The sequence below is a fragment of the Balaenoptera musculus genome, chromosome 7 (genome assembly GCF_009873245.2).
Source record: "Balaenoptera musculus isolate JJ_BM4_2016_0621 chromosome 7, mBalMus1.pri.v3, whole genome shotgun sequence".
NCBI classification, from domain to species: domain Eukaryota; kingdom Metazoa; phylum Chordata; class Mammalia; order Artiodactyla; family Balaenopteridae; genus Balaenoptera; species Balaenoptera musculus.
Window position 1 is genome coordinate 112,339,495 of NC_045791.1, and position 137,606 is coordinate 112,477,100.

The following is a 137,606-nucleotide window of genomic DNA, read 5'->3' on the forward strand; positions in this document are numbered from 1 at the left end:
CCCCGCTGGAGTGGCCTCTGCATGTGCTGCCCGGACGCCCCTTCAGGGCCCGAGGGTGCGGGAGGGACCCCAGCCCAGGCCCCGGGGCTCCTGGCTGAGGGCACTGGGCTCTCCGCGGGCGGTCCCTCCCAGCAGGTGGCCTCCTTGGGAGAGGCCCTTCCCTGGCCGGGGGCCCGACCCACCCACTCATCCATCCCCACCCAAGGAGGCCACGGAACCACAGAGGAAGCCGGCTGTTCCCGGCACACTGCTGCCCCTCCCCTCCCTGCCCTGCCCCTCCCCTCCCCTCCCCTCCCCCCTGCTCTCTCCCCTGCCCCTCCCCTCCCCTCTGCTCTCTCCCCTGCCCCTCCCCTCCCCTCTGCTCTCTCTCCTGCCCCTGCCCCTCCCCTCTGCTCTCTCTCCTGCCCCTGCCCCTCCCCTCCCCTCTGCTCTCTCCCCTGCCCCTCCCCTCCCCTCTGCTCTCTCTCCTGTCCCTGCCCCTCCCCTCCCCTCTGCTCTCTCCCCTGCCCCTCCCCTCCCCTCTGCTCTCTCCCCTGCCCCTCCCCTCCCCTCCCCTCTGCTCTCTCTCCTGCCCCTGCCCCTTCCCCTCCCCTCTGCTCCCTGCCCTTCACTCCGTAAACACTAGCTGAGCCAGGCCTTCTACAAGGCTACCCTGGCCCCAGGAGCTGCAGACACATCTGTGGGTGGGGCAGGAAGGTGCCAGAAAGTACCTGCATCTCACCCTCAAGTATGTGAGGCAGGGGTGGGGGGATGCTGAGCTATCTATAAGGAAAGGACACAAGAAACACAGTAACACAGGGCCTGGAGCAGGCGGGGTGCGGCGGGTGCAGCGGCTGGCTGGGGACTCTAGAGCTGGGACCCCAGGGACCCTGCAGAATCCCGAAGGGGGCAGGGACGTACACAAGGGTGGGTGACCGTGAGCTGGGGAGGAGGCTGGCCCAGCGCAGCCCCAGGGAGGGGGCAGCAAAGGGCGCTGAGCGGCCTCCTGCTGGGTGGCCCTTTCATCCACCTCCGCCCATCGCATCTCCATCTCCGAGGTGAACCTTCCCAGCTGCACAGCCAGCCCTGCCTGTTCCCTGCAGGGCCTCGAGCGGCGCCCCTGCATGCCCGGACCCCCGGCCCTTTCACCGTGGCCGCCTCGCCCGGCTCCAGGCCTCACACCTCGTGGCCCACAACCCAGATACTGACCTCTGACCTCAGTTGCAGCAGGAGGGCCTTGAGCCCACTTGCTTGGGTGGGAATCCTTGAACTCAGATTCCAGGATTCCAGGTGAAGGCGAGGTCTCTGGGCTTTCCTCTGGCTCCAGGCGAGTTAGGGATCTTCTCGCTGCCTTGACTCTGCCCCAAACCGCCCCGAGGTCACATAGCCACCAGGGCTTGGAGAGGTGACTTACAGCTCACTCGGCAGGCAGCTTGGTCTCACATGTGACACTCATTTCTCCATCACTGAGCTCCTCTGAGCTGGATTTCTGTCTTCAGGCAAGATCCTTGGTCCTGCCCATGGTGGAGGCCAGCCCCACACAGACAGGGGGACTTGCAGACACAGGGTGTGCAGGACAGAGGCCCGGCCCAGGCCCAGCCCTGCGGCAGACTGGGGGCTCCACAGAACCGCCCTAGGGAGACGTGAGGCCAGGGGCGCTGCCCCCCCGCAGAGGCCAGGGGGCTTGGGGCCAGTTTACGAAGGTGGAGTCAGGGGAGGTTTCATACGAAGCAATGGAGGGCGTGCAGGGCTCCGGAATGTGGTTCAACAATCACGTTTGGGGGCAGAAACGTGGTCAGAGACAGCTCACAATCTCTCCCTCCCCTGGACATCAGGTCTGAGGAGGCCAGCCAGGGCCCGGGTCCTCGGACCTGCCCTCTCTGTCTCCGGGATTGAGGACCCTCACCCCAGAGGGATGGGCTGAGCAAACCCCGGGCAGCTGACGGGGTACCCCCGCCCCATACGAGCGAGAGCAGGGCTGGGCCTACTGGACCTTGGGCACCCCCTGCTCAGCTTCGCAGCCCAAGGCCTCACAGGGCCTCAGGGGAAAGAGGGGTGTGGGTCTCAGCACCCCAGGCCACGTGGGCTCAGCCCAGGCAGGCAGCACCCGGGTTCTGCGGCTCTGCCCTCACTCCTTCTAGAAGCAGGGCTGCCGGGAGTGAGCACGCTCAAGGCCCAGCAGCAGGAGGGCCGTGGGCCAGGGCCGCAGTGACAAGGTCCAGGCTGGACCTTCCCTGCCCCGGGGCCACACCCACGTCCAGAATAGGCCCCCTCACCCCCCGGACACCCTCACCTTGAGGCGCCCCCCCAGCGGCAGCCCCCCTAGAATTCCCACAGGCAGGAGCTGGGGCACAAGCATGCAGTGGTGGACAGGTTTCATTAAGAAATTGGTTTTTCTCCTTATTTCCGCTCACCTGTTCTGTCTCCTGCCCCCAGCCAGTGACCAAGGGGAGAAGGAGCTCAGGGCGTTCACCCTGAAGCCCTCACCCTCCAAAGGATCTGCAATGCTGCCTTTACCATCTTCAAGGGGAGGGGTGTTGAGAGCCGGCGGCAGGGCGGGGCCTGGCAGGGCCGTTAGGGCACAGGGCTGTCCTCACGGGCAGTGAGAACGGGCAGTCCCCCGGGGGGCTCTGTGCCTGCGCCCACCCGCCTGCCCACAGCGCTATCTCTACTTCCCATGGCGCCGTCCTGCCCAGTCAGCTCGTAGGCCCGGGTCCCACCTGGGAGGGCACCCCACCTTTGTGACAGCATCAGCTCAGTGAAGGGGGGACCACGTGTGTGTAGCTGTTGACAGCACCCAACACAAGGCGGGTTTGCTGAACTGCGGTAGAATGGGGGCAGCTGCTGGAAGAACTTCTGGGGGCACCTCTCCTGGCAGCCCCTTCCCCACCTGGGCAGCTGGGAAGGTGACCGATCAGGTGCTTGTGGAGGGGTCAGCAAGTGCCCCAGGGCTGGCACCCTCCCGGCCTGGGTCAGCGGTGACGGTGGGAGAGGGGGGAGCTGAGGTAACTGACAGGCTCCTGGGGAGACCCAGGCGCAGTTAGAGGTCTGGGAAATCATCACCCCGCCGGCCCCAGGAGGGCGCCCGGAGGGTGGCCGTCGCCGCAGCGGGGGCCCCCAGCTGGCCAGGAGGGAGCGCTCTCCCATCCGGGGCTCCCTGCCCGAAGGCCCCGCGGGCAACGTCCCCCCTGCTGGTCCCCGCCAGGCCCTTCCTGGGTGAGTAGCCCTCCCCTGCCCTGCGCATCCCGGCTCAGAGGCCAGACAGGCGGCGGGTCCCTCCGCCCACGCCCACAGTCCATCCTTTGTCTGCACATCTTCAAAGCAAGCACAGGAAATGCCAGCCCCGCGTCCCTCCCTAACCCCCCTGACATCTTGAACCACTTGGGGGATTCCAGCCCCATGGCTCACATTCACTCCCTGAAGCCCCAGCTCCCCGGGAGCTGCTAAAATAGGGTGTGACCAGCCGGACCCGGATGGGTCCTGGGCTCTGTCCGCCGACGCTGAGGAAGGAGGCCTCGGAGCTGCGCTGGGCCCCTGTCGCCCACAGGGGCAGAATAAAGGAGCCTTGTCAGGGCGCAGGACTGGCGGTAAATACCCCAAAATGCCAGCCCTGCTGGTGCCAGGCTGCTTGTTTCTCTCTTCTGTCTTTTCCAGATGTTCTGTAGCCGTGTTTGTGTCACTTTTACAACAGACAGGGGCACAGAAACACACACGAAGCTGCAGCCCGGAAGGGACACCACGGGTGGAGGCCTGGCATCGCCTGAGGCTCAGGAGGAGGCTGGTCGGGGAGGTTCAGAGCGCGCGGGGCCAGCTCTGCCGAGGGACGTCGAGGAGCCAGGGCAAGAAGACAGGTGCCCCGAGGGTCAGGGCCGGGCCCACATCACGTAGCCCCGGGGGCCGCTCCGTGGGCGCCCTGCGAGGCCTCGGGCGGGCAGGCCAGGCGGGCACCACCCCTCCACTTGCGTCCAGATGTCCTCCTGACAGGCCCTCCAGCCCCGGCCGCTCAGTTCTCCACAGACCCCTAGGAGACCCAGGCACTGTCCTCCAGCCAGCCCTGCTCAGCCCCTGGGAGCCGGGAGCTCCAGCCGGGACCTGCTCCCCAGACGCCCACCCCGCAGGGGCAGGACAGCTGGTGGCCTCAGGCCCCACCCCCGCCTGGAGCCCGGAGGGGAGGCAGACTCGCCCAGTGGCCCCTCCGAGTCTGCCAAGGGGCGGGAGCAGCCAGTCTGGGACTCTGCTGAGAGCCCCTCTTCAGAGCCGTGGTCATGGCCAACCGTGGGCAGAGGGGGCAGGGAGGCTGTGGCGAGAGCTGCGCGTGGTGTCAGGCCGGCTGGGGAGATGCCAGCTCACCACTTACCAGGTGGGTCGCTCAGGCCAGAAGCTGGACCTCTCCAAATCTCGTCTGCGTCACGCAGCGGACAGCGCTGCTGGCTTTCGGGATCCAGTGAGGACTAAAGGAGTCGCTGTGCCCAAAGCCCCGCTCCCCCAGCTCCCGCCTCCCCAGCACCCGTGGCCCCAGGAAGCCACCACCATCCTGGCAGGCTGCACCCACTGCGTCCCTCGGAGCCCTGACAGCCCGCCACGCCCAGTGCTGTGTGGGGCACTTCGCAGGTGATAATAGCAGCTGTACAGACACTGCTCGCTGCTCCCCACATCCTCCCTCCCTCCACCCTCAGTACAGCACTCTGATTTCATGGGGCAGCAGTGTAAAGACATCTCCCAGCCTCCTTGCAGCTCGAGGGACCCAACAAGATGGAAGCAAAAGTCATGCCAAAGGGCTTCCAGGAGAGCTCCAGAGAGAAGGCCAACTCAACTCAGAAGGTCCCCATTGCCCTGGGCCTGTCCCCTTCCTCTTACCTGGAATGCAGGTGTGAAGGAGGGAGCCCCAGCAACCATTGGCAACCATGGGGCAGCCATGAGCCTGGAAGCTCTGTGCTCAGGATGGCAGAGCAGCCACACAGAGGAGCCCCGGCCGCTGATGAGACCTTGGAACTGCCACACGGCCCCCAAACTTCTGCTCGAGAAAGTCAGCTCCGAATGTTTTTGTCACTGTAGTCAGAGGTCCGTTACTAGCAGCCACGTGCAATTCCTGATGGATTCACTGTCTGAGAAGCCCTGACCCCAGGCCAGGCACGGCACCCCCTTTTCTGACTTGCACACATCATCCAATTGCCACTACCTCCCGAGACAGTGGATGTTACCAACTGCTTCTACAGAGGAGGAAAGGGAAGTTCAAGTCCTGCGACTTGACAACGAGCCACAGCCAGGAGAGGGGCCAGCCCAGCCCGGGACTGTGGACCCCAGCTCTTGGCCGAGTGCACGCCAGGGGGAAGGCGCAGCTAGAGTCGGGGTCTCAGTACCTCGGGGCCCCCCTGGCCAGGCCACGCCCGGCCTTAGACACACAGGCTCCGCAGGACGAGGCTGACCCTCAGTCTGAGGGGCACGCAGGAGTGTGAACACCTGTGGGTAACAGTGGAGGAAGGGGCTCGGGCTTCGGAGCCCCGGGTGGGATGCTGGGCCTGATCCCACGTGATCCCGCCCGGGGAAGTGTCCCCACGGGAGATGTGCGATCACACCTGGCCCGCAGGAGGTGCTCCCCACGCTCTCCCAGGCCCTTTGGTCCACAGACTCGCGGCTCAGACGGTGCCGGGGGACAGGTGGACACACCTCGCCCCACACGTGCCCTACCTCCTTTCTCTGATTTTAAAGCAAATACAGGAAATTTAGAAATTGCAAAAATGTATAACAGCAGAGAAAAAGATTAAAAGCCTCCAGAAATCGCCGTTAATACAATTTGGAATATCTGCGATGATTCTAGTTAAAAATGAGACTGCACCATTTCTCCGGCTGAGGCCGCTGGGTCTCCTGCGTGGACTCTGCCTGCGTCCGTCCCTGTTGCTGAAACGCGGTGTGACTCTCCCTGTAGGACCCGCTGCCTACAGTTGCTACAGGCCGCGAGTGTCCTTTCCCACTGGCAGTGACCTCATTCTGCTGACATGTTTTCTGAAACACACACGTTTATGATAATATGTGGGTTTTCTAATCTAACTTCTTTGTCTCCCAGTTTCTTTATTTTTATGCAGTACTTTAGAAGTCCTTCCAGAAGTTTACATGTTGCATTTCACGTCACCGCTAACACACATGTGGAAGCACAGAGACACAGAGATGGGAGGAGACTCAGACCCACCTCCCAAGCCCTGAGCCACAGGAAGTGTTCCCCCCACCTCCCAACACAGGGCAGCCAGGGCCTGATGAAGCAGGACGTGGCCAGGCCGGCCCTGTGTCCTGGGGTTGAGGACAGAGCCCTCATTCGCACCCTCTGAACGTCCTGCTCCGACAAAGTGGTCACGGCACTCGCCGGCCTCCCACCCCGCCAAGGCTCTGGCCACCGTGCAGCCGCGGGGCACAGCCAGCTGCATGGGCCGTGGGGCTGAGACCGCTGTCCCCGCGCCCTTTCACGGGGACATGGCTCCGAGGATGGCCCAGGTCCAAGGAGCCCGGTCTGGAAGATGAAGGGCGACCAGGCCAGTTTGGACAGCAGACACTGATGCCCGCCAACGCCCTGCGGGAGGGTGGCCCCACTCGGGGGACAGTCTCACTTCCAGCACTACTCAGATTTGGAACCGTGACGAGACGCCAGTGCCCGCAGCTCCTCTCTCCAGAGCCCGGCAGCTGGCTTCAGTGGACACCACACTCCTTGAGATGCTCCCCTTCCTGGTGCAAGCCGTGCTTGGCCACCGCCGGGACAGCTGGCCTCGTGGACAGGAAAGCAGAGGGAGTGACAGGAAAGGCCAGGCGTGCTGTCCCCCAGGTGAGGCCGGGAGCCGGAGACCCCTGCCCCAGGCCCCTTGCCCACTCTCCACACGTGGGTTCCCGTCTTTGGCCTCCGTTTCTCCATCTGAGGACTGAGGGCAGTGGGTGGAGGGACCCGAGATCAAAGGAGAGAAGTGTCTGAATTGCTAGGGCGGAGGCTTAGGCCAGGCAACAGGCAGGAGGCCCAGCCCTGGTCCCTGCAGGGCTGCACCCACACCCCTGCCCGCCGGACCCACAGCCCGAAGGCAGGGCTGTCGTGCCTGCCCAGACAGGGCCCGGCCCGGCCAGACCTAGGACGCAGGCATCAAAGGGGCCAGGCTGCGGGCGGAGGGAGACAGGCTGGGGCACGAGGGCCGAGCTGCCCTGCAAGTGCCTGCCTGCTGCCAGACGACGAGCCTGCCCCGGGAGGGAGGGCGCCCCAGCCCCCGAGCACCACCCCTGCTCAGGCCCACAGGCTGGACGAGGGGCAGCGACCCTCCCTGGGGCGGGGGGTGCTTCCTCAGGGCGCTGAGCCGCTGCTGGGGCGGGGCAGGGGGGGCGTTGCCAGCCCGTCTGAGTGGACACTCCCAGGAGCACACGCGGGGCCTCAAGTACACGTTTCAGGGAGTGGCCAGGGGACCCTGTGCCTGCCCCGGAGGGGCCCCGTGTGTGTGGATGTGGACGCCCCCCAGCGCTGACCACACACACACACACACACACACACACACACACATACACGCCCGCGTGGGGACAGCCACAGGCGCACAGTCTGTGCTCGTCTGACTGCAGCACCCAAGGGTCTCTGAGACCCCCTGCCCACGGCCCCTCATCTGTAGATGAGGACCTGAGCTGGCTGGGGTCCCTGGCTGGGTGAGTCCTGGGCCTCTGTCTGACTGCCCAGGGCAGGGCAATCACCTGCCATCTGGACGCCCTGCCTCGTGCCCAGCAGGGAGGCCAGAGGCTGACCCTGGGGGTGTGGAAGGGCTGGGAGGGAGGGGACACCGGGAGGGACAGAGGCCTGGGCAGCAGGATGTCTGGGAGCCAGAGTCCCAGCCCCCAGCCTTCGAGAGGCTCAGGCCTGGAAGCTGAACATACACAGGCCTTTGATCCAGCCGTTCTACCCCCAGGGTGTCGCCAGCAGACAGCAGCCCACGTGCCCCCCATGCAGGGGCAAGAAGGCACTGGTAGCAGCCCCCAAGGGATGACAGCATACTGCCCCTGAGACATGCATGTCCTAAGCCCCAGAACCTGTGACCGTGTCCCCTTACTGGAGAAAGGACATTGCCGATGGGATTAAGTGGAGGCCCCTGTGGTCCCACTGTTACCACGTGGGTCCTTGTAAGAGGGAGGCCGCCGGGTCAGAGAAGGAATCAGACATGGACGAGGAGGCCACAAGCCAAGGGATGCAGGTGCCTCTAGAAGCTGGAAACGGCCAGGAACGGATTCTCCCCTGGAGCTTCCAGAAGGAACCAGTCCTGCAGACACAGTGATTTTGGACCTCTGACCTGCAGAACTGGGAGAGAATGAAAGTGTGTTGTTTTAGGCACTGATTTGGGGCATTTGTCAGAGTAGGTGAAGGAGGAGGAGAAGCCACAAGCTGGTGCTGTTTGTTTTTAATTTATTTATTTAATTTATTTATTTTTGGCTGCGTTGGGTCTTCGTTGCTGCGCGCAGGCTTTCTCTAGTTGCAGCAAGCAGGGGCTCCTCTTCGTTGTGGTGCATGGGCTTCCCATTGCAGTGGCTTCTCTTGTTGCGGAGCACGGGCTCTAGGCAAGCGGGCTCAGTAGTTGTGGCACACGGGCTTTGTTGCTCTGCAGCATGTGGGATCTTCCCAGACCAGGGCTCGAGCCCGTGTCTCCTGCATTGGCAGGTGGATTCTTAACCACTGCGCCACCAAGGAAGCCCGAGAGCTGGTGCTATTTGCTTCCCCTAAGTAAGTGCAGCCCTGGGGCCGGGGCGGCATCACCCGTGGGGGGCGGGGCGTGCCTGGGAAGGGCTCAGCTGTGTTCGGCATCTCAGTCTGGGTGCTGGTCTCACAGGTGTTTCCTGCTTGTGAAAACTCACCCACCGGACACGTCGATTTCACACTTCAGGAAAAGTGAGCATAAGATCAAGGCCAGAGAGGGCTGGGGGGCCGGGGGTGGGCGCAGGGGGCAGCTCAGCGTGGTTTCTGGCGGCCGGGAGGCTGACCAGGCACCTGGAGTCCGGGCACACCCCAGCTCCGCAAGAGCGCCCACTGCGGATGGGCACAGGCTCCCTCTTTGCACCTCCACGGCCTCCTGGACCACAAGGGACACATCCCCACCCTCGGTCAGGGACCCCGAGGCGCCGGCCCGCAGTACAGCCCGGAGCCCGTGGGCAGGGGCCCGGCTGTCTCCCAGAGGCCGCCCTGGGCACAGGCGTTTAATCAGAGCCTGGGGGGTCAGACGAGCCCAGTGGCTCAGGCAGTCTCCCCAGCCAAAGCGGACTCTGCCCCTCACACCCCAGGGGCCCTCTGTGGGCAAGGCAGGGGCCCCAGGCCGAGGAGAAGGAGCTCCCCGAGGATACGGCCCCCCCCGCCCCACGCACCTGGGTCTCCCCTCTTCCAGAACCCCTCACCCTAAGCCTCACCTTTCAGCCTCACACCCGCGCGAGCCCACCTTCACCCGTCCTTCCTGGTCTCCCCGCCCTCCTGCCTCTTCGCAGCCTCCGCCAAGAGCATCTCTTGTCCTGGGCTGGCTCAGCGTCCCAGCCTCCGCCCCCACCCTGGCCCCAGCTCCCAGGCAAGGGGGAGCCGGTGGGCAGCGCCTGGAGGGAACGGGCAGCGTGGACGCAGCGCTGTGGGTGTGAGCCCCCCGCGTGCACAACCACGGCTGGGACACGGCACAGCGAGCAGCTGAGATACAACTGGGGAGGGAGAAGAATCAGACCATGATTTCCTTCGCTTTGTGATAAACTTCCTTCCAAAATGTGGAGCCCCCACAAGGCGGTGCACCTTGGGCGCTCAGGAGCCGCACATTGAACTGATAAGATTTCTCTGTGCGCCGTTTTCAAGGAAGATTTAAAATGACAGCTATTTCCAAAACACACAAAGCCGAAGTAACCCTGAGTAATTAAAGCGTCTGAGAGGTGGGAAAAAATTCCGCATATCAAAGACGGAAAAAGTTCAAGAAGAGGTTTACAAAATGGTGTTTTACCACCCCATGTGATCTCTTGCTATGAAACTGCTCTTTTCTGTCAGATGCTGTGCTTTATTTCCTGAATAAGGTAACCAAAATTCAGACTGGCTACGCACAGTTACTAATGCTTGCCCAGAGTGTCTTGCTGTCCTGAGTACCTCCACACGCTGGGAGCTGTGACAAACTCTTCCTGGAGGACTTCTGGAAACGTGCATCCAAAGTTAAAATATGCAGACCTCTGACCCTGCATTTCTGAGAATTTTTTTCTAAGGAAATAATTGTGCAAGGATGTATATGGCAGGAACCTTTGTCCTAATGGTGAAAAACTAGCAGAAAAGCCACCGGAACCTGGCTGGTAGAGTGAATAAACGGTCCCGCCGTAGGGTGGGGTAGGTTCGGCCTGTGCATGTCTCCAGAGGAAGCTGCCCCTTGGTTCCAGAAGTTACAGCAAGATCTCAGCTGTGTTAGGACGCAGCAGCAGTTCTCAGCCAGGGACGGGTTCCCACCCGACTCCCACAACCGGGGACACGGGCACTTCTCCAGACAGTTGTGGATGTCACGAGGTGACACGTGTGACTGTCACGACTCGGGTGCTCCTGGCGTCTGGTGGGCGGAGGGCAGGGAATCTGCTCACCATCCCACAAAGCACGGGTCAGGCCCTACGCAGAGGATGTCGGCCGTGCCAAGGTTGAGAAAGCCCAGAATGCAGCTTTCTGAGTATCTGAGAGTCTGCCCGCCACACCGTTAACAAAGTTGAAGCCTGAGGTGCAGGGCTGACGGTGGAGGATTGCAATGGGCCCGACTCCCTATATATTCGTTTGAATTTTCGATAAATTATTCTACGAGATTTGTCTCCAAAAGGCCACTTTGAGTCCATGTCCCTCAAGGTTCCTAGTCGGGCACAACGCACTTTGTTTCAAATGACCCCTTACACCCTCCTGCCCCTGGCTTGTCTCTGCGTGTTAGGATGATAAGAACATGTGCTGAAGCTGTTTACTTTCCACCCACCCCCCCATTTTAATGGCTTTATTGAGCTGTAATTTACATACCGTAACATATCCACAGAGTTGTGCAACCAACACCACCATGTAACTGTAGGACACCGTCACCCTCCCCCAAAGAAACCTCATGCCCATTTGCAGCCACTCCGCACACACCCCCACCCCCCAGCCCTCGGCAGCCACAAATCTGCTCCCTGTCTCTTTAGATTTGTCTATTCTGGATACTTCATATAAATGGAATCACATAACATGTGGTCTCGTGTGACTGGCTTCTTTCACTTAGCGTAATGCTTTCCAGGTTCACTCATGTTGTAACACGGAGCAGAACTCCAGTCCTTTTTGTGGCCGAATAATATTCCGTTGCGTGGAAAGACCGCGCTGTGTTCATCCATCCATCCGTCATTGGACTCTTGGGTTGTTTCCACCTTCCGGCTGCGGTGAGTAATGCTGCTGTAATCATCCATGTACAAGTTTCCACAGGAACATGTGATTTCATGTCTCTTGAGTATATACTCAAGTGGTGTGGAATTGCCGGGTCATGTGGTAGCTCTATGTTTAACCTTTAAATGAACTACCGGACTTTTCCAAAGTGGCTGCAGCCGTTTCACTCCCCCACCGGCAGTGCATGAGACCCCCGTTTCCCCACCTCAGACGAGTCCTTCTACTTTTAAACAGGAACCTTCCAGGAGTGCGGTCCCTTGAGAGCAGCGGCCCTGCAGTCCCAGCAACGAGATAGCACTTGCTACCTCGTCAAACTCTGTGCAAATAAATGTGGAAAATGGACAAAATGAGCACTAGCCTAGGAAACATAATTTACTAAAACTAACAAGGGTTGGGGGAGAGACCTAAATAGAACAATTGCCAGAAGAAAAAGAGAAATTTGTCAAGCAGCCATGTTCCAAAAAAGGACGAGACCCAGGCAGTGTAACCAAGGAATTCTGCCCAACCCCCTCCAAGAAAAACGGATCATTCCAACATCATTCACACCGCTTTAGAGCACAGACACAGACAGGTTCCGATTGGATCCAAGGTAAGCGTGATACTGACGTCAAAATCCAACGTATATTGCACATAAAGATGGATCTCTTCTATGAAGACCCATGCAGAAATCCTAAATAAAATGCAAGCAAACAGCTTCTAGCCTGTTTGCACTTTTGGAGCATCAGACTGCATGAGAAGCAGGGCCTATATCAGGGGGCAGTTTACTGACACAATTCGTGGATTTGATGAAGACGTTTAATGAAATGCAACATTCATTCTCGTTTAAAGTTTAAAAAGGTAACGAAATAGAAATAGGTGGAAACCTCCCTCACGTGATAAAGACACCTCCGCCCCACACGAGCATCATGCTTGATGGGGAAATACATATCTTTGTCCCTAAGACCAAAGCAAGACAAATCCACCAACCGCCCTACTGTTTGGCATTGCTGCACAGGTGAGAAAAGGAAAGAAACCAGGGGCATTCAAACTGAAAAAAGAAAGGTAAAATTAATACTATTTTCAGAGTATATGATTGCATACTTGGAGAAACAAATAAAATCAACTAAACATCGTTATAAGCCAAAGGAGAATTCTGCATGATGACTAAGTACAAAAATAATATATAGAAATCTGTAGCTTTCATCAATACCCCTAATAATAAACTGTAGAAGATAGGAGAGAAGATCCCACTTGAAATAGCAACAAGACTGATAAAATCCTAAGGAATAAATTCTACATGAAGAAAATTTTTACACAGATACGTTTTGAATGAATAAAAAGTCAGACTATGCCCTTGCGTAGACAGATTCAGCATCATAAAGATGTCAGTTCTCTGTAGCTTCATCTAAAACATTAATGTGATTCCAATAAAAACACCAATAAAACATTTTAAATAAAAAAGGAAAAGTTTAAATTAAAGCATCATAATTAAAAGCAGGTGGTACCATCACGCATGTAAGCAGATAAATGCTGGACGAAGCATTCCTGGTATCAACCCAAACATGCGGACCACGTCCTGTGTGGGGAGACCTGGGTTGTTCGGTGTATGATAGGCGATGTTGGGACAGCTAGAGCTGACTGGGGGAAAGCTTAGATATAGATCTCACATTTCACACCAGAAAAGTCAAAGATATAAATACAATGAAAGCATGAATGTTCAAAGGACCCGTGGGAGACCATTACATTTCCTTATCTCAGGGTAAGGAAGGCCTCTCTACACAAGACAAAATCTGCAGACATAAAATCATGGTACAAAGTAACTGCTTAGGGGGACTTTTCTTCTGCTTAGGATGGAAGAAGCGACAAGAGAATGTCACTCCCACCGTGACATGAGTAAAGCTTCAGAATCATCATTTTGGAGCCACTGGAGGAGCGAGGTGGAAGGACAGCCCCGGGAGCTGAAATCCAGCAGACAAGACGCACAGCTGCCCCCAGGCTGGGAAGCAGAAATCGGCGGTGTTTTGACAAGTTCTCAGGACCCCATGGGGCTGACATGGCGGTTTGGAAGCCCCAGGAGTCCAGACACAGGGGTCATGCTTGCTTAGGCCCTGCCGAGTCCTGGGGGCCGCCCAGGGGGCTTGGAGAGCCGCTCTGTGGCGCAGGGCACGGGGTGCCCATCCGGCGGCGATGGAGGGGCAGGTGGGCCAGGAGAAACCACCTGTGCCCCTGATTCTGTCTGATACCAGGCAGGTGTCCTCTGCGTCAGGGGACATGACCAGCCTGGCATCGGGACACCAAAAATGAGGCTGGAGGTGCTACCTTTGGGAGTGGCGTGGGATTACATGGAAACCCTGCACTGGGTACCGTGGGGCGAAGGCGGGAAGACGGCAGAGGGAACCCAGGAGGCCCAGCACGTTCCGTCCTGGGGAGCATGTCCTGTGTCTGTCGTTTAGTCAGTAGGATCCACCAGGGTAGGTGTCAGTGTGGACAAAGGCGCTGTACCCTGCAGCATGTCAGCCCTGGGGGCAGCGGGGAGAAGGGTCTCCTGGAACTCTTCAGTAAAGTCTGCAATCACTTCAAGATGAAAAGTTGAAAAAACCGACAGCACTGAGAAGCAGTTTGCACGCTCTTTCCTTTCTGCATCCTCTATCCAGGGGGTGTCACGGTGAAACCTCGGCCCCAAGTTCCACCCTGCCCGTCAGGAGGGACTCCTTCTGCCAGCCCTGCGTGCCTGTGAAATGACCCGGGGCTGAGGGCTCGGGGCCCAAAAAACGGGAACACCTGCGTGCCCACACGTCTATGTGCGCACGGGACATACTGCGCACTGGGGCGAAAGTGTGCGGGGAACCGCAATCGGGGCAGCCGTGTGCACACGCGCACGGGCATGTGCACATGCGGAGGATGCAGGCAGTGCGTGTGCACAGCTCCACGTGTGTGTGTCCTGGCTGCAAGTCCAGGTCTAGGTGTGCCCCACTACAGACGCACAAACCCTCAAGAGGCCTCCAGGAGGCGGGGCACCCGCGGAAGGAGACGTGGCCCTGCACAGGCCCCAGTACCTCTGAACTCTGACCAAGGGATTTACTGTTTACTCAGAAACGCTAACTGCAAACGTTTTAAATAATGATTAGTGGTTCCTGGGGAGACCAGGTTCCAGCTGGGGGGGTCCCTTGGGGTTCACAGCACCTGGCACAGAGCAGGAGTCAGATAATGCTGGATGAATGCATGAAAGAGTGAACCAGTAAAGAAACAACGGAATGTCCCGGTTCCCCCTGCAGCTCCCCAACCCGCCCCCTGCCCCGCCTTCTGCCACCCGTCCTAGTCAAGCTCCTGGGCTCACCTCACTGGCCCCCCAGGGCAGGGACCCGCTCTCCTCATCTCCGGAGACAGAGCAGAACTCTCTCCCACCCCCTTTCTTCCCTCCTTGCAGCCACCTTGGGCCCGGCTGGCCCTGGGGCCACACGCACAATTTTTGCCCTTGGACCCGGGAACCCCAGCCCGTCTCTGTTGTGGGAAGCAGAGTCCTGGGAACCAGGGACCCCAATTCTGTCCAGGCCGTCCTCGTGGTCCCCCTGTAACCTCCTGCCCCCTCCCAGGGTGCCCCTGAAGGGTCTGTTAGCTGGCATCTCCCCACCACCATCCTACCCCAGGAGAAGGCAGGGCAAGCGGGGTGCCTAAGCCACGGCTTGGGGCCCAGACACCCTGGCAGGACTGGGAGTGCTGAGATGCTGCCCCGTGGAGGGGAGGGTCTGTTCAGTTTCTCTGGAAACGCAGCAAAGACTGAGGCGGTGCAGGACGAGGGGACGGCCCTGCTCAACAGAGGACACCTGCGCACAGCTTGGCGATGGGACACTGTCCCCGCTCGCTGACCTTCAGGCGCTCGGGGACGCTAGTCTCCATGACCCCCAACCCCCGGCCCCACCCCGCTGCCTCCAAGCTGCATTTCTAGCCCCCACTCTGGTCCGCGCCCCCCCGGGTCCACCCAGAGACCTTCTCCGCAGACCCCCAGCGCAGCTCTACACGGTGCGCCTGGCTGGAGAAAGAGGGGTGGCCCTTCCGGGAGGGGAAGGGCAGGTCAGACATGGGAGCGACAAAGGGCCCACGGGCCCTGCCCTGGGAGCCTGTGGCCTGTTCAGACCTTCTCGTCCTGCTGCAGGTCCCAGGCCAGCCAGGAGGGGTTGGGGGAGCAGGGCACTGAGCCCCACTGGAGTCCGCCCTGCTCCGAGGCCACACGAGGGCCATGGCATCCCAGACCCTCCACGGTGGCCGCGTGTCCCTACCCCTCGCGTCAGCACCCCACGGGGCACCCCTGCCCTCCCGCATTTCTCCCCTTCCTCGTCCCTCGCTGGGTACGGTTCTCTGAAACCTGACGGAGAGAAGGCAGCCTGCCTCACCAGGGCTCCTCCCGGGCCGCCCACCGGAGCGCCCCTCGCCCCAGCCTCGTGGCCGTCATTTATGGGTCACGGGGCGACTGCTGCTTCCCTCCAGGTCTCAGGCTGTGGAGGGGAGGCGAGCAGGTGGGAAGATGGGTCCCAGGGGGGAGGGGGTCTGCCACAGCTGCACCCGCCCCTGAGCAGGGCTGTGGGCTCATTCCCACCGAGCGCAGGCCCTGGCTTTGGGGCCCAGCCTCAGACAGGCTCCTGGGGGCCCTGGCCCACCGCCCAGCCCTCCACCTCACGGTGTAGCCACCCCCTACCTCCCACGCAGGACGTGCCCTGTATCCCCATCTCCTGCATGTGTGTGGCGGGGGGCTATCTCAGGAACCCCCTGGAATTCAGCTCTTCTCCGCCATCGAGTTCCCAAGGGCCCAGGAACCACGAGGTCATAGCAGCCGTCCCCGCGAGACCTCAGCGTCGCAGGCACTGTCCTCCCCCTGCAGACTCTCCCCTTCCCACCCGGGGGGCAGAGGGGGCGTGAGGCCCAGCTGCACCTGCTCCCCACCCCCCAGGGGAGGAGAATCTCAGGGAGAGGCCGAGACCAGGTCACCCAGGGCTGGATGCCGGGGTCCAAGAGGGGAGCGGGAGGGGCCCACAGGAGTAGAGCTCGGCTCCCTCACGCTCGGCAGGGTGGGCAGCAGCTGGAAGGACTCGGGCTGTGTCTGAACACTGGACCCCAGCCTTGCCCTCGCCTCACCAGCCATGTGACCAGGCGGTGGCCTCACGTGGAAGGTGAGCGACACACAGGCCTCTGCCCTGGGATGTCTGCCATGGGCAGGTTTCGAGGTTCAGAGCCCTCTGGGGGCAGTGGGCCTTTGGGTCCAGTGTGGGGTGAGCCCCAGGTCACCCCACCGTGCCAGGGAGAGGCTCTCAAGACGCGTCCTGGGCCGGCAGGGACTTGCATGGACCTCCGCCCATCCCTTCTCTCTCTGTTATCACCGGGGACTGCTCCCCCGTGTGAGAGCTGAGGCTCCTGGGGGAGGGCCGGGTGGGGCGAGGGTCCCGGTCCACTCCTGGGCAGAGCCCTGAGCAAGCAGGGGGCCAGGGTGTGCCACGTCCTCCCCCGGTCCCGAGGTCCAGGTAAGCGGGGACGCCATGGCTGTGGAGAGCAGAGGCATCTGCAGGTGGGTCCTGGTGCTCTGGAGCCTGGGCGTCCCGAGGGCAGTGGTCAGTTTATGTGACCCTCGGCTAAGCTTTGGTGCCGGTGATTCAATCGCACAGGAATCTAGGTGCTGGGAAGCCGGTTGTAGGTGGGCCAGCATCCGAGTCAGCTGGCTTCAGTAACGGAGGTGACCCCCATGGCCCAGGCAGGCCCCCAGAAATCTCCTGACTGATGATAAAGGTGCTGTTGGTTCCATCTCTCTGGCACGGCGGGGCTGCAAGGGCGGGGTGAGGGCCGCCTTCCTGCAACAGCCCGAAGAGCTTCGAGCTTGTCCATTTTATAGAATGAGCTGGGGTCCAGGTAAGCTCTTCTTTTAATTAGGCATCTTCTGCTAAAAGTAAAGTTTGCAAACCACTGACGGAGCCACACCTCATCAATGCCCCGAAGGAGGCAGTGCAGCCAGGGGAGGAAGAGGCCGGGCCGGTCAAGGGCAAAGCCAGGTGGGGGCAGCCCCACACACCCTGCGGCCTCAGCCTCTCCCTGTCTGGGTCTGGCGCTTCGGGCCAGGGTGGGAGAGGGACCTGGCAGGGAGCCCCCTGCAGCCGGGCCAGGCAGCCCGGCCCCTCTCCCTGCATCGATCACTGGCAGGCAGCCCCAGGTCTGTCATCAATCACCCGGGGCTGATGGAGCCTCACTTCTGGAAGATTCCGGAACAGTCTGCTTCACCGCTCCCATTCTCTCTCCAGAAGCAGGGTGGCATCAGGGGGCTGTTGGTGGCCTCCTCTTCCCCCGCCCTGCGCTGACCTGGGGTGGGGCTCCAGGCCATTCTCCTGAGGCTGAGCCCCACCTCCATCGGCTGTGCATTTGGGACCCCGGGGAGGAGGTTGTGGTGGTCTCAGGGCGTAGGGGGTGCTGCCTGCCCGCCGCCCCGCTGATGCAGAGCTGGGCACCACGGCCAGCCCTAAAGACAGGCCAACCCCAAACCAGGCCAAGGCCGATGGGGCTTTGGAGCCCCCCGCACGCACGCCCCCAGGGGTCTGCTCCCCACTCCCCGTCCAGGGAACACCTTGGAGGGTGGCCCCAGAGTAGGACTGGGGTGACAACATGGAAAGACACAGGAGGCAGAGATGCCTCTGGAAAAAGCATGCTGGTCCAGACAGGAATCCCTCATATGTGCCCCAGCGCAGGCCCAGGTAGCGGAGAATCTAACCTCACCCAAGACGAGGTCTGGCCATGGCCCCAGCTTCCAGGAGGTGAGCCCTGAGCCCTTGGAAGGTACCACCTAGTGGGGGTGCCTTTGTTCACCTGGGGACCTCGGTGACAAATGTGATGTGGGGTGCAGTCTTGGGGTCATGTGGTATCAATTGACCTCAGGAGGGGCTGGGCGCTGAGGTCAGCCACTTGGACAATCATCAATCAGTCAATGAATCGTGCTCACGTAGCGGGGCTCCCGGAGAAACTCCGGACTCGGGCTGCAGTGAGCCCACGGTTGGCTGTGCTCCGGGCCCTGATCTCATGTGGATGCGGGGAGGCCGGCCATCCTACCTCCAAGAGAGGACAGTGGAAGCTTCCTGTCCGGCGTTTCTCCCAGGTTCTGCCCTCAGCTTCTCCCCATGGCTGCCTTTAACCTGTCTCCTTTCCCGGGAAAAACCATAACCCTGAGTGTAGCAGCTCTGGTGAGTTCTGAGAGTCTTTCTAGTGAATTACAGAACGTGAGGCTGGCCTCAGGGACCGCAGACTTGTCACTGATGTCAGAAACAGTCCTGTGTGGATCTTCCCTCCCGCCTGTGCCGGGTAAACTCTGGACCCCACCTCCCAGAGCTGCTGCGGGGAGACTGGTCCTGCTGTTCCAGGGGGCCCCCGACGTGTGGCGGAGTTGCTGGAGGTCACCCACTTGCTCCTCTGAACGCAAATGGCTGTGCTGGCAGGGCGGTGAAGATGGAAAGGGTCTGTAAACATCTAAACAAGCTCTGGCCACTGGCCCTCTGGGACTCAGGTTCCTTAGCTGGAGAACGGCGCAGCGGGGTCCCCCTACCGAGGCCACCTTCCAGGGCCACACTGCAGCCGCACGGGGGGCCGGGCCAAGGCTCCACCTCCGCCCAGCGGGCCATCTGCACAGACCTCAATTTCAAACAGAATCAAAGTCTTTTTGGAGTTTGGGCAAAAATCTTGTGATTTTTCTTCTTTTCAAATAGTTTGGGCTTGGCAAGTCCCAAACTATACTTTGCCAAGCTCTCCTTCCTCCTGTAATTTAACGAAGAAAAAAAAAACAAGACGCCAAACCACTGTGCATTTCAAGGGAAACTCGGTCTGTGTGCCACTTCTGCCGCGTCATCAAAATCACGGTTTGGAGAATCGACGTCGGGCCCAACGGCGTCGCAGAGCCTTTCCCCGAGTTTGGTCATTTTCTATTTTATCGTTTTATTTTTAATCCGTCCATGAGGTGCTGTCTCTGCAGGGAGTTGGGAGCCAGCCAGGCCCCAGGTGGCCAGGTGATCCCTGCCGAGAACCCCTCCCCAGGGCTGCCAGGCCTGAGGGCCGGTACCCGGGAGCCGGCGGGCCAGACCCCAGCTGTGGGCGGAAGGGGGACAGCCGGTGAGGGGTCCTGGGTTGGGAGGTGCCGCCCTCCGCCCTGCCCGTCGCCTTCAGAGGCTAGGGACCCAATACAGTCTCCTGACTCTGTGTGGCAGGACAGACAGACTTGCTGACACCACCCCCAGGGCCCAGAGGGCCTCGGTGGGCTCTGCTCCGTGCTCCGGGGGCTAACAAGGAAGGGCTGCTCTACCACGGTGAGGTCTGGGGAAGGATGAGCGCCTCGGGATCATGGCTGGTGCTTGACCTGCATCTTGACCTCTGGGGGGTTCCCTGGGAAAACAAAGGATAGAAGGGTGGGCTCCTGGGTGAGCAGAACCCAGGCAGGGAAGACGCCAGAGGGGTAGGGCCCCTGGCTGAGCTCTTGGGACAGGCAGGCAGGATCTGCTGTCTGGTCCATTTGACTTGTGCTGCCAGGGCTCCCCCTCACCGAGCCCCGTATGTCCTCCATCCGTGGGTTTTCCGCGGCCCTCAGCGGAGGAGGGATCCTGCAGGGCCTACACCATCTGCAGATGGGCGGGTGCCATGCCCCAGGGAGCCGCGGAGCCACACGCCTCTGCGTAATAACAAGGCACCAGCCCGCTTACGGGGCCGGGAGCCAAGTGTCCACAGCTTTGAGCAGTGGTTTCTGCTCGGATTAAGGGATGCACATCTTCATTTCCACCATGGGACCCGTTCTGCAGATCTGCCCGGGGGCACCGGCCTGCTGGGGACACCAGGCCCACAAAGTCAGGCGCAGGCCAGCGCCCAGACCTCATGAGGGGAGGTTTCCACCCTCCAGCCCTGGCACGGCGCTCAGCCGTGCACCCCCAAGTTCAAAATTGCAAAGGACCTACTGTACAAAGACGTGCGGGGAGAGGCTGCAGACCCCTGGGTCTCAGCTGCTGGACGTGGGGGGTTCCGGGGTGGGTGACTCCACCCATTTGGGACACACAAGACATAGGACACTGGAGGCTCCCAGACAGGCCTTTGCTCAGTGACCCACTCGAGCAGGAGCCCTCCTCCCGAGCAGGCGGAGCCCCTCCTGGAGACCCCACCCATTTCCAGGCAACCCCGGAAAGGCCACGCCAGCCTCCCCAAGGCAGGACGGTGCCGCCGTGAGCACCGGCGATGACGACTGGGGACACTAAGCAGGCCACGGAAAGCCCGGGGCAGGACAGGAGGGGGCCAGGGTTCTACAGGGAACTTTCCAGACTGTGGGACACACAGCACCAGAAGCTGCCTAAGGCAGGCCAGGCCCGACAGGTGCTGTCCGTCACACTCTGGCTGAACAGCAGCCAGAGGTACACGGGGGACAGAGCCACTGATGCCCCTCTGACCCCACAGTCACAGCGATGTGGCCACCTGCCCTGAGCCCAGCAGGGAGTCCCGGGGCAGGAGAAGTCACCCAGACCATCAGAACCAGAGGGCTTGGGGGCTGACCTCAGCAAACCACAGCCAGGGTGGGGTTGAGAACACCTGCATTTCATGTAGGGTTTAATTCTGGGACAGAAGGCTGGCTCGGCATCAGTAAATCTATAAATATAACCCACTATGTTAAGAAGTGAGGAGAAAAAAATATGATCATCTTAAAGGTGTTGAAAGCATTTCATATCCTTTCCTACTAAAAACTTTGAAATTTCTTAGCAAGAAAAGAATGGCGCAAACCTCCCTGACTTGATAAAGATTTCCTCTAGAAACCTTCAGCCAAAGTCATGATTAACGGTAAAACTTTAAAAGCATCCCCCTTACAGTCAGGAGAACAGACAAGGGTCTCCATCGTTACCAATATTTTTTTTTATAAAGTTATTTATTTATTTTTATCTTTGGCTGTGTTGGGTCTTCGTTGCTATGCCCAGGCTTTCTCTAGTTGCGGCGAGCAGGGGCTACTCTTCGTCACGGTGCACGGACTTCTCCTTGCGGTGGCTTCTCCTCTTGCAGAGCATGGGCTCTAGGCACACGGGCTTCAGCTTGTGGCTCGCGGGCTCTAGAGCACAGGCTCAGTAGTTGTGGCGCACGTGCTTAGTTGTTCTGCAGCATGTGGGATCTTCCCAGCCCAGGGATCGAACCCGTGTCCCCTGCATTGGCAGGCAGATTCTTAACCACTGCACCACCAGGGAAGTCCCACCAATATTTTTATAACATTTCATCTTTTACCAGTATTACACTAGAGATCATAGTCAAGGCAGTAATATATATACTTTAAAAAAAGAACTGAAAGCCATAAATATTTGAAAATAAAAAGATCAAGCCATGACTAACTGTAGGTGCTATCGAGAAATCAGAAGGGGGCCAACTGAAAAGCTGTTTGAATTCCCTGGGTGTCCAGTGGTTAAGACTCGGCACTTTCACTGCCGAGGGCCCAGGTTCGATCCCTGGTCAGGGAACTAAGATCCCACAAGCTGCGCAGTACGGCCAAAAATATATATATATATATATCAATGTTAGAACTAATTATATAATTTAGTCAAGTTGTGAGGTCAAAAAGCAACATTCAGTAGTCACTAACTTTCCTGTACAAGTAATGACTGATGAAAATACATTGTCAAACATGTCACAAGAGCCAAAAAAAATCTAAAAATAAATCCAAAAAAATGTAAAAGGCCTAGATCAGGGGTCCCCAACCCCCGGGCCACGGACCACTACCAGTACATCGCCTGTTAGGAACCGGGCCGCACAGCAGGAGGTGAACAGGGGGCGAGCGAGCGAAGCTTCATCTGTATTTACAGCCGCTCCTCATGGCTCACATTACCGCCTGAGCTCCGCCTCCTGTCAGCATTATGGGGAGTTGTATAATTATTTCATTATGTATTACAATGTAATAATAATAGAAATAAAGTGCACAGCAAATGTAATGCACTTGAGTCATCCCGAAACCATCCCCCAAACCCCAGCCCGTGGAAAAACTGTTTTCCACAAAACTGGTCCCTGGTGCCAAAAAGGTTGAGGACGGCTGGCCTACATGATAAAAATTATAAAACTTCATTGAAAAGCAATTGTTTAAAAAAACTGAATAAAGGGAGAAATTTGAAATACATAAGATTCTCAATTTTGAGAAAAAAAATCAATTCTCCCAAAACTAGCCTACACATTCAGGGCAATTCATGAGACTTCAGGTCGAGCCCGAAGTTCTTACAGAGGAGAACATTTGAAAGAATAGCCGAGAAATTTTGAAAATTAAGAAATATGTGTCCTATTAAACTATGGTACTTGAAACAGCGAGGTTTTGGTCCAGACGGAAACCTGCGCAGAGATGGGAGGATGGGAGTCCAGAAACACACCTGCGTGGGTTGGAATTCATATGGACTGATTCACATGGTTGCGGGTGAGGTGGAATCTGCAACGGAGACTCCAGGTGCGAGACTGGTCTTTGATCCATAGAGAACTCCTCAAATATCAATACAGAAAGACCAACAACAAAGGTGGAAGATGGCAAAGGGCTTGGATACATGGGCCCCAGGAAACACGCAAGGTGCCACGAACTTATGAGAACATCTCAACCTCCCAATCCTAGGGAAGCACAGATGGAAACACTCGTGAGATTCACCTGTCGTCCAGGTGGGCACATGACAAGGGGCTTCACCTGGCCCGGTGTTTCAGAAGGACAATTTGGCCATGTTTATTTAAAATATTAAAGTGCACACCCCATAACTCAGCAGACGTGTTTCTGATCATCTGTTCTATAGAAGAACTCATGTGTGCTCACATAGACTCACTGGTGGGGTTTAATGTCGATTTGTCTGATATAACAGAACTCTCGAGCAGAGGCATGGTTAAATAGAAGGAGAATGCAGCCGCTTTTCAGAATAAAGAGGAAACAAACAGAAAGGACAGGGAGATCTGGACATACGAATGTGACATGACCACCAGGACTTAGGGTTCAGTTGAAAATGCTCCACAACAATATGCCTGATAGACCTGAACTATTAGGGTCTCTCAGATGCCCAGAAAAGACCCAGAGAAAGTTCTAGAAGGGCATGCCTGCAGTGTTAACCTCAATACTCTGGATGGAGGGTGTGATTTGGGGTGTGAACAGGAACTTTATTTTTTGTCATACACTTCTGAATTTGGAGTTATAACAATCACATATACATATGCTACTAGAGTATTTTTTTAAGTTTTTAGGAAGCTTTAAATTCTGGCTGTTGGTCATGCACACCGGATCTTGGCTGAGAGCAGCGGGCTTCGGCCTGCTCGGCCACCTCTCACTCCAGCACCTCTGCCCACTCCGGCAGGGGCTGCAGCAAATAGTCCCCCTACCCGAGGCCCTGCGGGAGACCCTCCTGAGTGGGCAGTCCTTTCACCTGTCCAAACCAAGCGTGTCACCTGTAAGTCCCAGGATCCCGGGCCCCCCTGCTACCCCGTATATAACTGCACTCCCGGCGCCGGGGGCACCCAACCCAGCTCCTGCCTGGTGTCCCCGGGTGTTTCTGACCACTGCGGGGGGTGGGCAGGGGGCTGGCAAGGTCTCTGGTTTTGAAGTGCATTTTCCACAATTGCAGTTAAGTCAGAATACCCAATCTGGACAGCTTGAAGGTGCAGACGTAGAAATGGTCATTTGGTGAGACTAGCTCCTTCCAGAAAATCTGCAGGCAGGGTGGGAAGGAGCCTGAGGCTGGGGGTCTCTCTGAAGCAATGGTAGGGTCAGCAAGCAGGCTGGCCGGCGACCACTGCTCTGAGCCTCATGCTGAACGCAGCCCTGAGGGGCGCGTCCCATCCCCACAGGAGAGGCCCGTGAGGATGAAGAAGCAGGACATCGGGGGTCTTCATGGCCTGGACCAGGGCACGAGGGACATGTGCAGGGTGTGAACACTCAGGTGAGGGCCAGCCTGTGCTGGTCAGAGCAAAGGCGACTATCCCCCCTGGGAGCCCCTGAGCTAGGGAGCCAGAGGTGGAGGGTCAGGGGAGGGGGGTGATGGGGAGCAGCCTCCCTCACCTGTGGCCGGGCTGGCTGCCGGCTTAGAGGACGGATGGAGGATGGATACACCAGCCCCTGCTGTGAGCTCCGCGGCCTGCTGTGGCTCATGACCTGGCGGTGACGAGTCAGTGGCACACGGAGAAGCCTCTGCGGGAACCTGACATTGTGACGACATTGCTCTTGCCTGTTATGAAAGGGTAGGTCCACTCCCAGTGGGTGGGAAATCAAAAACTCAGAGCCTGAGAAGCTCTTCTCGTGCCAGGCGCTTCCCCTCCCCATCCCTTCCCTCCCTCCCAGGGGACCTGCCTTCCAGGTGACAAATGCAGGTCCCCACCAGGGCTGGAGTTAAAGCGAGGACGCACTACCAGATTGACTCCTTCCCCTGTAACTCCGGTGTCCCTCGCTGTCCCCACTCTGGAAGGTACTGTCACAACAGCTTATCACAGGGACGTCCCAGGAGGGTCGCTCATGCCAGGTGTGCTCTCAGGCTTCACACAAATTAATCAGACTTACGAAGAATGACAACCCTGGGTTTTTTTTGGTGGGGAGTGGGTTACATAAAATTCACATAACATAAAATTAACCATTTTAAAGCATACGATTCGGTGGCATTTGGTACCTTCACAATGTTGTGCAACCACCACCTCTGTCTGGTTCCAAAACATTCTCAACACCCCAAAAGGAAGCCTCACACCCACTGGCAGTCACTCCACATTCACCGCCTCCCCCAGCCCCTGGCTGCTACCAACCTGTTTTCTGCCCCTGTGGATTTCTCTCCTCCAGACATTTCGTATAAGAGGAATCAGACAATACGTGCCTTTTGTGACTGGCTTCTTTCACTGAGCGTAATGATTTCGAGGTTCATCCAGGTTGTAGGCTGTGTCAGCACTTCATTCCTTTTTATGGATGAATACTACTCCATTGTGTGGGTAGACCACACTTGCTTTATCCACTCATCAGCTGATGGACATTGGGGTTGTTTCCACATTTTATGTGCTGTGAATAATGCTGCTATGAACATTCGTGTACAAGTTTTTGTTTGACTACCTGTTTTCAGTTCTTTGCGGTATATATACTTAGGAGTACAGTAGCTAGGTCAAATGGTAATTCTCTTTTTCTTTTTAAGGACCCACCAAACTGTTTTGCCCAGGGGCTGCACCATTTTACATTCCCATCAGCCATGTACGGCAGTTCCAAATTCTCCACATCCTGGCCAACATTTGTTATTTTCCATCTTTTTTATTATATCCATCCTAGTGGGTATGAAATGGTACTTCCTTGTGGTTTTGATTTGCATTTCCGTAATGACTAATGATGTTGAGCGTCTTTTCATGTACTTTTGGCTGTTTGCATATTTTCTTTGGAAAAATGCCACTCAAGTCCTCTGCCCATTGTTTAATTGGGTTGTTTGACCTTCTATGGTTGTGTTGTAAGAGTTCTTGTATATATATACATATATATAAAATATGTACATATATTATATATTTAGTTAATTTATATTATATACACATAGATCTAGACATTAGATCTGTATCAGAGATGTAACCTGCAAACATTTTCTCCCACCCTGTGGGTTGTCCTTTCACTTTCTTGACTGTGTCCCTTGATGCATAGAAGTTTCTAATTTTGATGAAGAAGTCCAATGTATCAATTTTTTTCTTTTGTTGCCTGTGCTTTTGGTGTCCTAGCTAAAAACTCATCGCCAAATCCAAGGTCATGAAGATCGACCCCTATTTTCTTCTAAGAGTTTTATAGTTTTAGCTCTTCCCATTTAGGTCTTTGATCCATTTTGAGTTAATTTTTGTGTATGGTGTGAGCTAGGGGTCTAACTTCATTATCCCAGCACCATTTGTTGAAGGGACTATTCTCTCTCTCAGTGAATGGTCTCCACACCCTTGTTGAAAACCAATTGACCATAGACATGCACGGGCTTATTTCTATTCCATTGGTCTATGTCTTTATGCCAGTATCACGCTATCTGATTACTGTAGCTTTGTAGTGGGTTTTGAAATTGAGAAATGTTAACTCCTTCAACTTTGTTGTCCCTTTTTAAGGTTATTTGGCTATTCAGGGAACAACCTTGTATCGTGCCCATTTTTCCTATGAGATAATGGAGAAAGCAAAATACACAGTGCCCTCCTGGGGTGGCTCAGCTGGGCACCGGCAGTTTGGGCACCAGCAGTGTTGGAAGGGATGAGGGGAGAGGGCTCGGGGGCCAGGCAAGGGCACTGGGTCTGTGGGCCGGGGAGCACCTCCAGGGGCTGCCTTGACCTGGCTCTGGGGCTCCTGGGGCTGAGGGCACAGTGGGCAGGCACCTCAGGCCACCCTCCCCGGCTCCAGCCCCAGCCTCAGGCCTGGGGACCCCTTTGATCTGGGGCCCCCGGGAAGGTCTAGGCTGCCCCGTCTGTCCCCTTCTCGGGGACACCTTTGCCAGATTCTCACTGAAGGGCAGGCAGCAAGGAGACAGGCAAGCTGGTCAATGTCACTATCCAGTCTAAGCCACCAACTGCCTCCGCGGAGGGGACACTTGACCTCCAGTGCCCCCTGCCTCCCAGCAAAGGTGGGCCATGGCCACGTCCTGCTCACCCAGAACTGGCCCAGGTCTGGGGCGCTCGGGCTGAGCTTGGTTGTAGGGACGACCCAACAGGCCAGGTCATGGCTGCAGGCTGTGGTCACCAGCCTCCCCTTTCTCACCCAACTCCTCAGCCGTGTTGTTCCAGCCGGTGCCTCCTTTATCCATGGGGATGTCCCTGCTGTGCTGGGGGACGGGGGGCTGTAGCCTCCTGTGAGCAGGGCCAGGGCCGAAACCTTCCCTCACCTTGGGTTGCGCCCAGGACAGCAGGGCAGGACGAGGCAGAACCGCTCCCCACGCCACTCTCCCCAGCAGCGCACCCCTGACTCTGGAAGCAGCCTGCCCCTTGACTACCCCTCCCTCCCACCTTCCACCCGTTTCCAGGGGTAGGGGTCCCTGGCTCAGCGTCAGATGTTCTCTCCCACCCAGGAGGCTTTTACTCTTGCACAGAGAGTCAGAGCCCGGCAGCGTCACTGGCAGACCACGGCGGCTGGAATCTTCTCTCAGCCCCACCTGCCAGAGCCTCCCCTCGGGGTCCAGAAGACCCGAGTTCCCACCCTGGGACTCAGTGCACCTGCCAAGGTTGCAAGACCCTGCTCCTCGGACCCTGCAGGGCCCCCCCAGGAGAAAGCGCTTCCCTGTGGGCCCACACTCCGTCCCCTCCCTGGCTGTGCCCCGGCCCCAGCTTCACACAGCATATGGTGGTCTGAGCGTTGGGTGGCTGGGCTGGGTCCTGACCGCACAGGCTGAGGACCTCCTCAGCCCGGTGTGCGGGCCCCGCCCCCAGCCCGTGGGCTGCCCACCAAGGCCACTGAGGCCAGAGCCACCTCCCCACTGTTCTCTGCTCCTCCCAGGCTGGCTGACAAGGGCCCCCAGCCTGGCCACCTCTCCCGTCCTCCCTGCCGACTCAGCCCCTTCTCTCAGGCGGACTCCCTGGGGAAGACCCTCGGACCGACGGCCCTGCAGCCCGGGGCACCTTCGTCAGGAGCAGCAAAGATCGGGACAGCCAGTCAAAGAGGGGTCGGTTCCTGGAGCACCACTCCACGGCCGCGGGGTGCAGAGGAATCGTCGTGTCCTGGGCTGCTGGGGTCTCGGCCCACGAGGCGAGCATGGGGTCCGTGCCTCCACGAGCTCGGGGAGCACGTAGGTGAGTGAGCAAGGTCACGTCCGAAGAGCAAGGCGACGCCTTGTTTCAGATGCCGATTCGTCTCTTCCTAAAAATGACAACTGGAATCTGGGTCCTCCTTCGGCCACGTGGTGGACCCTGGTCCTCCTGGGCCAGCTCCTCCCAGGGGCGAGTCCTCCACGGGGTTCTCAGAGAATGCCTCGAACTTGACCCAGCCCTGGAAATTGCTCTTTGCTTTGGGGACCCAGCAGCCCCTGAGGGCTGTCCACACTCCCCGGGTGATGAAGGAATGCTGGAAGGCCTCAAGTGCGGAAGACTGACTTCCCTCAAGGTTCCTCGAGGTCTCAGGTGCTGCATCTGCGTGGACACATACGTCCTCGGCCCCAAACCTCTGGGGCTGGCAGCAACCTCAGACCTGCCCCAAGACGAGTGGAAGATTCCGGGAGTGAGCCAGGGCTGTCTGGGGCGGAGGGAGTGGCCTGGTTTGGTTTAATGTGCCGGTCAGCCGGTCAGCTGCAAAACAAGGAGCGGCCGAGGGCTCTCTGGCATCGCCCTGCAGGCAGAGTCTCTGCGGGCTTTTGGTAGAAGCTGGTTTTAGAGCCAGCAGCCCGGCCGTAGGGATTGGAGAAAGAAAAGATGAGAAGCCAGCAACGGCCCCGGAGGGAAGCGGTGCGGAGGGCACACGGAACCGGGCAGGGAGGGCCGGCCCGCCCAGCCGGAAAGCAGCAAGCTCCCGGTGGCCTGGGCCTGCCAGGAGGGCTTCGCCCCCACACGTCACACGGTGCCTGGACACCCCAGGGCCCGGCTCAGCCCTCCCCAGGGGACGGGCCAAGGAGCCGGGGCGAGGAAGGCGGCACAGGGAAGAGCGCGCCAGGCGGGCCCAGAGCTGAGGGCGGGGCCTTCTCCTCCAGTGGGTGCGCAGACCCCAGACTCGGGCACGGGCTGTGCAGGGCCCCCGCTCCGTGCAACTCCTCCCCAGCGCGCCCCGCGTGCACGAGAGGCCTGCCCAGGCTTCTGGCGGATCAAAGGGCCCCGCAGAGCTGAGCAGGCTGCCTTAAAGTCTGAGCCCGGCAGGGGTTGGAGCGAGGGGCAGGGGGATACGTAGGACCACCCTACGTGCGGAACAACAGCACCCATGTTTTGTCTGACCTGCTGACCCCACGGTGCTCAGCTTGGGCCTCCTCCGCCCTCCCTGCTCCCGAGAGGCAGCCCCTGCCCCGGCTTGGGGAGCAGCTCGGTCTCAGAGCAGAGTCAGTCTTCTGGGGGTTGGGGACGAGGCCCACGTCTGGGGGGCCTCCAGAGTCCCACTGAGTGTCTGGGCAGAGTCGGGGCCAACTTTGGGGTCTCCACACTGGGGCAATCCCGGGGTGGCCTTGGGCCGAGACCCTTTATAAGGACAAGAGACGCATTCCTGAGCTGCCGAGTGAGGGACTCTGTTTTCCCACCTCCCCGCAGAGTCAGGGAGCTGCAGTAAACCAGTGACACCCACCAGGCCCAGGGGTGGCTCCCCCTCCCACCCCCAGGCTCTGGGGGACCCCGTCAGGGACCCTGACTCCGTCCGCAGGACGCCCCACCTGGCGAAGCCTCTGCTCAGCCAGTGTCACATTCCCCTCCATCAGCCACACGCCGTGGCGTCCACTTCCTCTCTCAGGCTGCTGCCTGGGGGCCCCGTGCCCTACAGGGGTGGGGGGACCCTGTGTCCTCTGCTGACTCCCAGGGCATCACAACACCTCCGGGGCCCCAGTGGGTCAGGGTGTGGCAGCCTAGCTGTCCTGCCCAGTGCCCTCTGACCCCGTGCCTTACTGCCAACACGACGGGGCCCTCGTTAGGGACACGGCTGGCAGTGACGGTCGTGAGCAGACACGTGGATGGAATTGCTCAATCTATCTGAAAACTTGCTTTTGGGGTTCCCCTGTTGCTCCGCAATAGCTGGGGAAGGGGAGCACCGGCCCGTGGGGATCCAGAGGTGGAGGCCAGCAGGCCGGCAGCCCTAACGTGTGGATCCGGCGACCCGCGCACTCCCCACGTCTTCTGAGCAGCCAGGGCCCAGCGTGCCCTGACCCCTCCCTGGCCGGAGACAGGAAGTGGGGGGCAGGGTGCTGCCCTCCAGGACTCGGGGTCACTCCTCGAGAAGACGGAAACGTGGGAGAGCACAGGCCCCCTTCCGAGATGACTCTAAATGGTCCCTTTCTTCTCAGCCCTCCCTTGGTGTAAGCAGAGGGCAAATCCAGCCCCCATCACACACCCACTCGTTCAGGGACGATGCCACTTCCTTTTCATGAGCAAACCACTCACTCCTTCCTCCCTTCCTTCCATTGCACGTCTGTGTTTGCACATCTGTGCCCATACCTCTGGCAGACCAGGGCCCCAAAGCAGGAGGTGGTGGTCTTGGTTGGAGCCACAGCAGCCATGTGTGGGCTCACGAGGCCCTCCCCAGTGTAACCCGGCCCTGGCTCCCGAAGCCCAGGCTGCGTGGGCATCCCTCGCCCTGGGCTGCCCCAGACGGGCACTAGATCTGAACGGCAGGGCCGGGGCAGTAAGTGGGGGCCTGGCAGAGGCAGCTGTGTCTCAGGAACAGCGAAGTCCCAGCAGCTGGCACTGGGGCACCTCCTCTGGGCTTCATGACCAGGGATGGGGCCCCTTCCCTCTCCCAGTAACAGTGTCCACGTCTGTACAACATAAGCACTCCCCCGGGTGGGGCAGCAAGGAAGGAGGCTCTGCGGGCCGGACGACTGGACGGAAGAGGGGAAGGAACACTGCAGGTGCACAGGCATCTCCTCACCAGGCCCCCAAAGCCCCGTGACCTGGCAGAGCCGCCTCCACACCTGGCCTTCCAGCTCCTTGTCATCAAGGCCCTCTGGCAGGGGCCAGCCCCATCCAGAGCCGGGAGGATGGTCCCGCCTGCCATCCTTCTGAGCCACAGGCCAACACCGTGGCAGGGCCTTCATCACTGCCTCCTCCCAGGCCCTGAGAATGGGCCCCCCAGGAGCTGGGTCCACGCGGGGTCACAGCAGCAGCGTCTCTCCCGCACAGGCACAGACCTCCCTCCTAGAGCCTCACGGAGGAAACAAGGAAACTAAGCCGAGTGCCACATCCAGAATCACACTGCTGACAAGTGGGAGGGCCGGGATTTGAACGCAGGCCTGTTCCTTTCGCTCCGGGACAGGACCAGGGAGTCAGCTAGCGCCAGCTACCGGGATGATGCATCTCCTTTCCTCATGTTGGCTTTCTGTTACTTTCAGTCATCAAGTGTCCTGATGATGGAAAACTGGCAAGAAACTGCACCTGGTGGGGAGGCACGCATGTGCCCTGGGAAGAACCTCCACCCCAGCCTGGACCCTGGCCTCCCCTCGGCCCCGTCAAGTGCATGGAGGCTGAGCACCCAGGAAGCCACCCAACGTGGAGGAGACCAAGAGGGACGCAGCCAGAGCCCCGCACCCCTGGGGAGGGGAGGCTGCCCGGCCGCCATTCCCAGTTTTCCTTACAGCCATTCTCCAGAGGGACACTGCACCCCTCACTTCCCCGGCTCCCCTCGACGTCAGGGAAATGAGAGCTCGGATCCAGCTGGGGGCATGTCTCCTCACTAGGGGACACAGGGGAAGGGCCCTGGCTGCAAGGGTCGTGACCTCTGAAGGGGAATGACACAGGGACCTTGCAGGCAGTGGTGAGGATTTCTCTAGGGGATGGAGTCATCGTACACCTGGGAGGGGCGTGTGCAGGGGCCGTGCCCGTGACCACCATGTCCTGAAAACCGGCCACGTGAGCATGGCACGTGGACATTCTGGCCACACCACTGTCTGGAGGCCCAGAAACGCACTGGACGCTGACGCCACCCTGAGAAATCTCCCCATCTGGCCGGATTAAGAGGAGGCGACAGATCCCCATAACAACAACAGTACGTGTGTGTGACTCTATCGAGCCTCAGGCCGTCTGGCTCCTGCCTGACCCGGAAGCACGTGGCTGGAGGTGAGCTCCTGAAGAGAAGGCGGGGGCAGGGGCCAGGTGGCCTGAGCCAGGCGGGCACAGGGGAGGCATGCAGGCAGCTGTGCCAGGCACAGGCAAGCAGGAGCAGGCTGGCCCGAGCGCTGCACGGCGTCTGTGAGTCACCAGCATGACCGGGTGGCAGGTGCGTGAGGACGGCCAGAGGCCAGCACGCTGGGGTAGGGGCCTCCCAGCCCCGCTCTCACACAATGACTCAGTGTCTCTGGGCGAGGGGGTAGAAGACTGCAAGCCCCCTCTTGAGGCTGCTGAGCCCACCACTCTGGGAACCCCAGGGGAGGGGTGGAGCCCTCCTTCCTACCCACAGTGGACAAGCTCCCCCTGCTGTGAGGTGAAACAGTAAGCCCCCAGGTTCAAGGTTTGGGCACCCTTATTGGCACATGGTGGTTATCCTGGGGTCCTCTTCCAAGGGTGCCTATTTATTTGCTTTCCCCCCATTTCAACCAATCAGGCGTCTGGGGTCATGGCCTGGTGGTCTCTGGGGCCTTTGCCCACGTATCAGGAGAGCAGGAATGGGGTGGGGGAGGGCAGCAGCCGGGAAGAAAGAAACGGAGGCGCCCTCAGCTCCCGGCGCCCGTCCCCCCGCCCCGGCCTCTCACCTCGCTTCCCACGGCCCGCATCCCCACCCTCTGCGGCTACCAGCACTGTCCACCCGCCCTGCACGGTCCCCCGCCGCCTCGCTCACTGTTACGCCCTCCTCAGCCCCCAGCAATCTGACCTGTTGTCGGCCCGACGCCATCCCTTCCCCAAGAGATCACCTGCCACCGCCCAGCGGCCCAAGCCAACGGAAAAGCTTCTGCCCCCCTCGCTCGCTTCTCGAGCACCCAAAGCATCACGTGGAGGGGACACAAAACCGGCTGCCGATCTCCAACAACTAACACTTTGGTTGCCTCTACGCAGGAACGGGCGCGCGCGAGGTCTACTCTCGGCTAGTTTCCCACGTACAGCCCCCCACTCTCCTCCACAAAAAAAATCAAGTGTGAGCTGGAGCCGCGGGAGAGGCGGCTGAAATGGGCGCGGGGGCGAGGGGCCGTAAAGGGGTGCAGGCGGGGGACAAAGGGGACCAAGGCTGCGGGAGCGGACGCGCGAGGCACGCGGCCAGGGTGCAGGAAGGCACGGCCTGATCCGAGGAGAGGGAAGACGGGAGGGATGCCGACTTCGGCTGGGGGCGGGGAGGCCCCTGATAGGCGCGCGGAAGGCGTGATGTCACGTCCGGCGGGGGAAGCCCTGCCTCAGCACCCCCGCCCCCGCCCCCACAGGTGGTGCCGCCGCCCCGGGCGCTGGGCGTGGAGGGCCCGCCCTCGGGGACCCCGGACACGGCCCGCGCGCTCCCGGCCACCCCGCTTCCCTCCAGCAGTCAACAGATCCGCGCGAGCCGGGCGGCCCCGGGAGCAGGAGGGGCGCCCCGTGCGCCTCGGATCGCGCCCCCGCGCCGCGCCCCGCCCCGCCCCTGCGCGCCCCGCCCCGCGCGCCCCTCCCCGCCCCTCTCCCGGGCCGCCGAGGGGCCGGGCCGGGACTGCGCGCTCGCCTGCCGCGCTCTGGGCCGCCGGAGAGAGCGGCCGGACCTCGCGCCCCGCGCGCTCCGCGCCCAGCCGCCGCCGGCTTTTGTTGTCTCCGCCTCCCCTGCCGCCGGCGCCTCCGGACCGCGAGCCGAGTGCGCCGGGACCTTGGCTCTGCCCTTCGCGGGCGGGGGCTGCACGGGCCCGGCCGGGGGCGCCGCCGGCCCCGCCATGGAGCTCCGGGCCCGAGGCTGGTGGTTGCTGTGCGTGGCCGTCGCGCTGGCCGCCTGCGCCCACGGGGACCCTGCCAGCAAGAGTCGGAGCTGCGGCGAAGTCCGCCAGATCTACGGGGCCAAGGGCTTCAGCCTGAGCGACGTGCCCCAGGCGGAGATCTCGGGTGAGTGACCCGGTGCTCCCGGGTCTCCCCTGCGCCCCCTTCTCTCTCCCGTTCTGCCCTCGTCCGCCCTGCGCCTCCGCGCCCCGCGCCGCCCTCCCTCCGCCCGGGTCTCCTCTGCTCCGCTCGGCCGCCCCCCGGCCCCCAACACGCACACCGGCCCCTTCCCCGCGGAGCTGTCCTCGCCGGGCGGCGGACCGGGCGGTCCCCGGCTTGGTGCGTCCTCCGGGACAGGCAGGGCTGAGCTGCGGGGCCGGCTGTCGGGGCGCAGCCGACGGTGGCCATGGGCTAGGTACTCCCACCGGCTGTGCGGGCCTCTCCGGGAGGCGCCACGGGTCGGCCCGGGGATTCCCGGGGGTCCCCAGCAGAGGCAGCCTAGGGGCCCCGGGGAGGTCGGGAGCGAACTGTGCACTCGGGGAGGGGCGGGGGCGAGGGTGGAGAGGCTCGACCTCTGCCACCGGGAAGGGAACATCACCTCGCAGGGATTCCTGCCCAGGGAACTTGTGCTCGCCTGGCACTCAGGGCCGCCTCGGGCGGGGAGTCCAGCTGCAGGTGGTCGGCGCCTTGGATCCCGCCCAGGGGCCGTGTCATTTCTTTGTAAGAGCATCGCCGTCCCAGGCGGCCTCAGCCCTGCAGCTGCCCGCAGTCCTGCCCACACCCTCCCTGCAGGCCTCTGAGGAGCTTTGGGGACCGGAGTGAGGGTGGAGGTGGAGCATGGTGGCTAAGGATTTCACAGACGCCCCCCAGGCTTTTTCCTCAAACTGCAAATGTGTCCAGAACCACCGTGGGTCTGCGCGTCTGTTCAGGGTGCCTGGGACACGGTGGACGAGAGCGGAGCAGACCAGCTTCCTGCCCTGGGGAACTCCTCCCAAACTGGGCCGGGGTTGGGGAGGGGGCATTTGAGTAGTGACACGGGGGAGATGGAACGACCACAGCCACAGGAGTTCTGAGCGAGAGAGGAGTGTGAGGGGCAAGTCCATGGCCGTGTCTTGCTGGGGAATGGGAGGGGGCAGCCAGGCCCTGGACCCTTGCCCCCAGCAGGGCAGGACCCACAGAATGCTGCCTTGATACCTTGACAGCCCCCTGCCCCAGGTTCAAGTCTCCCAGGGTAGGCCTTCCTGTGCCTCTGTCTGCTGACAAAGCCCTGTCATTGTCAGGGCTGCCACCCTCCCTAGGGGACAGGTTTGGGGGGCACATCTGGGTGCCTGGGGCCAGCACACGTTGGTTCGTAAGCCCCGCCACCCACCATGCAAACAGAGGAGCTAATGCCCGGGAATTCCTGGCCTTTCGGCTGAATCCCTTCCCCTGGACACCAGGGTCTCAGGGCAGCTGAGCAGCTGTCCTCACCCAGCCCCGATCTTAGACGGCACTCCAAGGTCCCCTCGCCCCACAGCTCTCCTTCACACATCCACTCCCACTCGGCCGCTGTGTCCTCGGGACCATCCTCAACTTGATCGCATCCACAGGCCTCTGTCCCAGTTAGGCTGAGAGACAGAGTGGCAGAGTCTGGGCAACCGTCAAGGGCTGGGAGAGAGCAGGGCAGGCTGGAGAAGGTGAGGTGGGGCCGGCGGGGGGCTGGGTCTTGGCCTCCTTGGGCTGGGGCTACAGTGGGTTGGGGACCCGGGACCAGCAGAGTGCCTTGCTGTGCATGTGACGGGGGGGTGGGGGTGTACGGCCGCCCAGCAGCTGTCCGAGCACCGCGCCAGCCAGGGCTTCAGGTGCTGCCCCCCGGGGCCTGGACTGCACCCCTTCCCGACCAGTGCCCGTGGCTCCTCCGTCCCACCTCCAGGGGCTTCTGGGAAGCTGTTCTCCCCGACCCCCTATGGCTTCATACTCCCCCATAAGCACCTGAACTGGAGAGTGCCCTGCAGGGCCCAGGCACCGAGGAGAGTGCCGGTGCCACGTGGGGTGAAGGAAACAGGGTGACCTCCCAAGGCAGCGGCCAGGCCTGTCCTCTCCTGCTCCGAGCAACTTGGCCGGGCTCCGTGGAACGGGCGCCCTCTGGTGGCCCCGTGGTGACACGCTGCTCTCGGGGATCCGGGCCTTTGGTCTCCTGTCCTGCCAGGCGGCAGGCAGACTTCTCCAGCCTGCGGACCCCCGGGGGTGGACGGCTGGGCTGGCTGGTGGGGTGGAGACTCAATGCTTGCTAGTCATTGGAAGGGAGGGAGGGTGGCCCTGGGTCTTTGGGTGGCCTTTCCAGCCTGCGCCTGCCTGGGAGAGCAGAAATGGTGTGGGCTCATGAAGGAGGGACCATCAGCGCGCATGGGGCTCCCGTTCGTGACTTTGTGTAGTTTTTTGGATGGACGGCCAGGTGTGGCCCTGATGAGGACGACGGTCATCGCCTTTTACAGGCTGCACAGCTCAGGTAGCCTCCCTCCGGCCAGAGCACTATATGGAAGGTGAGGGGGAGCCGCCCCTCTAGCTGGTTCCCTCTGCAGCACTGGAGAAGAGCCCGGCCCCATGCTGCATCTCACGCACACACACACGCGCGCGCGCACACACACGCACGTGCACACACTTGCACGCACATGCACACACGCGTGTGCGCACACGGGCCGGCCATCTTCTGTCTCTGCCTGTGGGGTTGCTCCTGGTCCCCAGATGTTTCCTGAGCACCTGCTCGGCCTCCTGACACTTGACACGGTTTGTCGTGTGTCTCTCTGACCCTTCCCTGAGGCCCTGGGGGCAGAGGCCACCTCTGTCTGTACTGTTCTCTGTAGTAGCCACAGAACCTGGCGCAGCTCCTGGCACAAAGTAGGTTCTCAGTCAAAACTTGCTGGAGACCCGCACACGGCCTGCTTTCTGCCAGCCGTGGTGGGTGGGCAGTGGGAGACGGAGGGCCTGGGCACGGGAGAAGGGGCCTGGACTTCGGGGCTGGAGATCAGAGGGGAGCATGGGCCTGTCAGTGCAACACGGACTGGTGGGCAGCTCCTCTGCTCCTGGACCCCGGCTGGCCGTGGGCTCCCCACCGAGGACCACCCCTTAGCCTCCCAGCGGAAACCGCTGCTTCTCTGTGCCGTCCTGCCCGAGGCCGAGGGAGCCCGCCCAGCCTGTCCCTCGGCCGTGCGGCTCTCGCAGGCCATCTGCGTACAGCCCGGCCCCACACCGGACGGTTGTGTGCCCCCTGTCCTGTTCAGAGGGCAGAGGCCCCGTGCGCCTGGCTTGGGGCCCCAGGGTGGTCCGTGGCCTCCAGCTGAGCTGCTGCTCTGGCCCTTCACCACTAGAGCAGCTGAGGTTTCATCACCCCCAGCGTGAGGGCAGGGCTGGGGGGGCGGGGAGAACCACAGGTAGGGGGGCCCAGGGGAGCCAGGAGCCGACGGGGCCACCTGCGCGATGCGGCGGCCGGGGCCTTGCTGGAGCCGCGGTGCCGGCCACGCCGCGTGCTGCTCCAAGGGGCGGGACGTCCTCCGTGGGCCTGGGCTCAGGTGCCAGCCCTGCCGCGTCGGCCTCCCCGCCACCACCACCCCCAGCCTGGCTTCTCTGTGCCTCCGTTTCTTCACGTGTGACACGGGAGTAGTCACGACCACCCGAAGGCTGCAGGAGGGGAACATGCTGACCGTGCACTCTGCGGCTGCCTCAGGCGTGTCCTCCCCTGTGCACCCCGCCCTAGAGGCCCCTGGAGGGCCTGCAGGCGGTGGCGTCTGGCACTTGGGAGCCCTCATGCTGACCCAGACTCAGCGTGGCTCCCTCCCCGTGACTGTCTAGCTGGTGCAGCGGATGAGGAGGGGTCTTTGCAGACCTGCTTCACAGATAAGTAACCGAGGCCGAGAAGCCCCACAGCTTTCTTCAGGGCGCTCGGCCCACGTGGAGCTCTGAGGTCTAGAGCCCAGTCTGTTGACCCCAAAGCCGGTGGCATTAACTGCTGAACAGCCCTGGGCTCTGTGTTCTCTGGAAGCCTCGTGCCGCCCCGGCCTGGAGGCCTGAAATGGGCCCTCGAGGCCAGGCCCTGATGGGCCACCAGCTGCCTTCTCCTGGTCGTAAACTCCACTGTTTAGGCCGGGTTAGAACTCCTCTTAACTGGAACACCTCCTGCGTCTTCTCCGGGGCCGCCCTGCCCCAACCCCGACTGCTGCCGGTGACTCGGCCTTCCATGTAGCTGGGCCTCACCCTGAGCTGGTCCCGGGAGCCTGTCCAGTGAAGGCCCACCGCTCCTGCCCTGCTAGAGAGGGCTGTTCCAGGGGCGGGAATCAGGTGACCCCGCCCGGGGTGTACACAGAGGATGGCCCAGCTGTGTGCTGCTGGCCAACCCTAAGAGCAGCCCCTGGCGTGTCCCCAGCACCATGCCGGGCCAGGTCCCCCAGAAGTCATGGACAGATGTCCCATCCAGGAGTAGGTGAATCCAGAAGACAAGACAGGTCGGTCTTGGTAGACTGGTTCCATGCCAGCCCTAAGAGGGAACAGCGTGAGCCCGTGGTGGACAGGGCTGCAGGGCCCCGGAGGCCTCCCAGGAGAGGGACTGAGGACACTCCCGCCAGGCGGTAGGTGGGCCTCGGAGCCGGGAGGAGAGCACAGAGGGTGTGTGGGTGCACCGGGCCTGTGCTAGGCCACCACGTGCGTGGGCACAGGTGTCAGCCTGGCTGGTCCTGGACAGGGAGACAGGCCAGGAGAGGGGCTCACCCGAGGCCACGCCGGAATCAAATCGGGCCCAGGCCTGGACATGCCCAGGTGGTGAGAGGTTGGTCAGCTCTCCTATAAGCCAGACCCTCCTCCCTGAGTCCTGGCTTGGTTCAGGAAGATTTCAGACCAAGACTCAGGGTCCAGGCCTTGCCTGTCTGATGTCTCCTTGCCTGGTGCCTGGCACCAGCTGTGACCACATCCAGCCGTCAGCACAGCCCTGTGGGGTCAGGTCATCACCCACATTCGGGAGAGGACATAGGCTCAGGAGGGTGAGGGCTCCAGCCCGGGGCCACCCACCCCGTGCCAGCTGGCGGCCTTCTTGCCACGTGTGTCTAGGAGCAGGCCTGGGCAGGTGCTCTGAGCTGCCTGAAGTCTCTGGGTGGAGATGGTTCAGGCGGAGGTGCTGCAGTCCTCCCCAACCCCAGGCCCTACCCCGTCCCCAGCTGTGGGGTGGGGGCTGTCCTGTCCTCCCAGCCGTGACCCCTACACTGGGGGCAGGGCTGGGGCCTCCAGCTTTCTCAACTGTTCTTGGTCTCGCCATGGGTGCCAGGGAAGCTCTGGGTGTGAGGGGTGCATACCGGCTTTCCTGGCAGGAATCCTGGAATCCTGGGTAGATCTAGGAGCCCCTGAGGGGGCCAGGCCAGCCCCACCCCAGCCCCTCGTCTGCCTGTGGCCTCAGCGTTGGCTCCCGCCAGCTCCTGGCTGGCTCACCTTCCTGGCACACGCGCCCCCTCCTGCCAGGTCGGCCCTCCCCATGCCCACCCTCGGCACACGCCCGTCACCATCCTCCCTCCAGGGCTTGGCCCTGCTACGCAGCTTCCTGGGCATCCCCAACACACCCACTACTCTCCAGGGCTCTCCCTGTTTTCCCGGGGTGCTCCCCAAGTCTGGGCAACCTCAGCAGTAAGTGTGCTGAGCACTGCCCACGTGGTGCCAGGCTGGGCTGGGTGCTGGGGGTCAGGCGTGTGTCTGCTTCCCCCGGCTGCTGGCACCGATGCAGCAGGCTAGGCGGCCTCACAGCAGGAGTTTATTGTCTTGCAGTTCAGAGGCTGGAAGTCCAAGATCAAGGTGTCACTGGGCTAGTTCCTCCTGAGGCCGTGAGGGAGAAGCTGTTCCAGGGCCTCTCGTGGCTTCTGGGGGTTGCAGGCGATCCTTGGGGGTCCTTGGTCTGTAGTCTCTGGGTTTGTCTTTATGAGTAGGTGTCCCTGTGCTGGCCTGCTTCTGAATTTCATTTTATGGAAATAAGGACACCAGTCCTATCAGGTTAGGGGCCCAACCAGTTACATTTGCAAAGACCCCACGCTCAAATGAGGTCACCTCCTGAAGTCCTGGGGGTTAAGACTCCGACATACGAACGAGGGTCGGGGTTCAGCCCATTGCAGGCGCGGCGCCCCACTCTTGGGCACATCCCGTCCAGTGGGCGGGGGTCCTGGGCTCTGGGTATTTCGGTGGGTGGCTCCTCAGGACAGGACCATGCCACAGGCTCAGGGTCTCGGCTCAGACGTGCGCTGGAGCCTTGGTGATGGAGTGAGGGTGTCAGGCCATGCTCAGCCCGCTCCTCACCCCCACCAGCCTGCAAGCTTCTCAGGAAAATGGCCAGAGCTCTGCACCCCGTGGGCCTTAACTTCTCCAACTGAGTCAGAGGGGAGGGCCGGGCGCCACTCATTCTGACATTCAGAGTCTGGTAACTGCCGACCCGCTGATGCATCTCACTTGTGGCACGTCCCAGAACCTGGGTGGGCGATGAGGGGCCCAGCCGTGAGACCCTCATGGGGGTCAGGGGCACCCGCCTGGGAGAGTTGTGACTCACTGGCACCAGTTTGCCGTGGACAGGCTGGGGGTCCCCCCCCACAAGTGCGAGGGCCCCTGAGCAGGGGACACAGCATGCGGGGCAGGGTGTGGGGAGGGGAGGTGGGCAGGCAGCTGGCTCCTGGCTCCGTGGCCCAGCCGAGGACGCTGGCTGCCGATCTGTGCCAAGTGCCCCCTGGGTTCTAGAGGCTTGGCTGGATGACAGGGCAGGCCCGGCGGGCTCCATCAGCCCTGCGCCCTCACCATCTGCCCTGACCTCGGCCCCCTGGAGGCCCAGCGCCCTGCCTGCCGCCCCGCTGCCTCTTGGAGGAGGAGAGCTGCACAGGCTGGGACGCCGGCAGGGGGAGGCCAGGCAGTTTGCGACCTGGCCGAGTCCGGGGCTGCAGGGAGGGAGGAGACGGAAACCGGGGTCCAGCACCAGGAGATGGTGAGGACCAGCCAGCAGCACCGTGAGGCGGGCCTCCCATCAGCTCGGGTGTCGCGGTGTGGCCGAGCCCAGGGCCCTGCAGGTAGACAGGATGACCACAGCCGGGCCCGGGGCCAAGGGGAGCACCTGGGCTGGAGGAGGCTAGCACGCGGAGGCCCTGCCGGAGCCCCGGCTTGGGCCCTGCCTTCCTCGCCCCTCCTGCCCACCCTCTGAAGTGCCCAAGAGCCAGCCCCGGCCTCGGCCCAAGGCCCTGCGTCCTTAAGCCGTGCCCTGGCCTCCGCCGGCCCATTGCCTGGCAGCCCCTCCCAGCCTCCCAGAGCGGGCAGAACGGGGTGCCTGCAGGGCAGGCCAAGTACCACCTGGTGCAACCACTTAGTGTGCAGGTGGGGAAGCTGGGTCCCAGAAAGGGGTCCCCCGTGCTCAGAGCCCCGTCCCTGGAGTAGCTTCTCCTCCATGGCCTTGCTGCCCTGGCCCAGGTTGGCCCCAGGTATCTGGCGTGGGCACCGGGCAATGGTGCCACCCATTGAGGGGGTGCCCCAGAGAGGAGGAGGGCGGGGCGAGCCACGCAAGCCTGCCTCGTCGGGGCGCTGGGGGCATCCGTGTGGCCCTGTCCATAGGTGCTGGGCGTGCGTTCCAGGCTGCAAGAGTGAGGTCGGCCAGAGGACAGAGCTGGCGGGGAGGCCACAGAGCTCCCACAGGTACAAGGAAAGACGGGCCCTGGCAGACCCCAAGGCTGGGACAGGTGGGCGAGCCCCAGGAGGGGCTGGGTGGGGTGTCCGGGAGAGGAGCCGGCCTGAGAGAGGCGCACGTGAGGACTCGGGCTGCAGGAGGGCCCGGCCGGCCGGCAGGAGAAGAGAAGGTCAGGCTCAGCTCAACTCCAGCCCAAGCTCTGCCAGCCCACCACCTCAAGGAGGGCCTCCTAAGGTCAGAGCTGGTCCTGCCGACGGGCACCAAACGCCCGAGCCCCGCTGCCCCACCTGCTTGGAAGGGACGAGGAGAGGCTGGCCAGGCAGGAGGCGAGGACCTTCACCCTCCTACCCGTCCATCCATTCATCCGCTCTGTGCTCACCCCAAGCTATGGGCCCCACCCCCCGCAGGTCAGGGTCTAGTGAGAAACTCAGCTGGGGCCGCCAGCCCCTCCCACACCCCGCAGTCCGGAGCCAGGCAGCCACTGCGCCCCGGCTGGTGGCCTGGGGGTGGATTTGGCTGCAGTGCTCCCAGCAGCTTGAGGGACAGGCCAACACGTCTCCCTGTCAGGCGGGCAGCCAGGCCCTGGACAGGGGCACCTGGCAGTGACTGTGGCCCTGTGCCTCCCTGGCGGGGACATGTCTTGGACTCACCATCAGCACCAGAACCCGTGGAGGTCCGTGGCCTGTGCACACCTTCGGACAGTGTCCCCAGTGCTGAGGACCGCTGTCTGAACCTGAGGGCGGCCGTCCGGGCTCGTCTGTGTGTCTGAGCGCATCCTTGGCGCCTGGGGCCACCTGTGGACATCTGGGCCCTGTGGTGAGCCATGTGTGACGTCTGTGTGCGTGCTCAAGTGTCTGGGGCCACGGAAAGTACATCCCACCCACCTGTGACCATCTGCAGGCCCTGGGGAGACGGATGATGCCACCTGCTTCAGGGCTGGCTGAGGTATTCACTCCCATCTCCCTTCGTCATGGAGTTCGGGACACACCGGACCCACAGGGGTATTTTAAAGGGACGAGGCTCTTAAAACGTTTAGCCCCGCCGTCCCTGACCCCCCGCCCCTGGCCTGGCAGTGGCTGCCCACAGGACACTCCAGGCACCTTGCCGGTCTCCCTTCGAGTGACCTAACACCCAGGGTCTGCCACCTCCCCGTCACTGTATATTTGGGACCTGCTGCAGGTCAGACACACAGCTAACCGCCCCTGGATAACGTGGGTGTTCCCAACCAGGAGCCGTTCCCCGGGGGTGTTTTTGGTTGTCACAGCATTTACGGGAGGGGACAGGGAGGCCAGGGACCCCATGAAGTGCAGGACACTCCTGAACAGGTGGGAGGTGGCTTCCCGAAACACCAGTCCCACCCCATGAGAAGCCCTTGAACCAAAGCTCTAGGCAGGATGGAGCCAGTGGCCGAGGGGGCAGAGGGGAAGGGGCACCCCTCTGCTTTGGGGCCAAGATGGCCTTCCAGGGATGGTTCTAGAAGGATGGGCAAACTGGGGTGGACAGACGTGGGTGTGAAGGCGGGTCATTTGAGGCTGGGCTCCTTCACCAGGGTGCACTGGAGAGGCCCAGGTTTAGAAGTCAGGGAGTTCATGAACTTGACTGAGAAAGAAATTACATCTCCTTTTTTGCTAACCTTTAGCATTTCCTGTTACTATGAACAAGGCGACAATGGCATTCTAGAATCTGGGACTTGGTCACCAGTGGAAACTGCTGACTTTTTCACGTCCTTTACATTTTTAGCAAATATCTCAGAGTACCGTTTCCACTCACCACAGCTTTGAGTTTCTGATGGGCATCAGGCCTGCAGGATGTTCATAGGAAAGCGCATGGACACCACCTCACGCGCCTGTTTATAATGTTCCAACGGCTGCAGCACTGCAGCTAGCGTCCATCATGATTCTCTGCGTAATTTTTTACTTCATTACTTCTTTATTCTGAGAACGGGTCTGCAGTCTTCAGCCAGCGGCCAAGGGGGCCCAGGGCCCAGAGAAGAGGAGGCCTCTGGGCGGCGGGCTGGGCCCTCAGCCAAGGCGCGAGGGCTGGTGGAGCCCCATGTCTGCCCCAGGAGAGCCGGCGGGCCGGACGGGAGCACTGGGGCGGAGCGGGGGCCCGGCCAGCTGCCTGCGGGTGGGGGGGATGGGGACACAGAGATCAGTCTCTCTGAGTCACTCGGTAGTGCTCCTTGAGCTCCTACTGTGTGCCAGGCGCTGTCCTCGGTGCTGAAATGCAGCCACAGTGCCATCCGCGCAGGGACTGGACGGGTGTCAGAGGCTTCACGTGAGCTGCAGCTTTGCTGGCCACGGTGACCACGTGTTACTTTTGTAAGTTATAAGTAACGAGAAATAACGTGGGTTTAGACACACGCATGCGGTTTGCAATCATACATGTCGCTCTTGACCGCAGAGCAAAGACCCCTCCCAGCCTGGGGCGGCCCCTGGCCCACGTGCCGCTTGGCCACTCTCATGTGAGTCGTGGCCTTCTCGCCCCATCCTCCCTGAGGGCTTGAGGCGCTTGCTCGGCCCCAGCTCCCTCCTGGCCCGAGGGTCCCACGCTGCCCTTGCAGGGCTCTTGCCTTGGGTGAGCCCCCCCCACCCCAGGCATTCCTGGCCCAAGGAACCAGCCCCCACTTCCTCTGCTACCTAGAGTTTTCAAGGCCACCCCCTGGCCCAGAGCCAGTGTCCTTTGGATCCAGTGGCATATGTCTTAGGAAAGAGGTGGGGCCCTAGCAGAAGCCAAAACCTGGTCTCCTGGACGCGGCCATCCTGCCGCCAGGGTTCAAGTCTGGTGCCATGTTCCCTCGCTGTGTGACCTTGGACCAATTACTGAACCTCTCTGTGCCTAAGAATCCTTTTCTGTAAAATGGGGATGGTAGCAGCGCCTGCTGTGTGGAGTGGTTGTGAAACTGGTTTCTCGTGTGGAGTGCTCAGCACAGGGCTGTGTCCTAGGGGGGCATCACGGCAGGGGGGAGCTGTTGGAGAGAGAGGCCCATCCTTTCTCCAGAGGCGGCTGTGGGGAAGAGTGCCCCCTGGTAGGGAGGGAGGCCAGCCTGCGCCGGCCAGGCCCAGGGGCCACACTGGGGGTCAGAGGGATTGGGCTGGAGAGGAGGGGCTCCCCGGTCACTACGGCTGCTTCCTGGGTGGCGCTGTCTCGTGGTGTCCCGTGTTCCCCCTTGGCTGGCCCTGGTCCTGAGAAGTTGAGAACTGGGTAGCGCTGTCTCATGGTGTCCGTGTTCCCGCTTGGCTGGCCCTGGTCCTGAGAAGTTGGGAACTGGGTAGCGCTGTCTCACGGTGTCCGTGTTCCCGCTTGGCTGGCCCTGGTCCTGAGAAGTTGGGAACTGCAAGAAGAGTTGGCTGCAGTCCCCTCCTGGAGGGGCAGCCTGCGATGAAGGAGTGCTGCCCCAGCACAGGGCCATGCTGCCAGCCAGGAGGGCTCTTGGGGCAGCCTTGGAGGGTGGCAGCTGGTATTCAGAAATGAGTCCCAAGCAGAGGCCCAGAAGGCCCTGCAGGCTCTGCAGAGACGTCGGAGGGTGGGGGGAAGACAGTGCCAGCAGGACCCCACTCATGGTCAGCTCACGGCCAGCCTAGGGGCCTGGCAGCCTGCATCAGAAGGGGCCTCTCCTTGCCCAGGTTATGTGGGGCCTGTCACTGCCCCTTTGACCCCTCTCTGGGGATGGGGCTGTCTGCCCCAGGAATCTGACTGCCCTGGGCGGGACCGTCCCACCTCTGCCTGCTGGATGTGGCTGAACAGAGTGGGGACCAAGACACTGGGTGCCTGAGGGAGCAGAATTCCCGGCCTGCTTAGAGACCTGGCCCTTCCCTGACGGATGCGTCAGCTTGACCACCCTGGAGGAACTGAGCTGGAGAGGTCAGGAAATAGGCTGGCCCACCCATTCCCACTGGCCCCCAGGACCCACAAGAGGTCAGGGTCCCATCTTTGGGGAGCCGGGCAAGCGGGCAAATGCCAAGGTCACCTTACTGCTCCAGGTTGGGAGCCCTTTCTGGTGGGTTTGTGCTGCTGGCAGGAGTGTCCCGGCAGGTGTCCCTCCTGTGTGGGGGATGGGCATGGCCGCTGGCCCCGCGGGCTCCTGCCCAGCTGCCTGACGGTGTCCTAGGTCTTAGCAGCTCCTGGCCACTGACGGGGTGGTGCAGGCTAGCAGGGTAGCCAGGCCACCACTCTGCCCTCATCTTCCAGGAGCCTTCATCTCTGTACCTGGGATCTCTGGGCTGCTGGTGGGCCCCCAGGTGCCCAGCACTTTCATTTCCTTCCCTTCAGTGAAGACAGGGAGGCACTCAGGCCAGTGGAAGGAGACCAGCACTAGGCAACACGTTTGAGACATTGAGCAAGTCTCAGAACCCTCCCAGCCTCAGTCTTCCCATCTGTGAGATGGGGATAATTGTATCTTCCTGTTGACTGAGACGGTAAGGCCCACCGTTCTCCAAGGAGGCCGGGGGCTGTGGGAAGGTGGACCCTGCTCTGACATCCACCTGTGCCCTCCTGCCGCTGGCATGGGCAGGGTCTGAGGCCCTCGTCCAGGGAGCCTGGAAGACAGTGCACACGTGTGCATGCCCACGTGTGGCGGGGAGTTGCCGGTGGGGAGCTGCCGGTGGGGAGCCTGAGTGACTTTGATCAGGCTTCTTCCCACGCCCCACAAAGGGCCGGGCCGCCAGATTTAGCAGATAAAACTACAGGAGACCCAGTTAAATTGCTATCTCGATAGTTAATAATTTTGTAGCGTATGTCCTGAATATTTAAGTTTCAAATAAACAACAAATACATTTTTAGTATAAGTAAGCTCCACATATTTAGTATAAGTATGTCCCAAATACTGGGGAGGGGGGATTGTGTGCTTTTTTGGTGGTAAAATATGCATAATAAAATTCACCGTTTGAATGATTTTTACGTGTACATTCAGTGGCACTAAGCTCATTCCCACTGTTGTGCAGCAGTCACCACCATCCACCTGCAGAAATTTCATCTTCCCCAACTTCATACCCATTAAACACTCACCCCCCCCCACCCCACTCTCTTCAGTGCCTGGTAATCACCATTCTACCGTCTCTATGAATTTGACTCCTCTGGGGACCTCATTTAAGTGGAATCATAACAGTATTTGTCGTTTCAAGACTGGCTTCTCGCGTTCAGCATCATGTCTTCAGGGTACATCCACGTTGTGGTGTGTGTCGGCGCTTCGTGACCCCTTAAGGCTGAATGGTGTCCGTTGTATGGATGTGCCCCGTTTGGTTTATCTGTTCATCCATCAGTGGACACTTGGGCTGTTTCCACCTTTTGGCTCCTGCAAATAATGCTGCTGTGAATGGGGGTGGAAAAGATTCTGTTCAAGTCCCTGCTTTCAGTTCTTTGGGGCCAGATACTTTTATTCTGAAGAAGAATGCATCGTTTATCTGAAATGCACGGTTAGCTGTGTCCTGGCTGTATCTGCGCGCACGCCCTCACAATCGTGCCTTTGGGGCTGGGCTCGGTGCCCCGACACCGGCGAGCTGGGTGTGTGCTGGACACGGAGGTGCGGCCTGGGCAGACGTGCTGAGTCAGCAGCTGGGGACCATCCCACCTGAGAACTCCCAGGGCCCTCCGGGTGGCTGTCTGCATATCGCTTGGTGGCAGAGCGTGTCTGCTCCTGCTTCAGCCGCCGCCCTCCTACTCAGGAATTCCCCTGGGACTGGAATCAAGGGAGGTCTTGCGATGGGAGAGGTGGGGGAGGCCAGGATTCTTCTGTGTCCCTTGCAGCACTCCAAGCTGAGTGGCCTGGGCATGTCACTCTAGCTCCCTGTGTGGCGCCGGCAGCAGTAGAATGGGAGAGAGCAGTTGTCATGAAGAGGAAAGGATTCTCAAACCCGGAAATGGCCGAGACCCTTGCAGGCACCCAGTGAGAGCTCCATCTCATCAGGAGGTGGCCGGGGCCTCTGGAAGAATAAGGGAGTCCTTGTGGACTGTGAAATCACCCCCGCAGGCCCCCCTCGCACCAGCACGCAGCTGGCTGTCATGCCGCCTCTGGGGAGGGGTCGGGTCGGGGAGGTGCTGGCTTTCCAGGGGAGGGGGAGGTCTGAGGCTGCGGCTCTGGGGCAACGCTGGTGTTAAGCCTCATTTCCCTGAATGCCAACGCTGCACAGAGATCCTTTCTTTATACATATTTGTTACTCAGCACCAGGTCCAGCCTGGATGCTGGGCAGAGAGGCGAGAGAAGAGGAGGCTCCCACCAGCAGGCCGAGCAGCTCTCCTGCTGCTGGGAAGGGTGGCCAATCGGAAAGCCCCCAGGGGGGGCTGCCCATGCTCAGGGAGGTTAGAGGCTAGGCAGGTGCTTTGGCCCAGAGGGACCTGGAAGGCTTCCTGGAGGAAGGGAGAAGTGAGTGGGCCTTGAAAGAGAGTAGGGCAAGGGAGAAGGGTGCGTGAGATCGAGGGGTTAGCGGAAGCAGCAAGTGAGAGCTGGATGCCAGCGGGGATGGCCATGACCTTGGAGATGGCTGCCAGGCTTTGTGGGGAGTGGCTCGGTTGGGGGTGAGCGGCTGAGCCCCTCTGTTCCTTCCCCTCTGGATTTATGGAGCCGGTGCTGGGCGAGGGCCTGGGACTCAGCCTGCCCCCAGGGCTCCCTCAGTGGCACCCAGGGGTCTGCTCTATATTCTGGCCCAGCTGAGAGTCTGTGCCCTCTGCCTGTTCAGCCTTCCCGGGGTGGATGGACGGGCCTGCGTTGGGTCTTTGGGGGACTGGCTGAGAGGACCCCGGGCCGAGCGCCCCCTTCTGCTATTCCGGGACCGCCCGGGGGACACGGCAGAGGCACGCAGCATCAGTCCATCTCCTGGGCTGCCCCCCGGCCCAGGGGTTGGGTGGACGGCAAGCTAAATGGGAGAGCTGTACGGGGCCCAGGAGCTCCCACCCGGCCCCTGTCGGGGATGGCTGCGTAGAGTCCTGGGTGATGCCCTCTGCGGCTTGGCTTGGGCCAAGGATGAGAAACCCGCGCTGAGCTTGGCCTGCTGGGTGAGGCTTCCGGGGAGCATCTCACTCCCAGGCCCCATGAGAGAGCCCCCTGCCTTGCAACCAGGACCTGGGGTCACGGGCACAGAAGACGCCCCTTCATTCCCCCTTGTCCTGAGGCCACGGTGTGAGCCCTGAACCCTGAAGCACTGTGGGAAGGCCAGTGGGAAGAGGCCTGGCCTCTGAGCCAGAGCTGCTTCCAGGCCCACATCCAGGGAGGCCCACCGCCTCGCCAAGGCGCCCCCAAGCCCGGTGCCTGCCGGCAGGGTGGCCTGCTCGGGGGAGGGGGGTCCCTGAGCAGGAATTAGGCAGCAGAGAGCGGCCTTGGGAGTTACCTGGTGGAACCCCCTTCTTCAGGCGCCCTCAGTGTTCTGGGCCGCCTTGGAGAGGGCGCTTCGCTCCAGAGCTACCTGTGCAGCACGTGTCTCCGTGTCGCTGTGCAGGTTGGCCGGGGTGGGGGCGGGGGAGGGGGACCCGGCACGGCGGCACTGCGGCGAGGGGGGCCTCAGGGGGTGGTTTCTCCAGTGGGTCTGGCAGGCACGGCGGAGGCAAGGAGCAGGGCTGGTCCTGCGTGTGGGAGGGTGACCCAGGAGGAGGAGGTGGCTGAGCCAGAGGAGGGCGTGGCCAGGCGCGGTCTGATATTTCCTAGGGACGCAGATCAGGACGTTAGGATGGAGGCCCAGGTCCCTGAGGCCAGAGGCTGGGGGCTGGAGAGGGCGGGGAGAGGATACGGGGAGTGACCGATGGTGGCCCTTGAGTTCCCAGACAGCAGTAGGGATCTGGTCGTTGTCATGCGGAGAGGGGACTCTCAGGCAGTGGGCTGCCACTCTCCTTCGGAGGAGAGAGCTGACGCCCCTCCCATCACCATTCTGGGATCGGCCCGGGCTCCCCTGCGCACCAGACTCCAAATGGGGAGCAGCCCCCCGTAGGGCAGGGCGGCAGGAGCCTGGCGGGCACCGGGCGGGCCCCGGGCCGTGGGAAGCTGGGGGTCTGAGCGCGGCTGCCGAGCCGGCGGCGGGAGGGGTGCGGGGCGGCCGCGGCGGTTTCCTGGGAGACGGGGGCGGTGCCGAGCGCAGCGGGGCGGGGACCGCGGGAGGAGGCGCGGCGCCGCGCGGGGAGCCGCCGCCCTCCACCGTGCGCGCCAGTGCGGCTGCAGTGCCGCCCTGGGAGGCGGCCGCGGAGCCCTCCAGCCGGACCCGCTCGCCTGCGCTTCCGCGCACCTCCTCCAAGCCCTCCAGCCCGATCCCGCTCCTCCGCCTTTCCACGGGCGGACCCCTAGACCCCCACGCACCCGCACCCGGAGTCGCGCGCCGCCCGCCCGGACCGTCACCGCCGCCGCCGCCGCCGCCGCCACCACCGCAGCTGGGGACGCCGCCGCCGGAGCCGCCGCCGAGAAGGGGTTTCGGGCTAAGCCCGGGCGGCGTCCGCGGAGCTGGGATCCAAGCCGGTGACCCCGCCCGGGCCCAGCCCGCCGCCCGCCCTATACCCATTTCCATCTCCGCCGTCCCACCGCATCTCCATCCGCAGGCCCGCCACCCTCACCTCCACTCCCTCCTCCTAGCCATCTTCATCTCCAGCCCTGTCGTCCCCCATCACCACCGCCAGAACCCCACCTTCAGTCCATGCTACCCCGCCTTCACCCTCACCACAAGCCCTCGTCTGCGCCCTCATGCATTTCTCCACCCCCTTCCCATCATGCGCCCCCTCGCCAGTCTCCGCGTCCACCCCATCGATCCCTCACCCTCACTGCGCCCATCACCAATCCACCTCTCCTCCCCTCAGCTCCCCACCTTCACCCCATTTTCGCGTGCCTCCCGCTGTATCCCCGCAGCGCCCCTGCCACCCCTCCCCGCCCCCATCTCTTCCTGCAGCAAGCCCCCTTCCTCTTCCGTCAAACCCATTCCCCTCCCCTTCGCTTGCGGCAGCCCCCGCGAGCCCCCTCTCCCGCCACCCCCGCCAATGCCTGCCGCGCCCACTGCGGCAAGCCCCTTCCCCGCCAATCGCGTCGCCCTCCTGCCCTCCCCCCCTCGCCTGCCGCAGGCCCCGGCGGCGCGGCCCCCCTGCTCTCTGCGCGGCCGCGCCCACTGCGCCAGCGCCCCCTGCTCGCTGCGCCAGGAGCCAGGAGCTCGGCCGCCGCTGCAGACCCTCGCGCGCCGGCTCCTGCTCCGCGGCGTGGGGCCCTCGGTCCCTGGCCGGCAGCGACTGGCGCCCGGGCGCTCGGCCTTTGTCCCGCCGCGAGCGACGCAGCCCCTGGACAGCGGGACCCCTGGCGAGCCTGAGGGGCGGACCCCTCCCGCCGAGCGCAGAGGGGTCGCAGCCGAGACCCCTCAGTTTCGGTCCCCGTGCGTGACGGAGGCTCTGCAGCGGCGGCAGAGGGCCGCCTTGGTGATGCTGTCATGTGGCCGGAATGGTGGAGGGGCTTAGGGCCGGCGGTGAGGTGGTCGGTGAGGCGTAGAGAAGCGCGCTGGGAGCGGGGCGGGAGGGGTTATGGGTTTTGTTGCCGCGTTAGGAACGGGGGAGGATGGTGGTTGAAATGTCCTGTCCGAGGTGGGTCTGAGGCTGCCCCCCTGGATGGACTCTAGGTGCTCGGGGTGACCCTGCGACAGAGACTGGCGAGGGACAAACGCTTCTTGGTTGGGACCGGGGGGGCGGGGTGAGGAGATGAGGAAAGAAGGTCTGGAGCTCGGGTTGTGGGCGGTGCCCAGGGGACCTCGGGTTATTTGTCCAGCGCCCCCCACCAGCAAGCTGGGGGACGTGCCAGCAGGGTCCTGCAGCACCCACTGGAGCTGGAAGGGGTCCAGGAGCAGGAGTGGGCATGGGCATTTGTCCCAAGAAGGGTCAATTGCTTGGGGAAAGCCTTCTGCACACCCCACCCGCTCAGCAGGCCGGCTGGGGTCCAGAGCTGAGAAGAAGGGAGGGGTAGGGAAGCAACCCCCTAACTGCTTTTCCAGACCTGGGCCTCTCCCTCGTGTTTTGGAGGCCAGGGTGCCTAGAACTGGCCACAGAGCTGCATTCCAGCACCGTCCTGGGAGACGAGGGCGGCTAATTGCCTACACTGAATTGCCGAAGAGTATTCTAGGGGCGGCAGGATTAGTTGGTGCAGAGCATCTGGGATGTGGCTTTAAAGTCAAGTTGAGCAGGCAGTCTGCGTACTCCTGTGTGAGCTGCAGAAGCTTCTGGAGAGATGGGCTTGGTGTGGCGCCATCTTCCCTCTGCAGTCTCCTTGGGAGGGCTCTAGGGCCACCAGTCAGGAGTGGCTGCCAGGCTGGGCCCGGACAGATGAGGTCTGCGTCCAGCATTGGTGATGGGGATCACTGCTGCGATGGGGTCTTGGGCTAAAGCACTGGGTCTGCAGAGCTGGTGGGGGGCCTGCTGGGTGGGAACGCCATCAGGAGGCTGCTTGTGCCCTTAGGAGGGCTGGGAACTGTGGCTGTGGCAGCAGGTGGCAGGAGGTGTGAGGCTTAAAGATGTTTAAGCCATAGGCTGATGGGACTTGCTGAGGAGAAGCCGGAATCTGGGGTGACCCCAGGAGGTCTGAGTATGGGGGAAAGAAGGCGGATACGTGGTCTGCCATCCAGCAAGAGAAGGAACTGCGGGGGGTGTGGGTAGGAAGCGAGTGCAGGTGTTTTAACCTGGGGAGGGCGGCTGGGGGTTTGGAGACTTGGGACCTGGGGGCCAGGCCTAGAGGAGGGGCTCTAAAGAGACTGGGGATGGGGGAGCAAACCTGCCATGAAAGAGCTCTCCCCTCTTCCCCCCAGAAAACCTGGGATCACGAAAGGAGGAGGTGTCCCAAAGGCTGAGGGAAGAGAGAGTTCTAGAAGGATGTAGCCTGCTGTTGAAAAAGCAGCAACAGACTGAGGAAGAAAGGAGGGGCCATCACTGGCCAGCTGGGGGAGAAGGCTCAGTGCCGATGGGAGGGGTCCGTGGGAAGAGGGGACAGGCTGATGCCTCCCAGTGGGGAGCGGGGACCGGAGGGGTGGAGTGGGCAGCTCTAAGATGGACGGGATGCCAGCCATGCCCTCCTGCCTGGCCCGAGTGCCCCCCTTTCTCCAGGCGTTTAGCCGAGAAGAGGTGAGGGTTTGGGGGTGGAGGTCTGAAATGACAAGAGGGGAATTTTATCAGTCTGCCTTGCACACCTCCAGGGTCAGGGAGCTCACCTGCTCTCTGGCAGGCCCAACCCCCCTCCAACCGTTTGGCTTAGATCAGGGAACAGACTTGCTTTTTGGGAAGGTGCCCTGCAGAGCCCACCTCTGCCCGGCTGATGTCCAGGACCGACAGATGACCTGCGGGCCCAGGCCGAGCTGGGCCAGTGCCTTGACCACCGACTAGCACCGGCCACCGCATCTGCCCTGCCGCGGGCTCGGGGAGCCTCAGCCCAGCCTGCCCGGGGCCTCAGGCCGGCGCCCGGGCTCTGGCTCCGTGTCTTCACTCCCGTGTGTGTCCGAGGAGGGAGGGAGGGACGGGGGCTGTGCTGGGGCGGCCGGAACAGCGCAGGTCACCGGGCTGGCTGGACGAGGTAGCCAGGCAGGGCTGAGGGGGGCCGCAGGGAGGCTGCAGGGGGGGCGGGGAGGGGCGGGGAGGCCAAGGGGGCGGGGGGCGGCTCACGGCTGTGAGCGGTGGGTGGGCCGACAGCGCCAAGGAGCCCGCTCAGAGCCGGCCTGAGAAAAGGGGGTCCTGGGTGATTTGTCCTCGCCTCTCTCCTGCCTGCAGGAACGGAAGGTTCGGGAGGCAGGGCGGCCAGCCGGGGAGGCCGCCGGCCCCTGTGGCCCGCAGGTGCTTGCACCTCGTTAGCCTGCACCCTTCTGCCTCTCCTGCCTGCCCGCCGCTGCCCCGTGACCCATCCGGCCTGGCCTGGGTGCCTGTCACAGCTGAGCCTAGGCTGGCACCTGCAGCCACTCCCAGCCCCAGGGCACGCCCCCAGTTCAGCCCCCGACCCCCAGCCCGGCACCACCACGGCCCGCTGGTCCCAAGCAGCAGGGGAGGGGCCTCGCCAAGGGTGCTCTCCTGGCCCCTGCCGTTGGAGGGGAAGCCGGGGGGAGGGCGGTCGGGGCCCAGGCCCCTCCTGGCTGGGTGCACACGGCCCCATTGCACAGCCTCCACCATCAGGGAGACGGGTCCAGTATCTGCCCTGCTCTGCCAGCTGGGACGCCGGCTGGAGGACCCTCGTCCTGCTCTGTGAGCTGCCCCCTGCTGGCGATGGTCCAGGGCCATGGGCCAGCGTCAGCAAGGGCAGCCGAGAGGAAGAACTGTCTCTGGGGACGTCCTCGGGTCCCAGCCCTCCCTGCCTGGAGGTGCCCACCCACCCCACCCCTGCCCCAAAGGAAGGAGGGCAGGGATGGGGGTGCTTACTCTCTGCCAGGCCCTGGGGAGCCAGGCTCTGTCCCTCCACCCCAGCTGGTTCCCGTGAGGCCCACACATGGCCAGAAAGGCCTGACTCGCCCCGGGGCGGGGGGGGGGGGCAGGTCCCAGACCCCTGACTCCCCACCCCCGCGGGCCTGGGGCTCTGCAGGGCGTAGGCACACAAGCTCCGACGTCTACCCCACAGGCAGTCCTGTTCCAGGGTGGAGGCCACAGTGCCCCTTAGACAGCAGGCCCTGGGAGCAGGGGTGGGGGCCCCGGGGGACGAGGCGGCTGGGGGCAGGTTTGTGAGGGAAAAGCGGGAGGGAGCTGCCCTTCCTGCCTCTGCCCACCCCCCCTTCCTCCCCACCGAGCCTCTGACACCTCCCTCGAGTGCCACCCGAGTGTGCAGCGCCCTTTGCCCCCTCCCACCGCGCCTGGGGCACCGCTGCCCTCTCCCCGCTGTTACACTGATGGGCACAGAGCTGCAGACGGGCCATAGGGCGACCCTGCCCTCCGCACCTGTCCCTGCTTCCCCGGGGCGCGTGCAGGAGAGGAAGACACTCAAACCTAAGTGTGACCGAGCCACCCCCGCAGGCTCTTCAGGGTTAACGCGGCCTGCGGAGAGTGACTTGGCCTTACCCACCCCTCTCCCCCCGCAAGGCCTCCACTGGAGGCCGCTGCCCACCCTGCAGCCCCCCACCCCTCAGGGCAGCCTCGGGACCCAGAGAGCTCTGCCCAGGCTGCTCCACGACCCCCTGCAACCATGCCAGCCGCACCGGGCGAGCCCTCGACCCCAGCCCCACACAGCCTCTGTCCAGGCCAGACCCAGACCCCTGCATCCACTTCCCTCCGTGCCCTGCCCCGCTGAGAGGCAGGAATTGCGGCCTGTGGGGAGTGGGCCTGGGGGGCTGTGAGGCAGCCCAGTGGCCGCGGGGGCCTGAAATCGGGCGGCTGGAGCCACTTGGCCCCTGACTGTGTGACTTCAGACAGGAACCCTCATCTCTGCCAACCTCAGTTTCCTGGTCTGTAAAGTGGGTTCACAGCACCCACCTCAGAACTGGGCCCAGCACAGTTTGAAAGGTGCGCCCTGCACCACGAGAGTGGTGGAAGCAACCTCAGTCACGTCCTAGCGCTGCTGTAAGCAGTGCTGCCGGGACCCCGCGCCCGGGCGGTGGCACGGGGGTGATGGGGGATTTGAGGGTGCAGAGGAGGGTGCACACACCTGAGGGGGCTCAGTGTGTCCTGCCAGGTGGGTGCGGGTCTCACAGCAGGGCCCCAGCAGACTTGTGCCCGGGCTGTCCTGATGGGGTGGGCCTCAGCCTAGGGGGCCACTGCCTCTGGCCGGCCCGGAGCTGTGGGTGGGTGGCCTGCCCAGCCTGCAGGGCCTGCTGTCCTCCGTGGGAGCTGGCACCCCGGACTGGGGTCAGGGAGGCTGGGGCTCTCCTGCCCTGCCCCTCGGGGATCCCTTCCTCTCCCTGTCCTCAGCCTCGGTCCAGGGAGGGGCGCTGGGCAGGCCTGGACACTTCCCCTGTGAGCCTTGAGTCTGGCAGCCCCCCATGCCCCCCACGCAGGACCTGAGGCCTCTCTGTGCTGAGGTCCAGGCGTGAGCGGAGCTGCTCAGGGCACCTGGGGTGGCCCTCCTCACACGCAGGGGGCGTGGAGAGCTGGAAGGGGCTGAGTGGGGACAGCACCCCACAGCCCTGCCCTGGGGCTCAGCCTTCCGCACCCCTGCTTTACACCCATCCGCACCGGGGCTTGCCCCAGGGGTCCTAGAGGTGGGATTCTGCAGAGGAAGCCCTGCTCCTGTGTCCTGCGCTGAGGGCTGCACGGCCCACCCTAGACGCTGCCCCGAGCCGGGCCTGCCTTCCCCACCCTGGCTGGCAGCCCCACCTGTGTGCCGCCTCCCGGGGCCTGCTGCCCACGTCCCCGCTGTGCAGGAGAGCCCACCGGCCGCAAGGCCCCGTCTCCTGGTGCCCCGCCCCCCAGCCTCCTGTAGCCCTCCTCTCCCTCACGCCAGCCCCTCCCCACAGGTGAGCACCTGCGGATCTGCCCCCAGGGCTACACCTGCTGCACCAGCGAGATGGAGGAGAACCTGGCCAACCGCAGCCGCGCCGAGCTGGAGACGGCGCTCCTGGACAGCGGCCGGGCCCTGCAGGCCACGCTGGCCGCCCAGCTGCGGGGCTTTGACGGTAAGGGGCTCCGGGGCCGCAGGACGCTCATGGCAGGGGGCTGGGCACTTGGGGGCCTCTCACAGCGAGGCAGGGTCAGAGGGGACGTAGTAGCAGAACGCTGGCCGCGTGCAGGGGCCTGAGCGGGGGGTCACCTGCAGGTCTCTGTCCACCCCGAGGCACGCACGTTTGGGGAGGGCCAGCCCGTCCCTTCCATCAGCCCCTCAGAGGGGACCCTCTGCCCTCCAGAGCTGTCCTAGGCACCTGCCAGGGACAGGCCTGGCACTGGCCACCAGCTGGCCTAGAGCTGGGGAGCTCAGCGTGAGGACTGAGATGGGGGGCCAGGACGGGGCTGCAGGCTGGGGGCACGAGGAGTTTGGGGCCCCTGCCATGGCCCTCGAGCCTCCAGGTCAGCTGTGTGTGTCAGTCATCTATTCCCAGCCCCTCACCAGCTCTCTCGTCGTGTCTGGGCCCCTAAACAAGGGACGGTGGGATGACGTCGTGACGCTGACAGCGGGCACCTCGGAGGGGATGGCGGGCGCCGGTGGGAGGGGCCCCAGAAGTGACAGCTGATGTCAGAGCCTGCACAACATCCATTCGGGACACTAATCTGTGTTCAAAGCGATTCCTCATCCGCTTCCAGGCCCACTTGTGCCCCACCCCCCACCGCGAGAGTCCTTTCCACCTGCCCCTCTGCGTGCCACTTCCCGCCCCGCGCCTCAGCCCCACTGTCGTGCCTGCTCTGGCTCCCTCCGCGCCTCGTGCCTCGGGAGCAGTCCTTACCTGGCCACCAGCGGCAGGGGTCTCAGAGCCTTCGTCTGAAGTGCGCCTGGGACCCGCGTCTAGCGGGGCCTCGGGTGGCTGTGTTCCAGGACGCGGGGCCCACGCTCAAGCACCACACCTTTGGGCCGGCTGCCAGGGGCCTGGCTCAGAGCAGGACCCTGCTCAAAAGATGGGGCTGGGGGCCGGCCATGGGATTGGGGGCCCCATGACCACCCCGTGTGCTGCTGGGCTAGTGACTGAGCTACAGACTGCCCATTTGGGCCAGAGGCTGGGGTGGGGACCAGGACCCGGGGTCCCACGGCAGGAGCTGGATGGGAACTTGGACTGTCCGCTCCTTCCCACGGTTCCCACCTGGGGAGCTGCAGGGGCACAGCAGGAGCTGCGGGAGGGTCTTGGGTGGGGTGAGTGTAGACACAGGTCCGAGGGCCAGAGGCCTGATGTCCACCGCGCCTCAGAGCAAAGCCCGCCTGGCCCTGTGTCCCTGGACACCCGAGTGTGGGTCTGTGTGGGGAGGGCTGGCCACAGCTCTCGAGGAAGCGTCTGAGTGGATGGTCTGTGTGCTTATGGACCCTGCAGTCTCCCTGCTGAAAGGGGTGGACGGCGTTGGGGGCCTCGTTCTCAGCACACGGGGCACAGAGGTATTTCCCCAAAACCACAGGGGTCTGCGGCCCACGCTCACGCCCCGCCTCGGCACCCTGTCCGGGACTCTGGGTGCATCCTGAGGGCTGCGGGAGACCCTCTCCAGACCCTCAGGCTCGCCAGCTTCCAAAACCAGAGGGAGGGCGTCCAAGAGAGATGAGGACGGAGGGGGAGGGCAGGAAGCCCAGGAGAGCCTCAGAGGTGGGCAGGGTGGAGAGTGCACAGAGGCACGCCCCCAGGGCAGGGGGCCTGGCTGGGTGACAGAGGCCGGGGGAGGGGGCGGGACGCAAGGAGAGCTGCTGGGAGGGAAAGCAGGCGAGGGACGCCCTGGGCCTTCTTCCCCCACTGGGTCCCACCCCCACTCAGAGCACCCTCCTGCCCCTCCACACAGACCCTTGCCAGGTGATCTCGGGGGGCACTGAGGCACCGTGTGTCCCCTGCTCCAGGCCCAGCTCAGAAATGGATTCTGGATGCCCAGACCCCGGGCCAGGAGGGGGAGGTCTCAGAGCCCCGTGGGGGCGGGCACCCAGGGCCCGTGCAGGCTCTGATGACTCTCAGAGCACCGGGGGTCCCCGGCGGAGCCCCCTTAATGCCGGTCGCGCTGCCACAGCACGCTGGGTGGGCAGGGGGCTCTGGGAAGGCCTGACGCCCGTCTCCCGCGCGCAGATCACTTCCAGCGCCTGCTGAACGACTCGGAGCGGGCGCTGCAGGAGGCCTTCCCGGGCGCCTTCGGAGAGCTGTACGTGCAGAACGCCAAGGCCTTCCGCGACCTGTATACCGAGCTGCGTCTCTACTACCGCGGCGCCAACCTGCACCTGGAGGAGACGCTGGCCGAGTTCTGGGCCCGCCTGCTCGAGCGCCTCTTCCGGCAGCTGCACCCGCAGCTGCTGCTGCCCGACGACTACCTGGACTGCCTGGGCAAGCAGGCCGAGCCGCTGCGGCCCTTCGGGGAGGCCCCCCGCGAGCTGCGCCTGCGCGCCACCCGCGCCTTCGTGGCGGCGCGCGCCTTTGTGCAGGGCCTGGGCGTGGCCAGCGACGTGGTCCGGAAAGTGGCCCAGGTGCGCGCGGAGGCCCCGCCCCCTGCCGCACGTCCTCGCGCCCCCACCCCGGGGCCCTGGGCCTCCCGGTGCCTCCTTTCACCCTCCACCCCGGGCGGATGGGAGGATCCAGCATGCGAGCTGTGTTCCGGGCAGCGATGGCGAGGCCGGTCCCGGGCAGGAAGGGAAGAAGATGGGCTGCGGCTGGATGCTGAGCCGGCTCCAGGGGTCAGGTGGACGGGAGACGGGAGATGAGGGAGATGCGTGCTCCGAGGCTGGGGCGGGGGATGCCTGGCCCCGTCGGGCAGCTCGCTCCGTCAGACCCACCAGCGTCGGGTGTGGGAGGGCATCGGCCTCAGGCGCCTGCAGCCCTGGGCGTGAGCCACCTCCACCCCAACTGGGGTCCCTAACGAGCCTCCCCAGCCCCAGCCTCCATCCGTTCCGCTGCATGGTGGGCGGTATTCCCGCTTCCCTGGGAGGGTTAGTGACCACCGTGTTCCGGGAGGCGTGGCACTGTGAGCGTATCGGTTATTAGACGGAGCCCCGCCGCGGCCAGCAGGCCAGCTTGGTCACCTGAGAAGGACCCCGGCGCGCCTGTGGGGCTGCACACCTGCTGCGGGGTTGCGCTCAGGCTGCCTTGGCTCCCCAGGTGCCCCTGAGCCCGGAGTGCTCACGGTCTGTCATGAAGCTGGTGTACTGCGCCCACTGCCTGGGGGTGCCCGGCGCCCGGCCCTGCCCCGACTACTGCCGCAACGTGCTCAAGGGCTGCCTGGCCAACCAGGCCGACCTGGACGCCGAGTGGAGGAACCTTCTGGGTGAGCTCCCACTGCCGCCACCGCCTGCGGGAAGGAGGGTTGGGGGCGTGCAGAACCGGGCCTGTCCTCTGGAGCAGGCGGTCCCTGGGGCGAGGAACAAGATGCCCCCTGAACGTCCCAAACAGAGTGCAACGTGGGCAGCTGCCCGGGAGGGAGCCCCGCGGGGTCACAGTCCTGCCCTTCCCCCCCGAGCGCGTACGCGCCAACACGTGTGTGACCTACAGCGGGCCAACCCGTGCATGAGCTAACGTGTGCGGTGCTGCCCTGGGGTGGGCCAGCTCTGAGGTGTGCCGACGTGACGTGGGTCACCAAGCACCTGTGCCAACACAGGTGTGCCACAATGTGTACACCTGCTGCTGTGAGGTGAGCCTGCGTGCATCCATGTCGACACACGTGGGCTGACGTGAGGGCTCAGCGTGCCTGTATACCGAGATACGTAAGTTCTAGCGCGTGCTGACACGTGGGCCAGCACACATTCATGCTGAGACACGTGCTAACGTGGACGTGTGATGGCATGCCTCGAGCCAACATGAAAACGTGAGGTAACATAGGCATGTGGTGGGCCAGGTGTACGTGTGCCGACAGGCGTAAGCTTACCCGTGCTCAAGCTACACGTGTGCCGACGCACACAGGCGCTAACGTGTACGCGGGCTGGCCTGAAGTGAGCCGACGTGCAGACGTCTCGTACAAGCTGCCGTGTGCGTGGTAGCACGTGGCGAGCCAGTGCGCGTACCTACAAAGTGCCCCCTGTGTGTGTGCTCACGCCTGTGCCAGACTCCATGGTGCTCATCACAGACAAGTTCTGGGGCCCGACGGGCGCAGAGAGCGTCATCGGCGGCGTGCACTTGTGGCTGGCAGAGGCCGTCGGCGCCCTACAGGACAGCAGCGACACCCTGACGGCCAAGGTGCGGGCCGGGGCGTGCGGTGGGCGAGGGGGGCGCCCCGGATACCGCCTCGTACCCTTCCAGGACCCCTGCGTTCTCCCCCAGGTCATCCAGGGCTGCGGGAACCCCAAGGTGAACCCCCAGGGCCCTGAGCCTGAGGAGAAGCGGCGCCGGGGCAAGCTGGCGCTGCCGGAGAAGCCGCCCACGGGCACGCTGCAGAAGCTGGTGAGTGGCCCCTCAGCCGGGCAGGCCCCGGGTGGGCGCGGTTGGGGGTCCAGGGCAGGCTGGGCCAGGGTGCCCGGTGGCCTGACTGCTGCCCTGCAGGTCTCCGAGGCCAAGGCCCAGCTCCGAGATGCCCAGGACTTCTGGATCAGCCTGCCGGGGACGCTGTGCAGTGAGAAGTTGGCCATGAGCGCGGCCAGCGATGACCGCTGCTGGAACGGGGTGGCCAAGGGTCGGTAGGTGCCCCCCAGCTGACACAGTCCGTCCCTCCTCCACGGCCCCTCGCCGGTCTGGGGCACCAGGTGTTGTGTGCACAGGGCCATACCTGACGTGGGACACGCAGCGGGACGCAGAGCTGGGATGAGGGCTGAGCCCTCGCCCTGTGCCAGCTCCCCACAGCAGGCGCCGTGCTCAGCGCGTCCTCACCCCGCCATAGTGGGGCCTGCATGGGCTCCCGTCGGCCCCTGAAGCCTCTGGGGGGGTCTCAGGCTTGCCACCGCCCTGACGGGGGGAGGGGAGTGGGCAGGCATGCTGGGGCAGTGCCCCCGTGCAGGGAGCGGGGCAGTGACCCAGGGCCTGCCTTCCCGGCCTCCAGGTACCTCCCCGAGGTGATGGGCGATGGCCTGGCCAACCAGATCAACAACCCCGAGGTGGAGGTGGACATCACCAAGCCCGACATGACCATCCGCCAGCAGATCATGCAGCTGAAGATCACGACCAACCGTCTGCGCAGCGCCTACAACGGCAACGACGTGGACTTCCAGGACGCCAGTGAGAGCGGGGCCCGGGGGGGCCTGGGGGCTGAGAGCCTAGGGTTGGCGCCGGGACGCCAGGGAGCACCCCCAGCTGGGGAAGGGTGCCGGGGACGGGGCCCTCCCAGCCCCGCGGCCTCCACAGTGGCTCTGAGGACGCAGCCGCTGCCCGGGTGTGGTCACAAAGTCCCCCTGCCCCTTGCCCCCAGGCACAGTTGTGACCCGGCCCGGATGTCCTCCCAGCATCAGCAGGCCCAGGGGGTCGGGGTGCTGCGGTCAGGGTGGAGCTGGCGTCACCGGCCCGGGAGGCCCAGGCGGGGGGACGCGGCTCTGGGGTCCCCAGGGCTGGGCGGGCCCACGGCTCTCGGGGTCCCCAGGGCAGGGCAGGCCCGCTGGAGCCTCCTCTCCTTGCCAGGTGATGACGGCAGCGGCTCAGGCAGCGGCGAGGGCTGCCCAGACAACGAGTGTGGCCGGAGGATCAGCAAGAAGGGCTCCAGCTCCCGGACGCCCCTGAGCCACGCCCTCCCCGGCCTTTCCGAGCAGGGGGGCCAGAAGACGTCAGCCACGGGCTGCCCCCGGCCCTGCACGTGCCTCTTGCTCCTCTCCGTCCTCACCCTGGTTCTCTCAGCAGCCAGGCCCCGGTGGCGGTAACTGCCCGGCCCCAGGGACCGAGGCCAAGGACTGACTTTGCCAAAACTCGAAGCAGACGGTATTGAACTCCCTCGGCCGAGAGCCCCCGGGGCGGGACAGGAAGGGCCGGCGAGGGGCCGCGGCCGTGACCGTGCTGGGGGCCGGGCGAGTGGCTTTGCCAGCCACCGTGGCTTTTAGTTTTGTATGAGGCCCTCAGGTCAGCAGGAAACAGTGTCCCCAAAAGCCATGCCTTTCAGGGACCTCGGGGATGCCAGTGCCGTCTCTCCCCCCAGCTCCTGCGCCATCACGGCAGCACCAGGGCCTGTGAGGAGGCGGCCCGAGCAGTGTCCCCCGGAGCGCGAGCCGTGCCTTCCTCTCCCGCCTGCCCCGCCGAGCCCCGGGGGCTCCAGGTGTCTGAAAGCCAGGCCCACCCCCAGCGCCCAAGAGTCCCTGAGAGGGCGTCGGGGTTCCCGCCGTCCAGGGTCTAACGGGGCCTTTGAGATCATGCATGAACCTTGACCCGCCCCCCCAGAGCCACCTCTGGGCTCTGCTCTCAGCTGCGTCTCTGCGGGGCTGGGCCGCTGCTCCTGGCCATCCACGTGGACCCGCGGCCCACACGGGGACTTCTGGCTGTGCAGATGCGCCACCTGCTGTTGTCCTGCCCCCTGTCTCCGCCCAGACCCAGGGCCAGTCCCAGCTCAGGGCGACACAGGCCAGGGCTGCAGGTGACCCCTGGCTGTCACCTGGCCACAGGGGTGCTGGGTGGCTGGTGAAACTTCAGCTCAGGGCCAGCGAGACCCGGCTCCGCGGGCCGGAGGGACATCCCTTCCCTGACCCCACCAGCTGCAGGGCCCGGGGAGCTTTGACAGTTAAGGGCTTTTCCAGCCGTGCATCCTCTGCAAGCGCTTCCCGTTCTCTCACCTAGAGCTGCTTTCTCAGCTCCTCCCGAAATGCTTTTGACGGTCCCGGGCGACCTTCTGCGGCCCTGGGATCTGGGCGCACCCCCGCTCACTCAGGCTACCCAGGCCCCTCCGTAGACCTGTGGGCCCACCTTCCTGGGCCCTGCCCTCTGCAGGGCCTGGGGAGGGGCTGGCGAGAGAGGGAGCTGGGCAAGGGAGGGGGTCCTTGAGGGTCTGGGGGGTGCTGAGCCACCATGGCCAGGGAAGGTGGTCCTAAGCAGCCCCCGGGCCCTGAGAAGGCTGCTTCGCGCTGCTTTGCTTTTCCTCACAGGACTGGGGGGGCCGCTGGCCACTGGTTAGGGCTTCTGGGATGCGTGGGGTCCTGCACTCTGCCAGCAGCCCAGCCTCACAGGCACACCCACCCCATCGTAACCCTGTCGTGCCTGGGCAGGGGGCTGGGCTTCGGGCCTCCTTCCCTGCGAGTGAGGGCTAGCTGAACTCTCAGGGGCTCTGGGGCAGTGACCACCCGTGTGCCAGGACGGCCGCCCTTGAGCTACACGTGGACGGCCCCAGAGCGGCCTGCACGCTGGCCCTGCCCTACGTGCATCTCTGGAAGGGGCGGCCCTGCCACGGTCACTGGCCAGGCGGCGGCCAGGCCTGCTGTCTCCTTGTGCTGCACGGTGTCAGCAGGTGACGTGTGTTCTGAGTCCTCGTATGAATAAAAAGCTGGAGACCGCGTGTGGCTGCAGTGATCCCGCTGAGCTCAGCCCGGCTGCAAGGGTGTGCCGTGGGCCGTGCACAGCAGGCCGTGGCTGGTTGGGAGGTCAGGAGGGGCTCGGGCACAGATCGCGCCTGGCGGTGTGGCCCACAGCTGCAGAGTGCATGTCCTGCCCCCGACCGGGGTCCCCCTGCCGTCCACCCTCACCGCCCCTGCTCTGTACACACACATCCGGACACATGTCCCAGGAAGGTTCCCGTTACCAGTTTCTGCCAAGTAGCCTCAGAGATGCCCAGAAGGTCAGAGCATGGGGACCAGCGTCTCCTGAGGTCGGGCCTGGCGGGACATCCTGATGGTCCAGTTAGCCCCCAGTGCCACAGAGAGAGCCCTGCCACACCTGGCTTCTCTCACCAAAGCACGGACCCCTGCCCAGCCACCCTGCCCTTCCCCAGGCAGTCCCGTGGGATCCCTGAGTAAAGCTGCCAGACCCACCTCTGCCCCCGGGGGGCCCTGCAGCCCCACCTGGACACCGGCCTCTGCAGCACCGCACCGAGTGCAGGGCCCGGCACCTCAGCCAGAGGCAACATAGAGGCGGGAGCCACTGAGGGTCACTTTATTTGGGTGTCGCAGCCCACAGTGGCCTGCCAGTCAAACGTTCTGCAAAGCCTCTCTGTCACCTGGGGCCCTGGAGCACTGAAGGACCAGCAGCCAGGACCCTGGGCCCCGTGAGTGTAAGGAGCAGGGCCCCCAGCACGGGGTCGGGGGGGAGACCAGGCAGCCCACCCTGGGAGGAGAATGCCGCCCCACGGAGGGAGTCCTGCAGGGGTCGCAGCTCCTGCTGGGCCTGGGGCGAAGCTCAGGCCTCCCTGGACCCCTGCCCGGCAGCAACTGCGTGCTCACCCGCCCACCCCGCCTCGAGTCCTGGGGTGGCGCCCGTTCCTGCTGGCCCAGCCCCTCCTGGAGCCCTGTACAGGCAGGTGGGCGCCCAGACGCTCACTCGTGACTGTAGGTGGAATATAAGCACCTCGACTTGCGTGGCAGCTTCAGGGTTGCAGACTTCTGTGGCTCGTTGCCACGTTGCTGCAAGGGTTCCCTTGTGAACAGAGCTGGATGTATTCTCCCCGTCGGGGGAAAGGAGTCCACGGGTGAGGTGACAGCCGACGGGTCAGGAGCAGGAAGGGAGGGGGCCCACCTTGGGGGTCTCTCTGCCTTGTCCCTGCAGCACTGGGCCCTCCCTGCCCCAGGCCAGGCCCCGGACCACCCTGGAGCTCCCAAGCCCTGCCCACCCCAGGCCAGGTGCCGGTCAGTGAGAGGCTCCCCCTCCTTGGCTCCTGGTCCCCGTTCATTCGTCATGGGAATCCAGGAAGCCACAGACATCCTGACGGACCCACACTGACGGGCAGAGATCAGTCAGCTCCACAGGGAGCTACCTGTGGGTGGCCTGGGCAAGGCCAGCGTGGGTGTCTGCAGTGCACACACGTGCACAAGCATGCACACACTCAGACACACCAGTGTTTGCATACGCATGCAGGAATGCGTTCTCTGCTCCCCTCCAGGTGACTCTCAGTACTCCTTTACCTGGAGACAAGCCCTCCGTCTAGAAATGATGTTTATAATCAAAGTGCTAGTCACTTCCAGGATGGAGAAGTGATTCCCCAACCATAAGACCCTAGTGAATAATGGAAGGATTAGAATGAGGGTGTCTGTGTCCCTACTAGAAAGTGAAGACACGTGACAGGGCCATCAAAGATGGGGCACATGGGTGGGATCCCGGGAGACCCCAGCAGACCCTCCCTCTGCACAGCAGGGACTCCTTCTAGACAGGACCCCACCCTCGAAAGTGAAACCTCAGTGACCCTAAACACTTCCCTCCTACCTTCGTGTGGCCTGAAAATAAGGACAGGAACCTGCAGAGTTTCTAGCATAAACCCATTTCTATACCCAGCCTGGGAAAGCAGAGAAACACACCAGCAAGGAACTTGCCCAGGATCTCAAAATATGCAGCAGCGTTGACCTGGGGAATCAGACCGACTGTCCCGACATGAGAATATCAAGAAACAGGAGAAAATATTAAGAAATGTCTACTTTGAAGAGGTCACAGCAACATGGTAGCCTCAGCTGAAATGACCCACTTCCCGGCAGACATGTTGAAATGTTGGGCAAAATCAAAGTATTTATAAAATCAACAGCTACCTGAGGTCACAGGAGAGCTAAGTCCAATGCACTTTAAAAAAAAAAAAAAAAAAAAAAAAAAAAGGCCCTGTGTGGTTGCAGTGAGTGTGTGAGTGGTTATCAGATGCAGAAACATTCCCTTCTGGGCATCACAGGTGAGCAGACAGGCATGGGACAGGCAGCTGGAGCTGGCAGCCCTGTATGGCCTGGACTGTGGAAGGAACAAAAAGCTCTCCCTGCTGGCCAGTGGGGGACGAGAAAGCTTCGCTGACAGGGCTCTGAGCAGAAGTATCTCCCAGCAGCATCAGAGTCCCACTGGTCCTCAGCTGACGACAGACAGGAGCAGATACAAAAGCACCCACAGAGCTCGCCCAGTGTAAGGCAGAATGTGATTTCCCCCAGGGAGAGAGGGAAGAGCAAATCCCCAGCAGATTAGCAAAAAAAAAAAAAAAAAAAAAAATAGCAAATTTAAAAACTACAACATGCCAAAAACTACCCACCAACCAGAGAGAGCACCCTGAGAACGCTGGATGATGGGGAAACTGGAATAGTGCATAAGGTGGTGTGTGTGGCAGCTGCCAGTGCACCCCAGAAGGTGTGGCCATGCTCAGTTCAGACCCAGCTCTCCCACCGAAGCCACTGGGCACACACAGACTGCACAGGGACACTCCCACACAAGGACAGGCCTTCGAGACCAGCATAGGTGACTGTTTTGCATAATTTCATAGAGACAAACAGAGAAAGTCAAACAAAATGAGACAGAGGAACATGTTCCAAATGAAAGAACAAGATAAAGCCCCAGGAGAAAAAAACTAATGAAACAGAGATAAGTGATTTACCTGATAAAAAGTTCAAAGCAATGGTCCAGAAAAACGCTCACCAAACTTGGGAAAAGAATATAGGAACACAGTAAGAATGTCAACAAAGAATTAGAAAATACAAAAAAGAACCAATCAGAGCTGAGGAAGACACTGAAATGAAAAATACACTAGAGGGAATCAACAGCAGATTAGGTGATACAGAAGAACACGTAAGCAACCTGGAAGACAGAATAGTGAAAATCACCCTATCAGAACAGCAAAAAGAAAAAATATTTTTAAAAAATGAGGACAGCTTAAGAAACCTCTGAGACAACATCACACATACTAATGTTCACAGTATAGGGGTCCCAGAAGGAGAGGGAGAGAAAAAGAGGCAGAAAATGTATTTGATAAAATAATGGCTGAAAACTTCCCTAACCTGAAGAAGGAAACAGATAACCAGGTCCAGGAATCACAGAGGGTCCCAAACAAGATGAACCCAAAGAGACACATACCAAGACATATCATAATTAAAATGGCAAAAGGTAAAGATAGAGAATTTTAAAGGCAGCAAGAGAAAAAGAGAGAGTCACAAACAATGGAACCCCTACAAATCTATCAGCTGATTTTTCAGCAGAAACTTTGTAAGCCAGAAGTGAGTGGCACAACATATTCAAAGTGTTGAAAGGGAAAAACCTACAACAAAAGATACTCTACCAGCAAGATTATCATTCAGAACTGAAGGAGAGATAGAGTTTCCCAGACAAGCAGAAACTAAAAGAGTTTGTCACCACTAAACCAGCCTTATAAGAAATGTTAAAGCATCCTCTTTAAGCAAGAGAGAAAAGACCATAACAAGAAATGAGAAAATATATGAAAAAAATCTCACTGGGACTTCCCTCATGGGCCAGTGGTAAAGAATCCACCTTGCAGTGCAGGGGACGTGGGTTTGATCCCTGGTCAGGGAACTAAGATCCCACATGCTGTGGGGCAACTAAGCCCACGCACCACAACTACTGAGCTCGCACGCCTCAACTAGAGCCCACTTGCCACAATATACAGAGCCCATGAACTCTGGAACCCGTGTGCCACAACTACAGAGCCCATGCACCCTGGAGCCTGTGAACCACAACTAGAGAAGAGAAAACCCACACACCACAACTAGAGAGAAGCCCGTGCACCACAACGAAGAGCCCGCGCGCCACAACAAAAGATCCTGCATGCCTCAACGAAGATCCCACATGCCGCAACTAAGACCCAATGCAGCCAAAAATAAATAAAATAAATAAATAAAATAATAATAATAATAAACCAAAAAAAATCTCACTGGTAAAGGCAAATATATAGTAAAAGCAGTGGATCAGCCACTTAAAATTTAAGCTAGTACAAAGGTTAAAAGACAAAAGTCACAAAATTAACTACAATAAGGAGTTAAGAGATACATATAAAGATGTAAAATATGACATCAAAAACAAAATGTGGAGTGGGGGAGTAAACAAATGTAGAGTTTTTAGAATGTGTTTGAACTTACATGACTATCAGTTTAAAACAAATTAGATAGATGGCAGATAGATATAGAGATATGTACATAGATATAGAAATAGATATATAGAGACAGAGATATACATGAACCTCACAGTAACCACAAACCAAAAGCCTACAATAGATACACACAAAAAAAGAGAAAGGAAACCAAACATAACATTAAAGAAAATCATCAAACCACAAGGGAAGAGAGACCAAAAGAAGAAACGAGCAGAGAAGAACTACAAAAGCAACCAGAAAACAAGTAACAAGATGGCAATAAGTACATACCTATCAATAATCACTTTAAATGTAAATGGAGTAAATGCTCCATTAAACAGACATTGCATAGCTGAATGGATTTTTTTTTAAAAACCTATCCATATGCTGCCTATAAGAGACTCACCTCAGAACTAAAGACACACACAGACTGAAAATGAAAGAATGGAAAAAGATATTCCACACAAATAGAAACAAAAAGAAAGCTGGGGTAGTAATACTCGTATCAGACAAAACAGAATTTAAAACAAAGTCTATAACAAAAGACAAAGAAAGGCATTATATAATGATAAAGTGATTAATCCAAGAAGAGGATATAACGTTCACAAACATGTATGCAACTAACATAGAAGCACCTAAATATATAAAGCAAATATTAAGACATAAAGGGGGAAATTGACAGTAATACAATTATAGTAGAGGACCTTAATACCCCACTTATGTCAATGGACAGATCATACAGACAGAAAATCAATACGGAAACAGTGGCCTTAAATGACACATTAGACCAAAAAAACTTAATAAATATCTATAGAACATTCCATCCAAAAACAGCAGAAAACACATTCTTTTCAAGTGCACATGGACCATTCTCCAGGACAGATGACATACTAGGCCACAAAACAAGTCTTAACAAATTTATGAAGATTGAAATCATATCAAGCATCTTTTCTGACCACAATGGTATGAAACTAGTAATCAATTATAGGAAGAAAACTGGGGGGAAAAAACATGTAGAGACTAAACAACATGCTACTAAAAAAAATGAGCCCATGAAGAAACCAAAGATAAAATAAAAAACACCTTGAAATGAATGAAAATAGAAACACAACTTTCCAAAATCTATGGAATGCAGCAAAAGCAGTTCTAAGAGGGAAGTTTATAGCAATACTGGCCTACCTCAAGAAACAAACAAACAAAAGTCTCAAATAAACTACCTAACTTTCCACCCAAAAGATTAGAAAAAGAAGACCAAAGCCCAAAGTTAGTAGAAGGAAGGAAATAATAAAGATCAGAGTGGGAATAAATGAAATAGAAACAAAAAAAAAAAGAAAAAGGAAAGAAAGAAAAAGATCAATAAAATAGCTGGTTTTTAGAAAAGATAAACAAAATTGATAAACTTTTAGCCAGACTTATCAAGAAAAAAAAAAAAGAGTAGGCCCAAATTTTTAAAAATTAGAAATGAAAGAGAAGTTACAACTGATATCACAGAAATACAAACCATCATAAGGAAACAGTATGAACAGTTATACAGCAACAAATTGGACAGCCTAGAAGAAATTGATAAATTCCTAGAAACATATAATCTCCAAAACTGAATCATGAAGAAATAGAAAATCTGAGTAGACGAACTACTAGTAATGAAACTGAATCGATAATCAAAAAACTCCCAACAAACAAAATTCCAGGACTAGATGGCTTCACAGGTGAATTCTATCAAACATTTAAAGAAGAGTTAACACCTATCCTTCTCAAACTCTTCCAAAAAATTGGAGTGGAGGGAACCCTTCCAAACTCATTCTGTGAGGTCAGCATTACCCTGATACCAAAACCAAAGACACTATAAAAAGAGAAAATTACCAACCAATATCCCTGATGAACAAAGATGCAAAAATTCTCAACAAAATATTATCAAACTGAATTCAACAATACATTAAAAGGATCATATACCATTATCAAGTGGAATTTATTCCAGGGATGCAAGGATGGTTCAATATCTGCAAATCAATCAACATGAAACATCACATTAACAAAACGAAGGATAAAAATCGCATGATCATCTCAATAAACATCTAGCAGAACAAAATTCAGCATTCTTTCATGATAAAAACTCTCAACAAAATTGGTAGAGAGGGAATGTACCTCAACATATTAAAGGCCATTTATGACAAACCAACAGCTAACACTGTACTCAATGGTAAAAAGCTTTTCCTCTAAGATGTTAGGAACAAGACAAGGATGCCCACTCTCACCATTTCTATTTAACAATAGAATTGGAAGACATAGCATTCAGACAAGAAAAAGAAAGAAAAGGCATCCAAACTGGAAGGGTAGAAGTAAAACTGTCACTATTTACTGATGACATGATACTATATAGAGAAAACCGTGAAGACTCCACCAACAAACTATTAGAAATAATAAATAAAAATTCAGTAAATTTGCAGGATACAAAATTAACATACAGAAATCTGTTGCTTTTCTGTACACTAATAATGAACTATCAGAAAGCAAAAACAAGAAAACAATCCCATTTACAATCAAATCAGAAAGAATAAAATACCTAGGAATAAATGTAACCAAGGAAGTGAAAGACTTGTACTCTGAAAACTATGACACTGAAGAAGGAAAATAAAGACTATACAAATAAATGGAAAACTACCCATGCCCACAGATTGGTAGAATTAATGTTAAAAAGTCCATACTACCCAAATCATTCTACAGATATAATGCAATCCCTATCAAAATACCAATGGAATTTTTCACAGAAATAAAACAATTACAGAATTTGTATTGAACCACAAAAGACCCCAAATAGCCAAGGCAATCTTGAGAAAGAAGAGCAAAGCTAGAGGCATCACACTTCCTGATTTCAAACTATATTACAAAGCTATAATAACCAAAACAGAATGGCACTGGCACAAAAACAGACAGAATAAAGAGCCCAGAAACAAACCCACTCACACATTGTCAATTAATCTCCAACAAGGAAGCAAAAATATATGATGGGGAAAAGACAGCCTCTTCAATAAATGGTGTTGGGAAAACTGGACAGCTACATGCAAAATAATCAAACTAGACCACTATCTCATACCATACACAAAAATCAATTCAAAATGGATTAAAGACTTGAATGTAAGACCTGAAACCATAAAACTCCTAGAAGAAAACATAGGCAGTACTCTCTTTGACATCATCATTCTTAGCAATATTTTTATGGGTCTGTCTCCTCAGGCAAAGGCAAGAAAAATAATCAAATGGGACTACGTCAAACTAAAAAGCTTTTGCACAGTGAAGGAAACCATCAACAAAGTGAAAAGGCCACCTACTGAATGGGAGAAGATATTTGCAAATGATATGTCTGATAAGGGGTTACTATCCAAAATATATAAAGAACTCACACAACACAATATCAAAAAAACAATCTGATTAAAAAATAAGCAGAGGGCCTCAATAGGTATTTTTCCAAAGAAGACAGACAGATGATCAACAGACACATGAAAAGGTGCGCAACATCACTAACAATCAGGGAAATGCAAATCAAAACCACCATGAGATATCACCTCACACCTGTCAGAATGGCTATCATCAAAAAGACAACATAACATGTGTTGGCAAGGATGTGGAGAGAAGGGAACCCTCAGGCACTGTTGGTGGGAATGGAAATTGGTGCAGCCACTATGGAAAACAGCATGGAGTTTCCTCAAAAAGTTAAAAATAGAGCTTTCATACAATCCAGCAATTCCGCTCCTAGGTATTTATAATCCAAAGAAAAGGAAAACAGTAATTTGAAAAGATATATGCACCCCAATATTCATAGCAACAATATTTACAATAGCCAAGATATGGAAGCAACCTAAGTACCCACTGACAGGTGAATGGGTAAAGAAGATGTGGTGTATTTATACAATGGAACATTACTCAGCCATAAAACAGAATGAAATCTTGCCATTTGCAGCAACATGGAGGCACCTAGAGGGTATTATGATAAGTGAAATAAGTCAGGCAGGGAAAGACAAGTACTGTATGTTTTCACTTATATGTCGAAGCTAGAACAAAACAAAACAAATATAACAAAACAGAGGCAGACTCACAGATACAGAGAACAAGTAAGTTGTTACCAGAGGAGGGGGGGGAAGGGTAAAATAAGGGAGGGATATTAAAAGAGGTACAAACTACTAGTTATAAAATAAGTCACAGGGATGTAATGTACAGCACAGAGAATACAGTCAATATTTTATAATAACTTTGTGCAGCGTGTAATCCATAAAAGTATCGAATCACTATGGTGTACACCTAAAACTATTGATAACGTAAGACTGTGTAAATCAAGTATACTTCAATAAATAACAGTAAATAAAATTAGGTGTTGTGTAGTATCAGAGAGGGGAAAAGGGAGAGATGGAAACCATAAGGTTAGAACAAGTCTATTTTTAAAAAGAAAACAGGAGAAAAAGATTGGGAAATGCACCAAGTGGAGCTGAGGCAGGGATGCCCCCACAGAAGGCGGGGACCCCCGCAGGAGGCAGGTGGGCAGGAGCTCTGAGTCTGCGGGGCGGGGGGGCGGGTAGGGAGAGCAAGTCTTGGACCCAGTGGGGTGGGAGGTAGAACGAAGACCCCCGTAGAAGTGAGAGCCCCCCACTCCTCCTTCACAGGCTGGCAGCCTGAACGCAGCCCCCAGGCTGCAGGGGCCCACGCCAGCCGATTCCTTCTGGATGACATTCTGGAAAAGGCGAGTGTGTAAGGGTGGGAGCCGACACGCACTGCCAGGGGCGGGGGAGACAAGACCATAAGACAGGTGGTGCCGGGACGCGGGCTACCGCGTGGAGAAGATAAAACGGGCCCGTGCTTCCCATTATCAACAAAAATATATTTGGGACGGAATAAGGAGGGAAATGGTGGAAAGCGATGTTTCAAAACAGAGAAGACGGCGGTGTATGACCTGAGGACGCGGCAAACTTTCCCAAAGCAAAGCCGAGGGATGCGAGGGGCGACCACGGCTGCACTGACGTCCAAGCCTGCACAACAAAGACCATGGACACGGGGAAGTGCAGGTCACAGAGTAGAGAAGAAGCTCCTACTATCAATTTAAAAAAAAGGCAATTTAACAACAACAAAAAATGGGCAAAGATCACACACATGTAATTCACAGACAAGGAATTCCAAAGGGCCAAAAATAAATGTATGGAAAATGCTCAACTTCGCTTGTCATCAAGGAAATGCAAAGAGACCTTCCAAAGCGTTGTGCAGTGTGGTCTCACAGTGGAAGCAATTCCACCCGTCATGTAGGGAGATGCCAACGAAAGCAGAACCCCAGAACAGGAGACGGGGTGGCTTCCCTGCATCTCGGCCAGTTCTTAACAAGCCAGGCCTCACACGAGCGTAACTCGGCATGGACGCCTGTGTGGACACCTGTCCCACCTGGGGGGAGGGGGGTCAGGGGCTCCTTTTATTATTTTGTTGACTTTTTTAAATTTCCAGCGTTGCACTAGGTCGGATCCAGGGCCTTGAAGCTCTTATAAGGGGGTGGAGGGTGGTCTCTTCTAAAACAAGAACACAAACCACAAAGGAAACTAAGCTGGGAGCCTCCCCAGGCTCAAGGTCACTCTCTGGACCCCCGAGGAGGAGCAGCAGCGGGCGGGAAGGCGGAGGGGCAGGTGCCCAGCTCCCCAGGCTCCAAGGGCGAGCTGGCGGGGGCTCTGTGGCCTGGAAGGAACCTGAGGTTCCAGGCACTGTGGTTTCTGCATCCTTCCTGGGACCCACCCTGCTCCCCACCCCATCTCTCCAGAGCATAGAACGCTGGCTCTGGGCAGAACCCCAGCACCCCAGATTCCAGGCCCTTTATCTCAACCACCAACATTCCCAGCCAAATGCCACTGCCCTTTCCCCATCCCAAGGCCTCTTCCCAGGCTGTGTCCCTCTCGGGCTCCCCGACTCCCCTTCCCAGCTTCCAGGCTGCTCCCCAGACCTTCTCTGGCATCCCTCAGGGCACTACCAACCGGCCTGGTCCCTCCGGCTCAGAGGCTCCGGCCCCCCACCCCCCCACTGTCCCCTCCCCTCATGCCCTGAGGACATGGGCCCCCCTCATAGCATCCTCTTGGCCTGTCCCCCGCCCCCGCTCCTCCCGCGCTCAGACACCACCGGCCACTGTCCTGATCACCGACCCCCCACCCGCACCCCACACCCCTTCACACTCTCCGCCGTCCTCCCCCACTGCCCTCCTGACCTGCTGCTCTTCCACTGAGTCTGGACCCCGAAGGCCACGGCCACCACCCTCGCTCTGAGGTCGCCCACGGTCACCCTGGGCCACCTCCTCCCTGCGCCGTCCTGCCCCCCCCCACCTCAAGTGCCCCCGGTGTGGGCCTGGGGCGAGGCAGGTGCCAGGGCTCCTCTTACCAGCCTGAGGGAGGACCCGGTGTCCAGGTGGCTGGCCGAGAAGAGCCTGGAGGCGGGGAAGCTGCAAGCAAGGGTCGCAGGGGAGCCAGGGGGCATCCGGGCGCACTCTTGAGCCAGAGGAAGGGTGGGAGTGGCTGGGGGGAGGGAGAAGGCAGGGGTGGGAGCGCCTCAGAGCACCCTCAGCAAACTGACCCCCCAACGGCTGCCCGGCCCTCCACCTACTTGGCAGTGACCGCCTCTGCACACGCGGACACACACCCGCTCCGCAGCTGCCCTGGGCAGGAGAAATCCCACCGCGCGGCCCCCCCTTCCTAAGGCTGTGGGTAGTCCGCTCTCCCCTCCCCTCTCCCCTCAACTTCTCGGGACACACAGGACTTGACCCTGAGGCCGCCCCCACCCCCCGTCCAGCCACGCGGCTCCAATGACCGCCCACGGCTGACGGGTCCACCCCGGCAGCCCTGCCACGTGCTCCCGGCGCCAGCGTGCGCTTCTCTGCAGCCCCGCCTCCTGCAGGTGCCCAGCACACGCTGAGCATTTCTACATTGAGCTCTGACCCTGCACCCCCTCTCGCCAAAACTTGACCCCTGTCACTTAGACCCGTCGATCACTGCCTTGTGTAGTGATCCCGTGGCCCTCCCCTCCTGCCCTCGTGGCCCTGACACCCAGCACAGCCCCTGAGGGACCCAGCGCCAGGCCCTCGGGGCTTCTCCCTCTGGGGCACCGAGGTCCCGGCGAGTCACCAGGCCTCGCACGCCGTGCTCCCTGGCCTCAGCCCACCCCCTGCTGGCAGTCTCACCCCGAGCGCTGCTGCCCCAGCGACCTTGGACGTTCCCCTCCCACCAGCCTCCAGCAGGCGACCGGCAGTCCCAGCGACGCCACGACCCCCCGACGGGGTGGGGCGCATGAGGGAGGGGCGGGCAGGCTCCTCCAGGTCCAGGCCGCCGACGGGGGCACAGGTGGGGCCCAGCGTGCGGCCTGGACACAGCCTCCCTAGCTTCCTGGGGCCCGTCTTCCGGCAGCGGGGCCTAAGTGACCAGAACTCCAAGTTCTCAGAGAGCCAAGGGGCCAGCGGCCAGCCCAGCCCACTGCGGCCGGGAGAAGGGAGGTGGGATTTCGGGGCACATCCTCACGCTCAGAGAACAGAAGCAGGCAGAGGGTCTCAGCAACATCACAGAACTTTCTGGAAAGGGAGCTTTGCTTTGCAGGAACCCCTAGCACAGGGCCCCCTTTGCTCCACACACACTGGCAGTGCCGGGTGCCACCCTGCTCTGAGTCTGTCAAGGGGAAAGCTGACCCCAGGGACAGCCAAGAGCCCAAGCTATCCCTGCATCTGAAATCCCGACCGGCGGCTGCCCGAGGCACTCGGGACCTGAGGGCGTGGCCACTGGCCTGGCTGTATCCCTGCTCTGGTCGGAGTCTCCGTGGACGGCAACGTGGGAGGGGAACGGGCGGCACGAAGGAGGGGCCCATGAGGCACAGCCTCCCAGACACCGCAGGGACCACCAAGGGCAAGGTGAGAGGTGATGGGTTCCCGTATATTCTGGAGACGCAGCTGAATTTCCGGGTGAGGGAGGGACGGAGAGGCCAGCGCTGGGCCCGTGGCCTGAGGGTGGCGGTGATGGGGAGATGCTTCACCACACAGGTGAAAATACACAGAGGCGCAGCATCCATTAAATAGATCAGGGGAACAGAGACGTAAGATTTAAGCTGGGACGACTAACTGTAGCGCAACAACTGTAGAATGGAATGCCGCGTATCCTTTAAGAAATCAGTGGCTGAAAGCCTTCCCTTAAAGTCACAGGTGGCCTGCTGCTGCCACGTCATCCAGCACCACTGCAGCACCGGCCAGCGTGCCGGGGAAGGGATAGAGAGCCACAGACGCCGGGGAGGGACGGACCCAGGCATCGCCATCTCCGGAGCCCGTGGCCGACCACCCAGAGGCTGGGGACAAGCAGTAGCCGAGCTGCCCGATCTCGTCCATGGTGCGGGCACAGATCACGTGTAAGACGAACGCTGGGGCCTGCAGGCTGGGTCCCCCGTGGACGGTACTGAGGCACTGTTGTGGCACCTGCGCTTCAGCTTGGCACACAGTTCCTTGTGGAGGCCGGCAGCTGTGGCCCTCCCCCACACAGCAGCTCTCCCTCCTGGAATGTGGGCCCCCCCAGGGCAGGGACCCGGTGCCCTTGTCCTCTGCGGTGTCCTGGGTGCCCAGAGCATGCTGGGCAGCGGGGAGGCACTCAGTGCACGTGTTGGCCCAGAAAGGAGTGGACATCGCAGCACCCATCTGGGGGCGGGAGGGAGGGAATGAACCACGTTTGGGGGAGGGCGGTCAGCCAGAGGGTGGAGCCAAGCGTCAGGGGGGTGAGCGCCAGGGTGGGTGTGGCGACGCAGCGGGGCCAGAGGCGCGAGGGCTCTGAGGGCACGCGGGTGGAGGGCGGAGCTACATGGCCTTGGGCGGTACTTTGAAGGCGGAGCTGAGCAGGTTTGCTGAAGATCTGACGTGAGGTGTGAAAGAGGTTGCCGGTGATTCCTTTGTAATGGAAAATATCAAACTCAACAGCAACAGATTGTTGCCTAGAAAACAACATACAGGAGGTGCTAACTGTCTCCCAATCAAACTAAACACTGAAAATAATTACAAAGTCCCAGCAAGACATTCTTGAACCTGACAATTTACAATTCATCTGTGTATGGACAACAGCTAGTGCATTTCAGAGGGAACAGAACCCTGGTGGGATTGTCCCGGGGACCGTGGAGCCAGCAGCCGGGAGCACCCAGGAGCACATGTGCCCGGGCAGCAAACAGAAGTGGACACTCGATCACCATTAATCCCGGGGGGAGAGGTCCAGCTAGGCGGCTCTCGGGTCCTGCACAAAAACGAATTCTAGGCTGATTATAAAATTACAGGTAAAACCATAGTGCAAGAAAATCGTTTGTAAAATCTGGGCACACCCTTGTATAATCTCATCCAGGGTTGCTCCCTAAGCAGGCCAGCAAACCGGACCCTGAAGGACAGAACGGACGGAGTGAACAAGAGAGTAGAAAATTCCACGTGGCCAAGTTCAACTGGGAGAAGGCCCTTTCCACAGGAGAGGGAGAGGGGATGTGCTTTAGGAAGAGTCCTCACAAGTCGGCGAGAGCAAAGCTCTCCAGTCAAAGCAGGGCAAGAGGAAAGACAAATGTTGAATCGGAAGCGTGGAAGTGTGCTCACACTGGTACAAGCCTTCCCCAGGGGACCGGACAGGGCGACAGCGCCAGAGCCCGTGACTGATGGTGCGGTGTGGGGACACGCGCGGTGACCTCCCAGAACGCAAAACTAAAGGTGTGAAGAGTTAACGCCCGTGAATTTAGACAAAGGGAAAGACAGGCCAACGGTGTCTGTGCCGCACCCTCTCACAGGTGAACGGTGAACCCAAACGCCCTTCACAGGGGCATCAGGCAGACATGCTCGGGTTCCCGCGTGGAAGTGACAGGACCGCGCAGTGCTCTGGAAAGGCAGGTTAAGGTCGCAAAGTTAACCTTTGTTTTAATTAACGTAAATGGACGGAGTGCATGAAAAAGCACATGTGTGCATGGGGTGCTTGAGGACATACACGCATGTATGCATGCGTGCACAGATGAAAATCTAAACATGTTCAGGATAGTTATATGCTTTACGCTGATTTCATCTTGCATAACCAGAACGAAACAAACTATTTTCATTTGGGGAAAATGATGTTGCAGGTAAGTATTTAGTAGCATAGAGAGATGTTCGTGGCCTAGTTTAGAACACGACCATGCTCCCACTTTAGATACTCATGTGCGTCTGTGCTGTGTGCACGTGTGTTGTGTGTGTGGTGTCTGTAGACACATAGATGAAATCGGAAGGACACACACCACAGTGCCAACCATGGTAATTTCCGGGTGTCAGGATAATCGCCATTCACTATTTCTTACTTTTGTGTATCCATATTCTCTAACTTTTCTACGAGTCCTTGTTAGGACGTTTTCCTTCTGGCAGATGCAGTGGGAGGCGGCCACACCCCCACCCCTCCCCCCTCCCCAGGAAGGCCCTCCACTGCCATGTTACGTGTCCCTCCAGGGGGCCTGCAGCCACAACTAGCCGAGGCTGCTACAAAGGCCCAGCCCCCAGCCTCCATGGAGAGCCCCTCTGAAAAGCCAGCCCAGCTCCAGAGCAACACACAAGGTCATTTCTCACTCTGCCCACAGGCCTTCCTCTCCCCTTACAGGAGCATCGGTCGGGACGGCCCCCAGCAAACTTCCCACATAGGGAGGCCCGTCTCCAACAAGAGGCTATGGAAGTCAAGCAAAACCCCCATGGCTGCAGGTGCCGCCTTGACCAGCAAAAAGCCTGCCTGGTTGGGGACCTCACCTGCTGAGCTCCAACCCCAACTCCCTGCCAACTGCCGCGCCCCGCCCCGCCCCTCTCCCCGAGGTTCTGCTCTCAGCAGCAAGCCCCCCTGCCGCCACCTCCTCCCTGGAAGCACCACCACCTTCTTGCCCTCACTTCTCACCACCCCCCTCCCCCCACCCCCTCCACGAGAACAGACGCACCACCCAGGGGCCCACCCTCCTCACGCTGTGCTCCTGGCTCACGGTCACCCTCCAGTTCCTCCTCCGTCTCAGTCCACATCCAGCAGCCCCACAGAACAACCCTGGCAAAGCAGACACTCAGTAAACGCACGTGGAAGAAATGAATGCGCTGGACACCAGCGGACAGCCTGGAGCCCGTGGGCAGAAACGTGAGACACCCAGCCCGTCCCTTCTGAGCCCGGATGGAGAGCAGGGCTGTGGGTCCCCCGTCCCGGCGGTGATCTCTAGAGCGCGTTCCAGCCGCACCCTCCGGCCCTCCTCCTCTCCTGCCAGACGGCGCAGGCCCACGGGGCCCAGTGAGATCGCCAGCACGGACGTGGAGCCCCTGGCCTGGGTAGGGGCAGAGAGGGTTAAAAACAGCCCCACGGGGGCCGCTTTACTGGGGGTCAAGAGGGAGACCTTGCTACGCACAGCACTGCAGGTGCAGACCCCCCGCCCTCAATTCCTTGGGGCCAGGAGCCCAGAAGCGACCCCAAGGTGCAGCTGCCAGCAGGGGAGAACAGGCAGCCCGGCCCTCGCAGCCTGGGCACCAAGCACGGCTCCGCTACTGAGATCCTTCCACCCTCCAGCCCTCGCCCTTCCGGTGGGCCCTGCACCAGGAACTGGCAGGGGGAGGAGAAGGTGAGGGGCCTGGGCCGTCCCCCGGGGGCCCACACGCCCTCGAGGGCCGGCACTGCTGCTCCCAGCATGGTACTCCGCTCCCCGCCGCAGCGCCAGGTGACCAGAGCCCGACGTGGGGCGAGGGCTGCACAGGCGTGCCGTGCTCCGTGCGCGCACGTGTGTGGGTTACACGGCAAGGACTCCCTGTGCGCTGTGATCGCTCCTCAAAGAGGACCCAGCCCCCGGTGCTGTGAGCAGATCCAGGGTGCACCCCACAGGGGCCTGTTATCAAAAAACCCACTACACAGGGGGGAAACGGAGGTGACACTGGCTGTCAGAGCTTCGGGGCCACAGGCCCGAGGGCAGGGTTCAGCCCAGCCTCTCCGGTGGAACCGAGGACAGGTTCTGAGAAAGAGCAGACATCGCCTGCCCCTCTCCCTGGCCCCCAACAGGCCCGGGCCGCCCGGCCACGTCCCAGCTTCTGCACACAGCCCTGCTCACCACCGGCCTCACCAGGAGCACAGGGCCGGGGAGAGTCACTACCCATGCACCCTCAGCTCTCCTCGCGGCCCACCAGAGGGGGGTGGGGAGGGTGGGAGAGGAGGGTGCTTCTAGAAGCAGACTCCTGCTGCGACAGACACCCGGGAGAGCGGGCTAGGAGGAAACTTCCAGAAGCAGCCCCAAGGCCAAGTGCCCTGTGGTCCGGGGGAGCCATTGTCTACCAGGGCCGTCCGGTGTCAGCAGAGCCCCCAGGTGTCCAGCGGAGCCCCCGGTGTCACGTCACACCTCCAGGGAGCCACGGGCACACTAAGCGTGGCGTTGCCACCTTACACGGGGACAGTGGCCTCCCTGTCCCCACACAGACCCATCTGGGAATTCTGCAAAGTGGCTTGAATTTGAACAATTTCAGAGAATGATGGGGGATGCTTGCCCGGCCACCCTGCAGGCCGGTGCCTGTGTCCCAGGAGCAGCCCGGCCCGGCGCCCGGACTCACCGATGGCCATCAGTGAGTGGCAGTCCCTCCTGTGGAAGTCGCTCCAGGCTTTGGTCTCGCAGTATTCGCTGCAGGTCAGGATCCCGTAGCAGCGGGTGCAGGGCGTGAGGCGCACCCCAACGCAGCGGCCACACTCGTAGCAGAGTTTGAAGAACGGAATCCTGCCGGGGAGCCACGTGGGCCGTCGGGAGGCACCCGTCACCTGTGCCCAAGGCCCGGAGCCCCGGGGCCTGCCCTGTGTCCAGTGCGGTGCTACTGGGAACAGGAAACAAGGCCCGTGCCCTGGAAGCCATCCGGGTGCTGGCCGGCCCGACTGGGCAGGAGACGACACCACACCATTAGGGGACCCGCACCACGGCGTGGGAGTGGGGGGCAGTCTTGCAGTGGGGGGAGCAGCCTCCTAGCGGGCGCGCCTCGGGAGTGGGCCTGGCACGCCTGCGTCAGGAGGACGGTGAGCCCGGTGGGTGTGCCTCCCCCGCGCCCAGCCCACCCCCGTCCACCAGGGTTTAGTGGGCGGGCGCCGTCCAGGACGCCCACCGCCCGCAGCAGGGCCAGGCCTCTCAAGAGCCGCGCTGTCCGGGGCAGTGGGGGGCAGGGCCGGCCTGGCAGCACGCCCAGCCCACCGCCACCCTCGGCCACTCACTGCCCCTGCTCGTCCAAGTCCAGCCCCTCGGGCAGGCCGGTGCCCTTCCGCTTCAGCCGGCGACAGGGGGCCAGCTCCGCTGCACCGGGAGACCGCGTTAGCCCCCGAGGGCCCTCCTGGTCACGCGTGACGCCACCTGCGGAGGGGGGGCTCTGAGCTGCCCGCCTCGACCACCCTCCTGTGGTGGGCCCACCCCTGGCTGTGCGGCAAGGCAGGCAGGCGCCCCAAGCCTTGGACAGCCCCCGAGCAGGTCCGAGGGCGCAGAGCGGGGCTCGGCGCTGGCGGCGCCCCTCTGCCCCGGCATCCTTGCCCTAGGATCTGCGGCCTCCTGGCCACCGGCCCCGGCTCTGTGTCCCCTCACCACGCCTTGAAAGGCCACCGGGCAGCGCCAGGTTCTCTCTGGCCTTGCCCGGCTCACACCCCTCTCTGGAGGGGAGACTTGGCTCTGCTCTCTGGCCACTGGTGGCAGGACGCACAGCGGGCTGGGGGACAGGAGGGCAGCGAGCCCCCGACAATAATCACCTGCGGCTCAACCACGTCCCTCCGCCTTCCTGTCCTTAAACAACACGCAGTCCTCCCAAGGAAGGTCACCTATCCTCCGCTTCGCCAGCACCCCTGAAGATGCAGGAACTTCACAAAGAAACACCTGCTGGCGAGCAGAGATGAGTAGAGAAGGTGGGAGCCCCTCATCACCCCCCCAACCGCCGTGCCCACCAGCACCCAGAGCCACTTCCCACGCTGCTCTGGGGACTAGGACGTGGGTCAGGAAGCCAGCTGTGTGACGAAGTGTGCAGGGCCAAAGCCACCGTCCTGAAGACCACATGGCACCAGGGCGATGCTTCTGGGAGGGCTGACAATAAAGCAGAACTTAAAAGTGGATCTGATGGCACCTCGGTGTCACAAATCACCTCTTTAAAAGGAAACAGGGAAATGACAAGAGGGCATGTCTGTTTGTTAGAGTGCTGGTACTCTTTTGTGAACAGCTTTGTTGAGACCTAATTCATATTCCATCCGATACACCCATTTAAATGTGCACAATCCAATGGCTTTTGGTACATTCACAGCTGTGCAACCATCACCACAATCAATTTTAGAACACTTTCATCCTCCAAAACGGTTCCAGCCCGACAGCTTTCATGCCCCGATTCCCCTACCCCTCCATCTCTAAGCAACCACTCATCTACTTTGTCTCTGTGTATTTTCCTGTCTGGACATTTCATATAAATGGAATCATATAATATATGGTCTTTCACGACTATTTTGCTTACTATAATGTTTTCAAGGTTCATCCATGTTGTAGCATGTTTCAGTACTACATTCCTTTTTATGGATGAATAATATTCCATTGTATGGTAGACCACAATTCGTTTATCCATTCATCAACTGATGGATACTTGGGTTGTTTCCATTCTTTGGCTTTTATGAATCATGCTGCTATAAATCTCCGTGTGGACATATGTTTTCATGTCTCTTGAGTATATACCTAGGAGTGGAATTGCTGGGTCGTATGGTAATTTGATGTTTAACATTAGAGGAACTGTCAACTGTTCTCCACAGCAGCTGCACAATTTTGCATTCCCACCAGCAGCGCATGAGGGTTCCACCGTCTCCACATCCTCACCAACACTTATTATTGACTTCGACTATAGCCATCCTAGTGATTGTGAAGTGGTATCTCTTATCTCCCTAATGGCTAATGATATTGCACATCTTTTCATGTGTTTGTTCGCCATTTGTGTATCTTTCTTAGTAGAAATTTCTATTCATACTCTTTGTCCATTTCTTAATTTGGTTGTTTGTCTTTATTATTAAGTTGTAAGATTTTAAAATTTATCCTAACTACATACAAGTCCCTTATGAGATATATGATTTTCAAAACATTTCCCATACTATGGGTTATGTTTCGTTTTCTTCATAGTATACTTTAAAGCACAAAAGTTTTTAATTTTGATTTATTTTTTTCTTTCCTTGCTTATATCTAGGAATCCACTGCCAAATCCAAGGATATGAAGATTTATCCCTGTATTTTCTTCTCCAAGTTTTATAGTTTAAGCTCTTACATTTAGCTCTTCAATCCAAATTGAATTAATTTTTGTATGTGGTGTGAGGTCGGGTCAAATTTCACTCTTTTGTGTGTGGATCACCAGTAGTCCCAGCACCGTTTGTTGAAAAGACTGTTCTTACTCTCACTAAAACAGTCTTGGCACTGTTGTTGAAAATCGGTTGACATAGACACATGGGTTTATTTCTGGGATCTATTCTACTCCATTGTTTCTATATGTCTATCTTTAGGCCAGTATCATGCTATCTTGATTACCATTGTTTTGCAGTAAGTTTGAAATTGGAAAGTCAGAGTCCTTCAGCTTTGTTCTTTTTCAAGATGGTTATGGCTATTCTGGGACCCCTGCAATTCCATATTAACTTTAAAATCAGTTTCTCAATTTGTACAAAGAAGTCAGTTGGGATTCTGATAGGGAGATGTCTTTCCATTTATTGAGGCCTCCTCTAATTTCTTCAACAATGTTTTATGGTTTTCAGAGTATAAATTTTACACTGTTTTTGTTAAATGTATTCATAAGTATTTTATTCTTATTGATGCCATTGTAAATGGAATTGTTTTTTAAATTTCACTTTTGGTTTGTTCACTGCAACTGTATAGAAATACTATTGATTTTTTTATGTTGATCTTATATCCTGCAATCTTACTGAATGTATTTATTAGTTTTAATAGTGTAGTAGTTTTATTTTTAGATTAATATTACTATTTTTATACGTAGTCAAAATAGTTTAATACTAGTTTGTTAGTTTTAAAAGTGGTTTCCTAAGATTTTCAATCTGTAAGATGATATCTGCAAATAGAGTTTAACTTTTTCCTTTCCAACCTGAATACCTTTTATTTATTTTTCTTGCCTAATTACACTGGCTAACAACTCCAATACAAAATTATACAGAAATGGTGAGAGAAGACATTCTTGTCTTCTTCCTGATCTTAGGGAGAAAGTATCTAGTCTTTCATCATTGAGTTTGATGTTAACTATGGGGTATTTTGCAGGTGCCCCTTATTGGGTTAAGGAAAGGCCGTTCTATTCTTTGTTGTGTGTTTTTATCATGAAAGGCTGTTAGATTTTTTACATCAAATGTTTTTCAACATCAAATGAAATAGTTTTTTCTTTCATTTCTAATAATGTAGTGTATTACATTTATTATTTTGTTGTTTAACCACCCTTGCATTTCTGGAGTAAATCCCACTTGGTCATGTCAGATAGTCAATAGTTCTTTTGACATGATGCTGAATTTGGTTTGCTAGTATTTTGTTGAAGCTTTTTTGCATTTATATTCATAAAGGATATTTGTCTGTAGTTTTCTCATAATGTCATTGTCCAGCTTTGGAATCAGAGTAATGCTGGCTTCATAAAATAAGTTAGGAAGTGTCCCCTTTAATTTTTGAAAGAATTTGAAAAGGATTGGTGTTAATTCTGCTTTAAATGTTTGGTATAATTTACCAGCCATCTGTGCCTGGGTTTTTCTTTGTTGGGAGGTTTTTTATTACTTATTCAATCTTTTTAGTTGTTATAAGTCTGTGCAGATTTTTTATTTCCTCTTTAATCAGTTGTGGTAGATCATGTGTTTTCAGCAATTTGTCCATTTCATCTCAGTGATCCAATTTTTGTCATAAAATTGTTCATAGTATTCTCTCATAATTCTTTTCATTTCTATAAGTTTGGTAGTAATGGTCCCTCTTTTACTTCTGATTTTAGTAAATTGGGTCTTCACTTTTTCCTGGTCAGTGCAGCCAGATATGTCAGTTTTGCTGATTTTTTTCAATGAACCACCTTTTGGATTTATTGATTTTCTGTTGTTTTTCTGTTCTCTACTTCATTAATGTTTGCTCTAACAGACACACATTTATCTGGCTAGCTAACTAGCTTACTTTAGGTTAGTGTGCTATTCTTCCACCAATGTTTTAAGCAGGAAGGTTAGGTTACTGATTGAGAGATTTTTTTTCTTTTTAATACAGGCATTTACAGCTATAAACTTCCCTATAATCACTGCTTTAGCTGCATTCCATAAGTTTTGGTATGTTGTGTCTTCTTTTGCATTCATATCAAAGCATTTTCTAATTTCCCTTTTGATTTCTTCTTTGACCCCCTGGTTATTTAGGAGTGTGTTTTATGTGATTTCCCCAAACTTCTTTCTGTTATTCATTTCTAATTTCATTCCACTGTGGCCAGAGTACATAATTTGTATTATTTCTATCCCTACAAATTTATTAAGAGTTTTGTGGGTATATGACCTAGCATATCATCTGTCCTGAACAATGTCCCAAGTGCACTTGAGAACAATACATATTCTGTTGTTGGGTAGGTAGAATGTTCCATAAATATGTTGGGTCTCGTATTCTAATAGTATTGTTCAATCTTCTGTTTCCTTATGATCTTGTGCCCAGTTTTTCCATCAACTATTGAAAGTGGGGGATTGACATCTCCAATTATTTTATTGTTGGATTATCTGTATCTCCCTTCATTTCTGTCTGATTTTGCTTCGTGTATCTGGGTGTCTGCCATTAGGTGCATATAGGTTTATAATTATTTTATCTTGCTGATTAATTGACTTTTATCATTTTTAAATGTCCCTCTTTATCATCAGTAATATTTTTTTGTTTTAAAGTCCATTTTTTCCTAATATTAGTATAGCCATTCCAGCTTTCTTGTGGTTATTTCCATGATATATGATTTTTTATCCTGTTACTTTCAATCTGTTTTTATTGTTGACTCTAAAATATGTCTCCTGTAGACAGCATATAGATGAGCCTTTTTTATTTTTATTCAGTCTGACAGTTTCTGCCTCTGGACTGGATTATTTAGTCCATTCACACTTGTTATTATTGATATGGTTGAATTTACATTTGCCATTTTACATTTTGTTTTCTATGTGTCTCATAATATTTTTGTTCCTCTACTCCTCCTTTATTTACTTTTTTGCATTAAGTGAATACTTTTTAATGTAACTTTTACTTTCTTCATTAATTTCAAACTATACTTTTGTTATTTCCTTAGTGGTTGCTTTAGGGTTTACCATATGAATCTTATCAAAATCAGCTTCAGACCCATATTAAGTTAATCCCAGTGAGATATAAAAGAGTAACTCCTATATAGCTCTGGCCTCTTTCCTCCCTTTTTGTGACATTATTGTTGTACATATTACATCTGTAAATGTTACAAACCCAATCTTACAGTGTTATGATTAGTTATATAATTTTGTGTACACTAAAGAAGCTGAAAAAAGCATGTATTTATAGCTTTTGCTATATTAAACTTATTATTTATCATTTCTGGGTCTTTCTATTTCTTCTTCTCAATTTGAGCTGCCATCTGGAGTCATTTCTTACTACAATACATCTTTCCTCCTACCCACCTCCTTTGTACTGTTATTGGCAAATATATTGCATTTCCATATGTTATGGGCTCAGTAATACACACACATCTATAAATATATATTAATATATATGCACACATTATATATAAATGAAATTCATACATACTTATACTAATTTTTATATAAATTGCTTATATATAAATTAATATGCAAATTGCTTTTTAAATCTGTTAAGAAAAATACACATTCATTTTTACAGTGACTTTTGCCAGTGCTCTTTGTTCCTGTGGATTTGATTTCCATCTGGAGTCACCTGCTTCAGTACTTCCTGTGAAGCAGGACTACTAGTAACAAATTCTTATGGGTTTTGTCTTTCTGGGAATACCTTTATTTCACCTTCATTTTTTAAGTTAGCTTTGCTGGATATAGGATTCTTGGTTGAAGTTTATCTCTTTGAGCACTCGGACTATAACATCCCACTGCCTTCTGGCCTCCATTGCTTCTGATGATAGGCCAACTGCTAATTTTATTGGGGTTCCCTTGTAAGTGATAAATCATTTAACTCTCAGCATTTCCCTTGTAAGTGATGACTCATTTAGCTGTCAGCTGTTTGTGGGTCTCTTTGTGTTTATCCTATTGGGAGTTCATTAAGCTTCTTGCATATATAGATTGACGTTTTTCAATAAATTTGAGATGTTTTCATCCATCATATCTTTGACTACTTTTCCTGCTCCTTTCTCTCCCATCTCTGCTTCTGGTACTCCAGTTATGCATATATCGATGTGCTTGGTGGCGCCCGCTTTTCTCCGGGGACCTGTTCATTTCTCATCATCATTCTCCCTCTCTGGGGCTGGTTACTGTTATCTGCTCAGTGGCCAGCTGGGTTAACGCTGTGACGTCTACATCCTCCCTGCAGCGTGAAGCTTCTGATGCTGCTCCACACAAGGTGCAGCTGCGTGGGTATGCCCACAGTCACCCAGGACTGACTGTGGTTTGGGCAGGGCTCTGACTGTCTCCTTCCTGGAGCACACCCAGATGTTTAGTTCCATTGACTGCTGACTGATTGTTCTACTGTTTTCAACAGTGCTCTTGGGCATAAATTGCTTCACAGACTGGTTCAATCAAACTAGGGCTCACTGAAGGCACAGTTCCCAAGGTCAGTATTTGAGATTTGCTCTGACCACAGGAGGGCTCCTCCCAGCTGCCTCTTTCCTGGTTTCTTTGGCAACCAGCCAGATTACAGTTTAGCCTTTATCTCTAATGAATCCACAGTCTCCTTCACAACTGCCTTCGCCACAACCTCCACTGATTCTGAGAGTACCATTAGGCTTGAATGTCTCCATGCTCTATTGCCAATGAGGTAATTTCCTTTGAGGTGAAGTTCAGTGCTCTCTGTTTTATGGTGAGCTTCTCCCCTGGGTAGATCTCTGAGCCATGGCTCTGGCGCTGTGCTGGGGACAATGGTGGGGACAACGGCACACTTTCCTCTTAGTGACACTCCCACTTTAGGACCTGAGCAGTCAGTGGAGGTCAGGGATGACAGCCTCCGGTCTTCTGAGCTTGCCTGTCCCAGCATGAAATCTCTGCCTTACTAGCTGGGGCAAGAGCGATCAGAGCCCCAGTATTCTCAGTGGTACCACATTGAAGGTTGAGCCTCTGTCCCATAAATTGGGGGTTGAGCATAAAAATGAAGCCCCACTCCCTGGACATACCAAAGTCAGGTGGCTGGGGACAGGATGAGAATTGCTGACATCTACCCTTCCCAGAAAGACAGCCCTCATATTCAGAGCTGAGGGGAAAGGGAGATCTGAATACCACAGATTCTCCGTTCTTACCAAATTTGATTTTCTTCAATAAATGTTATGCTCTATGATCTTTAGACCATTTACCAAGACTTTAAATGGTTGGATTTTTAAATTATCATAATTTTCAACAGTCTTGCTTGGAAGTGGGTCTGTGGACCACCTCATGCTGTCATGTCAGAAGTAGAAACTATATACCTATTGTTTTATATAATTGCTATTTCAATAAGATAAGGAAAGGCAAGAAATATTATTTATACTGTCTTTTATAATAACCCTTGCTGGTGCTCTGTGTTCGTGTAAACAGAAATTTTCACCTGATCACTTGCTTTCAGAACACCTTTAGTATTTCTTGTAAGGCCAGACTACTAGCAGGTTTTGTTTACCTGGGAATGCCTTTATTTCATCTTCATCTTTGAAAGTTACCTTTTCTGGACATAGGATTCTCAGTTGGCTGCTTTCAACCTGAAGATCTTCCTTTAGAATCTCTTTTAAGGCAAGTCTGCTAGCAATAAATTCTCTCAGCTTTTGTTTAACTGGGAATGTTTTTATTTTGCCATCATTTTTAAAAGATAGTTTTGCTGGATTTAAGAATTTTGGTTGAATTTTTTTTTTTTTTTTTTTAGCACTTTGAATGTCATCCCACTATCTTCCAGCCTCTAAGTCAACAATTAATCTCATGGGATCCTCTCGTATGTAATGAGTCATTTTTCTCTTCTTGCTCCCAAGATTTTCTCATGGGCCTTGGATTTCTGCAATTTTACTATAATGTGTCTGTTTGTGGATCTCTCTGCATTTATCCTATTTGGAATTCCTTTGTCTTCTAAGATGTATAGATCAACATTTTCAGCACATTTGTGAAGTTTTCAGCCACTAATTCTTCAAATATTCTTCAATCTCTCTCTCTCCCTCCCCCCACCCCAGTCCCATCCCCCACTCCCCACAATCCCATCACACATATGCTGATGTGCTTGGTGCTGTCTCACATTCCTTGAGGTTCTGTTCATTTTTCCTCACTCTTTTTTTCTCTCTCTTCTTCTGATTGCATCATCTCTATCAATCTATCTTCAAGTTTGCTGATTCCTTTTTTCTGTCACTGCTGTGCCCCTCTTAGTAAAGTTTTCATTTTGGTGACTGTACTGATTTTGAATTCCAGAATTTCTGCTTGGCTCTTCTTAAAATAATTTCTATGTATCTCCTTATGAATGTTCTCTACCTGAGAGGTTGTCATCATACCTTCCTTGACCTCTTGAACTGTGGCTTCCTTAGTTCTCTGAACATACTTTAAATGGCTCCTTTGAAGTCTTTCTCTGTTAAATCTGACATCTGGGTGCTCTCAGTTTGTTGTTTATCTCTTTTTTTTTAATCCTTCCAATGTATGCATCATATTTTCCCATTTCTTTGCATGTCTCGTAATTATGGGTTGAAGACAACGATTTAGATAATATACTGTAGCCACTCCAGGCACTGGTGCTCCCGCAGTGCTGGGCTTGTTATTGTTATTTGCTTATTTGCTTACTGACTGGCTGAATTATTTTTGTGTCTGTCCTCCCCCCACCCCCTGCAGTGTGAAGCTTCAGCTGTTGCTCCTGACCGGGTGGAGGGTCACTCACAGCCACCCTGGATGACAGTGGTTTGGGCAGGGCTTCCTTTGACCATCTCTTTTCATGACCACACCATATATTAGCGCCATGGATTTCAAGCTATTGCTCTATTACTTCCAAAAATGTCCTGGGATGTAAATTCCTCCTCAGTCTGATCCAGTCAAATGAAGGCTCTGTGAAGAGACGGTCCCTGAGGTTTGTTGAGGCTTGCTCTGGCCTCTGCAAGCCTCCCCTCTGCTCCCCCAGTTTTCTCTGGCTACCAGCCAGCCTCTAGTATACCCTCGGTCTCCAAGAACCTACCAATCTGCCTCCGTTGCCTTTCACCGGTAGGCTTTCGCTACTCCATGCTGCATGGGAAATGAAGTGAGGCACCAGGCGGGGGACGGCCCATCTGCTGCCCACATTCATCCCATTTGTATGATTTGGGGGGGCCTATCAGAGTCCACCCAACTGAAAAAAGGTGCCACGTTGCAGACCATTTGTGTGGAACTGTAAGGAGAATCCAACCCCCCGGGGGCTCCTCAGGTTCGCCTGCAGGGGAGAGGGTTTCTGTCCGCTCCCAGGAGGGCGCAGCTTTGGAGGACCCTCTCCATCCTTCCTCCACACAGAGCCGGAGCCTCATCTGACCAGCCAGACTGACGCGCTCGGGCCCGTTCCTCAGAGGTAGCTGACGCATGTAAAGCCGCTGCTCTCGGCCTGCACGCCCTCTCGTCCTCCTGGCCTCTCTGGTTCAGGAGCTGCCATGGCTGCAGGAGCATCTGCTCGGTGGACCCAGACGTCCCCCCAGGCAGTGACAAAGCTGATGCTCTACCTGCTGGGGTCCCCCTGCACGGCGAGGACCTGGGGCCAGGAGGACCGGTCAGTGGGCCCCAACCTACCACAGCTGGGAACGTGGGCTGTCTGACCACTGGACACCACACTGTTGGGTAAAAGAGGAACTAGCCAAGGACTAAAGAAACAGATGCTGAACAAAAATCAGCGCTTCGGTCATCGGGGTCACGATGCCGTGCATTCTTTGGCAGAAGCTCAGCACAGGCTCAGGTCCCGGCCTCTGTCCTCACATGAGGTCTGGAGGCTCCTCCGAGCTGGGGGCGCATTCCAGGTGGGACTGGGCTGGGGGCCCAGAAGCTCCGCCTCTGCCTGCAGCTGCTCCTGCTGCCCCCTCCCTGCCCCCACCGCTCCCCAAGCTCCATCCCAAGACCCCCGCTCACCTCCCTGCCCCGCTCTCCCCTGAACTAGGGAGACTAAGTGCAGGAGGTGAGGGGCTGGGCGAGGCCCCCCAGCCTTGGGCACCAAAACCAGGTGAACCGGGGCCCCAGAGGCAGAACCAAGCCTGGAAGAGAGAGGGGCAGAGCCGGGACCCTACACAGCCCCTAGGAGGTTGTGCCAGCCAGCGCCTGCTTCCCAGAAGAGCTTCAGTGCCAGGTGTCCTGCCCTCTGATGCTTTTCCAACCCCCCCAAATGCACACACCCCTACGGTGCCTCCAGACGGTTTTTATTATCTGCAAGCAAAAGATGCACTTAAGTCTCCACTGAACCACACAACCCTGCAAGCAGGGCAGAATCCTCCACCAGCGCACGTGCAGCTGGCAGGGATGCAACACATTGCTGGGAAGCCTTCAGAAGCCAGCTTCCCACTGGGGGAGGCGCACTAGGCCCCCAGGCCACAGCACACCCCCAGGCTTGCCACACGCATGGCTGCTCCACCTCCCGGGGACGCCAGGTGGCGCCAACAGCTTCTGCCACGGGCCCCTCAGAGTCCCCACTGAGGAGGTCCTGACACCGCCTGCTGCAGCGGCGCAAAAGTGCACTTTCACTTTTAGAAAGATCCATTTTTTCTGTTTGAGCTTAAATACAAGGCAATTTCATCAATACAAATATACAACTCTCGACAGTAATTCGCAATTTTTAAAAATTTGCCTAGAATAAGAATTTACCCTCTGAAGTCACAGTTTCCCGAGCTGCAGCCTGTGGACACCCAGGCGAACCTCGGACGTGATCTCAGAAGTCTCTCTGCGTGTTTCTCAAATAGGAAGGACATTTGCCTAGCATCCTTCCCACTGGTGGATCTACAAGTTCACAGCACGTGCCTCTTAGGAGGAGAGAGACAGGCCATGGTTGGCTGAACCGGGGGAGGAGAGGGGAGCTAGTTACCTCGCCCGTGGGCCAAGAGAATTCTCCGCATCCCAGCTTCACGTCCAGCCCGAACTCTCCTCGGTAGACACAGCCGTCCTGCCACTCCTGCACACCCCAGATGAGCTCGATGTAGGCCTCCTTCAGGTCCTGCTCCCTAAGGGGACCCTCGGGCTCCTCCTTTTCCCCCTCTGGGGCCTCCGGGATGAATCTAGGAAGACGAGGAGCAGGGGGAGGGGAGACCGATGCTGGCTGAAGGTCTTAGGGCCACTGGGTACCGAGAACCGCACACCATCTTATTTCAACCAGCAACCCCCGAGGCCGACTGCGTAGCTATCCCTGTTCTCCAGAGAGGGAAACTGAGGCACCAGGGGCACAGTGCTTGCCCAGGGTCACATAGAAGTGGAAAGTGCACTAAGTGTGCAGCCGTGTCTGTCTGACAAGGGCAACGGCTGCAGTGCCCTGGAGCCCGGGCCAGGCAGCCCTCTCCAGCCCAGGCCAGCCCCACTGCCTGGAGCCCAGTGGCTGCCCCACTCCAACTGTGCACTGGGGGGCCTTGTCTCCTCCCCCAGCCCAGCGTGCACCCCTCCCCTGGCCTCTCCCCTTGGTTTGACACTCCATCTGGACCAGGACAGGAAGCTTTGGGCCAGGGGAGGGGTCTGAGAGCAGTGTGAGGGGCAGCAAGCCGACTAGCAAGGGGCACAGACTGAGGGGAGGATGCCAGGACGGGCAGGCGCGCAGCAAGGGGGCAGAGCACGTGCCACGGTAGCTTTGCCTCTTCCCTGCTCTTGCTAGCTGAAAGCACTGACTTAAAAGTAGACCCACCTCTCGCCCCCTCACACCCACCCCCACCTCCTTCCCCACTCTAAAGGGCTCTCTGGGGGATGCTGCGCCGGGGTGTCTCTGGCCTACAGACCTGTGCCGCTGTCAGGCTGATGGCCTGGCGGGGCTGCTCACGCATGGGAACCCTCAGACTGAGCCCCTCCACCAGCCAGCCTCAAATGCCAGCCATGAGCCACAGAGGCTTAATAAAGCACCTGCCCAACGAAGAAGGGATTCGCCTGCTGCAAACACAAATATCTCTCTTTGCCACATTGTTATTTGTCTGTAGAAAGAAGCCAGGAAGGATAGAGACCCACATGCAACAATGTTAAAGTCTGGGGGCTCAGAATTGGTTTGTTTTTCTTTTTCTTACCTGTAGTTAGGGGTTGAATTGTGTTCCTCTCCCCCTTTCCCCACCCAAATTCATATGTTGGGAGTTCTAAGTCCCCGGACCTGACTGTGTGCCTGTATCTGAAGACAGCATCTTCACAGAGGCGATCAAGCTACTGTGAGGTCATGAAAGTGACCTCAATGTGACTGATGTCCTTAGAACCCAATGTGACTGATGTCCTTATACAAGGGGGAAGTTTGGACACAGGGAGACACACAGAGAGAAGATGATGAGAAGACACAGAGAGCAGACAGCCATCTGCAAGCCAAGGAGAGGGGCCAGGACAGATTCCCAACCCCTCAGAAGGAACAACCCTGGGGAGGGTTCCCACACCTTTTGGCGCCGAGCATGGAGCTCTCCGGGGTCCCGGCAGCAGCAGGCACACTGCCCCCCTCCTCCACCTGGTTTTCAGAATTGTCAGCATTTGGGATTTCGTAATATGAGATTGAGGAATAACGATCTTCCATGTCTCTCGTCTTCGAACCTGGAAGCAAAGCCGGGGACCCACATTCGCCCTCAGGGGTCCTGGCAGGCGCCCCGGACCCGCCCACAGCACCATGGGCCTCAGAGGAACAAAGCCCTTTCCCCTAACAAGGCGGACGTCCTGACCCTGTTGGAACCGCCCAGGGAAACCTCCTCCAGCGCCCCGAGGGTGTCCCTAGAACCACAGGAAGCACCGGCTGGGCTACCCTCCTGCGACCTTACAGTAGGTCCACGTTTTGGGGCCACAGACAGCAGGCTCCTCCTTCCCCCGCGGGCCTTGGGGGCCAGGGCGGCGAGGACCCGGTCCCCACGCAACCCCACACTCACACCCTCTCACGCACGTCGGGTCCCAAATCTGCTCTGCTCCCCTCCCAGGGAGAACAGCGGGCCAGACCCAGGGGGCGTGGAGCCCACGCACAGGCCCCCCACCGCCGCCTGCACGCAGCTCGGGGATGTCCCCACTCATGCCCCTGCCGCGGGGCCGCACCGAAGCTCGGAGAGCTCTCACCGACCGCACAGGGTCCACGCAGGCCTGTGGCGCACACGCAGCGCAGCCCGCTCGCCAGCCTCCGCTCGGCACAGCTCAGGGTGCAGGAGTCAGGTTTCCCTGGAGACCGGCCCGCCGTGCCCCAGTGCCCCAGGCGGCTCCGGGTCCCGGCCAATCCCCGCGCCCGGCCACGCCCATACCCACGGCCCCGCCCACACCCCCTGGCGTCCCGGGTAGGGCAGGTGGGTCCCCTCTGTGACCTCACAGGGCCCACGGGCCGCCCGCCCCCAACCCCCGGCCCGCGCCCGGTGCCCCGCGGAGACCCTCACACCCGGCTTGCTGAGCCTGGGCCGGCGGCCTCCACCTCGGACACCCATCTCGCGGTCAAGCAGAGGACGGCGGGTCGGCCTCTGGGTCAGGGACTCCCCAGGGGAGATAGCGCTAAAAGCTCCCAACGCCCCCCGGGAAGAGCTCAGAGGCCCCGTGTGACACCTGAGGACACTGAGGCACAAGGGAGTAAATTAACTTGTCCACAGCCACGTGCTAGGACACGATAGGGCCAATACTTGATCAAGCCCTGCCTGACTCCAAAGCCGGTCGTTTCCGTTCAGTTAGTGTTTGTGGAAGGCACAGAGCGGGAGCTCACGGCCTGGTTGGGGAACAAGATAAGGGAGGAGCCGAGGGTCACTGGGAGAGAAGTGTTAGCTGTCTGGACCGAGGGGTCACTGGGGAAACCTTTATGGGGAGAAGATTCCTAAGTAGGGTTTCAGAGGATGAGTAGGAGCTCTCTCAACAGAAGAGAGAGCGCATTTCAGGGAACTGGACTAGTACGTGCACAAACACAAGGCTGGGAAAGAGCATGAGGCCTTTCTGCCACTGAAGCAGTCGTGGCTTCCTGGAGAGCGAGCGAGGAGGGGCTCTCTGGAGGCGCAGGGGTTGGGGTTCTTGACGCAGACTGCCCCTGAGAACAGGGGAAAGGGATAAGAAAACCTGATGACCAGGCCCCCCCACGAGCTGGAGTGGTGGGAAGAAGGCAGCTGTGCCAGGATCCCAGGGTTCCAGGGGCACTTCCTCCACCCTGCGATCTGTCTCCCAATTCACCTCTTTCTTCTCCCTTGCTCCCCTCTCAGCCCCCCAGTACCACCTTGGTTCCTAGATCCCCTCTCTACCTCTTATCCTTTCCCCTCAGGTCCCATCTTTGCTTTGCTCCAACTGCAGCTTGCGAAGCTAAGCAGAGACAAACCGTGCTGCCTTTAAAACTTGTTTGTGAAAAGAGAAAGAAAAGCAGTCAGCTAAAACTTCCTGTTAAACCATACCACCTGCTGTGAGTTGAGCAGTGCCCACCCCCCCCCCCCAAAAAAGGATAAGTTGAAGTCCTAACCCCTCTGAATGACCTTATACAGAACCAGTGTCTTTACAGATGCAATCAAGTGAAGAGGTCAGACTGGATTCGGGTGTGCCCCAAACCAAGTAACTAGTGTCCTTACAAGGAAAGGGAGATTTGGAGACACCAACACAGAGGGCAGAATACACTTCGGTTGTTTTCAGCCTATGGGTTTGTTGTAATGCTTTGTTACACTGACTCTAGGAAACTCACATATCACCCAGAATAAAAGACTGACTGAACAGCAGCTAAAACTATTTGTTTCAGCAAATCTGACAACTTCGTGAGGCTGGCAAAACAATTCTAACATGTGGCCCAAAAAAGGTGTTCTGGAAAATTCTATAAACTGGAAAAAAATGCAATATGAAATGCTGAAATTCTGCTTATGTTCATAAGAATATATGCACTGGTATTTTTAAAAACCAGGCATACAATTAAAAAGCCCTATTTCTACAAATTGATACAAGTCCTACAGTGATGAAGAGTATATTCCAGGGCTTCCCTGGTGGCGCAGTGGTTGAGAATCTGTCTGCCAATGAAGGGGACACAGGTTCGAGCCCTGGTCTGGGAAGATCCCACATGCCGCGGAGCAACTGGGCCCGTGAGCCACAACTACTGAGCCTGCGCGTCTGGAGCCTGTGCTCCGCAACAAGAGAGGCCGCGATAGTGAGAGGCCCACGCACTGCGATGAAGAGTGGCCCCCGCTCTCCGCAACTAGAGAAAGCCCTCGCACAGAAACGAAGACCCAACACAGCTAAAAATAAATAAATAAAATTAAAAAAAAAAAAAAAAGTATATTCCAAAAGAATGTTTTCATAGGAAAAATATATTAATATTCATCGACAATATTCAAGAATATTAGTTTTTGGTGAATAAACTTGGTAAAAATCAGCAAATTAGTAGTTCAGCAAACTGACCTTTAGGACGACTGGCTTTCAGCAAGTTAGCTGTTCAAATGACCGGTGATGGTGTTCGCAAATCTGAAAATACTGGCTGAACCTATTATAGTTATGAAATTTAGTGAAATATGACTGATGATGTGTGCATGGGGAAGAAGAGTGGCATTTCTATTAAAATTCAGTTGAAGGCTTTGAAAAGTCAACAAAAGCCACTTTAAAACTGCAATCAAATTAGATGCATGTGAGACACCGTAGAAGATTTGTGAGTAAAAAAATATTTTAAGAAATTCCAAAAGGATTCTACTGGCTGATCACTTCTCAAGTGCTTTCAAGTTCACATGAAGGAAAGCAAGGGAAACTGGAAGTCACGGCCGGGCACCGAGTGCCACTATGAGTAACGCCTCAGCTGACCCACAGGGAAAAGTGAGCGGACGTATATGTGTGATCATGACTCATCAGAGGAAAGTGAGTGGATATACATGACAGGTAGTAGGTCAAAATACAATGTTTAAGGGAATGGGTAAAAATCTTGCTTTAAATGACTTTTTAGATCAACTAAATGATGGTTAGGTTTTTATCTTTTTTTCAGAATCACATGGAAGGCATGGTAACACACAGCTTCCTGTGTCTCACTCCCAGGGTTTCCGGTTCAGCAGGTCCTGAGTAGGTGGACTCCTGAGAATGTGCATTCCTACCAAGTTCCCAGATGCTGCTGCTGAAATCTGGACCACGTTTTGAAAACCACGGGGCCACGGTGTGGTGGGCAGGTGGTGTCGACTGAAAAAAGAAAAAGCACAACCTGAGAATTATGAGTTAAGTTTTTTGGGGGGCAAAATGAGGACAATACCCCAGGAGGCAGCATTTCAGATAGCTCGGAGAAACTGCTCTGAACAGGTAGCAGGGAGGTCAGTATATATGTGATTCTGGTGAAGGGGGAGTACATGCAATCAAGCACGTATTTCTTGCAGAAGGTTTCTGCTAGTCACGAGGAGCAGACGTCACTGTGAAGGATTTTAGTGCTTTTCTAGATACAAGGAGATGCAAGAATTGGGCTCATAAAATCTTCTCCTGAAAATATCTAACCATCTGAAGAACTGTTCTGCCAGTTTTTCCTAGAGTACAGAGTGCCACATTCCTGATCTCTGCCCTGAACTCCTGTCAGGAGGTGCTGAAGGTCAGCAGCTGCAGCGGCTCATAATTTAATCCTTGTAGAGGTAGATGGCCAGTGCCAATTTGTAGGTGACAAGGGAACAGAGAGAAAGGATGATGGACAGGACAAAGCAGGAGGGGCCTTGAATGCCAGGTTAAAAACAGAAGCAGCAAGACATTTTTACACAGGAGGGCGGTGCAGTCAGACGTGTGCTCTGAGAGGTTTCAAGACTTTTTGCCTGGGACCCACTGTAATACCCCATTTCATATCATGAGCCAGTACAAACATAACTCAAAAAATTATGCGGAGAAACTCACTCTGCTACATGAACGCACCCTAATATTTTCATGTAGTCTATTCTTTTCTATACCATTTTACTAAAAATAAAATACAGGTCATAACCCTCAAAACTGATTTCACAACCCACTAACGGATCACAACTTGCTGAGTCAGGACCAACATTCAGAAAAGCACTGCTTTAAAAAGCGTATTCCGGCTACAGCGAGGAAGGCTGGAAGGCTCCCCTCAGGAGGCTGGTGCCAAGCCCAGAAGACAGTGGCCCAAAGTAAACACGGCAATCAAGGTGGAGAGAATGGATTTGAGATACGCAGGATGACTTGCTACCGACTCATTAACTCCATGGGGTGAAGGAGTGTGAGGTTATCAGTTAAGAGGCCTTGGAACAGAAAATCCACCTCAAATATCCAACAGTAAAGGGTGATTGGATGGCTCAGGAAACCAAACAGTCCAGAAGTTGGAGGCTCTTCAGGTTTGGTTTGATTCAGTGGCCCAACAGTATCTTCGAGGACCGTTTCTTCAGCTGTGCTTTCAACCAAGGCTGGCTTCCCTTTGTGGTCATAAGGAGAGGACAGAGGTTTCCAAGCCCCTCTCTCCTCTTTGGTTCATATGGCAGCCCAAGCCCTTTCCTGAAGCAATCATGGGGGTATAGGCGTCACTGACTGGACGTAATCAGAAGCCCGATTCTGGAGCTGGGGGACAGGGAAACTCCACCTACTTGGATGGCTCCCGTGAACTCTGGGGAAAATGGGAATCCCATCCCAGGAAAGTCAGAATCCTTCCTTAGGCCACAGAAGAGGGAAATGGATGCTGGGAAGGCCTCTACGTAGGTGATGTCTGGACCTGTGAAGACCAGTGAAGACCTGGTTACACACCAACATTTGAATCTTTAGCTCAAGGGAGAGCCCCAGGTAGCAAAAAAGATCTGACAGTTACCAATGCTTGGTGGCTTTGGCTAGAATGGAGAGAATCAAGGTCACCCAGAGAGACTGTACAGGTTCATTTTGTCAGGTTTATTGAGTACTCTGTATGGGGGGGGGGGGGCGGGGCATGGGAGTACTGGAGAATAATTTCTAATAGAACGGATTGCAAATCTTAAGTAAATGATACAGATGAACCAGAAAAAATGTTTTCATATTATCAGAATAGAATTGAAACGGCAATAACTAGATGCATGCAGGACTGGAAGACAGTTAACCTTTCACTGAAACCGGCCCCTGAAAGACACTGGACCTCAGAAAAATCTATTGAAGAGGGCTTCTTACATGGCAACTGTGTAATTAAACGGTATTAATTCTTTAAAGTTACAGTAGTAATGCAAAAAAAATAATTGAGAAAAATAAAACCAAAAATACTGGTCTATGAAAAAATGATGAAAAGCTAACGGTAAGTAGCTTTATTTCATATGAACCATGTTTTACAATAAGAGAGAAAATAAAATGCAGAAATTACACAGGGTGATTTATTAGGAAACAAATAACAAAAAGGAATATACATAAAGCTATACTAAAGGGCACCTCACCTGGCTATGCGGTTATAAGAGAAGCAGTTATTAAGGGGCCTACCTACAAAACCATGTGCAGGATCCCGGTCGGTGCCCAGATGAGAATTTGTGACAGGGTCCCCTGCTCCTCTGCACATCAGCCACAGCTTGAGAAGCGCACCTCCCCGAGCCCCGCCCAGCTGGAAACCTCCACGTTCGCAGGGACAGGCACCAGCTATTCTCAGATGTCCCGGCTTGCAACCTGCGGGGCTCTGGTATCCAACGAGGAGAGGCCCATTCCTCCCAGCAACCCGAACCCGCCCACCTCACTGCGGCCATTCAGACTCTTCCGACGGCCACCAGGCCAGCCAATGGCCGCAACCCCCAGCCTCAGCCAATCAGAGGAGGCCTCTCCCGTTTAGACCTGGCCAATGAGGAGGCGGCCAAGGTTTTGTGGGCGTGCCCGCTCGTGCACAACCACTACAGGGCCCGCCCCGGGAGAGAGGGAGGGGCGCCCCTCGGAGGCCTCTAGGACCCGGGGGCGCCCGGCCGGCCTCCCGACGGCCCAAAATACACACACGGGCTGGGGGCCCGAGAGCCGGTCATGGAAGCGGAACGAGCCGGACGCCGCGGGGCCGCCGCGGCCGCCCCGCCGCTGTTCGTGCGCGTCGCCCCCTCGCTCTTCCTCGGGAGCGCGAGCGCGGCGGCCTCCCCGGAGCTGCTGGAGCGCGCGGGCGTCACCCTGTGCGTCAACGTTTCGCGCCAGCAACCCGGCCCGCGCGCGCCCGGCGTGACCGAGCTGCGCGTGCCCGTATTCGACGACCCGGCTGAGGACCTGCTGGCGCACCTGGAGCCTACCTGCGCCGCCATGGAAGCCGCGGTGCGCGCCGGTGGTGCCTGCCTCGTCTACTGCAAGAACGGCCGCAGCCGCTCGGCCGCCGTCTGCACCGCCTACCTCATGCGTCACCGCGGCCTCAAGCGGGAGCGGGCCTTCCAGGTAGGGCGGGACTTTCTCGAGGGCGGGGCTTCCGGCGGGAAGAGGCGGGGCCTTCTGGGCGGGGCGAGGCTCTAAGCAGGGGCGGGGCCCGCTCGTGGGGGCGGGGCTTCGAGGAGAGCCCGGTCGTAGGGGCGGGGCCTCCGGGCGTTGGGGATGCCCGCGGAGCTTGCAGCCAATGCTGTGCGGTGTCCAGCCAAAGCCTCTCGTTTGCAGATTGTGAAGAGCGCCCGCCCGGTGGCCGAGCCCAACCCGGGCTTCTGGTCCCAGCTCCAGAAGTACGAGGAGGCCCTGCAGTCGTGGTCCCGCCTGCCCGAAGAGCCCTCGGGCCCGACTGAGCCCTAATGGGTCAGCCCTTGAGGACGGCCCAACCCCAAAGGGGGGCGCTTAGAGTTTCCTGCAGCCTCGGGGTGGGAAGAGGTAGTTCACGCACTGACGGGAGGGTGGTCTGTCCTCTACTGCCTCACGTCCCACGGATTTTTTATGTTCTGCAACTTCCTGAAGGTCTCTGTCCCCCCTTGACGGTAGGGCAGGGGTGTGTCCACCGAGGAGAGAACTGAGAATCGTTCCTCCCCTGGTCAGCAGGTTTATTAGACAGAGCTTGGTCAGGAACATCAAAACCACTTGAGGAATTTTAGCCAAAACCACATTTACTACAGAGAGATGGAGGCCAGGGAGCCAAGGTCAGGAGATGGGGAAGTATAGGAGTCACAGAGACCCGCCACCCTGTTCCTGGCTGCCTTCCACTCTGATGTGGGCGACTTCTGGGGGGCTGCTGGCAGAACCTCGTGCCTGCCACCTGCTCAAGCCACAGTGGCTTTCCCAAACCTCACACTGGTCCCATCACAGAACGCAACATGGGATCCAGCTGGTGAGGGCCCAGTTTCCAGACTTGTAGCTGCTGTGACACACAGTGAGGGTTCGAGGCTGTGTGACAGACCACCCAATGTGGGCACCCTTGGGGGTCTCAGTGTCCGTGCCCACCTCCTACCTTACTGGCCTCCCAGTTTCAGCAACAGCAATGAGTCCCAGCCTAACATCCTGCAGCCAAGGTCATGTCAACAATGCAATGACCACCCATGTGTCTGAGCTTGTTGATTCCTCTTCTGGTTCAGAGGCACCCCACTTGGACACGCTACAGCCTAAAGACTATACTAGAAAATTAATCACCACCAACACTCCTTAAATAAGATAGTGGGGAAAGAGTAAAGGAAAAATTGGGTAACACATATGAGTTACAGATAATATAATACCGGGTTAATATACAAATATATACATAACAAGGTTATGAATAAAATACTGCAGTTGATGTTTATCGTTTTCCTTGACCCTCAGCCAATGCCTCAGGTCCTGGTCTTTCCTAGTCGGGTGTCTGGAGCCTTCATCCTGAAGAGCCCTGAGCGGTCCTGCCTGCACTGGCGCTGTGGCCTCGGCGACCTCTGCCGTACCACCAGGGAGTCCTGGGAGGCATCAGGAGAACGCCCTGAGTTCCAGCGTCCTCCTCCTGGCCCCCCCTGAGCAGCAGCAAAGCCCTGCTGCCCCTTGAAAGTCAGGATCAGGGAATTCCCTGGCGGTCCAGTGGTTAGGAGTCGGTGCCTTCACTCCTGGGGCCCAGGTTCAATCCCTGGTCAGGGAACTAAGATCCTGCAAGCCGCATGGTGCGGCCAAAAAAAAAAGAAAAGAAAAGTCAGGATCAGTCGCCTCACCCAGCAGAGCAACTCCTGATTTGAGGCTTGAGCCCCAAATGGTTAAGTGGTGTCTCAGTCCCCCGTCCAGGTGTGTCCCCAGATGGAAGCATCCTACCTGCAGATGAAGACCTCTGACCCAGCAGAGCCCAAAGTTGTGGGGATGGGAAGCTCACACTCTGTGAGTGAGGCACTGGGGTGGTTGTGAAAGGGTCTTCCTCCTCCCCAACCCTCTTGCTCCTGCACCTGGGCTTCCAGCTGTGACGGTCCCTGGCTCAGAGCACACACCACACCCTGCAGGTCAGCACCCAGCCCGGTGCGATGTCACCAATCGGCAGCCCCCATGTCCGAGAGCCACAGCCCTCGTCATAACCCAAATGCAGCTCTTCGTGGCTAACCCGACTTTCACACCTTTATGGAAGGCTTGCCAGCTGCCACTTACTCCCCACAAGCCCCTCACAGCTCGTGTCACTTTTTCATCAACCCCGTAAACAAGCTCCTGCTGTTGTCTCCACGTGGCGGGTGAGGCTCCAGTGGCTCCACCTGTAACCTCAGGTGAGCTGAGCGGTTTGCCCAGCTAGGAGGTCAGGAGCCAGGACCTGAGCCCACATTTTTACCCTGTGTGCTCATGACACCCTTGCTGGCATGCCCCCTCACCTGCTGACCTGGCCCTGGGTGACAGGGCTGCCAGGATGTCAGAGCCTGGGCCAGGCTGAAGGACATCTGTGGGTCACATCAGCCTTTTGTCCCACCAGCTCCATTCTGAGAACCATCCAACTTTGGCTGCCACCAGAGGCCCAGGTATCCCTAGGACCTCTGACCCAGGGACAACACAGCCCCCATCTGAACACCACAGGCTTCCTGGAAGCCCTCCTGCCTCCGTGTCCACCCGCTGGCAAGTGAGGCCAGGGACCCACTCCCCTCCCAGTGCCAGCGCACTTGAATAGGGGTACCTAGTCCACGTGCATCCGGGGAAAGCTGGGGTGCAGGCGGAGTGTCAGCTGCATCAGCCCACCCAAGCCAGCCAGGACTTGATCATCAAAAGGCTGGTGTATGAAAATTCCTACGGGAGAAACCCCAGCCTGTAGCAGTGCCGACTTTCAGGTTCCTCTCCCCTAAGCGGTTTGGGGCGGGAGTGAGAGGAGGACTGCACCGCAGCCACCCTGGACCTTTGTCAGCAAGGCAGTGCCCCGCCCCCAGCACTGAAGGCAGTGTCCTCCGCAGGACAGGAACAGGGTGGAGAGTGGAGACGACCCCTGTGGCCTTCGAAGTGGTAACAGCCCCTCTGGACCTGCAGGACTGCCCCATTCCACCCCTTCTGGGTGCAGAACTGGCCGCTGGGAGGTGCCCAGGAGAGAAGGGATGAGACCCAATCCCTGCTCACCCAAGTCTAGGGGACCAGGAGGGCGAGAAGCCCCCTGATGTTAACTTACCCTGAGTGTGCAGGTGGCTGGTAGACCTGCCTGCGGGTGCCTAGGGCAGGCTAGTGTGGGTGCCCACACACGGTCCTCCTGAAGGTCTTCTAACTCCAGCCCCACTGGCCTGGTGGGGGGTCGGTGGCTCCAAAAGGCTGGTCAAACTGGGAGTGCCATCTAAAGCACTCTGCCCTTGGCACCTGGGCAGGTGCTGGGCCACCTGAAGGCATAGAGGACTGATCAGACCCCAGTTCTCTTCCCTCTTGAGTCTCGGATGCAGGACTGAACCCCCTCCTCCAGGTGACTGGCGAGTTTGGGGTGAGGCCCCGATAAGGAGATTGTGTCCCCCCAGCTAAGATGGCACATAGGAAAAACTGAAGGGATGCCTCGGTGCAGGTGCTCTGAATCAGTGAACACGCGTCCTCCCACTCAGGCGTCCTTCCCACCCAGCCCCCCACCCGGGGAGGAGGGCAGGCAGGATCACATGGATGACAGATTGGGATACTGAGCCCAGAAGGATCAAACGCTACTCAGGGATGCCATCGAGGCTTAACCTGCGTTGTGAGTCAGGCCCCAACTTTGCCACAGGGAGACCGATCAGGGGAGAGAGGTGGGTTGGATTCCAGGCCAAAAAGTCCCTTCTCCCTAAGGGTCTGACTTCTTAGGCGATGATGACAGCATCTTGGTGGCCCCTCTGGTTCCATGGCTTTGAGATCCCCCTGATGCTAGCTCTTTGAGCACCCTCGCTGGTCTGCAGGCATCCCCTCTGGGCCTAAGTCTCTGGGCAGGCCTGGGCGAGGTGGAATGGGGACAGGCAGGCCAGGTCCTGTTACTGCCCAGCCCTCACCTATACAGTCTTCCTCCAGGGCCCTGACAGCCCTTAAGGCAGCACTGTCCAGCACAGCTTTCTACAGTGATACGATATCTGCTCTGTCGAGGATGGTTACCACTAGCCAGACACTACCCTCCAAACACACACGGAGACCTTGAAGTATAGCTAGTGCAACTGAGAGACTGAACTTCTAATTTAATTTAAATCTAAATAGCTACACTGCGCTTCCCTGGTGGCGCAGTGGTTGAGAATCTGCCTGCCAATGCAGGCGACACGGGTTCGAGCCCTGGTCTGGGAAGATCCCACATGCCGCGGAGCAACTAGGCCCGTGAGCCACAACTACTGAGCCTGCGCGTCTGGAGCCTGTGCTCCGCAACAAGAGAGGCCGCGATAGTGAGAGGCCCGCGCACCGCGATGAAGAGTGGCCCCCGCTTGCCACAACTAGAGAAAGCGCTCGCACAGAAACGAAGACCCAACACAGCCAAAAATAAATAATAAATAAATAACAAATAAATTTTTAAAAATAAATAAATAAACAAATAAATAAATAGCTACACTTATCTGACAGCACAGCCTTAAGGTTCTCGAGCACCGCCATGCACCATACGGCACGTAACACAGACCACTGGTCTCACAGAGGAGTGGGTCGGGTGTATGGGAATCATTCCATCATTCCTGGGGCCAGAGGTTCCCGAATGGACGAATAACACTGAGTTCCAGACGCCACACTTCCCAGCTTCCCTGACCCAGGTGTCCCAGCAGTCGCTGCCCCAGGAACCTGGCCCGCAGCATCGCTGAGGGATCGGGCATCCTGACTCCCGGGGTCTCCCAGACGCGAGCCGGGTAGGAAGCGCAAAGGGCTGGGGAGACCGCAGGGCCACTCCGCCGCCCGGCGCACCCCGGCTCGAAAGCGCCCCGCCCCCCACCCCACCCCCAGCACAGTGCCCCGGCCACCTGCACACGGCAGCTGCAGCCCCATGCACCGCACCGGCTCCCGGCCCAGCCCTGGCACAGCGCCCCCGGCCCCACGCACAGCGCCCCCGGCTCCCCTGTGCCCCCGCCCCGCACAGCGCCCCGGGCTCGCGGTCCTAGCCCCGCTCTCGGCTCCTCGGTCTCCCCGTTCACAGCGCCCCCGCTCACTGCGCCCCCGGCTCCCCGGTCTCCCCGCGCACAGCGCCCCCGGCGGCGGCCGAGCGGAGCCCGAGCGGGGCGGCGCACGGCGCGGGGCCGGGCCGGGCGGCTCCCGGCGCGACTTCCTGTTGTGCCCTCGCCCCGCCGCCACCGCCGCCGCCGTCTCCCGGCGCCCCTCGCCCGCTCCCCGCGGCCCGGCGCGGCCGCCGCCCATGGATTTCACCTAGCGCGGCGGCTATGGCGGCGCAGTGCTGCTGCCGCAAGGCGCCCGGCGCCGAGGCCGCGCCCGCGCGTCCGCCGCCCGAGCCGCCGCCCGCCCTGGACGTGGCCTCGGCCTCCAGCGCGCAGCTCTTCCGCCTCCGCCACCTGCAGCTGGGCCTGGAGCTGCGGCCCGAGGCGCGCGAGCTGGCCGGCTGCCTGGTGCTCGAGCTGTGCGCGCGGCGACCCGCGCCCCGCGCGCTCGTGCTCGACGCGCACCCGGCCCTGCGCCTGCATTCGGCCGCCTTCCGCCGCGCCCCCGCCGCCGCCGGCGAGCCACCCTGCGCCTTCGCCTTCGCTGCACCCGGGCCGGGTCCCGCGCCGCCGCCCCCGCTGCCCGCCTTCCCCGAGGCGCCAGGCGCGGAGCCCGCATGCTGCCCGCTGGCCTTCAGGGTGGACCCTTTCACGGACTACGGCTCCTCGCTCACCGTCACGCTGCCGCCTGAACTGCAGGCGCACCAGCCCTTCCAGGTCATCCTGCGCTACACCTCGACCGACGCCCCCGCCGTGAGTCCCCCGCCGCCGGGAGGGCGCTGGGGCGGTGGGCTGGTCGCCGGGTCGTTTCCAGGCGGCTTCTCCCCGCGCTGCCGCCAGGCTAGGGGGGGCGTTAATGTGGGCTCTGCGCCTGAGGCACCTGCGGAGAGATGGGGCCGGCCTGGCACTTCCCCACCTGGCTCCGGAGTCCTGTCCAGGTGCCTGCAGTGCTTCCCAGCTGGTGCCCGGGGAGCCCGTAGGAACCTTGGACCGAGCGAGAGCCTGGGTGCTGGCCCTGGACCGTGGGGACAGGGGACAGCATGCCACCACGGGAAGCCTCTCCTTTCAGGTGTGCAGGGACTGTCCCTGCCTTGGGACAGGGACAGCTTCTGGTGAGCACACGCCAAGCCATACATCTGAGGGAGCCTGGCACTGAGAAGCAGGCCAGGCAGTGTCAGATGTGGAAGGGCCTCCGTGTGACCTGGCCTTCAGAGGAATGTTCCCTGGAGGTGGCAAGAGGGACAGACCTGGCGGAGTGGGAGGCGGAGAGGCCCGGGTTGGCTCTAATGCTTCAGGCCCCCTGGGGACTGGCGGGTGCGTCGGCAGGGTTGCCCCGTGTCCCCAACACAGACACACGTAGGCTCTGCGGGGCTTTGGACGTGGAGCACCTGCCGCCCCAGGGGCTCAGCAGGAAGGCTGGGTGGCCCAGGCTGGGTGCTGTGGCTGCAGCGCTCCTCCACCTATGCATAGGAGGGCTTTCAGGATGGAGCAGGGCCTTCCGTTCTGGCAGCATGGGGGTTCCTGGGTCTCCGTGTGAACAGCACACTTGTGACACTGCCCGCCCCAAACACACACACACACAACATACACGTAGCTCTGGGCGGCCCCAGAAGTTTCCATGTGTCAGTGCCCCCGGCATGTAAATGGATAGGGTGATGCACAGGTGGCACAGAGGCATCAGGTCAGAAGCCATCAAGGTGACACCTGGACAGGAAGAGCCTAGAGCAGACACACACCTACGGGCTTCCTGCATGATTCCCAGGAGCCCTCAGCTGCCACCTCACCTCCTTTGTGAGCTTCCGTGGGTGTGCTGGCCTGGCCCCTGGCCTGCTGGGTTGGCACCTGCTGGGGTAACCTGGGTCTCTGACAGCGGCGTGTGTGCCTCCCACTACAGCCGTGAGAACAAAGGGGTATGATCCTCCCTGACCTCGATCTGTGAACTTGGAGCCCACGTGTCTGGTCCACCCAAGACTGGCGGAGTGGTGGGACTAGGGCCCATAACAGGCCACCCTTGCTGGCCTGACCATACCCCCAGCAGCCTGACCATGGGGGCCTGTCCCCAGCATGAGCCAAGGGCTACCTGCAGAAGGACTCAACTGCGGGGGGAGTCTCCTTAAATGCAGATTCCTGGGTCCCAGCCCCAGGAAGCTCTGTGGCAGGGCCCAGGAGTCTGCATTTTTGAACAGGCTCCCCAGACAGGCCTTCTGAACATCTGGGGCAGCCCTGGGGGTCCGCAGAAGAGGAAGGTACCGCTGCAGACCCCTCACCGTGAGAAGACAGAGACATAGCGGCCCAAAGGAAGTTTTGAAGACGTCTGTGAACGCTGACAGTGGTCTGGCTGGGTCTGCAGGAACTGGATAGGCAGCCCCCTCCTGGGTCTGGGGTCTGGGGTTTGCGGGGTAGGGAGCCCCACTTGGGTCTGGGGTCCTCCACGTCTGTGGTCTCAGCACAGACAGCTCGCAGCGGCAAGCGGCTGGGGTTACGCTCAGCCGTGGATTGCTCAGACCTGTCACTTGCAGGGGGCTGGGGTCCTTCCGTAACGGCCCCGGGAGAGCCTGCGTGCGCTCGGTCACTAAAGTAGACGAGGGACAGTCCAGTTGGCTTCAATGATCGTGTCGTCCCGGCAGAGGGGGCGTGAGAACAGATTTGGGGCCCCACGGAATGGCTGCGGTTGGGTTGGGGGAGCTCCCCCAGGCTCCGTGCGGACCTTCCTGGAGACCCCGGAATGTTTGGCCGGAGTTGAGAGGGGGTGTCTTGCAATGGCCCTAGGGAGGCTGGGGGCAGTGGTGGGCACGAGGGTGCGAGGGAGGGCTCCCTCGTGGGGGTGGGGCCTGGCCTCGGCATCTGGGGGGCGGTTGGCTGCGAGGGCGACAGTGTCCGGCAGGCGTGGAAGCAGGTAGGCGGCACGGCACCGAAGAGCACCCCCGTCCTGGGCCCCCGTGGCCTCCCCGGGCCACCAGCGCCGCGCAGTGGTGGCATCTTCCGGGCGGGGGCCGTTTCCTTGTGCAGCGGCCCTGCAGGGCGTCCTCCCCACTCCTGCCCCGAGCCCACGCCCGCCCCCGACGGCTGCCCTTCCCGAGGACACCGTGCGTGGTGTCAGGTCCTGTGCGGAGGTCCCCGTCCGTCCTGCCGACGAGCGAGGCACCCACCAGTGCTGGCCCGCCCGGGAGGTGGGTGCCTGGGCGCTGGTGGCCGCTGCGGGGTCTGTCCACAGGGCTCCGGCCGTGGCCCCAGCGGCCCTCCCCCGGGCTGCCGCTGTCCCGCGCGTCCCCTCCGAGAGCCCGGCCTGAGCTCCCTGCCCACAGGCCCTGGCCTGGAGCCTTTCTCCCCATGGGGGGGGCGGGTCCCTCCCTGTGAGGCTGCGCCATTTCCAGGGGTGGCCCTGGGCTCAGGCATACGTGGGGGTCACCAGGAAGCACTGCTTTCCCCACACGTCCACATTCCCAGCTCCCTTTCCTGGCTGAGACCGGGTTCGCTCCTGCCTGTGAGAATTTGGACTCGGGTGCTCTGACCGTCTCAGTTTCCCTCTGGCAGCTGGCGTGAGGGGCACAGGCTGGGGGACTCCCTGGGTGCATGGCCTCCCACCTGGAGAGAGGCCTGGCCCTGGTGGCGAAGCACAGGCCATGCTCTGTGTCAGCTGCCCTGCCTGCCCAGGGTGGGCAAGCGATGGTGCCCAGGAGCTGCTGTTGGCCCTGGACGAGCCCAGTCAGGCCATCCCCTCCTGGGCCCTTCCTTATTCCCTCCCTCTCCAGCTGCTGCCCCAGCAGCCCTGGGCCTGGAAGCCTGAGAAGGACAGGGGGGTGGGGGCCACTTCCCAAGGCCTTGCCCTCTCCAGGAACTCTGCTTAGCTTTCAGGAATCAAGGCTGGGCTGGCAGGGGTGTTCTGGCATCCCCACGTGCTGCTCTCTGTGGGGCATGGCCCCCAGGCTCCCCCCATTCCCTGTGTGCCTCGGGTGCCCCCGCCTCACTGGTACAATGAGGGCCGTCAGCCAGCAGCTCTGGTCTCCAGGAGGCCTCAGCCCACGTGATGGGGAGGGCGTCACTGGCCAGAGCCCGGGGGCCGTCGGCTGATACCCTGCCCACCGCCCACTGCAGATCTGGTGGCTGGACCCAGAGCTGACCTACGGCAGTGCCAAGCCCTTCGTCTTCACCCAGGGCCACTCCGTCTGCAACCGTTCCTTCTTCCCGTGCTTCGACACGCCCGCCGTCAAGTGCACCTACTCGGCCGTCGTCAAGGTCAGCGCCCACCAGCAGGCCCCGCTCCTCACTCTTACCTGCCCGAGTCTGGCCCCAGCTGCCACCGGGACCACTGTTCTAGAAGGAGCCCACCCTCCTCACTGTGCAGGAGGGGGCAGCCTGATAGGGTCGGGGTCCTGGACCCAGGATGAGCCAATAGGACCCTGACGCGGGGAGGGCACAGACGGAGTCGCTGGGTCCCAGGGCTCCTGGCCTGAGCGTGGCAGCACCCCTACGCCCACCCGACTCCCGACTGGGGCAAGAGGTGTGCAGACCAGGAGCGTGGGGTTCCCTGAATAGCGTGGGGGGACCTCTGATGGGGCTGAGAGGGTCCCCGACAGTGACGTGGCTACCTGATCCAGGTGGCAGGGCTTCCCGTCGGGGACATGGCATCCCCTACCGTGAATGTGGGGCTTCTGACCGGGCTGTAGACTTCCCACTGGGGACACGGGGTGCCCTGACGGGGCGTGGGGCTCCCCATCGAGGACACAGGGTGCCCTGATGGGTGGGGCCTCCTCGAACACAGGCCCCGTCGGGGGTGCAGGTGCTGATGAGTGCCACACAGAGCACCTACGTGGAGGAGGAGGGCGTCTACCGCTTCCACATGGAGCACCCCGTGCCCGCCTACCTCGTGGCCCTCGTGGCCGGGGACCTCCAGCCGGCAGACATCGGGCCCAGGTAGGGCCGCCTCTTGCTTCCTGCAGCTGCTGCTGCCGCCCGGAGTCCAGGCCTCGGGGAGATCCTACCGTGGGCCGGGTGTGCGGCCCCCGTCTGCAGCTGCCCGGCGGAGGACCCCACGTGCCATATCGCCACTCCCCGGGGCCGTCCCTGCCAGGCTCCTCTCACTCCCGTGCACCCCCAGACCTGGAGGCTGGGCTTCCGGCCTCCCCGGCGCCCTGCGCAAGCTGGTCCTCCCGCCGGGCCGGGCCGCCGCTGGACATAGCCTCACGCCTGTGCGGGCTCCCTCGACTCAGAGACAGAAGGAGCCCGCAGCCCCTCGCGTGTGGCCTGGCCCCCGCTGTGGGAAGGGCCTGCGTGGTGGCAGTGAGTGAGGCAGGGCGGCGGGCAGCAGCTGGGCGGCGGACCAGGCCAGACGAGGTGTAGGTGGTGTTTGAGCCCAGAAGCAGGGGGAAGGCCTCGTGGGGTGAGCGGGATGGGGGCTGGTCGGCCCCCACCCACCCTCTCCCCTGTGACAGGAGCCGCGTGTGGGCTGAGCCGTGCCTCCTGCCCACGGCCACCAGCAAGCTGTCAGGCGCGGTGGAGCAGTGGCTGAGCGCAGCCGAGCGCCTCTACGGGCCCTACCTGTGGGGCAGGTACGTCCTGGGGCACCTGGGAGCCTGGCTGACTGCAGGAGGGGTCAGAGGGCAAGTCCCCACCCTACCGAGAAGCAGCGGGAGCCCCTGGTGGGGGGCCTTGTCTGACCTGGGGAGGAAGTGGTGCTCACTGCCCGGGCCTCGGCCCTCTCACGGTTGCCCCCGACCCTGGGCAGGTATGACATCGTCTTCCTGCCCCCCTCCTTCCCCATTGTGGCCATGGAGAACCCCTGCCTCACCTTCATCATCTCCTCCATCCTGGAGAGCGACGAGTTCCTGATCATCGACGTCATCCACGAGGTGGCCCACAGCTGGTTCGGCAACGCCGTCACCAACGCCACGTGGGAGGAGATGTGGCTGAGTGAGGGCCTGGCCACCTACGCGCAGCGCCGCATCACCACCGAGACCTACGGTACCGCCCGGGCCGGAGGAGGGGCGGCAGGGGCACCGCCGTGGCCTCGTGCAGGCTGGGCTACCAGGGCCATCCGGGCACTGTGTGCGGGGCTGGGAGCCCAGCCTGGCCCCCGGGGTGCGGTCCCCCTGCCGTGTGTGTGTCCAGCCGGGTGGCCGGGGGTCGTCTCCACAAGGCTCAGGGCAGCAGCCTCGCCCCTGCCCCGTCCAGGTGCTGCCTTCACCTGTCTGGAGACAGCCTTCCGCCTGGACGCTCTCCACAGGCAGATGAAGCTCCTCGGCGAGGACAGCCCAGTCAGCAAGCTGCAGGTCAAGCTGGAGCCAGGTACCCACTGCCACCGGCCCTGCTCCGGGCCCCGGACACGTCATCCTGCAGGGCGTCCTTGCCCCCCCCCAGGCTAACTCTGGCCGAGCGTCCCTGTCCCCACCGTGGCATCCCTGCAGAGGCCAGGTCAGGGGCCCCTCAGCCTGCCTCTCACGGGCTCTGAGCACCCGTCACCGTGGTGTGTGGGCCGAGGTCTCCACCGAGGCCCCCCGGGTAGGGCGGGCCCCATCTCCGCACTCCTGGGACATCCAGATGTGAGGGACAGCGGCCCTCTTCCCGCTCCACACAGCACCTGCCCGCCATCCTGCCCCCGTCCCTCGGGACGTGGGAGGGTCAGGGCGCTGCCCAGAGCCATGGGTGTTCCGCTCGCAGGGGTGAATCCCAGCCACCTCATGAACCTGTTCACTTACGAGAAGGGCTACTGCTTCGTGTACTACCTGTCGCAGCTCTGCGGGGATCCCCAGCGCTTTGACAGCTTTCTCCGAGTGAGCGGCCCCCTCCCCGAGACAGGCCCCGCACGCCCCCCTCGTCTCTGCCCCAACTCCCAGGGCTGCCCTTCTCCCCTGGTGGTGGGGATGGAGTGGCGGGAGCCTGTGAGCGGAGCTGGGACACGGCCTTCTCTCCGGGCAGTGCCTGGGGTGCTTCCTCCCCTCCCTCCCTCCCTCCCAGTTCTGACCACTTGGCAGGGCCCATGGGGCAGCAGCGGGTGCCTCCGCGCCACCCTGGGCCCTGCACACCGCTCTGTGCAGACGCCTCAGTGCGGCGGCCCTTTCCGGCTGTGCAGGCCCCAGCTGTGGGGCGGGTGGTGGGATGGTGGTGGTGTGCCCAGCCCCCAGGCCAGCCGAGCCCTGCCCCTGCCCCAGCAGGCCTACGTGGAGAAGTACAAGTTCACCAGCGTGGTAGCCCAGGACCTGCTGGACTCCTTCCTGACCTTCTTCCCGGAGCTGAAGGAGCAGAGCGTGGACTGCCGGGCAGGTGAGGCCCACCGCCTGCCGCGGGTCCGCAACCGGCCAGCCCTCGGCCTGCCAGGGAGGCGGCGGGTGTGTGGGCTCCACCGCACAAGATGCCCCCTCTGCCTGGAAGAAATTCCCTCGGGTTCATCCGTCCTTCCTGCAGCCACCCTCGCTGGACAGTGTGGGCCTCGGGCTGGACACCATAGGAGCAGAGAGGAGGGTGTGCTTCCCAGCACGGAGGTGGCACTTAGCCCAGGAAGACCTGATTAAGCAGTCCCAGAAAGAGGTCCCCGGAAACTGCCAAGGGCCTGGGGCAGGATCTGCGAGACAGAGAGAGGTTTGCCTGAGAGCTAGCTGAAGGCAGCTGGCCTGCGTGCGAGGCTCACGGGGGTGTCCCTGGTCCAAGGGCTTGGGGGCCAAAGAAGAGACTGGAGAGTCTGACGTCTAGGGAGAAGCCAGGGCTTGCTATAGGGCAGTGAGGTGTGGCTGGGAGGTGTGGGCAGGGGGACCCTGTGTTTGGGAAGGTTTGGTCAGTGCTCCAAGCGCTTTTGGGAGCGGGCGATGGGCAGAACCTGCCCCCACGGCTGCCCAGCTCCAGGGTTTTAAAGCAGGAACATCGTTTTCCCAGGGTGGTGCCCCCTACCCCCTCGTGGGGCAGAGCCTATCCCGCCACCTCCCCTCCATGGGTTTACAGTGCCTCGTTGTCTTCTACCCAGGAGAGGCGTGGAGGGGCCAGGGGTCCCTCAGTCACCAGCTCGAGCCTCTGTGTGCCCCTTCGCCAAAGCCACCCCAGTGGTTTGGAGTGGCAGGGGCTAGAGGTGACCCCGGCCTCCCCAGACGGCCCCCGCCCTCGGGGCTCCCAGGCCCCGGAACAGTCACACCCAGGCACACCCTCGGGGTCTGGGGTCTCCTGGGCAGGCCTGCTCGGGACCCCAGGGTGGCGTCTCCCCTGCAGGGCTGGAGTTTGAGCGCTGGCTGAATGCCACGGGCCCCCCGCTGGCCGAGCCAGACCTGTCTCAGGGATCCAGCCTGACCCGGCCCGTGGAGGCCCTCTTCCAGCTGTGGACCGCGGCGCCCCTGGACCAGGCGGCCGCCTCCGCCAGCACCATCGACATCTCCAAGTGGAGGACCTTCCAGACGGCGCTCTTCCTGGACCGGCTCCTGGACGGGTCCCCGCTGCCCCAGGGTGAGTCCTGCAGCCCGCGGGGTGGTGGGGGAAGGGAGGGGCCGATGGTGGGAGAAGGGAGGGGCCGGCTGGCCTGACCTGCCCGTGGCCGGCAGAGGTGGTGACGAGCCTGTCCAAGTGCTATTCTTCCCTGCTGGACTCGATGAACGCCGAGATCCGCATCCGCTGGCTGCAGATCGTCGTCCGAAACGACTACTACCCCGACCTCCACAGGGTGCGGCGCTTCCTTGAGAACCAGGTGCAGCCACCGGCGCGGGCCCCGCCCCGCCCCGCCCCGCCCCCGCCCCCGCCCCCGCCCAATCAGACCGGGCATCCCAGAGAATGGGGTGGGGAAGACGTGGCGTCGGGGCTGGCAGTGGGGGGAAGAGCGCACACCCCGCCGGGCCTTGGGGAGGCGGTGCCCAAGGGCCAGGCTGGGAGCAGAGTCCGGGGTGGGGGTCTGGGCCCACTGGGCCCTGGGCGTGGACAGCCGGGGCATCTGAGCTCCTCAGAGGCCCTAGGGCCCCAGGCCTGCAGGGGCCCGGCCTCCCCACTCCCCAGACCTGTCCCCCGGCAGTGCCCCCCTAGCCCGAGCTCCCTGGAGCTGGGGCCTCTACAGAGGCCTGCAGTGGCGGAGGCAAGGACGGTGGGGCGCGCGCTGCGGCAGTGTGAGTGCAGCCCTGGGGCCGGCGGGCGGGAGGGGCCGGGGAGCGGCCAGCGTGACAAGCGGCCGCCCGCAGATGTCCCGCATGTACACCATCCCGCTGTATGAGGACCTCTGCACCGGCGCCCTCAAGTCCTTCGCCCTGGAGGTCTTCTACCAGACGCAGGGCCGGCTGCACCCCAACTTGCGCCGGACCATCCAGCAGATCCTGTCCCAGGGCCTGGGCCCCGGCACAGAGCCCAGCGTGGAGCAAGGCGGGGCCAGAGCGGACTCGGAGGCGGACGCGGACGCACCAGCCCTGCTGCTCGGGGACGAGGCCCCCGGCAGCGCCATCTCTCTCAGGGATGTCAACGTGTCTGCCTAGCCCTGACTTCCCGACACCACAATTGTGCCTTCTGGGCCCCGGCCCACCGTGACCGCGCCTCAGCCTGGCCGGGAGCTCTGCCGGGCCCGCGCACCCCTCCTGCAGGCCCTCTGGGGCCCCCCCGGGGCCGGCCAATGCCAGGGGACCTGGTCCCCCAGCCCTCTTGCACTGCAGGCCTGGAGTGGCCAGCACACGCCACCCCCTCCTGTCTCAACACTGACTGCCCGGCGCTGCCCCTGGGTGGATGGCGACCGCCACACCGTGCCTTACGTCTGCCGGGGGCCCGGGCCACGCTGTCCCCCCAGCGTGCTTCCTCCCCGCGGACCCCACCCCCCACCCCCGGGGATGGCAGCCTCGGCTGGCCCCCGGCAGGGGACGCAGACATGCCCTCCGTGTGGGGGGAAGGGACACCGAGGAGAGGGTGGATGTCCCTGGGGAGGGGCCCCCGGAAAGCCTTAGCTCCTCAGGGAACACGGGATCACAGGATCCCAGGCCCCAGGGGGAGTGGGACGGGACAGTCTGTCTTGGGGCTGCCTGGGGCCAGTGCAGCAATAACACACAGGGAGGGGCAGGCGGCGCTGGTGCTCTTTCTAGGCCCACCCTGCTGGAAGAGGCCTGGGGAACCCAGTGCTTAGAGCCGGGCCCCCCGGGGGACCACTGTGCAGGGTCACCGTGATTGTCCCATTAAACCTCCACTCTGCAAACTACCTCCCGGCCTGTTCGTCCCAGCTCCTTCACACCTGCCCAGCTGCCGTGGGGCGGGGTCCTGAGCTGGTCACCGCCAGACGCGCAGGCTCCCGGCCAGAGGCCTGAGGGGATGGGTAGGGCTGAGGCTCTTCCTCTTCTCTGCCCCCAGCCCCTCCTGACCATCCCGGCTCTGCCCTCGGAAGCCCCCGATCCTGCCCGGCAGCCCTGGGGGTCTGAGCACCAGCGGCACCCTCCACCCTCCCCAGCCCCTCCCCCCCCCAGCCCCAGACCCCCAAACACCAAAGCAAGGAGGCCACTTGTCACCACCCTTGCTGTGGGCCTTTCTCAGCAGTGGTCCCCCATCCCAAACTGGAGTAAAGGAAGAGGTGAGTGTGACTTTGCGGGATGGAGAAGGAGGGACGTCTGCAAGCACAGGTGCAGTCGAGGCTGCAGGTACTGGTGGGGCTTGGAAGAGGGAGTGAGGTTGGGCACTCCACTTGGGGCATCACCGCGAAGGATGGCTAAGCTGTGGGCACTGGGATTGATGCAGCCACTGTGACAAAGGGCAGCGATCGGGCCCTGCTCCTCCTGGTTGCCTGCGGGGTTGGGCTCACGGGGCAGCACACCTCTGGTTGTGGGTCTCCCACCAGGATTACACGCTCTGGCCCCGCAGTGACATGTCACCTGACCCACTGGCCGGACCCGGTCACAGAGCCCCCCTCTACCCAAGGGGCCAGGGCGTGGGAGGACCGCAAATGGTGGGCCAGCAACCCTGGCCCTGCCACATCCGGCTCCCAGGTCACCAGATGTCCCACTGACTCTCCTTCCTGCACTCAAGATCCAACCCCTCCACCGCACCCCCCTGCCCCGGCCAGAAGCTGACCTGGCCCCATCCAGTCACGGCCCAAGGTCTCAGGGGGCTGTCCCAGCACCAGGGCCAGGTGGGGCTCCCCTCGGCCCAGCCACTCGTGAGCTGGAAGGCCAGCCACCCACCCACGGGGAACAGGGACAGGGCGGCAGCAACAACACCCTTGCGGAGGGAGAAACACGGGGGGCCAGAAGCCCCCGCCCCATAGCAGTGTTAGAGGCCCACCAGGGACCCCATCCTGGGCCAGGCTCCCCCAGGCCTGGGTTCTCTGTGGCCCTTGGCTCTTCCCTGGGAAGGGTCCATCCTCCTCCTGTCTAACTGACCACACCTGAACGTGGCATTGGCCGAGCCCTCTTTGGGGGCTGAACTGCTTCCTCGGCCTCTTCCCCACCAAGGCCATTTTCAAGTCTCTAGTCACAAACTTTTTAGTCCCAGCCTCCTGGTTTCTTTGGCAGTGCAACTCTCAAAAGCACTGCGGTCCCCCAAGGTCCTGACATGGCCTCTGTGGGCGTGCCGCCACACCCGAGGCGCCTGCTTCGCTCCCCCCGGCCTCGCCCGACTCTGCGAGGCTCAGAAGCAAGCCCCACGGTCTCACCGGAGTGACGCCCACACCTCGGTGTTGTCCTTGCCACACTGTCGTGACTCTGATCTGCCCTCCGGGATGAGCAGGCGCCCCCTCAGCCCCATGAGTCCCTGCATTCCTGCCTGTCTCGGTTCCTTTTCCTCCCAGCTTGCAAACCGGGAATGTTTTTTCAGCCTCTCTCTTCCTCGTGGTATCTTGCCAAACGCAGCCTGTGACCAACACAGGCTGCCAGGGTTTCCCAACCTCTTCCACCAGACCTGTGAGTTATTTTGGACATCGTTTGCCTCATGGGTCATCACGGTTGAGTTCTACCAAATGTTTTGTGGCTGTATACCACAGCTTCCAGTGACGGGCCCAGGCCAGCCCCCGGCCTGCATCCTATGTCCTGATACAGCCTCACACCTATTCTGGGGCCGATGTCTGTGCTCTGGCAACAAACAGCTCTAAAATACCAACGTTTTATTTTATTTTATTTTTAATTAATTTATTTTTGGCTGTGTTGGGTCTTCGTTGCTGCATGTGGGCTTTCTCTAGTTGTGGCGAGCAGGGGCTACTCTTCGTTGCGGTGCGCGGGCTTCTCATTGCGGTGGCTTCTCTTGTTGCGGAGCATGGGCTCTAGGTGTGCGGGCTTCAGTAGCTGTGGCTCGCGGGCTCTAGAGCGCAGGCTCAGTAGTTGTGGCGCACGGGCTTAGTTGCTCCACGGTATGTGGGATCTACCCAGACCAGGGCTCAAACCCATGTCCCCTGCGTTGGCAGGTGGATTCTTAACCACTGCACCGCCAGGGAAGTCCCTAAAATACCAGTGTTTTAAATGACGAAGTTTTATCTCTCACTCGTGCCTCGTGTCCACTTCAGGCCAGGCGGGGGTGTGGGCTTCCTGTCACTGGTTCCTGAAGGACCCATGCTGATGGACGAAAGCACCTCGCCAGAGGTGGGGCTGTGAAGGGGCTCACACCAGCAGTCAGATGCGCTGGGGCCACGCGCCACGTCTGTCCACTCCTGCCACGTGCATGGAGGTGGGGGGTTTCGGCCAGCGGCAGGACTGACCACCGTAGGGGCTGAGGGCAGCGTTGGGAGACAGAACTTTCGGGACAGAGAAGGGAGCAGTCAGGCAGGAGAATGGGGCCGAGGGGGGGTGACGTCCGGGATGGGGATGGGAGTGGCCGTGAGCATCGGATCTGCTGGGGCCAGGGAAGGTGGGGCAGCGAAGAGAGATGGCGTGTGGAGAGCTGACGCGTGAGGGCTTGCGCGTAGAGCCCCGCGCTGCCTGGAGCCTCTCTGGGGTCCAGGTACGGGCGTCTTGAGTCCCTCAAGCCGTGTCCTGTGCGGTCCAGACTCGCCTTGGGGGCGCTTCTCTCCCCTCCCCCACTCTTACTGGGACTTACTGGGGGTAAGCCCCCCTCTCTCAGGCCAGATGCCTTGGGTGGAACTTCAGATGTGAAGATAAGGCCCAGTCAAGCACCCACCCAGGAGAACACCAACCACGTGCACGACGGCCAGCACTCACCGGCCCAAACTGACCCCCAGGGAAGCAGGGCTAACAACGTAATCAGAACAGAACTAACGTCTCAGCCACACAATGGCGGGGTGAGGGTGGTTTGAAATAAACCCTAAGACAGGAACAGGCACCTGTGAGATGACCGGGAGTCAGGAAAAAGAACCAGTCAGAGGCCTTGGAAGTTTCTTAAAGGGACAACTTTTTAAATTAAAAAAATGCAACCTGAGAAGAATGGTCACAATGAAGACGGGACTCACCGATCGGAGCACCTGACAAAGAGCGCTCCTAGCGTCAGCAAAGGGCCTTACGAAGGGAAAGTACACAGGAAAAGCGAAGCAGCGGAATTCGCCCAAGACCCGGGGTCACGGAGAGACTGGGCCGCACAAAGCAGCTCAGGCTGATCAAGGCATCCTCGCCCTCAACACATCCGGGACTCCAGCCTCCTTTCCTTAGCCGTTGCCCCCCTCTACCCACCATCAGACCTCCCCGGCCAGGCTGGGCCACCTGAGGCCGCCACGCCCCAGGCAGCCTCCCTAACCCACACACCCTAACACAGGCTGTCCTTTCACCAAGAGCAATCTGATGGCAGCTGTTAAGGGTTTTTTTTTCCTTCTTCACTTTCTTTCTAAATAATCACTGACCAGACCCTGGGAGGATGAAGGCCAAGAGTAGGGCAAGGACCCGAACGTGGGGTGCGCCAAGGCTGCCCACAGGGCTAGCCCGGCATCCGAGAGGGGCTCTAACGGGCGCAGGGCAGGGCGCTGAGAGCGCTCCCGCCCACCCACCCAGGCCCAGATAAGCCTCCCTTGTTCAAAAACGCATGAGCAAGCAGAGAGGAAAAGACTCCACGACCTGAAGTGAATGCAACGCCCACAGTGCAGAAAATATCCCACTTTGGAAATATGGTCACCTCAGAGGACTGAAGTCAAGGAAGAAATTACCTGTATTGTGTTCAAAATAAAATTTAAGAACACATGACCATTTTGGAGCAGTAGTTAAGGGGGAAAATTCCTATAAGGAGCATGTATTATTTTTAACAATGAGGTTAAAAAAAACCCAAAACTTAATCTAAAACATCACCCCAAAAGAATCCATTCCTCTGTCAGCAAGCAGAGTGACCTGGGCCCGCCTGGTTTCAGAATGCTGGCTCCGTCCCACGTACAGCTGCAGGGTCCTGGGCTGCCACCTCCGCCCTTTGAAGTTCAGGTTCTTTGTCGTAAAATGGGACAGTGACACCTACCTCTGAGATGCGTGAGGATCATACATGCTCCACGTATCGTCATTGTCAAATGCACTTGACCCTTCAAGCCCTTAGGGGCGGAGCCTTCCTCACTTCTGTTGAACGGATTGCGGGTTGCAGGAAAGACACGGATGACTTTGTTCCAGCCCTGCCTGGGAAGATTCCTTCAGCTGGAACCTTCAGACAGGGGCAGGGGAGAGACCCAAGCTTCCAGAACCCACTCCCACTCCACCCCAGCTAAGACCGTCCCACGGAGGAACAGTCCACATTCGTGGCCCTCACTGACTGCCCCTTGGCCCAGGCCCAGCACTGTGTCTCACTCAATCCTCAGCACGCCCCAGGGCCTCTGCACTGTGGGGTTTGTAGCTGGAGACGGGGGCCCAGAGAGCAGCTGGGACAGCTGCCCAGCAGGGCCAGGTTTCTGGTGATCCTCGCTCAGGTGACTTCAGGCTGCTCCTGGCTCGGGGGCCCTGGACTACTGTTCTGCATGCCTCCCGGCCCCGCTGGGGTGGACGCCCGTGCTCCCACCATCTCTCAACGCTCAGAGGCCGGAGTCAGCTCTGGGATGTGCATGGTGGACGCTGGTCCTACGGGCCCAGGGCCTTGCTAAGGTAGGGGACCTCCCACCTGTCCCGTCCCCTCAGGAGGAGAGTCCCGGAGAGAAGGGCTTGCTCAGAGGGACAGGCACCCCACTGCCCGCAGGCCCGGGACACGAGTCAATCTCTGGCTGCCTGGGGTGGGGCACATGGCCTTCACTGTTCTGTGGGCCTGAAACTGCCTTGCAATTCAGACGTGTCAATGTAACTGAGAACGCGTCTCAAGAGCTTCCTAACCTGAGGGGCCCGAGGCCAATCCTTCTTCCAGCTCCACGGGGCCTCCCGATGTCTCACTTGTAACCGTCAAACAGCGCTATGACATGGAGCTGGTGTTCCCGCCTTACAGCGAGGGCCCTGAGGTCAGACTTTAAATAACTGCCCATCCCAGGACCTGCGGTTGTGGAGACTGGGGCTGTGAACCAGCTGCCCCCAGAACTCCTCATCTTCCCACCCCAGGCTGCTTCCAACGCCTCCTGATACCCACAAGCCAGAGGCTCCACTCTGCACAGGGCGGGGGGCGGAGGGAGGGGGGCCCAGGAGGGAGAGGGGACTACTGCCAATTAGCCAGGGGGTCATCTCTGCACCCAGAGGTGGGGAATGGCACCACAGGGCTTGTGGGGGGTAAGTGTGGCCCAGGCCGAGCTGTGCCCGCAGGCCGACAGGAGAGCTGCCTTCATGCCATCTCAGTGTTGGTCACAAACCAACACTGCAGACCTGGGCTGCTGCCTACCCAGCACCAACTGTCTCCTGGCCCCTTCTCTGGGCATGGGCCCAGCTCTGGACACCAACGTGCCCACAGGACACTGCCTGCTCTCCAGAGCTTGCAAGCCTGGGTAAGTGGCACAGCAGAGGCCCCCACTTAGAGTCCAGATCCTGGGCTGGCCCCAGCTCGCTGCTCACCACCCCAGTGTGTTACCTGGAGCAGACCAGTTGCCCAACACCCCAGGTCAGGGAAATTTGTCTCAGTCCTTCAGGACACCCACATGAAGCAGAGCCCAGGCCATTCCTGATTCCATCCAGCTACAGTGCAGCCTCCAGCTTGCCATAAACATCTTCTGGGAGAGTCAGCACCACGGGGATGAAGGGTCATGAAGTAAGCATCCCAGAGAGAGATGTCAGACGATGCGGTCACTCCCTTCTCCAGAACCTCAGCAGAGATGAGGACCCTAGGCCTCCAAACCAGGGATCTGGGGCCTGGTGGGGTCAAGATAGCCCATATCATGCCACCACTAGCAGCTGCTACTCATGCAGGCCTTGCTGGGCCTCTCAGAGGGAGAAGCCGCAGCTGTCACAGCAACCGGGGGCTCTGGAGCAAGAAGGTCGAGGCAGGGGCTTTTGGACCAGGCTCCGTTTCTCATCAGCAGTGGGGACTTTTTGGATTAGATTGCAGAAGGGCTTCGATCTGACCACCCTTCCTATCTGGGAGGCTGGGCAAAAGCGGCCTGGGAATACAAAATTTGAGAAGCTCTAGTAGGTATCAGAGAGTTGTCCTAGAAGGATTGTGCCCCACCCCACCCCATCTCCTCCCCTGTGCGGCCCTCTGTGAAGGCTCCAGCCACAGTGAAGCAGGCTTGGAGAGGCACTCAGAGAATAAGCCTCTGGCTGGCTGGCTGCCTTCCTTCCTGGGAATGGGGACGGGGAAAGGCTGGTTCCTGCAGCAAAGGTGAATCCTTGAGCAGATCCTGAAGTCACTGCCCTCACCAACCCGCAGCACTGAGCGGCCATGGGCTGTAACCTTAACTCCAGCGGGTCACTGTCCAGCCCACCAGGACCAGATGCCCGGCCATCTGGGGACCAGGAGGATGGTCCAGGCTCATCGCCTGCCCGGCTCCGGATCCAGCGCGTCTGATCCCAGCCTGCCTTGAGACAGCCTCCCAGGCCTGGGAAGGCCCTCCCGGGGCCGTAACATTCCCCAGGACCCCAGCACACAACCACAACAGTGGCGGACACCACACGGTCCCTGACGGCCCACAGCTCGCTTTCCCGAGTCTCACTGGCAATCCCGACACCAGGTGGCCGGACCCACCGTCCCCGCCGGAAGAAGTGCATTCTGGAGGCAGCGCGGCATGCTGGGACCTGTAGTTCGTGTCCCGACCTCGGCCGAGACTGCCTCTCTGGTCCCTTCAGCCTCAGGAGGCAGTCCCGACGCCCCGACCCGAACAACACCGGCCCGAGGACAAGACGCTGCCAGCCTCCCAGGTGTGAGTCTCGGCTGAGACACCTCCGAGCCCCCCGGCCCTGGAAAGAGCAGTGCAGCCAAGGCGACTAACCGGCTTCGCTGGAGCCTAGATCGAGAGCCACGCCCCCTGGGGGCTGGGACTCTGGCGCGGACTTCCTAACGCTCAAGTGGGATTGGGCCGTTCTGTCATGTGATCAGGGGCTACTCTCCTGGTTGGCTGCAGCCTAGATCGACGGTTACCGGGGCGACGGAGCGGGCGGGCACCGGGGCCGGGTGGTACTGTGGATCCAGCGGGGCTGGGGGGCCGGGCCGGAAGGGGGAGGCGCGAGGCAGGCGGGACCGCGGCCGGTTCGCGCTCCCTCCGGGGCTGCGCGCCCCCTCGGCTGCGCTCGGCACCGGGGTGCGGACAGCAGATGGGACCTCGGGGTGCCCAAGATGCGGGCGCCGGCCAGGGAGCTCTTCCGGGACGCTGCCTTCCCGGCCTCGGACTCCTCGCTCTTCTCTAGCTTCTCCACGCCGCTGGCCCAGTTCCGGGAGGAAATCACGTGGAGGCGGCCCCAGGTGGGGCAGGGGGGCGCGCGGGTCTCACGGGTCTCGCGCCAGGCGTCCAGGCGCTCCTTCCTGCAGGGGTGCGAGCGCGGCAGCCGGGGTTAGCCGGGGCTGGGTGCACGGCGGTCGGCAGGGTCTGCCGCCGCTGTCCTCCTGCGTGGGCTCCCAGGCCCCCTCCCCAGCCCACTTGGGGTGTGCTGGACCGGAGTTTACGGCCCCTACCTGCGAGAGCTCCATTCAATAGGAGATTCAAGGCACAGCGAGAGGGGCGTTTTAACAGACGCAAACTCAGCCCCACTTGCGTCTGCTTTGAAGAGCTTCTAGTCTGCATGGCTCTTCTGGCCACAAGCGGTCTCGTTCTGTTTCTCATGCTGTTCTGGAAGGGCCAGGCTGAGCCTACAAAGCAAAGCCGTTTTGCTCTGCACGTTCCTGTCTTGGACCTCGTGCACTTGCACTTTCAGATGTAATTATTTTAAGGTGGCAGTTTAGAGGGATGCTCTGGCCTAGTGCTATGCTGATATCTTTAGAAATGGTGTATCAGCTGAATAAGACTGTCCAAGGAACAGTCTCTCCCTGAGCGTATGCAGTCTTAGTGGGGACATCTGCGTGCACCAGGCCTGGAAGAAGGCCAGACCTGGCTTTGGCTGTTGAGGTGCTTTCCATGGGCAACACTGAGAGGGCATGTTTGGCATGGAGGTGCCAAGGGCCAAAGAGCCTGATTGGCCATGCCAGTGGAATTTGGGTTAAAAAAAAGTGGGGGTGGATTTTAGGGACAATGGGAGGCCATTAGAATGTTTTTAGTAGAGGAGTGATTCGATTTGATTTATGTTTTAAGAAGCTCACTCTTACTGCCAGGTGTGAAGTGGATTGTTGAGGCAAGAATGCAGGTGGCCATTGCAGTGGTCCTGAAGAAAGATGAAGGAGCTCAGATTAGTGTGACAGCCGTTGGGATGGGGCTTTGGAGTGGATGGATTTGAGAGATATTTTGGAGGGGGGATTGATAGGTCTTAGAGACCGATTGGAAACTAGAGCTGGGTTCATGGTGTTCAGGAAATGGGAAGAGAAACATATTTACATAACACTCATTATATGCCAGTAAAGGCTAGGTATTGTATGCACACAGAATTTATGCTCTTGATTTTATTTAGTCCACCGAATAATTCTATAAGGTTGGTACTTGTATCTCCATTTTACAGATCAGGAAACCAATGTTAAGTCAAAAGGTTGCCCAAGGTCTCAGAACTAAGAAGTGGCAGAGGTAGGTCTGAGACCCGAGTTTGTCTTAGTGACCGATTGGAAGTAGATGGTGAGGATGAAAGAGGGACCAAGAATGACTTCTAGATTTCTAGCCTGAGCACCTGGGGGGATGATGGTCCCGGTTGATGTGCTGGGGAAACTGGGAGGTGGAAGAGAGCTAGGGGTGGAAATGTAGGCTTGGGTTGTGCTCTCACAGGTTGAAGTGGAGCTAACAGTAGGCAAGTGGATATGAGAGTCGGGAGCTCAGGAAGACCTGGGCTAGATGCTCCACCTGGGAGCTGGGACTGTAACAGATGGCTTACTGTCCAGGGTCTGGAAGGGTATCTCAGGAGAAAGTACGGGCAGAGAAGAAGAGGCGGCTTGGAACCGAGCCTTGAGGAACCGCAGGTGCCTTGACAGGTAGACTTGAGAAGTGGCAGGCAGTGAGGGGAAAGGACAGCCAGAAGCCCTTGGAATCATGGAAGCCAGGAGGGGGCTGCTGGGGCCGGGGGCAGCCACTGCTCTATGCTGCCGAGTGTTGGGAAAGACAAGGACAGAGGATGCCCGTTGGAGGTGACGACACGGAGGTGACATTGATAAAAGCGGTTTTGGGGGCATGGCTGGCTTAGAAGCAACGAGGTGTTGCAAGGAGCCGGAGGGAGGAAGTAGGGGCAGCAGCTCTTTCAAGAAGTCGGTCAGTGACGGGCCTAGAGGGGAAATAGTGCCCAGGGACAGTATCTTAGAGAAGAGGAGACATCCTCTCCCATGCCTTATGCTGGTGGGATCCTGCCTGCAGAGAAGGAAGGAAGCGGGGATGGTGGGAGGGATCAGATACTGAGGGCAGGAACGGGGTCAGGTCAGGGGGCTTCTGATGGAGCATCAGGTGAGGCCATCCGCTCAGAGGGACGAGGGTGTTTTGAGAAGAGAAGGAGGAAGGAGAAGGGGTAAACTAGTCTGGGGTGTGGAAAATTGAGCCTTTTAGAGAAACAGTATAGAGGACCCACTTGAGACTTGCCTTTATGAATTTAAAGTGAGACCGTTTTCTAGACCAACATTGCACTGTTTTATGAAAGGGGGGGTAGGATTCATCCAGAGTTGGGAGTTCTGCCAATTAAGGAAGGTAGACAGAGACAGGGAGCCCGGAATCTACGTCGGATGCGATGATCTGAAGCCAGGAGGGGCCGGCGGATGCTGGCTGCAAGAAGCCAGCTGCTTCCCGTCCCCTCTTAGGCAACGTGGGTGGCCAGAAAAGCTCCTCCCCAGCCCCTGTCACGTAGGTCCTGTGTTCTTAGTTTTACAGCTAGCCACAGGCATGAAGTAATTCTGCACGATTTTCTTTATTTCAGGAAATCTGCGCCACGCCCCAGCTGTTTGCAGATCGCGCTCAGGAAGGGCAAGTGAAGCAAGGGCTGCTAGGGGACTGCTGGTTCCTGTGCGCCTGCGCCGCCCTGCAGAAGAGCCAGCACCTCCTGGACCAGGTGTCTGCCACAGTGCGCTTCCTCTCCGACCCTTGCTTCCTGTCTGCCCGCGTTGGAAGGAAGCAGGAGGCAGCCAAGCTCTTGCTCTGCGGGGCTCGGCCCTCGGGCCACGGGGGCTCCGAGGCGCAGACGCAGTGACCCCCTCCCGCAGGGGCCGGCAGGGGTGCCTTCTGCCCTGCTCTGCCATCTCCTGAGCCCTGGGTCAGGCAGGCATTTGGAATAAAAAGGCAAACATGCCAGCCCAGGGTAGGAAAAGGTTGGCTGAGAGGTCCTATGCTGCTTTGGAGTAAGCTTCCTAGCCAGTTGCGGTTGCTTTTTTTTTTAACAGGTTTTGAATATAAATTGGCAAAAGGTGATTAAAACTGTTTCCAATGCTAAGCAGTTACCACAGTTATAGAAAGCCTGTCAGACTCCTTCCCCAGGAGCCCTCACGGCCTTGCTAAGTGTCACCGATACAGGCAACAGCATTGATGGTGGTGACCCCTTTCCGAGCCGCTCCCACGTCCCAGGCCCTGCGCTAAGCCCACCCCAGTTGCTGGCTTTCATTCTCACAGGCCTTGCTGGCTTTGACCCTTTCTTACAAACGAGGGCACTAAAACCACTGTCATGTTCCCAGCTAGTAAGGGACAGAGCCAGGCCCAGACGAGGCCATCTGGGTCCAGAGCCCGTCCTGTCTCTCAGCATTAGGCCAGAATCACAAACCCAGCAATGAAGAGCGGGCCGGGCACTGTCAGAGTTTCTGAGGTCCCAGGCTCCAGCCAGGGGGTCGCTGTACCTATGGTGACTTGCCACCAGCCGCTCTGTCGAGAACTGGGTCACTCGGGCCTATAAAAGTCACATCTGTTTTGGATTCAGGTCGCGTGTTGATTGGGGACACTAGGACATGATGGTTGACTTTGACCTCTGGGAGCCAGTCGGCTCCCTCAGTGTGGCCCTAGCCTCTTTTATTGAAAGGTCTGTTAGTCTTCTGCCCAGTGAGCAGGTTTTGCACAAGCACTGCCAGCCAGGCGTCGGGGGAGGTGGAATCCTTTGCGCGACGGGAGGGTACCGTTGAGCACGGTCACGCTCTGCTCGGGATGCTGGGAGCGCGCCGCGTGGTGGCTTCTCTCACCGTCTCCTTTTGCCTCTCCCCACGCGCGGCAGGTCTTTCCTCCGGGACAGCCGAGCTGGCTCGACCAGACGTACCGCGGCTCCTTCACCTGTCGAGTTTGGCAGTTTGGACGCTGGGTGGAGGTGACCATAGATGACCGTCTGCCTTGTCTTGCAGGGAGACTCTGCTTCTCCCGGTGCCAGAGGGAGGATGTGTTCTGGCTTCCCTTACTGGAGAAGGTCTACGCCAAGTACGCACGCTGGGGGCGGAGGGGCCGGGCCAGGCGGGCTGGGGGCCCGGGAAGCACATCTGCTCGCCCTGGGCTGCAGCGTCCTTGTCAGCAGCGAGGGCCTGGTGGCCAGTCCTGGGTGGGGCGACCCGTCCAGAGACAGAAACTCTGAGACTTGGCCTGTGGTTTGCTCTCCCCTCTGCCCACTCCCTCTTTCCCTGCCCTCATTTCAAAGTCGGGCATGAAGGCCTCGCCTCCAGAAAGAGGGTGTGTGTCTTCCTCTCTCTTTCCTCAAACCCAAGCGAGAGAAATGTCTCCGTCTGTCTGTGTCACCACTGGGGACAGGCGGCCTCTGTGCAGGTTGCTGGGAAGGAATGAGGCCGCCGAGGTACCATGCTCGTTTATCGTAGTCCCGAGGCCAAGGACTTGCTCCCTCAGTGTGCCGATGGCCGTGCTGAAGGGCGCCGGGCCGGTAGGCAGGCCTCCGCGCTGGGAGTGAGCCCTCCACTGCTGCCGCTGGCGGGGCCGAGGGCCTCGATCATGACAGACGCAGGAGTGGGAGCGCACAGCCTCTGTGCCCGCCTCCCGCTGGTGCCCCACAGGGGCAGAGGCAGCAGGGCACCGCGGGGTGCTGTCCCTTATGGCCTTGGAGGCGAGCTTGTGTCTGGACTTGGTGAGGACAGGGTGGGAGGGAAAGAGGGGAGGAAAGAGAGGCGATTGAGGTGGGTAGAAGGCAGACCACAGGGGGCAGGAGAGGGGCAGGGGGCCTGGTGCCGGAGCCTCACGCCCTCCTGGCTGTCTCCCCAGGATCTACGGGTCCTATGAGCACCTGTGGGCGGGACAGGTGGCTGACGCCCTGGTGGACCTCACTGGTGGCCTGGCCGAAAGGTGGAACCTGAAGGACATGGCAGGAACCAGCGGCCAGCAGGACAGGCCGAGGGGCACGGAACGTAGGACTTGTCGGCAGCTGCTCAGCCTGAAGGACTGCTGTCTGCTGAGCTGCTCGGTGCTCAGCCCCAGAACAGGTAGGGCGGGAGCGGGCGGCGGCACCGCAGGCCTGCGCACCTGGGCCCTCTCGGCCTCCTGTACGGAGCTTTTTACTGTGGTCCTATATGGACTAAGTGGAGAGCAGAACCTTCGGAACTGGTGTCTGTCTGGGTGTGTGACCTTCCCTACTGACCGTCCCTCTCTGGAGGGAAGTGTCCCCTTTCCCCTTGACCAGGGCTTACCCCTATGGGGAGACAGGAGCCTGTATTGGGGTCAGTGGGAACCAGGTGGTGGCACCATCTCTGGCCCAGGTGGTAACCTGGCAAAATCGACACTCAGGTTTTCACTTTAGTAATATATCTGCTCATTGAAAGAAATCCGTTGAAAGAAAAAATCACTCAGATTTGACTACTTTGGACTTTTTAGTCCCCTTTCTCAGTTTTTTTTTTCCAAAAAGATGTATACGTTTTGTATTCTATATGATATACCATTCTCTGTGTTGCTGTGTACACTTGGCAACGTCTTATTGTATTAGTGTATCTGCTGTGCTCTTCTTAATCTTTCCCTTGATGTTGGATATTTAAGGCCTTTCCCATTTTATGCTATTATAAATAACATTGCAGTGGACATCTTTATGCACAATTGTTTTCATATTTAGGATTATTTTCATAACGGGATTTTTGTCCGAAGAATAAGAACATCAAAATAAACTGCCACGTGTTGACCGTTACGCTGCGCGGCACGTGCGTGAGGGTTAGCACAACCCCGGTCTGGTTTCCCCACCTGCAGACCTCAGGATGGGGGTGGGGAAGCACACTTTGGGGGTGAGGGGGGCCCACAGAGTGCTGTGCTGGGGCGCCGCACGAGACACGGCCTCAGAGGGTGGCCTGTAGAGCATCAGCTGCCCCCAGGGTGGGGTATGGCTAATTCTAGGCACGGCAGGCTTTGGGGGAACCCCCAGGCAAAGATGGAGAGCACCCGGAGCCCACCGAAGTGGCAGGGGTCTGGGGACGTGGGCGGGAGACCCAGAGTGGCGGCTCCAGTGCCTTTCTAAGCAAAGCCCTTAAAGACATTCCAGGAGTTTCTTCTCCCGTCTGGACCGCCCCCCGCCCCCCCACTGGTCTCTGCTTGGCCCCTCCACTTCTGCGCCTGTCTGTCCCAAGGCCTCTGGCCAGGTGGAGGGTCTCCCATGGGCCTCCAGCTCTCCCCACCGGTTTCTGCTCAGACACTACCTAACGCCCCTGACACCCTAGCGGGCCTTGCCGAGAGCAGGTTTCGCTAGTTTCTGGCGTCACAGGCCCGCCCGTGACGGTGCTGGGAGCAGCCCTTTTGAGAACCTCCCTCATCATCCTCAGCGAGGACCGCGGCCCAGAGAAGGGAATGACTTGCCAGTCCTGGTGGCAGCCGAGCCAGAGTCTAAACCCAGGTCCTTCACTGTGACTCACGCTGCATAAGGCCACCCCGAGCTGACTTGTCTGCAGCCGTCAGGAAAGGAGCCCCTGGTGGCCCGCGGGGACCCGGGTGCCTGTGCAGCCGCAGCTGGGTGGGCTGGGGCGCCCCGGGGAGGAGGCGGACCTGTGCGCCCGCGCGGTTTGGGGACTTGCTGGCTGTCCCTCACCAGGTACCAGGGCGCTGGGGGAGTTTCACGCTTTCATCGTCGCAGATCTGCAAGAGCTCCGCGGTCGGGCCGGTCAGAGCATCCTGCTGCTGCGGATTCAGAACCCCTGGGGCCGGCGGTGCTGGCAGGGGCCCTGGAGAGAGGGGTGAGTGCGGGCCAGGGTGCGCTCCGGGTCATCGTGCCTGTCTTGGGGTGGGGGGCGGTGCGGGGCCCGAGGGGCCGCCCAGAGCCGCCTCGACCGCGTGCGCGCCTGGTGTCCGAGGCCGGGCCGTGGTCAGGACAGGGTTTGGTTGCTCTCCTGCTCGTGGGCCACCGTGCTCTGTGCTCGGCCCCAGATGGCCTGTTGAGGCCGGCTTAGTGCTGGGCCCTGTGACCCAGGCGAGCCGGGGCGGTCGGGGCCTGTCCTGAGGGCACCCACGGACTGGTGGATGCCCTGCCGGGCTGCGGGTGACAGAGACCCACGGGACGCCTGCACCCAGACCTCAGCTCAGCTTCGAGACCGGGACCGGGGCCGCTCCCCTTCACCGGCCCAGGGTCACAGAGCGGGACCAGCACCCCACCCCGCCCCCGTCATCCACCCAGCTCGGCAAGGGCACCTCCTGCCCTGCTGCCTGGGCACTGCTGTCGCTCTCAGGCGGGAGGCCTCGGCTGAAGGGAGGTTCCTTCCAGGGGTGAAGGGTGGAGCCGGGTGGAGTCGGCGGCCCAGTCTGAGCTGCTGTCGCAGCTGCAGGAGGGGGAGTTCTGGGTGGAGGAGGACGAGTTTCTGCGGGAGTTTGACGAGGTCACCATTGGCTTCCCCATCACGGAGGCTGGCCACCTGCAGAGCCTCTACTCAGGTAAGGGAGGCCTGCGCCCCGGGGGAGGCCTCGTGGGGACGCGGTGGCCCGGACGGACTGGCCCCTGAAGTCAGGCACCGCGTCCCACCGCGGGGCGCCTGGGCACCCCTCTTGCCCCTTGGCTTCTCTTCAGGGCAGAGCAACGGTCGCACCCCCCCCTGCCCTGGGGGGACAGGTGGCGGGGTGGGGGCCCCCTGCCAGTGCAGGGGGCGTGAGGGGGACCCTGTCCCTGTGGCTGACGTGGAGGTCCCCGCCCAGGAAGGGCACTGTGCCACACTCAGGAGCTGCCCGGGGCCTGGGTCAAGGGCCAGTCGGCGGGAGGCTGCCGGAACAACAGCGGCTTCCCCAGCAACCCCAAGTTCTGGCTGCGGGTCTGCGAACCCAGCGAGGTATATGTGGCCGTCCTGCAGAGACCGCAGCTGCGCACGGCGGGCCACCCAGGCAGGGACTACCAGGCCGTGGGCCTGCACCTCTGGAAGGTAACCCGTCCGGGCCCAGCACCACTCTCTGCGGGATGCAGGCACAGGGATGAGGAGGCCTGAGCCCCAGGAGCCCCCGACGTGCCCCTCGCCCCCCCGGCTGTCCTCCCACAGACCCCGCTCAGATCTGAGTCCACAGGACTCACCTCCCTCCCCTGGCCCAGGGTGCGCCCTTTGGCCAAAGGCAAGCTACACAGAGGCAGCCGTTAGCAGAGCTGGCAGAGGTGTTAGGAGAGCTGCGGGGGGCGGCCCGGGACCTCCCTCAGTCCCCTCCCTGCAAAACGGGCATGGGGTCGTTGTGCTCCCGTGGGTTGTCTGAGGGTCTGAGGGTAGGTCTGTGGCTCCCGATGGAGACCCCTGTCCTGCTCTCCGAGGGGACGGGAGGGTGGCCGACAGGGGACCGCGCTGCCCGTTGGCTTGCCCAGTCGCTTGGTGTTTAACCCTGTATGTGCTGACGGGGTCTGACAGCTCACATCGCACTGTTCCCCGTCCCTGGGCGGCCACGGCCTGCCTGGCGTTCCTTTCCTCTTGCAGAAACTGCTGGCAAGCCGTTTGCCTGGCAGTCCCCAGGTTGCATCAGCCACCTGCCTTTGCGGGCGCGGCCCTGTCTAGATTTGTCTCTTTCCTCCCAGAGCAGGAGGACTTGCAGGCTCCCGTGTGGGACGGAGCCGCTGACCCCAGGGCTGAGGGGAAGGCCCGGGTTCACCGGGGATTGGGGGGGGGGGACCCGTAGGCCTGGGTGCTTCGAGGGGGGCCCTTCTGTGACGGGTGCACGCGGGCCTCCCCTGCAGGTGGAGAAGCGGCGGGTCAGCCTGCCCAGGGCCCTGTCCACGCCCCCCGTGGCGGGCACCGCGTGCCACGCGTACGACCGCGAGGTCCACCTGCGCTGTGAGCTCGCCCCGGGCTACTACCTGGCCGTGCCCAGCACCTTCCTGAAGGACGTGCCAGGGCAGTTCCTGCTCCGGGTCTTCTCCAGCGGGAGAGTCTCCCTCAGGTGAGGGCGGCGGGCGGGCCAGGGACTGGGGCAGGGCCGCGTGCGTTCGCGCCATGGCCGCCTCCTGTGCTTGTCTCCCCGGCAGCGCCATCCAGCCGGCAGCCCAGAGCGCTGCCCCCAGGGAGGCCCTGCCCGTGGGCGAGTGGGAGACCGTGAGGCTGCGGGGCTCCTGGAGAGTCGGCCGGACGGCGGGGGGCAGCCGGAACTTTGCCTCCTACCCCACCAACCCCCGCTTCCCCCTCTCGGTGCCGGAGGGCGCGGGCCCCCGCTGCGTCCGCATCACCCTGCGCCAGCACAGCCGTGACCACGAGGGCCTCCCCATCGGCTTCCACGTCTTCCAGGCAGGCGCCCCTGCTCCCGGGCGTCCGGGTGGGGTGAGCCGGGGTCGGGGCGAGAGGCCCTCCGGGGTCTGTCCGCGTCATCCAGTCACACGCGAGACTCATTTCTAGGTTTCCTGAAGTCCGTAGCTCACTGGGGGTCACAGCTCAGCTCAGGCAGCCCCTCGTCCCCTCGCCCGGGCTCAGAACAACTGGACACTTGTGTCCTGAGCTGCCCCCAGCACTGCACCTCCAGCCAGGAGGCCCGAGAGGGCGCAGAGGACGCCGTTGTCCAGCAGGAGCCGCCCTGAAGCTGCACGAATCGTCCCCGCCCCAAACCCCGTGCCTGAGTCTGGAACCAGCGAGGGCCTGGGCTCGTGGGGCCCAGCAGGAAAGGGAGGGAGGGGAGGCCCACACCCGCTGAGACGCGATGGACGGTCGCGCCACCGAGCGAGGGTCTTCAGATCAGAGAGAAAAAGCAGAGCTGGGGGTGAGGAGCTGAGAGCAAGGCCGAGGGGCGGGGCCGGGTCCCAGGCAGTAGGAGGGTGGGGTGGCCTTCGGGAACTCGGGAAGGTGTGCCGGTTGTCCCCGCAGAGGAGAGGCTGTCCCCCGGGGTCATGGGGGCCTGGAGCTCTGCCCACGGGTGGCCGGAGACTGTGGAGGCCAGGCAAGGGCCGGGGGCTCACAAACGCCGCCCCGAGCGCCTTCCCCGGCCTCAGTCTGCCCTTCCCCTCCTGGCTCGTGAGCAGGGTGCACCTAGCGGACCTGTAGCTGGAGGAAGCGGGGAGGTGAAGTGCCAGAGGTCAGAGGTCGCAAACCCAGATCCCGTGGTGGCGGTGTGGCTCCCCTGCTCCTTCTGGGGGCCCCGCTTCAAGATGGGCTTGGGCAGTGGCAGGTGCCCGAGGAGGGCATGGGCTGGAGGATGGCCCGGAGCTGTGCCATCAGGGGCCCTTCACGGGGCTGGGCACGCTTAGCCTGCGGTACCGACGATGTGGGGGAGGGGAGGGTCGGCTCCTCTCTGAGAAGGTTCTGTGCCCTCAGGATCCCAACGGCTGAGGACGCGCTCTGGAGCCTCGCTCCACCGCAGGCCACCCCCGGGGTACCCCCCTGGCGCTTCGAAAAAAGTGCCGGTGCCGGGGCCAAAGAGATGAGTCCCAGGGCAGGGGCTTGCGCAGTGGGGGCCTCCTGGTGCCCTGGGTCTTAATTCCCCCACCTAGCTCCTCCCAGTGGCCACCCGGAAGGCTGGGCTGTGCCCTGGGACACGAGGTGCCCTGGTCTCTTCCCCTGAGAGCCCCAGGCAGAGCTTCTCGGGGCCCAGAAGCTGGGGCTGCAGTGACAGCCCCTGGAGGACGTGAGGGCGGGTCTTCTGCTGGTCCCCAGGCTGGGGCCCTCGCGTGGTGGGGCCCCGGTGAGTGGCGAGTCCAGCTTTGGGGGCCTGGCACGTGTGACGGGGTCCAAGCAGACTGCACCCGGCTGCTCCCAACCCAGGGCAGTGCTGCCGGGAAGGGAGCGAGGCCAAGGCTGAGACAGGGGACTTGCCTTCGCCGTCCTGGCGGGCACAGCCGATTTGGTCCGCCCATGGGCAGGCCGCCCGGTCTGAGCCCGGGCCTCCCCCAGGTCCCGGCGGACGGCGGGGGCCAGGATGCGCCCTCCTTGCTGCTCCAGGAGCCTCTGCTGAGCTGTGTACCGCACTGCTACGCCCAGGAGGTCAGCCGGCTCTGCCACCTGTCCCAGGGGACCTATTGGATTGTGCCCTCCACCTACCTGCCGGACGCAGAGGGGGCCTTCACAGTGACCGTGGAGACCAGAATAGACAGGTGGGGCGCCGGGGCCGTGTGTGTGTGTGTGTGTGTGTGTGTCGGTCGGGGGGCCGTGGTCCTCAGCATCTTAGCGCCCCTGGTTCTCTCCCGCCTGCCCCACACATCCCAGCTCTCACTGTCCTGGCAGAGCCCAGAGGCCTGTGGGAGGAGAGTGCGCCGTCTAGAGAGCAGACGGGCCTGGAGCGTGGCTGCCTCTCTAAGTGCGTGGGGAGGGACCCAGCGGGGTGACCGCGGTGTCTTCTCCCACAGGCGCTCCATTCACAGCCAGGAGATGCTGGGGCAGCTCCTCAAGGAGGTACGTATGGGGCCTGGGAGGGCCCAGCTCACTCTGCTTTGGGACCTCCTCGTGCCCTGGGTCGTAATTCCCCCACCTAGCTCCTCCCAGCGGCCACCCTGAAGGCTGGGCTGTGCCCTGGGACACGAGGTGCCCTGGTCTCTTCCCCTGAGAGCCCCAGGCAGAGCTTCTCGGGGCCCAGAAGCTGGGGCTGCCGTGACAGCCCCTGGAGGACATGAGAGCCGGCCTTCACCCCGCCAACCGGGGCAGTGCCGCCAGCCCTCGCCATCTCCTCCCGCAGGCCTCCTTCGTGGCAGTGATGAAAGCCTAACCGGGTGACCCTGCGTGTCGGCTCCGGTGACCGGGGGTCTGAGGGGCTCCCAGTGGCCCACACGCCAGTGCCGCGGCAGCCGGGCCTGAGCGGGACCTGGCAAAGAACCCCCATCCCGGCAGGTGCTGCAGGAAGGGCAAGAAAAACTCAGGGTGGGCACCTTCGTTCCACGCCGCTGAGCTGACAGAGCCTCCCTGAAATCCTCCACGCCCTGTCTCCTCGGCCCCGGAGAGAGGCCTTACGGCGCATCGGGACAGATCTTGTTTAAAACTATTTATTAGAAACGTTTTTAGGATGTAACTTTATAAATAAACATTAGCACTGAGCAGCTTCCAGCTGGGTCCTGGTTCAGGTAGCCAGCGGTTTCATTGGCTGTCACTGGGGGAGCAGGTGAGGGGCTCCCGCCCGGCTGCTGAGATACAGGGGGGTGACCAGGTGGCCCGAGAGGGGCAGGGCTGGTGTAGGGAAGGAGGAGGTGGGTAGCGAGAAGAGAAAATTGGAGGGGCGGCACACGGCAGTCCGCGAGTGGCCGAAGCAGCACGGTGCCATCAACTCCCCATCCACGCTGGGCCCCCCACCTGGCTGCCTTCTAGTCATCTGGTCTACCAGCCGACGCGCTCTGGTGTGAATGCTGCCGCCAGTGCCCAGTGGCCTCCTGCTTCCTTCTAGGAGGTGCGGGATGAGGTCCTCTGCTCTTGACTTGGGAGGGGATAGCCCGCAGGCCTCCGACCCCGGGACCCCTCAACCCCTAACCATTTCTGGTGCCCCGATCTTGGCCTGGTTGTCTCCTGCCCCATCTTGCTCCTCTGACTTCAACACCTTGTCATCACCATGATCGGGGCGTCTAGCCAGTTGGGTCTCTTTGTCCTGTATGACAACATAGTGTCTTGGAAAGAACTGCCAGTGCCTGTTCCATTCCGCGAAAACGTGGGCTGTTCCTCATCTTCCTGACTTGCTCTGTCCCGGAGCACTGCTGTGCCTGACGCTGCCCTTGGGGAGCAGGAGTTGTCCTGGGAAACCCGAGCTCTGAGTCAAGTGGAGCTAGGATGGGGCCACCCCCCCGATGGGACCACCCCTGCGTCTTCGGGGACTCAAGGGGGGTCCCAGTCTCCACCCTCCCCCGAGGTGCCGTTTGTGATTTGTTGTCTGGGGCGGGTGATAGTTTCAGTCTCGCCCTTGGCCTTCCTGACGGGCGCCTCTGACCCCAGAGAGGGTGTTGGTCATTTGCACGTGTGAATCCCAGCTACATGCTTGGAGACCAGGAAGTGACGCCATTGCCCGCTGGGAGCCGGTCCTGGCAAGATTCCACTGTCGACAGCCTCCTGTGTCCCACCCTGGAGGGCCCATGAGGATGCGCCAGAGGTCAGTGTCAGCTCAGGACCTGAATGCCCAGTGGTTCTCAAATGTCTGGACGTCCCCTCCCTCTCCCTGAGCACAGCCAAGGAGTAGAGGGCCTCAGGGCCAGGTGGCTGGGGGCATCTGGGGGAGTCTGCTGTGCACACTTGCTGTTGGGGGCGGGTCCTTCCTCTTGGAGCCCGGCCACCTCTGCAGTCAGTGGGCCCAGGCCTGGCTCTCTCTGCCCTGCAGCTGGAGGTTCTTCATCAGTGACCAGAGGCGGCCTCACACCTGGCCCCCAGCCACCTGCCCTGTCACCCTGCTGTCAGTGTATCTCAAACCCCTGGACGGGACGAGACCACCACCTGTGCCACCAGAGGCAGGCCCCCGTCGCCAGGCGCAGTGGGTGATCCAGCTCCAAACCCCGGGGTATCAACTCTTCTTGGACCTCGGAGGCCGACACGAAAACAAGTTTGGGGTGCAGGATGTTTATAAGGGAAGGAGGGGAGGTCTGACACGTGCATCCAGAGTCCTACATGGGGCTTAAATGCAGGGTGTTTACACCCCGCCTGGCTCAGTCTCCCCGGCAGGTTACCCCTTGGGTGTTCTTAGAAGAGGTAGCAGAGCTTCACGTGAGGGCACAGAAGGCGGCTCTCGCAAGCCAGGACGGGGGCCTCCGCCAGGAACCAAATTGGCCAGTGCCTTGACCTTGGACTTCCAGCTTCCAGAATTGGGAGAAATCAATGTCTGTGGTTAAGCGTCCGAGCCTGCGGTGTTTTGTCCTGGCAGCGACTGAGACAGGCTGCTCTTGATTCTTGAGCCGCGGCCGCAGGCTTCCCTGGAGTGGACTTTCTCTCTAAGTCTCCACAGGGTGCGTGTTCTCTCTGCAGCTGCCACTGCCTTGAAGAGCCCTGTCCCGAGATTGGCTGGGGGGGGGATGGGTGCCTCCAGACCCACACGTCCCTGCCCAGCCTCGAAGCCCTTCTGTACTTGGCCAGCTCACCCGATGGCCCCGCCTGGACAACCAGTGTCACTGCCAGCCAGCTGTGTGCCGGACACCTCTCCCTCGGGCCAGCCTGGGGCTCCCTGCTCCACCGGGGCCGTCTGGGGAGGCCTCCGGGGGGCGCACTCGAGCTGGGCCACCGCGTCTCAACTCTTGTCATCCACTGATCCCCTTCCCTTCCCCACTTGCTTCACTTCGAGGCACTTCATTTACATGAAAATAGAGAAAGTCAGTGCACTGTCTCACCCCCGTGAGGGTTCAGACAGGGGCCCTGCGGAGCGCCACCCTTCCAAAGGGGCCTGAAAAGTAAAATGCTGCCATCTGCCCCAACACCATCGGCCTCCCACCCTGGGCAAGGCGCCAGGACTCCCAGAACCCCAGAAGGCACGGGTGGGCCTTCCCGGGGCAAAGGGCGGGATGCTGCCGGCTTCTCCCCAGGAGCCCGTGGGGTGACTCACGGTTCCCCTC

At 59.5% G+C, this 137,606-nt stretch overlaps 5 protein-coding genes across 8 annotated transcripts; 4 read left to right on the forward strand and 1 right to left on the reverse strand.

Annotated features, from left to right (window-relative positions):
• The first annotated feature begins 33,580 nt into the window (after positions 1-33,580).
• Positions 33,581-63,399, forward strand: GPC1 (glypican 1). Its single transcript, XM_036858524.1, has 9 exons — positions 33,581-33,967; positions 55,865-56,023; positions 58,091-58,482; positions 59,111-59,276; positions 60,051-60,181; positions 60,266-60,385; positions 60,485-60,618; positions 60,978-61,153; positions 61,550-63,399. Exons 1-9 carry the CDS (start codon positions 33,802-33,804, stop codon positions 61,783-61,785), a joined length of 1,680 nt encoding a protein of 559 aa, XP_036714419.1. The 5' UTR covers positions 33,581-33,801; the 3' UTR covers positions 61,786-63,399.
• Positions 63,400-63,993: 594 nt separating this feature from the next.
• ANKMY1 (ankyrin repeat and MYND domain containing 1) lies at positions 63,994-94,575 on the reverse strand. The gene is made up of 6 exons (XM_036857684.1): positions 94,530-94,575; positions 94,220-94,318; positions 93,562-93,712; positions 92,037-92,226; positions 80,458-80,618; positions 63,994-64,502 (listed from the first exon to the last, which is right to left on the reverse strand). The coding sequence occupies exons 1-6, from the start codon at positions 94,573-94,575 to the stop codon at positions 64,238-64,240; spliced, it is 912 nt and encodes a 303-aa protein (XP_036713579.1). The 3' UTR covers positions 63,994-64,237.
• Positions 94,576-100,015: 5,440 nt separating this feature from the next.
• On the forward strand, positions 100,016-101,739 carry DUSP28 (dual specificity phosphatase 28). Its single transcript, XM_036857685.1, has 2 exons — positions 100,016-100,408; positions 100,622-101,739. Exons 1-2 carry the CDS (start codon positions 100,016-100,018, stop codon positions 100,748-100,750), a joined length of 522 nt encoding a protein of 173 aa, XP_036713580.1. The 3' UTR covers positions 100,751-101,739.
• A 3,811-nt stretch (positions 101,740-105,550) lies between these two features.
• On the forward strand, positions 105,551-115,619 carry RNPEPL1 (arginyl aminopeptidase like 1). 2 transcript variants are annotated; one of them, XM_036857697.1, is made up of 11 exons: positions 105,551-106,233; positions 109,576-109,716; positions 110,261-110,394; positions 110,913-111,029; positions 111,206-111,441; positions 111,652-111,765; positions 112,138-112,250; positions 112,632-112,740; positions 113,674-113,904; positions 114,000-114,142; positions 114,624-115,619. In XM_036857697.1, exons 1-11 carry the CDS (start codon positions 105,706-105,708, stop codon positions 114,909-114,911), a joined length of 2,154 nt encoding a protein of 717 aa, XP_036713592.1. In that variant the 5' UTR covers positions 105,551-105,705; the 3' UTR covers positions 114,912-115,619. The 2 variants fall into 2 exon arrangements, with proteins under 2 accessions (XP_036713592.1, XP_036713591.1); XM_036857696.1 differs by having other exon boundaries at positions 105,552-106,233; positions 110,243-110,394.
• Positions 115,620-122,821: 7,202 nt separating this feature from the next.
• Positions 122,822-135,133, forward strand: CAPN10 (calpain 10). Of its 3 annotated transcripts, none has more exons than XM_036858817.1 (12): positions 122,822-123,123; positions 125,694-125,825; positions 126,969-127,165; positions 127,952-128,169; positions 129,753-129,894; positions 130,419-130,585; positions 130,844-131,064; positions 131,856-132,058; positions 132,144-132,432; positions 133,993-134,192; positions 134,445-134,490; positions 134,771-135,133. In XM_036858817.1, the coding sequence occupies exons 1-12, from the start codon at positions 122,998-123,000 to the stop codon at positions 134,798-134,800; spliced, it is 1,971 nt and encodes a 656-aa protein (XP_036714712.1). In that variant the 5' UTR covers positions 122,822-122,997; the 3' UTR covers positions 134,801-135,133. The 3 variants fall into 3 exon arrangements, with proteins under 3 accessions (XP_036714712.1, XP_036714713.1, XP_036714714.1); XM_036858818.1 differs by having other exon boundaries at positions 132,144-132,399; XM_036858819.1 differs by lacking the exons at positions 134,445-134,490; positions 134,771-135,133 and adding an exon at positions 134,323-134,395.
• Positions 135,134-137,606: the final 2,473 nt, after the last annotated feature.

Bases quoted from the DNA above. Each gene is read 5' to 3' on its own strand.
- GPC1 (XM_036858524.1), top strand. From the start codon at position 33,802: ATGGAGCTCCGGGCCCGAGGCTGGTGGTTGCTGTGCGTGGCCGTCGCG. The intron at 33,968-55,864 runs GTGAGTGACCCG...CCCTCCCCACAG, and splicing joins GCCCCAGGCGGAGATCTCGG to GTGAGCACCTGCGGATCTGC. The intron at 56,024-58,090 runs GTAAGGGGCTCC...TCCCGCGCGCAG, and splicing joins CCAGCTGCGGGGCTTTGACG to ATCACTTCCAGCGCCTGCTG.
- ANKMY1 (XM_036857684.1), bottom strand. From the start codon at position 94,575: ATGGGTGTCCGAGGTGGAGGCCGCCGGCCCAGGCTCAGCAAGCCGG. The intron at 93,713-94,219 runs GTGAGAGCTCTC...CTTTGCTTCCAG, and splicing joins GCGTGGACCCTGTGCGGTCG to GTTCGAAGACGAGAGACATG. The intron at 80,619-92,036 runs GTAACTAGCTCC...GCTCCCCGGCAG, and splicing joins TCTCTTGGCCCACGGGCGAG to GATTCCGTTCTTCAAACTCT.
- DUSP28 (XM_036857685.1), top strand. From the start codon at position 100,016: ATGGAAGCGGAACGAGCCGGACGCCGCGGGGCCGCCGCGGCCGCCCCG. The intron at 100,409-100,621 runs GTAGGGCGGGAC...TCTCGTTTGCAG, and splicing joins AGCGGGAGCGGGCCTTCCAG to ATTGTGAAGAGCGCCCGCCC.
- RNPEPL1 (XM_036857696.1), top strand. From the start codon at position 105,706: ATGGCGGCGCAGTGCTGCTGCCGCAAGGCGCCCGGCGCCGAGGCCGCG. The intron at 106,234-109,575 runs GTGAGTCCCCCG...CGCCCACTGCAG, and splicing joins CCTCGACCGACGCCCCCGCC to ATCTGGTGGCTGGACCCAGA. The intron at 111,442-111,651 runs GTACCGCCCGGG...TGCCCCGTCCAG, and splicing joins CATCACCACCGAGACCTACG to GTGCTGCCTTCACCTGTCTG.
- CAPN10 (XM_036858817.1), top strand. From the start codon at position 122,998: ATGCGGGCGCCGGCCAGGGAGCTCTTCCGGGACGCTGCCTTCCCGGCC. The intron at 123,124-125,693 runs GTGGGGCAGGGG...TCTTTATTTCAG, and splicing joins TCACGTGGAGGCGGCCCCAG to GAAATCTGCGCCACGCCCCA. The intron at 130,586-130,843 runs GTAAGGGAGGCC...GTCCCCGCCCAG, and splicing joins CCTGCAGAGCCTCTACTCAG to GAAGGGCACTGTGCCACACT.